Here is a 131,652-nt window from a genome sequence, read left to right as displayed (position 1 = left end):
TCTGGAATGCCATTCTTCTTCTCTTTTATCTATCAAAATCATGCTGGTCTTTCAAGGCCCAAACCAAGTCTTGCCTTGATGGCATGATGCCAAGTGGAGTAGTGTCCATGCATGATTTATCTGATCTCTGAAAGTCAATTTTTAAGTTTTTTTTTTTCATAACTGATACATAAAACAAAAGTTGGGGCTGGGATGTATATAGCTCAGTGGTAGGGCACTTGCCTAGCCTGTCCAAGGCCCCAAGTTCAATCCCCAGCACCAAAAACAAGACAATAAAAATTGCACATAGTTGGGGAGTTACCATTGTGATGTTTTGATGTATGTATACATTGGGTAGTGTTAAGATCAGAGATCCTTGGTGGTGCTGGAATGGAATCCAGAGCATGTGCTGCTCTACCATTGAGCTTTACCTCCAGCACATGTCTATTATTCTCTAAGTCATTCTAAAGGAATTGTAAGCTATCCCAGACTAGGGACTTTTTATTTCCTCCAGATGGGGACCACATGCCACACCCACAAAACCCTGACAAAGTGCTGAACAGTCCTTGATTGGTTGGTTGGATGATGCTAGATAACAGGGTTGACCATAGAAAACAATCCTGTCTTGTAGCCTCTGATCTCTGTAATTCAGGTTGTTTATGGGAGAACATTCAGATCCTCATCATGTCACCCCCTGCCACAACTTGCCACTTACCCAGGATACATTTAATTTGCATAGGCCACCAAAGATCACAGGGTCTGAATTCTGACTCCACAGACTAGCAGTGGCAATTGAGGTTTGGCCCTTGATAGCAGCTCTGTGATTAGCTAGGCCACACCACAGTGCAGGACAGGGCAAGTCATGCCCTGGGAAGAAGAGTTGGGGCTCTGCCAAAATACCAAGCATTTTGAGCTCTCCCACTTGATTTCACCCTCCTTTCCTTTGCCATTTTACAAATGATCTCAGATGGCACCTTGGTCCCACTTAGGGATGATAGTAGCCTTTGCCTGGCCACCTATAACGAACAGCAAGAGATGTCCTAATATTTTAAAGCTGAAGAGGTAGAACTTAGGGAAGAAAGTTTGTGTGATTGGAAAGGGGTCAGATTAAGCCTCTGAGTGAACGATGAGGTCAACATATGTGATTTTTTGTTGCTCTAATCAACGAGGCCTGTTTTGGAGACAAGAGGCTTAGAACAGAAAGGGATGGGGGTGGGAATACACAGTGACCTACTACAGGCTGCTTCCTTGAAGGAAAACCAGCAGCTTCTCTAGAGACCCATTTATACAAAGGAACTCTCCCCTCCCTTCCACTACTACCCCTTCCCTTCCCGTTCCTCTCAAGTTTGGCTGCTGCAATATCCCTTCTGTCCCTCCTTCCCTGACTCCACCTAAAACAGAGTACCCTTGCTGCCTAGAGATTGTTGGGACTCAATCCCAGTGCCTTGCTCTCTGGGCAAAGGGGAAGTCCTGCTGGGCCCAGAGGAGAAGTAGGACTGCTTCTGGCTTCTTTCCCATCTTATCAGGGAATTTCTGGCGGGCACAGACACACGTACACAAAACCACACACAGATACATGCAGCCCAAGCCAGTGATGACGTCCCCCTGCCTGGCTGGTTGTACATATGGGTGTGACTGGGTCAGAGTACAGGGAGGGCCTAAATATTTAGATACTGAACTGCCAAGCCCTGGTTGGAAGTGCGAGATCACCTCAAAATGGACATTTTGAGAAAGGAAAGCAGTCCCTGACATTCGGAAGCTGGCCTGGTATTGCTGGCAAGGCCTTGGTGTGGCTGCCAATTGGCTTGGCACTCATATCTGGGTCTGGGTGTTTTGTTGAACATGGATTCACAGGACATTGGCATCATACAAGGTCACTGTGTGACCGTGATGCACCAACACACAAAAAAGAGACCACTCCACAATCGTGTGAATGCACACAAAAACATCAACATTGCCCAGACCGCAAAAATGATCCCCCCAGTTTAGCTAATCTGAGTGACTGCTGCTTCCTTATAGCTTTGGTGGTGGTCTAGCCTGCCCTCCTATCCAATTAGAGGATTATCCCTGCTTCTTTTTTTAATATTTATTTTTAGTTATAACATTATTTTATTTTTATGTGGTTCTGTGGATCGAACCCAGTGCCTCATGCATGGTAGGCGAGCATTCTATCTTTGAGCCACAACCCCAGTCCTATCCCTGTTTCTTGACAGTATCCAATTCAGAGTGAGTCCAGCTTCCTTAAACCCTCCCCCCAAACCCCCCAACCCAACTGGAATCCTATAATAAGTCCATTCTAGGATCCGCTTCCTGAGACTCCCCATGATCCCCTATGCTGTGCCTTTTCCCTTGCTGCAATGAACAATAAATGCAACTTGCTCAACCACCAAGCATTCCTGGAGACCTTTGGCAGAAAGGCATTGACAGTTGGGAGACAAACAGCCAAAATCTGTTCTGGAGGCCCATTGCCAGATGGAGACCCTAGGAATTTTGCTAGTCCTATTCCTTCGTGAAGACCTCACCTAGTCCCAATGGGGCCTCCCAGGTCTGCAGTCTGTCGTCTCAGTTGGGAAAATCCCAGGAGTCCCTTCTCATTTTGGCAGATAGTGGCTGGCCTCCCAGGGAGGTTCCCACCTAGGATGTCTTGGCATTTGCAATACAACCCAGAGATGCTTCTTGGGAATCACCTAACATGTACTGGGCTTAGAAATACACACAAAAATGTATTCACTGATGTCACGTTGCTAACAAATATTTTTCTGACAACTACTGCATGCCATGGTACTATGCAAGGCCCTGGAGATAAAGAGGTAAGTAATATATAGTTCCAACCTTCAATAGCTTTATGACCTAGTGACAGACAAGCCAACGGGGACTATCAGTGCTGGGAGAATGATGAGTAAGTTTCAGTTAGAACTGTAGTGTCCCTCAAATTGTCTTATTGTCCTGCTTCTGTATACTCTAGGCTTTTCTTTTCTTTCACTGACCAAACCATGGTTCTTCCCCATTTTCTGGTTGTATGCCAATGGAACCTAAGAACAGAACATGGAGAGTCCAATGCTGGATAGAGGATGGAGTTGACAGTCTTTTTGCCCAAAGAGATTAGACATCTCTCTTCACTTTTCCTCAAGCCTTTTATTCTCCCTCCTTCCTCTTAGAACCTTGGCAGCCCCCTTCCCCACCCCTGACTTCAATTTTCCTTCTCTCTTCTTCAGGTTCCAATAAGTGCTCCCTGCCCACATTTTTTTCTCTGAAGTAGTAGACCTCAATGGAAATAGCATTCTTGTGGGTTTGAGTCTTGTTTCTGCCACCTACTACACACATGGCCTCTGGCAGCTACTTTCCTAGGCCTCAGTTTCCTCATCTGTACAATGAGGGGAACAGACTAGATCATCTTTCTACCTTCAGCCCTAACCTGTGCATGGAAAAGTCTCTTGGTGCTTCATGAGTTCATGGCTTCAGTCATCTGACATCTCTAGATGCCAATGGAACCTGAAGCCTTGGGCAAGTATCTCCCCACCATGGCTCTGCTGCCTCTTTGCCTCAACTAGTTTCACAAGTTTGTTGGTTTGTTTTTTATTTTTCAGCTTGCAGCTTCTTTGAACTAGCAAGTTACATCTGGACCTAAGACTCCTAGAGATTTCACCTTACCTTATTTCACCTCCATGGAGAGTCTGACAGCCTCAAAACTGGGTTCCATGAAACACAGCAGCCTTTAGCCCCTAAAGTTTGGCTTCAAACAGGATTTCTTCAGGAAGGCTTTATAGTGTGACTGTTCTCAGCGAGGATCCTACCACATGTATTCCTACCCAGCCATTTAATATTTCCCAATTCCCAGCAAACACACCTCAAAGAGCTGGTAGGTGGACAGGTACCATAATCCAGGGCAGTTCTCAAGTTGATGCCAAGATAGGAGCTCAGGTTTGATGCCTAGCTTTGCAAAAACAACAGTAAGATCAACATCCCTCAGACCACATAAGCTCCAAATTTAGCCTTATACCTCCCCCTCCTTGCTCTTTGTCCATGTCCGTGGTAGAACTGTGCCCTGAAGTACACTGACAAGTGAGTCAGGAAGCTTGAAAACTTTAGTGCCATGCTGTTACCATTCAGACAAAGGAAATGACACTCACAGCAAGAATGACAATCCATTTCCATGATTTGCTGGGTGGGAAACGATGCTTAAGGACCATGCCCCTCCAGAAAGAAAAGGGAGCTTTAGGTATTTCTGAGGTCAGCAGAGCTCCAGTTTGAAGCCTTCTCTAGCCTGGGCCTGAGGCCCTCCACCACCATGTTGAAATTACTGTTCCAAGCAACTAGTGTGGGATTCTGGTCTCCCACTCCAGTGATGAGACACACCAATCCTGTGATCCTTCCACTGTCCTCAAACTAGGGGCATAAAGGAATGGGGTTAAAACTGCCTCAAAGTCACCACCATCCCAATCTGAAATTGTTCGAGTGACAAGTTCCAGGAAGAAAAGCCACAGTGACCTGTCAGGCCATAGCTCGATGCAATGTCAAGACAGTTCAAAGCTCATAGCAGTTGTCATTCTGGTAGCACAAGCCCTTCTGAGCCCCTACCGGACCCCAACCAAACACTTGTGCTTGTCTATTCACTGGAATAGGTGGTGCTAAAGAAGAGAACTCAGCTTCAGGTGAACTCCCTAGTCTGCCCTCAGGCCTGTGGAAGGAAGGGGTGCCCAGCTGCCTTCCCCTCAGCAGGCGCTTCCTGTATGAGGTGGCTAATTGCAAAAGGATACCTTAGTGGGAGCTTTGCCCAAAGTTGCAAACATGAATTCCCATCCCCTCCCGACAATTTCCATGCGCCCCAGAACAGTGCAGCGAGGCTGGAACAGAAGCTTGGCGGTCTCCACGGGACCTGGCCGGATACTTCCCTCCCAGCTGCCTTGCCAAAGCCTTCCTTGGGAGCCCTGAGCCGTCCTTGTTCGCCTGCCGGGACGGGAGGAAGGGGGGCGGGAGCAGGAAAGAAGAGATTGAGGGGAAGTTTCAAGGGGTGTGCCGGGCAGCGGGGAGGATTCTCATTCTCATGAGTCAGCGGATCGGGCCCAGTGTGACTTCACTGCTTCCCGAGAAGAGGCGCCCGGGGCAGGAGGCCGCTCAGAGTGCAGGAGCAGGAGTGAAAGGTCGGAGCACCGGCGGCCTGCGCTCTGCAGTGCACGGGGCTGAGCGACTGTGGCCAGGCCGTTTGGGGCTGGGGCGGTGAGGGGAGGCCTTGCACCAGCTGGGAACGCAGGGGGCAGAGGAGCCAACCTCGCCTCCTTCTGGGACGCCAGTTCCCGCCGCCTCCGCTACAGCCCGAGTCGCCGCGCCGCGCACGTCCCGCCTGTAGGTGGCGCTACAGAGGCGCCCTGCTCACACTGAAGGGAGGGTGGAGAGCTCAGCCCCATCGGGGAACCCGGGGTTGGGGGATGAGCAAGGGGAGAAGGAGGGTGGCAAGGAAAAGACATAAGGGGCCAGGAGAGCTCTTGCTGCTCCTCAGGTCTGACGCTGGGACTCAAGAGAAGGCTGCGCTGTCACCCAGGAGTCAAGAGAGCCGCCCTGCGGCGCCAGAGCCCCAGGCGAAGGGCTGGCTCCTGCGACGCTTCTTCATAGTCCTTTGGGCCACCTCCCAGGCCCCGCAGAGCTCGGGGCGGCTCTTAACTTCAGCAAAGGGATTGTGGTTTCAGGGCCGTCTTTGCAACCCGGAGATGGTGCGCTTGATCCGCGGGCAGTAGAATGGAAACTTTGAGTCGCGTCTCCAGAGCTGGGGGTGGGTTTCCCTGAACAGCCACTCGCTAGCCTGGTTCCCTTGAGACTGAGAATGCATCTCCAGCACAGGGTTATAGACTGTGGCCAGGGCTGGGGCTCAGTCTGGGACCAGGACTGGGCCTACATGACAATTAAGGGCTCAGCCTGAGACAGGATCTCCAGCGAGTTTTAGAGATCCATGCTTGTAGATCGATCGAGTCTTCTGCAGCTACTTAAGAAAAAAAAAAAATGCTAAGAGGCCCATCTGGGGTTCTAGCTCCAAACCTCGGTCTCTGTAGTTAGAGTTTTGTGTCCTAACTAATCACAGGCCCCGAGCTCTGGAAGTCACTATGCTGTGCTGGACCTCCCATGGCTATGACCTATGGTTCATGGTTACACGGTGACTGTTTAGTTAACAAATTGAGAATATCAGGACAAAAAAAAAAAAAAAATCTGTGGCCAGACACCTCCCAGCTGAGGGGGAAAACCAGCTAGGGACTCTAACCCATCCTTCCTAGAGACTAGAGTGGCCATTTCCATGATACAACTTTACAACAAAATATACGGGTAGAGTGAGTCCCTCTTTTTTTCTGTGCCAAGAAATAAAAGATACACCCTGTCCTAGTGTTCTGGGTGACTCTTCTCCCCCTCAGTCCATCCAGCTCTCCTGCTTTCAGGGTGTCCAAAACCATCTGAGAAAGTTATCTAAAGATTTTCCATAAGGAGGAAAGAGGGGAAAAACCCAAAGGATCCTAAACATTCCCAGGTTTCACTGTGTGCCAGGAGAAATACTGTCTGTCTCCCGCCCAGACCTCAGAGCCCGGGCCTCCTTCCTACAGGGCGGTGCCCAGCTATTCCTGGAAACCCCCTCCTTTCTATTAGCCCCCTCCCCAAGGTGTCTCCTCCCAGAGCACAACTGAGGGAAAGGATCAAATTGGCAAAATTCAATGCCTCATGTCCCCTCTTTTGCCCCTTCTCTCTGCCCCCATCGTGATCCTCAGTCCTGAGCCTATGCCCTCCTCTGATGCCACCTTGCCGGCTTCACTCAGAGCAGGACCTGAGTTGAGAGCCCTCCCTCCAGCCTGGATCTGTGCCCTAAGAGGTGATTGGGATGAAGATCTGATTTACAAATTTGTGTTAATGTGATAATGGGCACTGACGGGGTCACATGCTAACCACCAGCCACGTTCTAGCCCAGCCTCACAGCCTCAACCCCAAGTCCAGGCTGCAGGGATGGGAATTTCAGGCTGACTAATCTCCTTTGCTGGCGGGAGGGGGTGGGGGAGGAACCAGAGCCCAGGGATGATCCCAGGGTGCTGGTGCTTTAGTTCGAGCTGCTACTCCAGTTTCAGTTTCATCCTTGGCTGACACTTTCCTCCAACTAGTGGAATAGCTTTGGTTTCTCTCCAGCCCCTCTCCCCTCCCCTGCTACCTCCCTTTTGGACTGCTAGCTTCCCTCAGTCAGCCCTTTGCTTCGTGAGGGGAGAGATGGGAAGATAATTTGGCAGCAAAGAGGAAAAAAATGTACACGTAGTCACCCTCAGACGCACAGGCTCACATACCATACTGCCTTGCAGATGCACACATGCACACGCCCCCTGCCAAACACACACGCACACATGAGGGGACTGGACACTGATATCCAAAACTGGGCCCACAAACACACACACAAACCCCGAACACAATTACACCCTCAATCACATCTGTGAGACCCACACAGATGCACACATAGGCAGGCAAGGCCTTAGCAAAGACCCTCAGGCAAACTCCTGCACTCTCTCACACACAGAGTTGCAGCAGCAGCCCAGTTGGATGGCTTCCTCAAAAGAGGGCTGGAAAGTTTATTTGCTGCCAGCAAAAGGGCCTAGACATTCCGCGAAATGACTCACACTGCACCTTTATAGACATTAAATGTTGTATTTTTCTGCATTAAACAACAACAACCTAAACCCGTGACATGTGGGCAGGGTGGGGAAACTGATGTGTGGCTGCCTTCCCATTGGGCCTGTGCTATCCTCTGTCTAGCAAATGTCTCTGGCTTGTCCTTGCTTCCCTGTGGGATGGGGCAATCCTCAGAAAATAGGACCAACTAACTTCTGGTACAACCATCAGCCTGAGCTTGCCCTTTAGCAGGATGTAAAGTGGGGTCTAATGAGCCCCTATCACAGCCTCTTATCCCATCCCCTCATCCCCAGAACCAGATGTTGGGGATGAGGACCCTATGCCCTCAACTGGGCATCTCAGTCTGAGCCCTTCCCCATCCCCTTTCTCTCTCTCTCTTTCTTTCTTTTTAATTGTCTTTTTAGTTGTAGATGGACATCATGCCTTTATTTTATTTGTTTATTTTTATGTGGTGCTGAGGATCGAACTCAGTGCCTTACATGTGCTAGGCAAGTGCTCTACCACTGAGCTACAGCCCCAGCCCCCATCTTTCTCTCTCTCTCTCTCTCTCTCTCTCTCTCTCTCTCTCTCTCTCTCTCTCTTTCTTTCCCTCCCTCCCTCCCTCCCTTCCTTCTCTGTCTCTCCTTCCCCCCCCCTTTCCTGGGGATTAGAACCACAGGTGCTTTACCACTGAGCTACATTCACAGCCCTTTTTATTTATTTTTTGTTTTGAGTCGGGGTCTCACTGAGTTGTTTAGGGACTCACTAAATTGCTGAGGCTGGCCTTGAACTTGCAATCCTTCTGCCTCAGCCTCCCAAATGACTGGGATTACAAGTGTGCACCACCATAGCAAGTTAGTTTGAGCCCTTTCTGATCTCTCCTATTCAAGCACCCTCTCTGAATCTCCCAGATCTGTACTTACTGCCAACTCTTTCCACAACTCCAGGGGCACCATTCATTTTATAAAATATGTAGAGTCCCATATGGGACCAGAACCCCCTCCCTTCTCCCAGATCTCTTCTCCATCTTAGGAGGGACTGTCAGCATGACGGCTGTTTAGTGTCCCTGTTCCTAAGACACTCAAGGGTCTGCAGAAATCACTCAGTGCCCCTGTGGCAACATTTCCATTTGTTGATATTCTGGCCCATCTGCACTGGGATGTGGGCAGTGAGCCAAGGCCAGGGCCTCCCCAGTTTCACTCTGAGGACACACCAGATATCAAAAAGATGACACAAGATAGGTATTGAGCTAGCAGATGTTGAGGGCCGAGGGACTAACTGTGGCTCCACTGGGCAGTGGCCCCAAACCCTTGGATGCTGTATTGTCTCTGGTATGTGCCCACAGCAGGTGTCTGCACCTCTGCCCTGGCCCCAGGAACTTTTCCAGACAGTCCTCTTGCTCCAAGATAGGGGCTGTGGACCCATGAGACTAGAGACTCCTGGGGGCTCGCAGTCATTTGCAGACCTCTGTGTGAGGTCACTTCTTCCCTGTTCTTTTCAAATGAACCACAGTCTTGGGTCCCTCCCCCTTCCCACCTCCCAAATATGCTGCCATCCCAGAGGGACAATGGAAGGGCACTAAATCTGTTTCCTAAACACCAGCCCTGCTACTGGCTGTGGGTACAGTGCTTACAAGCAGCCACCGTGCCCAGGGTTAACATGCTGAGTGCCAGATCTGGGGCACTGCACCTCCTGTTGGGAATCATTTCAATTCAGGCAGTCCCCCGTACTGTTGTATAATCCCCCAAGAAATGAGACCCACTGTTATCTGATGTGTTTTAGGGGTTCTCATGGTGCCAGGGCTTGTTTAAAGGGCAAATGTAGAATTCTCTATTTTAATCACTGAAAACTGAGTGGGGCTGAGGGGTTTTCTGTGAGCTCCAGTAGGGCATTGTCCCTGACCAAGGAAGTTGGCAAGACAGATGAAAAAATCATGATCTGGGAAATTGCTACCAATTCCATCCCCTTATCTGCCTGCATTATAGCTTGGGCACAGCATCCCCACCCCTATCACAGGCCAGAACAGCAGGCAGTTATCCTGTTATTCCAGAAAAACTTTGGTATAATCTAGCCAGGGAAGGAACTCTATTTTGCAGCTACTTGACAAGCTTTATCTGTACTAGAGATTGAACCCAGGGTTGCTCTACCACTGAGCTACACCTCCAGTCCTTTAATATTTAAAAAAAAAATTGGGAGAGTGTCTCACTAAATTGCCAAGGCTGGCCTTGAACTTGCCATCCTCCTGCCTCAGCCTCCTGATCACAGGCATGTGCCACTGCACCCAGTGAGGACCTTTTCATATAAACACAATAAAAGCAAACCTGGGGTTACTGAACACAACAGAAGTATGACAACTGGCTTTACAGAAAGAATTATAGAAGGATTCTCCAGGCTCCTTTGAAACCATAACTTCTCTCTAGCTTTTGAATATATTTTTCCTTCAAAGATATGATGGACTGATTGACAACTTTCCTAGCATGTACCTGTGGTAGAAAGAAAGGGCTACAAAAGTGGTGGCATTGTGGTGTTTTGTTCTGGTCACAAGTTTGACTAAAATTTGTTGAGGCCAAGGGATTAAATGAAGAGAGAAGCAACCAGGCATCTTGTCTCCAAAGAACCTGGGGAGGTGATGATTTGCAGAAAAACATGAGGCCATTGGGAACCACTTGAAAAAAGAGACACAAAGAGGGACTGGGAATGTTGTCAAGGTGGAGGGCAAGTGAATGAACAAGTGAGAAGTTTGCCCACAAGCTGTGGGCAGCTGGGAGGGCCCTCAGTTCCTGCCAGGATCCAGGTTCTGAGGCCCTGACAGCAATCAGTCATGGTTGGAGAGTGGGGGGAACAGGGAGGAAGGAGAGAGACTGAGAGTCCACTGCTAGATGGTACAGCCTAGGCATCCATGGGCAACTCAGGCAACCCGAGAAGGGGAATTCCTGCCAACTCAGGGAATGAGCCATTGGCAGAGACAGTGTGGCTGTCGTCAGGAGAATGGTGATCTCAGCCTGGCTGGCCCCACCTGGCTGGGGCTCACCCAACACCTAAGTGGGGAGCCAGGTGGGGAAGAGCTGACAGGCTGTGGAACATGAAGGTCATAGAGAAGGGCAGCCAGGAAGGTCATTTGGGTGGCTCATGGCTCCCCAAGGTGAGGCAGACACAAGATTTTCTTCAAGGTGGGAGGGGGGATTTGCTTTGGCTACAACCTCCATATCATGGGGCAGCCATTAGTTCCAAGTGGCTGAGGAAGGTGGGAGTTTAAGGGATTCCTACAAGCCCTGGTCAGCAGGTCCCTGGCAGGCATTAGGGCCAGTCACCATGAGCTGCTCTACAATACTGAACACTTTCCCTGCTCTTCCAAAAGGGAGACCTTGCCTTGTGCTCCACCTTGAGGCTTCTGCCCTGGTTGAATCCATATACACTCACAGGAGGGATCCACGATTACTCCCTAGCAGCATCTGCCCTGGTCCTGGCACATTTTCTCCCGAGACCTGGGTTGAGGAAGCAAAATGAGGATAAAGATGATGCTGAAGACAGTCAACATTTACTACACACCAGGCACTGCCAGAGATACAGATTATCTCATTCAGTCCTCATCAGACCTTGTGAGGTAGGCTTATGATTCCCAATTTTCAAATAAGGAAAGTGAAGCCAAGTGCTGTGATGCATGCCTGCAATCCCAGCAACTCCAGAGGCAGAGGCAGGAAGATAGCAAGTTTGAGGCCAGCCTCAGCAACTTAGTGAGATCCTGTCTCACTAAAATAAAAATAAAAATGGCTGGGGATACAGTTCAGTAGTACTGTGTCCCTGAGTTCAGTCCCCAGTACCAAAACAAAACAAAAAAAGAAAAAGAAAAGAAAGAAAGAAAAAGTGAGGCTCAGAAGAGTTTAAATGACTGGCCTAAAGTCACGTAGTAGTTCACTAACTTAATAGTGGTGCAGCTAGCTGGGCATAATGGCAATGTGTATAATCCCAGTGACTTTGAAAGCTAAGGCAGGAAGATTGCAAGTTCAAGGCCAGCCTCAGCAACTTAGCAAGACCCTAAGCAACTTAGTGAGACACTGTTTCAAAATAAAAAACATAAAGGACTGTGTCTCAGTGGTTAAGCACCCCTGGTTTCAATCCCCAGTACCAAAAAAGGAAAAAAGAAAAAAACCAACAACAAACTAATGGTGCAGCTGGAATAGACAGGGGTCTGTCTGATGTTACAAACCACTGAACTCAGACTGCAGATATAGCTCAGTGGTAGTGTGCTTGCCTGGCATGTACAAGTTCTGGGTTTGACCCCCACCCACCCAACACACAGAGACCACTAAACTCTTAGCAAAGGGTAAATATGTTTGTGTGTGTGTGTTCATTAGTGAATTTCAAGATCAAGGTAATAGGGTTTAGAGACACTTGAGACCTACTGCAAACAAGTCTTATAAGCAAGAGCCAGCAGAGAACTAACTGTGTGTCTCCAGAATCCCTTAAAAAATAAGTGGAAAGTTGTTCTTAGCACTTGTTTCAGGGACTTGGCTATGGGTATCCAGGAGGTTTTAGGGGCCATTGTCCCAGTCCAGCCACTACATCTTTCCTTGGCAACCTGTAATCTACAGCCACCTTTGCTACCATCATCTGCCACCACCACCCCTGTCCCTAGCCCTGTGCCAGGGATCATCTTTTCCAAGGCTGAGGAGCCAGACAGATGCTAGTGGCTGCTGGGTAAGTCCTTGAACTGCAGGCCCTTTGGCCACCCTTATGCTTCAGAGGGCACTCCTCCTCTGAGGTCCCTTCAGCTGCTTTCTGCCAAGGTCAAGGCCTGGCTGGATCGCTCCTCCAGACCATGCAGAGCCATAAGGAGTGACAATTTCCAGCAAACTCCTTCCCAGAACTTCATTGCTGCTGAACCAGGTGGGAGCTGGCATGGGTGTGGAGGCGGTTCAGAGGAGGGGCAAAGGGGAGACAGAATGGGAGACCGGTTCACATGGGCACGTCAAGTAGAGCAGATTGGCTTTGGACTGGAGAAGAAGGGTGGGCAGGAGCTTTCTCCCAGCACCACGACTCTGGTTGCCTTTGCACCTGCCTTGTCAGCCACATTCCCTCCGGCCCCTTTCCTGATTCCTATCCTCCCTGCCTTCCTCCGCGGGAGACTTGGGTTGGACTTCCCTAGGAGTCCCGGAAACTCTCCTGTCACACAAACTTCAACATGCATTTGACCAGGGATTCCGCAGGGGTTGTCTAAGTTTCCAACTTAGAGCCTCTGGGTATCACCCCCCGCTGGGCCCGTGCGGTCTGCACACAGCAGGCGCTTGATAGTGTTCATTACAGGGCCAGAGGCAAAGGCGTCAAACGAGTGGAGTGCACAGGCCGAGGTGGTTGGACGCAGCCTTCGAGTCCATTGGGAATAGGTTACTCCGAGGAACATTGTGTGTGTGTGGGGGGGTTTCCCGCCCCGCAAGGGCCCTGGTTAGGGTTGAGGGCCCGGGGGGCCCGCCCACAATGAGCGGAATGAAGGGGGGGCTGACCAGGGCAGCGTCACGCGACGTGGACTCTGCGGGAGCCCTGCCCCAGCTGTTCCCCGGGGCGAGCTAGCCGCGAGGGAAAGGAGAGGCCGCGCGGGCCCCTGGCATGGCTCCTCCTGCCGTGCTGGCGACCGCGGCGGGCCGGGGGTGGAGGGGCGCTGTTTCCACCAAGATGCCTCGTCCCTCCCTCGCTCCCTCCTCCACCCCGCCCGCCCGCGGTCCCTCCCGTCGGTCCCTCCCTCCGGCTCTTCCCTCCCTCCCGCCCAGCCTTCTTCGCGCCCGCCCCAGCCGCCGCCTGCGGGGACGTGTGTGTCTCTACTGCAATTTCCCCTTTCGTTCGGTTGTCTCAGTGCAGGTCTCCGCTGGCTGGCGCCCCCTCCCCGGGCGCCCCCTCCGCCCCCTCCCTCGCCCCGGCCGGCCCTCCCCTTCGTGTACCATTTCCCGCGGTGTTCCACTCCGCCCCCCGACTCGTTTTTATCAGGGGCGCCGCCGTCTCACCTGGTATTTGCATCTCGCCCTCCAACTTGCCATTGGTGGCGCGACGTGTGGGAGAGCCCTGCGCCTCGCCCGCCCGGACCAGCCTGCCCTGGCGCCGAGGTGAGTCACGGGCGCGGGGCGGCGGGGGCAGGCGGGCAGGGAAGAAAGAGGGAGGGAAGCAGGGAGGGGGACGGCGGCCCCGGCGGCCGCGGGGACGGAGCGGGCGCCGCGCTTGACTTCCACTTCTCCTTTCGCTGGCGCCGAGCCCCCGGCGCCTCTTGCCCGGCCCGGCTTCCGAGGGGTAAAGGCGCGCTGGCAGGGTTGGCGGGGCTGGAGACCCACGTCTCGGCCCCTGCAACGGGGAGGGGACCACGGCTTCCGACCCTGGCCCGGCGACCAAGCTTGGCCCATAAGCCACTCAGCTTCAGGTACGTCGATGGCGCCGGTTCTTTGAGCCTTCGGAGACCTCGAAAAGTTTGCTTGAGGGCGGTAGCGAGGGCCGCGGGGCCCAGAGTGGGGTTGGGGGCCCTGGAAAGGGTGGGAGAGCCGTGGCGCGTGGAGTGCCGTGCTTGCCTCGCCCCGCCGCGTGCATGGTGGGGAACCCGGGCTCCTGATACCGGAGTAGAAATGGAATCGATTTCCTGAGTCGGGTCGGGGGCCAGTTTTCCTGAGGCCCGCTCCACCTAGTTCCTTGATAGGGCCGTTTGTGATAGCTGGGGGCCCCCAAAAGTCCAACGCCCGAGGGCAGGATGTTGGTGGACTGTGGCGGGGCTGCTAGATAGATTGAGCCGGCCCTTAGAGCTCCTGGGGCCAGGTGCTTTAGGGTCACACACATGCACGTACATAAACCTACGACTTGGAGTATTGAATCGCCAAAATAGAGACCTCTTGGCAGAGGCTGGAGTTTCCGTGTGAGCCAGACGCCAGCCTTCCCGCTCCTGCGTTCCCGCTCTCCCAGCTTCTCCCGCCTATCTGTTCCCTCCCCTGCTACCACCAAGGGAACTCTGCAGACGCAGGGCGAAGAGTCCCCTGACGCCAGAGCCTTGCTTTGGAGGTTTGGGGGACTTCTGGGTTGGCAGCGACTTTGTGAATTCCTGGCCCCTCCATGGCACCTTAACCCTGTTATCCTTTCCTCGTGACTGTGCCTGCCACATAGGCTTCCTGACCAGAGCCACCTCCTGACCCCTTGGCACCTTGGCTCAGAGAAGTTCTCCAGGGTGCCCCCAGCAACACCACACCCCAGCTGAGGGATTTGATGGCCCTTTGATTCCTGTCCCTCATCCCTCTGCCCGAGATAGAGGCCTGTCTGGTCCTGCAGCTTCTTCTGGTTAATGTTTGACAGTTCATTGTGGCTAATCATTTTAATTAGCTCTTAAAGTGGGGAGGAACAGTTAACCTTGGACTTCTCGATTTTGGCCTGGTGGGGCCTCAAATGGGAGGAGTGCTAGGGAGGTGGGGAGGTAGGAACGGAAGTGAGGTCACCATCCCAGGGCCTGAGCCACCACTGCTGGCCCCAACAGCTGGTGGGCACGCCCATTGGGGACTCAACCCCTGTGCACTGACCCCTGGCCTCAATGCCAGGTTGGGGAGAGGTGAAGGGAACCTATGCTCACTCTCCCCTTTGGAGGGACAGGGCACTTTGGCACTGAAAATGCCCAGGGAATACGTATGCCCTGTAAGAATGCCAATCCCTCCTTGCAGTCGGTTACACAGGGTTTTCCTAGTTATAAAGTGCTTCCTCACCCATTAATTCAGCGCACCCAATGCAGAAACCGTCTAGCAGGAGTTATCTGAAGTAATGAGGATGATCAGGGAGATCCTGGAAGATGGTGTGGACAACTGCTGCCTTGCATGCGGTTGTCTCAGGGGCTGGGTTCAAAGCCTAGAACCTCTTGTTGCAGGGGACCATGAAACAGGCTCCACGTTGCCACCCTCACCCAGCCTCTTGCTGGGAGCCGAAGGAGTGGCTTGTTTGCAACTATGTCTGGCATTCCTCCCTCTGCTGCGCTGTGTTTGCTCGGTGGTTACTCAGGAACTGGCGCCCACCCCTGGACAAGCTGGGGGCCCCAAATCCACCCACCTTCCCTCACCTGGTCCTAAGTGGTGGCACAGTGGCTTCCATCTCCTCTGCCATTTACTGTGATCTAAAAATGAGGGTGTTCTGGTCCTTCTGCCATGGACCTGACAGATAGCATGTTCAAAATGCCCCTAATTCTGCAAAACTCAGGGCTTTTGTCCCACGAAGGCCCAGCCAGCTACCAGCTGAGGGTATTGCTTTTCCAGGGAAACTGCTCCTGAGTCTGTCCTGGGTTTTCTCCCTCCCAGCACCACACCCAGTTTTCTCATTTTACCTCTACCTCTAGAGCCAGCCTGTCTGGGTGGGTTGAAACCCCAGCTTTGTCACTTACTCCATGTGTGCTCCCAGTCAATCCTATGCCTCAGTTTCCTTATATGGCAAATGAGACCTATCTTGTAAGGTTGTGATAAGGACCAAATGTGTTAAAACATAGAAGTTACTTATTAGAACAGTGTGTGGCACACAGGAGGCATGAACTGGCATTATGATATTTTCTAATGTAGTGCCTAAAACTCAGATTCAACTCAGCAAATATTTGCCAGGAGTAGGTCCCAGTACTGGGCAGTGAGGAAAATATGGAGACACCTCCTGCCTTCCAGGATTGTGTGTATCTTCCTATGTGGACTAGGGTGGTGGTGGGGGTGTGGGAAGGGGGGTCTGGGATATTAGATAAGCCAGGCTTGAACCCCTGAGTCAGGCACCTCAGACTTGGAAGCTTCTCCTTGTCTGGAGACCCTGGCTGGTCTGGATCCTGCCTGCTCCCCAAGCCTGCCTGAAGGTTTGGGTGAAGGAGGTCTGGTCCTTGGATGCACTGTAGGTCGTAAGCACTGAGGAAGTGATTTGCTGGGTGTCAGGGCAGGATGGCATCACTTGGGACCACTCTGAAACACCCACAAAATTCTCCCAAGTGGCAGGACTCGTGCCTGATATGCCTCCTGTGTCTTTCTGGTGTCCTCTGCTGAGTTAGGAAGGGCCTTGGGTAGCCTTCTCTCTTCAGCCTGGGCCTGACCCCAACCTGGCCTTGGTTATCACTCCTGGGTTTCTAAGCTGCAAAGAGGTTTCTGGCTTCACTGCCAATTTATTCCCTCTGTGGTTCACAAACTGAAAACTAGTTCTGCAGGGGAGAGAGGAAACTCATGCAAGGTACCCAGAATCCCATGGGCGCTTTCCTAGGGGTCAGGGGCTTTTCTCATCAACACCAACCTGCCTGCAAATCTCTGACCGCTGAGCCTTGTGTGCCCTGTAATAGCGGCCGAGCTGCTAATGCCCTGTAGCTCGGGCCCCAGTGCTGGTTGCCAAGAAACTGCTGGTCGGGGTGCTTATGAGGGTTCTGACCTCATAGGGGCTGCTGAGTTTCAATTCAACAGACCTTTATTAACACCTACTGTGTGCCCAACCTGTGCTAGGAGCTGTGGGGAGTGAAGGGAAGGAGGTGGCAGGGTAGAGATGACTAAGACACTGAAACAATCAGAGGCGAGGACAAGCAGCCAGGCCAGTGGCTGGTCAGGTGCTAATTGTGCTCCTTGGAGCAGAGGCCAGCACGGCCAGGACTCTGAGGTCAGCAGCAGCTGGAGGAGGGAGGGAAGGCTTTGTGAGGGATGCGGGCATGAGCTAGACCTTGAAGGGGGCGGGGCAGCGAGGGGGAGACTTGGCTCAGCAGAAAAGGGAGAAAAGACGCCTTTCTCTCTATTCCCCGGCCACCGACTGACCTTCAGAGCCTGGATAATTGTTTAGTAAATGCATGTCACATAAAAGACCAGGTCAGCGAGTGTGGGTGGCTTGGTGCAAACTCTGATCTCCACTTTAGGAGATACAAAGTGGTCTGCCCAGACAGTGAGCCCAGTGTGTATTGATACAACACAAAGGGTGGCCAGGCTTTCCTGCCACCCAAGCTGAGGGGATTTCATTCTGATCCCCACCACCCCCCAACACACACAGGCCCTGGGGGGTAGGGAGAGAGGAAAGAGGTAGGGGACACTGAAGTGACATGCCACAAGTGTTCACCACAGACAGGCTGGTCGGGTCCTACCTTTCGCCAGGGTTTTGAGATTTCTCTGGAAGCCCAGAGGTTCAAGTGGAGGACAGAGATTTTCATAATTGCCCCTCTCCCCACACAGCCACCTGGGAACTGAAGGGTCCAGACCACCAAGGATTAGCTACATGTTTGTTCTGCTGCTTTTGTGTCTTCCCTGGCTGGGTGTAAAGGGGGCCTTGGATCTTGTTGTGTTTAATTATATAAAAACACCCGGACATACCCCCACACCCACATTCATTATTTTTCCTCTCAGTACCCTCTTGCTTTGCCCCCTCCCCAGCACATTTCAAACACTGAAGGGGCCCTGACTTCTGGGCTGGGAGATTGTGTCCTACAGTGAGTTTCTTGGCAAAGAGATCCCAGTCTGCTTCTGGGGCGAGGAGGAGGCTCAGGCAGCAGGGAAGGGTGTTTCACACAGGAGGGTCTGCAAGGGAAAGTGCTGGAATATGTTTCAAAGAAGCCAGCAAGAAACAAGAGGTTAAGCAGCTTGCCTAGGTTAAGCAAGCTTTGTGGTGGGTTACCACTTTCTAGATGGGCCATTTTGTCATCCCAGCATTGTCACTTCCTGCCTCTCTGTCCATCTGCCTTTCCTGAAGCAGCCTGCCCCTTCTAGTTTGACCCAATATTCTTCTCCAGAAACATTATTGTCTAGAGGAGAAAGAACACAGGTATATCCCAGGTCTGCCACTTACTGGCTGTGTGACTGTGAGCTAGTTACTTAACTTCTCTGGGACTCAGGGCCAACTTCACAGGGTCAGAGTGAGGATTAAAGGAGATAAATGCACGTGAAGCACTCAGCATAGTGCCTGGCACATAGTAAACCACCCAGTAAATATTCTGTGCTGTTATTATCATTTCCTGTGGCTAATATTGTTGTTGTCGTTATCATTTCCCCTCTACACACACTTGACTTTGCCAGGCTCCTGGAATCAACCACCTCTCTGACAGTGCTGGCAGGGTACACCACGCCCATTCCTGAAACCAACAGGGAGATTTTCCACGTTTTTCTGCTTTTTTTTTTCAGTTGTAGATGGACACAATATCTTCATTTATTTATTTTTATGTGGTGCTGAGGATCCAACTCAGTGCCTCACACATGTGCGGCAAGTGCTCTACTATTCCGCCCCAGCCCCAGCCCCATTTTTCTGCTTTTTGTTAAGTCTGCCATTATACAGAATAAGGAGGGGATGTGAAAGCAGGTGTGTGTGTGTGTGTGTGTGTGTGTGTAATCTTTGTGAGTGGTAGGCAGTGCTATAGTGAAGAGTGAAACTCAAAGTCTTCCATATTTGTGTTAACATTGCCATCTTTCTCCCTTCACCATTTTCATCTTGAGTATCATTCACTGCAGAAATCAGGGGATGTTAGCTCCTTCAAGAGAAGGCCTAATGTTTTACCCCTGGGGACAATTTTGCAGTCATCAGTTTGTTGTAATTGCCCTCCTGAGTGTTGAATTCTGGGAGCCAGCTGGCTGACCCCTTTCCCTCACATGGATGATGGTTGCCTTCTATGCCAGTTCCTGGAGGCCTTGGGTTGGGGCTGGCACACTGCCCTTGCCCAGAAGCACCCTTGGGGGCTCGAGGCCATTCCCATTTTCTAAAGACCTTTCAGAAGGTAACTTGGAGGTTCCACCTACTATCAACCAGCTTGTGTTTGCTTGAGGAGCCTGTGATTGCTTGCAGGGACAGGAGGCCAGGATCAACTAGACTGCACATGGACCACCCCTGAGCAGAGTATTCCACTGAGTCCCTCCATCCCACCCATTAGGTTAGGACAGCTAGGCCTTGGGGAATAGACAGTGGGCAATTAGTCTTAACCTCCCCATTCCTGATGACCTGATAACAAGGAGGTACTTAGTACATGTAGACTGAAGAGATAATTTGTCTTTCTCTCATAATGTCCCCTGAGGATAACAGAGGCTAGTTCAGCTTTGCTGAATCTGTGAGAATCCATGCACAGAAAACACCTGTCTCACTTGGTGATCACTTTGTTGACACCACACTGATTCTGAAAAAAATGCAACAGGCCCAATTCCCTGCTAGAAGGCTCTAAACCCCGTTCTAGAACAGTAGTGGCACACGCGTACTTAGCCCCATAGCAGGTGGGAGCCAGTGTGCCAACCGGCCTGTGGCACATACTGTTTATAGACTGAGTGATGATCCATCCCGAGGCTTGTCTAGCGAAAGATCAGTCTTCTTCCCCTGCTGCTTTGGGGAAGGCTTCCTGGAGGCTAGAGAGAAGATGGCCTTTCAAAAGAGGAAAGGGGGACCATTGGCTGGGTTCTGCTGGCATTCCAGCCTCCATGAGATGATAACACTGGCATGGGAGTGAGCAAGAGATAAAATGCCATAAGCCCATGACAATCAGCACACTCGATAAGTCCCAAGGTTCAGAATCAGACTCTATTGGTTACACCAAGGAATGTGTTTTCTAAGAGAGCATAGGAATTCTTGCTTCTTTTGTCTTGTCTGCTGTTACAGAGTGATATTACATTGTAAAGTTGGCATGGCAATGTCATATCATAAAATCATATAAGAAGGGTTGTCATGGTGGCTGTTATTTTGTCCAACCTGGGGTCCTTTTTATTTCATTTTATTTTATTTCATTTCATTCTATTCTGTTTATTTAGTGGTGCTAGGGATGGAACCCAGGGCCTCTTGCATGCTAGGCAAACACACTACCACTGGGCTACATAGCCAGCCTTCTTTCTTTTAATTCAACAGCTTTATTGAAGTCATATTGACATACAATAAACTGTACATATTTCCAAGTGTACAATTTGATAATATTTGACATGTGTATATACCCGTGAAACCATCACCACAATCAAGACAGCAAACACATACATCAGTCCTGGAAAGTTTCCCTGTGCCCCTTGTGATTTCCCCCTCCTATCCTGAGGCAACCATGGCTCTGTTTTCTGTCACTATAGATTACTCTATAGAAAATTGCATTTTCTAAAGTTTTATATAATTGGAATCATATAGCATGTAGTCTTTTTTGTTCTGGCTTCTCTCACTCTGCATATTTATTTTAAGATTCATTCCTCTTGTGTATATCAGTATTTCATTCCTTTTTATTGCAAAGTAGCATTCCATTGTATGGCTAGAGCATACATTGTTTATCCATTCATCAGCTGATGGACAGTTGGTAGGTTTTTTTTTTTTTTTCTTCCAGTTTTTAGCTCTTACAAACAAAGTTGCTATGAACATCTGTGTCCAAATCTTTCTTATGGCTGTATTTTTTTTTTGCTCTTGGATAATTACCTAGGAGTAGAAAAACTAGATCATACATTAGTGAAGGTTCAACTTTCTAAGAAACTATCCAGTTGTTCTTGTTATCCAGCTGTACAACTCTACTTTCCCAACAGCAGGAGATGGAAGTTCCCAATTGTTCTGTTCTTCATACTCACCAACACTGGGTGTGGGTGGCCTTTTTATTTTTAGCCATTCTGATAAGTATGCAGTAGCTTTAATTTGCATTTCCCTAATGACTGTTGATGTTGAACATTTTTTGGTTTTCTTTTTCTTTTGGTACTGGAGATTGAATCCAGGGGTACCTTGCCACTGAACTACATCCCTAGCCATTTTTATTTAGAAACAAGGTCTTGCTAAGTTGCTCAGGGTCTTGTTAAGTTGCTGAGGCTGGCCTCAAACTTTCAAACCTCCTGCCTCAACCTCCTGAGTCACTAGGAATATAGGCGAACATTTTGTCATGTACTTATTTGTCATCCATTTATCTTCTTTAGCAAAGCGTCTGTACAAATCTTTTGCATTTTTATTTATTTTTAAATTTTCAGACAGGGTTTTACTAAGTTGCTGAGCCTGATCTTGAACTTGCAATCCTCCTGCTTCAGCTTCCCAAGTCACTGGGATTACAAGTGGCCACTTTTAAATTGAGTTGTTTGTTTTCTGGTAGTTAAGGTTTGAGAGTTCTTATAGATTCTGGATACAAGAACTTTATCAGATACATGCTTTAGCTTGTGTTTTCATTCTCTTAGTTGGACACAATACCTTTATTTTACTCATTTATTTATTTATGTGGTGCTGAGGATCAAACCCATGGCCTTGCACGTTCTAGGCGAGCGCTCTACCGCTGAGCCACAACCCCAGCCCTTTCATTCTCTTTGTAGAAGTTTTTAATTTCAACAAAATGCAACTGATCATTTTTTCTTTTATGGATTGTCCTTTTAGAGTTCTATCTAAGCAATCCTCATCTAGGCTTAAGTCACAAATATTTTATCTTATGTTTTGTCGTGTAAGTTTAGACTTTACATTTTGGTCTGTGTTTTTTTTTTTTTTGGAATAAGGATTGAACCCAGGGGTGCATAACTGCTGAACCATATCCCTAGTCCTTTTTATGTTTTATTTTGAGACAGGGTCTTGCTAAGTTGCTCAGGCTGGCTTCCAACTTGCAATCCTCCTTCCTTGGCCTCCCAAATCACAGGGATTAAAATCACGTGGCACCACACCCAAGCTTTGGTGATCCATTTTGAGTTATTTTTTCTGTATGGTAAAAGATATGAATCCAAATTTAATTTTTTCTCTTTTTTACATATAGATAACCATTTATTCTAGCACCATCATTGAAAAAGCTATTGTCAATCTATTTCTATTGTTTTTGTGTAGGTGGGCTTATTTCCGAAGTCCACATTCTGTTCTACTGAGTGATCTATTTGGTTATGTTTATGCTAGTACCAACTACTTTGATTACTGTAGTTTTATAATCATTCTTGGAGTCAGGTAGTATTAGCCCTTCAACTTTGTTTTCTGTCTTTTTTTTTTTTTTTTTGTACTGGGGTTTGAACCCAGGAGTGCTTAAACATTGAGCCACATCCCCAGCCCTTTTTATTTTTTTATTTTAGAGAGACAGGGTCTCTCTAACTTGCTTAGGCCTCAGTAAATTACTGAAACTGATCCTGGACTTGGGATCCTCCTGCCTTAGCCTGCTGAGTTGCTAGGATTACAGGTTGCTGGGATTACAACTGTGTACCATTATGCCCAGCCCAACTTTGTTCTTTCTCAAAGTTAGTTTCAGCTTTTTTTTTTTTTTTTTTTTTTTTGGTACCAGGGATTGAACCCAGAGACACTCAACCACTGAGCCACAACTCCAGCCCTTTTTATTTTTTTATTTTGAGACAGAGACTCACTAAATTGCTAGGGCCAGCCTTGAACTTGTGATCTTCTTGCCTCAGCCTCCTGTATCCCTACAGTTATAGGTGTGAACAAAAGTCCTCTTAAAACAACAATTTGTCCTCATACAGTTCTCCTTACATCCTACTCTCTAGAATCATTTTAGCTTATAAACCTGATCCAGTATCATGAAGTCTTTTCCTGAGAGTTTAATGACTCAGACCAGCACCCAATATTCCCAGGGTAGAAGCACTGTGGTTTACAAAAGGAAATCCTTTGATGATCATCAACTCCCTTCCAGTGCAACTTGGAATGAGTGATTCTAGCTCAGACACGTTGCCCCTAGCAGAGGCTTAGAGTAAGAGAGAAAAAGTAATGGAGCCCTAGAAACCTTTATCCCCTGACTATACCATCCCCCCTGCTAAACTGTAGCCCTAAAATCTATTAGTATCTGTGGGTTGATACTAAGGACTTAATTCATGAATACTTAGACCTGTGTTAGCATCGGAAGATGAAACAGGCCTTGACCCCATAATTCTATGACCACCTGTTAGGGAAATGAGAGGTTCATATGAAATAAAGAGCAATTCAAGACCATGTGGGCTTAAGAGAGCTTGCAATAGAACTTAAAGGTTATGGGAGTTCAAAGAAGAGGGCTCCATGGATGTGGGCTGTAGTCACCAGGGCATAACCTGCTCCGTGAATTTGATGGACTTGGTCAGGACCTTGCTGGATGGGTACTGTTTGATTAGCCAAAAGGAGCAGCAAGGGTATGACAGGCCTGAGAAACTCCGTGAAAGAGGCTGGAATGTTCCCCCAGGGGACCATGAGGAGACCACTGGGCTTGAAGCCCAGCTTGAGTTGGGAAATCATGGGAAACAGGGCTGAGTAGGTAGGGTGGAGTCACACTCTGAAGGACCTTTGGAAACTGAGCAGATGAGTTTGGACTCTACAGCTCTGCAGAGTCTGGCTGGTGTGGTCACAGCCACAGATCTGAATGCATGTCCTGGAGTAAAAGTTGGAACCAGCTCCAAGACTGAGGGAGGAGTTAAGTGGAGGCAGGGCTAGGATTGGAACTTGATCTTTCTTGCTCCCAATCAAGTGGGCCTTGTGTTGCACCAGGCCTAGATTTTATTTTTATTATTTATTTTGGTACTGGCGATTTAACCCAGGGGCACTTTACCACTGAGCTACATTCCCAGCCCTTTTTAAAAACTTTTTTTTGGTTTTGTTTTCAGACAGGGTCTCACTAAATTGCTTAGGGCTTCACTGAGTTGCTGAGGCTGGCCTCAAATTAGAAATTCTGCCTCAGCCTCCCCAGTCACTGGGATTACAAGCATACGCCACTATGCCTGGTTTAGGCCTAGGTTTTATATTTCCCAAGGGCATTCACATTTACTCCCTGTATCTTTCTAACAGAGGCCACAGGCATAGTGAGCTTTACTCATTCCCTCCTTGATGAAGGATGGCTTGTTCCATGGCATATTGTGTGACTGGTGACAGCACCACCAAGAAGTACCTTCTAGCTTTCCTACATACTGGTTGACCCCACTGCTTGCCCTGGAGCCCTTCCTTAGGTAAAAGCATGGTTATGCTATATAGTCTTTCAAAATGAAAATGTGAGCTGATTGGGGGAGAGTTTGGGACCTATGAGGCTCTGAAATCTGGGTGTGTATTGGCCAAGATTGTGCCCCAGGATTTCTTAGCCTCACCTCGTCTGTCACATCCAGACTATAGTTGTCCCAGCTACTTGGAGGCTGAGACCAGAGAATCACTCCATCACAGGAGTTCAGGAATTAGAAACTGGCCTGGGTAACATAATGAAAACCCATCTCTTAAAAAGAAAGAAGAAAAATGTGTTAAGGAGAGAGATGACATTTTAACCCAATGTCAGCTATTAACACATTAACACTAAATGGCTTTTGATTTTTCTGAATGGTAGGAAATTCTGTTCCTGGAGGGATGAGACAGTGACCTGAAAGTTTTGATAGAGTGAAGAACTGTGGAGCTGGACAGCCACTAGGGTCAGTAAAGCCTGTAAGGAGCTCTAGATAACATGAAATCTCCAGTGGTTGGGCCTGAGACTGAGGCTATGAGAGCCATGTGACATGGCATGCCTGTGGTTTACATTGCCCATTAATGGCAAAGTTGCCTTAGCAGAGTTTTCCTAAACTTTCCCATCCAAGTGACCCAAACTATTGAATTATATTCTAGAGACCTAGAAGAACATAGTGTCATCACATTTCTTTGAAGTGTAGCATTTGATCTTAAGTGTGAATGTTGCAATCTACTGCCTCAAATATATTTTATTTTTTATTATGTACTTATTTATTTATTTTGGTACCAGGAATTGAACCCAGGGGCACTTAACCACTGGGCCACATTCCAAGTCCTTTTATTTTTTTTTTATTTTAAGACAGGTCTTACTAAGTTTTTTAGGGCCTCACTAAGTTGCTGAGGCTGACTTTCAACTTGCAATACTCCTGCCTCAGCCTCCTGAGTTGCTGGGTTTACAGACCTACACCACCATGCCTGGCCCCAATATTTTAAATGATTTATCAGTGAACATAATGGAAATGCCTGGAGGATGAGTGGGGTTTGGACTGTGGCTTTGATCCCTCTTCTGGGGCTTGGTCAGATTTAGCAAGCAGGCCCTGTCCCTGTGGGTCTGCCTACGGGCACATCAGGTCTTGAACTTTCAGGATTTTTGCCCAAGTGCTAGAAGGGAAATCCACCACCTGCAGCATCTTCATTTGCCTGGCATTCCCTGGTTCTTGAACCCTGTCTTCCTTGGTTCAAACATATTTGAGAGGAAAATCTAGGCCCTTACATTCTAGGACACACTTTTTAATTATTTTTTTCAGTCTTTTATTTATTTATTTATTTATTTATTTATATGTGGTGCTGAGGATCAAACCTAGTGCCTCATTTGTGCGAGGTAAGTGTTCTACCACTAAGCTACAGCCCCAGCCCCTGAGAGAAAGTCTTTGGATTTTCTCAGTGGTTAGCTCTGCCCTCATCCCAGCATTTAGGCAGGTGAGCAGATTCCAGGGTTGGGATAGAGAGTTTGGGACCTATGAGGCTCTGAAATCTGGGTGTGTATTGGCCAAGATTGTGCCTGAGGATTTCTTAGCCTCACCTTGTCCATCACATTCAGCCTGCAGCCCCTCATTCAACCTTCCCTTTAGCCTAGAGTTTACTAGTGCTCTTCAGTTTGAAAAATCTGCTTGGACTGTCAGAACCTTCTAACCTGGTGCTGCTTTCCCTCATCTCTTAGGACTAAGGACAGAAGGACCAGCAAGGCACTCTGGGCCAAGGTTAGCCTCGCTAGCAATCCAGGCATCTCATTCTTCTCTCTAGCCTGCAGATAGAGAAGATGACAATTTAAAAAGATCTCATGCCCTCTCCAGCTTGGGCAGGCTGGGTAAAGCACTATGAATATTCCGGTTTCTCTCTGGCAGGCAGGGCCCCAGGCACTGAGGGATTGTGCCAAACAGCAGGCTTTGGTCCACACCCCTTGCCTGCCAGGGGGCTCCTGGCTGTGGGTGCCTATAGTGACGAAAGTGCAGGTAGGGCACTGAGCAGGCTGTCTAGGCTGGGCAGGCGGGGCGCCTGCTGGGTGAGGCCCAGATTCCCCAGGCTGATAAGGCAGCCTGTAAACACCCAGCGAGGGGAGGGGGCAGAGGGCAGGCAACCAGATGGTAGGAGAGGGGGGAAACCGGAGCCCAGGCCTAGCTGCAGGAAGTGGGGCTTGATGTGGAAACATCCTGTCCAGCGGGGGCTAGACCAGTGGCCATAAGCAATCATTCCCTCCACCATGAAGGCAAGCTCAGCACAAGGTGGGGCTGCCTGCCTGGGCGCCAGGCCAAGAACCTGGTTCCTGACATCTCAAAAGGACATGATCAATGGGCCTCTGTTATGGGTTGCTCTACCACCTAGCACTATCAGGGGGAAGGGGAAAATCAGAACCAAGCTACCTCCCCCCCATGAAGAGACTTAGCAGAAGAACTGAGAGAATTTGACCATCACAAGAAAATCATTGTCATCTCTGTGAGTGAGGAACATTGATTGGAACACGGAATCGTGTCAATTATGTCAAAGGACTCCTGCAGCCCTCGAAGAAGAGCCACACGGCTGACGCTCCATTCTGCTCTGCTTGCAGGGGCCTTCTAATTAGAATCTCAGAGGGTCAGAGCTGGCGGAGCCTTTAGCAAAGGATCACAAACTCATCTGCTGCACTTTATGGATAGGGAAACCAAGATCCAGAAAGAGGCAGGGACTCAGCCTGTGAACAGCAGACCTCAAATTCAAGCTGCAGCTCTGGAGTGTTTCCCACCACTCTCCCTGATGCAGGAGGTCTGCCCCCTCCATCCCTCCCCTTCCCTTAGACACACTCAATGAACCTGCACTTAACCTTGCTAAGGGCCACAGAGGAGCTGGCAACAGAGGAGCTGGCAGAAGGAAGGAACCTCAGGGTCATATATCAGAAGTCTTCCACTTGCCTGTGGCCTTAGATGACCATTCTCTGGGCCTCGTTTTATTATTATTATTATTATTATTTATTTTTTGGTACCAGAGATTGAACCCAGGAGTGCTTAACTACTGAGCCACATCCCCAGCCCTTTTTATTTTTTATTTCGAGAGAAGGCCTCACTAAGTTGCTGAGGCTGGCTTTGAACTTGCAATCCTCCTGTGTCAGCCTCCTGAATGGCTGGAATTACAGGTGTGTACCACAGTGCCTGGTGGGCCTCAGTTTTAAAAAATATCTTTCAGGAGCATGTGAAATAGGGCTCTGGCCAGGCACAGTGGTGCATGCCTGTAATCCCATCAACTCAAGAGGCCGAGGCAGGAGAGTGAAACTTGGAGCATAGTCTGGGTAACAACGAGACCCTGTCTCAAAATAAAAAGACTGGGGGTGTAGCTCAATGCTTGCCTAGAATGTCCAAGGCCTTAGGTTTAACCCCCAGTACCAAGAGAAAGGAACCCCCCCCAAAACCCAAAACAAACCCACCCCAGCTTTATTAGAAGAATAGGGTAGACCTATGATCAAGCCCCTGACCATGGGCCTGGCACATATGAGGTACTCAGGTCTGGCTTTCCATAAATATTTGAATAAACATGTGAACCAACACCCCAAGATAAGACCAAGACTTACATTATGTGTAAGTGGCAAGTAACTGTGTATTTATGGGGCAGGGACTATGCCATGGTGACTCCAGATATAGAGCTGGGAACTTTCTGGAAATAGTAGTTCCCTGGGGTACAGGAGTAAAGTCAGCCTCCCTATCCGCAGAGCTAGAAGCTGTCCTCCACAGCTGACTATGGAATCAAATTGTCACCATTTTGGTTCAGGAAGTTAGGATCCACTTATGAAGCTGAGCTCTGCTTGAGCTTGAGGCCTCAAGGGGCACAGAATCTGAGAAGCTTCTGTTGAAGAAGCCTCACAGGGGCCCTGAGCCTTCGGATTTGAGTATCCCGAGCAAGCCTTGTGCTAGTGATCGCAGCAGATGATCTCCAGCATAGGCAGAGGGAAAAGCAGGGACTTTGAGATCAAGGCCACCAAAGCCTGGGTTTGAGTTCTGCGTCCATTCCTGACAGGCTATGTGACCTTGGTCATGTTGCCTAATCTCTTCTGAGCTTTCCTTCTGCTGTTTTTGAAATGGAACTGTTAAAACAGAATTATTGCCAAAATAGATTTTGCTGGAAACATAGTTCACAGAGTATGTAGTTGTTGGAAATAAACCTGGGTTCAAATTCCAGTTCTGCCACTTGCTAGCTACTTTGTAAGAATGAAAGAAGGCCAGGTGCTGTGGTGCATGTGTGTAATCCCAGCAACTCAGAAGGCTGAGACAGGAGGATTGAAAGTTGGAGGCAAGCCTCAGCAATTTAGCAAGACATTGTCTCAAAATGAAAAGTAAAAAGGGCTAGGAATGTGGCTCGGAGCACCTCTAGGTTCAATCTCCACTACTGGTTTCAAAAAAAAAAAAAAAAGAATGGAGAGCAGCGTGTAGTGATGCACACCTGTAATCCCAGCTACTTAGGAGGCTGAGGAAGAAGCATGGCACGTTCGAGGCCAGCCTGGGCAACTTAGTAAAACCTTGTCTGAAAAATGTGTTTGAAAGGGGGGACCTGGGGATGTGGCTCAGTGGTAGAGTTTCCCTGGGTTCAACCCCCAGTACTGTAAAGAAGAAAAACAAAGAAAGGAAATAATATATCTATAGGGCATAATACCAACCCCACAGCCTATACCCCAGAACTTTAAACCCCTACCACCTTCCCTGAGCCTCATCCTGTCACCCTGTAATTTTTACTGTTTGGCTCCCTTCCTCAGAAGCAGGGGGAGCAACTTGAAGTGCTATCAGATGGTGTAGGAGAAAATCCCATCCACATTTAAATAAGAACCCACAGCCCTCTGCCCCTCCTCCGACAGGCCATGGCTTAGGCCATAGTGGCCACACCCACCACTTTGGGCCCAGCATTCGCTCTGGTGCCAACCCTGCAAGTGCTCACCCTGTGCTGACACCAACCTCAAGTGTTTCCACCCCCTCCACCCAGGCTCAATGTGCTATACAAACACGTGCCAACAGCTTTGAGTCGGCTTGTAACCAAACCCCAGCCTTGGGTTTACACTGATGATGTAGGGAGGGGCTGGCAGGAACCCAGGTGCACATCCAGATGTTGTCTCTGAGGCTTCCTTGGTGTCCCCCATACCAGCTGTGAAACAGTATTCACTCCACTTTGCTGGGGTAGAGAAGTAGGCCCTCCCCTTGGGGACAGTGAGGCCCCCTTCTTGGGGGAAGGCTGGTTTCTTTGGGGAGCTTGGAGAATAAAAAGTGGGACCTTGGTCTCCTGACAGAAAGCCTGCTGGGAAAGGCCCTTGGCCAAAGTTACAAGAAGACAACACCCCAAGAGCCAAGAGAGGTATCAGGATCATCTCCTCATCCATTTTTTGCTGGCCCATCTAGAACCAGCTCACTTAGGAGTCCCCTGCGTTTCTTTCACTGCAGTTTGAACCTGATGGAATACTTAATCACCATGGGGGGAATAATGTGGGAATAAGGTGGCTGTGTTCATCTATCGTTAAGCTCTCATCTCAGGCATCAAGGCTTCTAGAACCATCATTATGCAGTTCTGGCCTGTCCCTGGGAGGACTGGCAACTGGGCAGAGGTCCAGGACATTGGGCTGCTATTGCTGTCCTGACCCATGGCCTTGAGAAGGTCTCACTGAACAGGTCATATGTCTTCAAGATCTCTCTCAGGTACCCAGCCCTACTAGTAAGAGCCCCACCTTGCAAGGATACCTGGGTGGTACTTAAGTATAATTCACCACGCCAAATCAGCAGCCATTACAGAATGTGAGAGTACTTTGCCTCTTTACCCAGAAAGGCCATGACCCTTGACCTACATGAGACTAGTATTTTGTTCTCCATTGTTGTCTCTGTCCATTGGTGCTAGGGGCAAATCCTCTGCAAAATAATGAAGTGACATTGGTTTCAGTATCACCTGCCCATCTGAATTAACTCCTCATTCAGGCCCTTCTTGCTTCAATCTGTCCATCTGAAGCCACTTTAGACTAGTCCCTACTAGGCACTGGTCTTTATCCAGTTCTTTAAGGCCAAACCCACTGTGATAATTCCCAGAGGCTATAGTGACAGGAGAAGGTGTGTGGAGATGACCTCTTTGTGCCTCCCTCCCAGGTAGTAAATCCTGCTCCCTCCCAGATGCAGGTTGATGGAGTTGCTGCTGGGGCATCCCCTTGTGTAGACAGCTGTCTTTTCAGCCTTCCTGTGAGGGATCCTCCCCTCTGTGCACTCTCTGACCTGTGTGGGGCAGGGGTGGGGCTGGGAGGGCCAGCAGGTCCTGAAGGGGAAACTGCAGAAACCCCTGGGACAGGAAGTGGCAGAGAGGGGCTGCTTCCTCTGGCAGAGCAGGGGTGCGGTGAGAGCAGGCCCTATCTCCTGCCCCCTTGCCTATCTGCTGTGGGTCTTAGGAGGTTGAGAAGAGGTAAGAGTCCTTTTGCTGCCTCCCTCCTGTCCCCAAATGGAGGCTTTGGGAGGGCTCTTTCAGATGTGCCATAGGGAGAGGAATTCAGAGAGCAGGGGGACAGGTCAGCAGAAGGGAAGGACAGGGCGGGGCAAGTGAGTGTGGAGTGAAGGACGTCCCTGCAGGGGCAGCTTTAAAAAAACCACAGCTGGGCAAGGGAACCTTCTGTAAGCTCCTGTTCCAGGAGTAGGGACTAAGTGATCAGGACAAGGCCTGCTCAAAACAAGACAGATGAGCAAGTCTAGATCATAGAGCTAGAAAGGGCCTTGGATCGTCCAGCCCAACCCCCTCATTGTGCAAATGAAGAAAGCAAGACACATAGAGCAGAAGTGACTTGCTCAGTTCACGTCACAGACAGACCCAGGGTCAGAAGTCAGGACTCCTAATCCTGGACTGAGACTCTCTGATGAGAACCTGCTGAGTTTGTATTTAGTGTCCCACACCTCCCCCAGGCACCTCCATCTCCACAGCTCTGTGGCATTCTTCTCAGAAATAAACTTGAATTTATTCTCATTGAAGGGGAACAAGGCCTTCAGTCCATGGATGAACAAAAATTTTTAATTTATTTTGTACTAGGGATTGAACCCAAGGGTGCTTTGCCACTAAGCCACATCCACAGCCTTTTTATTTATTTATTTTTATTTTGAGACAGGGCCTTACAAAGTTGCTAAGGGCCTTGATAAGTTGTTGAGTCTGGCCTTGAAGTTGGGATTCTCCTGCCTCAGTCTCCGGAGTCACTAGGATTACAAACATGCTACCACACCCCACAGCAAAGTTTTTTGTAAAGGACCAGATAGTAAATATTTTAGGTGTTGTGGCTCATGCAAATAGCCTATCACAACTATAGATAAGGCAAAAGTAGCCATAGACATACCTGTGTGCCAATAAAACTTTATTGACCAGTACTGAATTTGAATTTCATATCATTTTTATGTGTCATGAAATATGCTTGTTTTGATTTTTCTCCTAATTATTTAAAAATGAAAAAAGAAACAAAAGCCATTCTTAGCCCATAGGCTAGGCTATATAAAAACAGACACTGGGCCATACTTGGTACCTGGACCACAATTTGTCAACCCCTCCTTGGGTCTAAGTCAAGCTAAGGTGTCAGGAGGAGGAGGAAAGAGTATATCAGGTGGGTAAGGCTTTGAAAAGGTAACATTTGCTTTAAGTCTTGAAGGATGTGTGGAAATTGGACCCACAGACCTTGGGGAGGGGCATACCAGGCTGAAGGGACAGTGTGAACAAAGGCATGCAGCGGGAGGAAGTCACTGTGAAAGTTAAATGTGTTCTGCACATGTGTGGCCTCATTGTTATTTGCCAGCCCTGAATCTTTGGCTGCTGTCCCTTCTTGCCAGAGGAAAGGGTTGGCTTTGTTGAGGATGCTGGGAGACAATGAAGAGGGGAAGAAAGAATGGTCACCAGGGAGCCATGGTGACTAGCTGTGTGACCTTGAACAAGTCACTTCCCCTCCCTAAGGGACTCAGTATGGAAGTTGGATAAGAAGAGGGATGGATCTTTCAGGCCCTTTTTAACTTTGATATCCTGGGACTCTGGTCAAGGGGGGACTTCAATAGTGTGGTAGGAGAGAAGGAAGAACCAACTAGGGGAAGAGTGCATTTGGGAGGGGCACCCAGTGCCAGGCACCAGTGACCCCACCATGGCCCCTTCCCTTGGGTGTTCCAGAGCTGAGCAAGGACTTCTGCCTCAGTTTCTAGACACACTCTGGCAGGGGTCCTGACAAAGAACATGCTCCCTTCAACATAAAGTTATCTGACTTAAAGTCCTACTGGTACCTAGTCACAGATTATCCCAGCTTCTTTAAAAAGAAAAAAGCCCACTAATGAATTTATTTAGTCTCTGGTCAGTGTTCCTGTTTTCTTCCTCCCCTAACAATGGAAAGAAGCAGGATTTCCTGGGGGCTGGGATGGGGTGTACCATTCTAAAGCACCATCCATTAAGCACATGTAACTCTCTGCCACTGTGTTATATTGTACTCTCTTTACCAGGCCAGGCTGGTTTGTGTGGCCACTGAACACTTGTCTAGGCCATTCCTTCCCTGAAGCCTCAACCCCAGACAAGATGGAAGCTGCCTGGGTCCTCTTTTTCCCCCAGTACTCCTGGGTTTTTCAAGATAATCACAGCTAATCCTCACTTCACCATGTTCAAGATGAACTGCTTGTCCTGCCCTATATCCTGCTCCAGTCACTCCACATCTTTTAATATTTTTCTAGAAAGAATAAACTACCCATCTTGGGAGTCTGTAGATACTATATTACCCCATAGTCTACTACTTTTTTCCTTTGGGGATTCACCTCCTGGGTTCCAACTGCCCCACCTGGTGTCCTTCCATCTCCTACACTCATAGACCCACTCTCATACCCAGATCAAATTGCTTTTTCTAAAGAATTGGTTTTGGCCTGGCATGGTGACACATGCTTGTAATCCCAGCAGCTCAGGAGGCTGAAGCAGGAATATCACGAGTTCAAAGTCAGCCTCAGCAACTTAGCAAGGCCTGAAGCAACTTAGTGTAAGATACTGTCTTGAAATAAAATAGAAGGGCTCGGGTTGTGGCTCAGTGGTAGAGTGCTTGCCTTGCATGTGTGAGGCCCTGGGTTCAATCCTCAGCACCACATAAAAATAAATAAAGGTATTGTGTCTATCTACAACTAAATAAAAATAATAAAAAAAGAATTGCCCTTCCCTTGCTTAAGAATCAGCAGTAGGGCTGGGAATGTGGCTTGGGCGGTAGCACGCTCGCCTGGCATGCATGCAGCCCGGGTTCGATCCTCAGCACCACATACAAAGTGAAGATGTTGTGTCCGCCGAAAACTTAAAAAAAATATATATATATATAAATTCTCTCTCTCTGTCTTTAAAAAAAATAATAAAAAAATCAGCAGTAATTTCTAGTTGCTCTCCAAATCAGGTACCATTTCTACTGTTTGATGGATCTGGATCCTATCCACTTATTCAACTCCCCAACTAATCTTCTCTTCATATTCAAACTGTTTTTCTTTCTCTACCATGCATTTTATTTCATTTCTCTCTCTCTCTCTCTCTCTCTCTCTCTCTCTCTCTCTCTCTCTCTCAACAGCTTCTTCCAGTGTTGCCCAGACTGGTTTTGAACTCTGGGCTCAAACAGTTCTCCTATCTCAGCCGCCTGAGTATTTACAGGCGCCTCACTGTACCATTCATTTTACAGTTCCTCAGCCTTGGTTTTATCCAACCATCTCCATTTTCTTTTCTTCCTCTTCATCTAAGTAAAGACCTGCTGAATACTAAATTAGCAGAGCAACCAAGGCCCCAAAGTCTCAAACAAGATCTGGAAATTGAAAAACATGTTCAGGACAAAACAGGGAGTTTTGTCTGCATTAACCCATCAGCTCTTCACAACAGCCCCTTGAGTTAGGTAGGTTATCCCCATTTTGCAAAGGAGAAAAGGACCTGACTATGTCCCAAGGCAGAGCTGGCCCTTGTAGCCAGAAAGCCCATGCTCTTAGGGTCTGGTCTGCAGGGACTTCCTGGGGCCCCTCCTAGGCTGTAGCTGGCAACCCATTGTACTGGGATTTAGTAGCTTGGCTTTGTCCCTTTTCTTGAAGTGTATTCTCCTATCATTGGCTCAGTGTCCCTTTGCCTCTTCATTGTCCCTGAAGCACAGAAGATGAGGATATGGTGGCTGGCAGGCACCTCCAGGGGGTGCTCATTTGGCTTTCTCAGGGCTACTGAGGAAATAGTTTCCCTTTGTTAGTAACCCTCCCCCTCCCCTTCCTCTCCTGTTAGGGCTTCTGTAGTGCTCTTCTTGCTACATAACCACAACCCAAAGGGCTGGGCGGAGTGACATGGGTGGGGGAAGGGGGATAGGGGACAGAGCACTCTGTCCTGCATGGCCCCCAACCCACATGAGGAGTCAGCCCCTTTCCAGCTAACAACTATAACCCTCCAACTCCACCCTGTCTTTCTGGAGCCAAGGGGGACACGAGAGACTGTCATCACCCCCAACACTCACCGTGTTTCTGGGAGGTCACCTGAAACCCCATCTTCAGAATGAGTGCTTTTTAATTTTCAAAATTCTTTCCCACCATCCTCTCCATTCACTTGAGACTCTCTGGGGAGTACTGGCTAAGCCCTGATTACCCTCAGTTCTCGCTCCCCTGAGGGATGACAGAAGCCAGGGCCCAGAAAGGTGGCCACTTTTCCAGGGTCGTACAGCTTATATGGATGCAGCCAGGAGAGCACTTGCCTCCTGTTCCCCTGTCTGAAAGGTGCTACACACCCTGAGTGGCCATGGGTCTCCTGGAGAATGAGGAAAGAACATCATTTTGCCTGGGGCCTGCCATTACCTCCTGGGCAGGTTGGGGCCTTGGAAGGCAAAACCAAGAGGAGAGCAGAGGAAGGGTGAAGGGGACAGGTGAGGATGAGCTCTGAGTCACCAGATGGTGAGGGCCCACCTTATTACTGGAGTTGTGACAAGCCTACGTTGGAATCAGTCAGTGGCAGAAGGGCAAAGAAGGAAACTGGGTTTTCTTGTAAATAAGCACAGAGAAACCCCAACCAACAGCGTTGCAAAACCTTTCTTTTTTTCCCTCCCTCTTCCTGATTTCATCTCAAATGGAGGGGGCAGTGAAAAGAAAGGAATTGAGGAGAAGGGGCTGACAAAATTGCTATGGCCCCCGCCCCTTAATTGGGCACTTGCTCAAGAAAGGGATTAGCTGGCTGGTTGGAGCCCAGTCCTAACTGGGCTAACGTTGTGAGTTTGAGTCCTGTGGATAGCTTAATTCCACTCTGCGCAGGACTACAGACTGGATCTCTGACTCTGGTCCTGTGGCTCTTAAATACACGCCACTGGTCACATGGTGAAGCAGGCACATTCACTGCTTGATGACTCTTAGCTGGAGGAGGGGCTGTTTTTAAGGAGAGGGTACAGCTGTTCCTGGGGTAGTTTCCATTTTGTTTGTGGTTGTGGGGGAGGGGTGTTGAGGGAGTGGGAAATGGCATGAAGGAAATTGTCACTTCCTTTCCAGAGAATTCCAGAAAGGTTTCATGGAGGACAAGGTATTTCAGGAGTGTGAGTTGGCTCAGAGGGGACAAGGGACTGGAGAAGGAGAATTGTGCTCTGTGGCCCTGCTGACCATCTGGCCCCCATGTTTCCTGGCATGTGAGAAAATGCCACGGGTGTTACCAGCAATTCTGTGAGAGCCATTGGCTCAGCTCAACGGGTGTAGGTTTAAACTTACTCCATGGAGACTGTGGACGTGGCTTTCACATCAGGGCTGTTTCCTGTAGGGGAGGCCCAGATGGGTGGGCGCTGGACACTGCTTGATATGTTCCAGTGACAGCCCCAGGAAGGGTCTGTACCTCTGCAGGAGGCCCAGTTGTGGTGATGTAGAAGCAGCTCACACCACTTCTATTTTGCTTTGGTTTTGAAATGCAGTCAGAACCACAGAGAGCTAGAGGTGCATTTGCTGGCTGGGGACAGAGGGGTGCTCTGCCATTAGCTCTTTCCTGCACTGTACACTCAGCAGCCTCCAGGGGCCATATAGTCTCACAAAGACTTCACTTTCAGCCCCAATAGGTCAGACCATGGGGGTGGACTTTGAGTGGAGCCAGCTGTGAGCTGTGCAGTGGTGGGGCAGGGTGGCAGGGATTCACCACCAGTTACTAAGGGTTCCCTGGTACTTCAATTCCCTGTCTGTATATTCCCCGGCCCCCACCCCCACCCCGCTGCTTGCCAGCAAAGCAGTGTCCAATGCTGTAGGTCACTGAAGCTCTATCCCAGGCGCTCTTGGAAGGACCCTGGAGAGAGGTGCCCCTAGTGTGGGCCTCTCCAGGCCTCCAGCAGGGCGGGCCTTCTGTGGTGGTGGCTTTTTTGGTTTCAGGTTCCTGGGAGAGGGAGGTTATTTTGAGGGACTGGGGGAGAGTAAGTGAACATGCAAATGTGCCTCTCTCCACCTCTCACTTTCAAATCCTCAAACATCTTTGAAGGGGGAGGGGGAAACATTCTGGACTAGAAGGTTCCATGGAGGGGGGCAGGTTTCTTACCTTTGGCCAAGAGACTAGGACAGCTACTTCTTCCCCCTACACCCCTTGAACTTAGCTTCAGGCCCCAGAGCAGAATGAGACCCAAAGAATCCATCTCCCAAAACCTCACAACTGTGGGCCACTAGAACCTACACTAGTGAAATCCCAAATTTAGATACTTAAACATGGGCACACAAATAGTGCCACTGAAATCTCTTTTACTTCGAATCTCTCCTCTTTGTATTTGATGGCCAAGAGTTTCAGCCAATCCAGTGGCATGCCCTGGCTGCCTCCTGACCCAGCAGAGTGGACCACTGTGGGGAACTTGCCTCAGGGATCCATGGGCTCCATACCTATTCTGAGGCTATTCTCTTGGGAAGCACAGAGTAACAGTGACCCTTCAGCCAGCAGAACCCTAGCCCTCCCCCATCTTCACCACAACCTCTTTGAGCCAGCCATAGCCTGGGCTTCTCATTCTCACAAAGGTAGTTGAGGCCACTGGTCCCCAGAGGAGGAAGAACTGATGACTGAGCTTGTGGCTTTGCTGGCCAGACCAGGGCAGCCCTTTGACTTACTGACACTCTCACGCATAAATCCCACTCTTGGGACACAGGCACACACCCTGTACATGTGTATACCTGCTGTGTGTTTGCACACCCACAGCAAGCACAGTAGTGCAGCCATGTAACAATGCAAACAAAATATACTAATGTTACCTCGGGGTTTGCATATTTGTCCCATTCTTTTGTAAGACAAAAGTACATGGTACCTACAGGCCCTTCGTGTACACACAGTTACACACCACCCAGAAAACACACCTCACAGATGCCAACTGGCCAGTCCCATTCATTCATCATTTCTTTCTTTTGTTCCCTCCCTCTTGTGTTCATTCCACAAACACGAACTGAGTGTCTGCTTGTTGCCAGGCACAGGGCAGGATGCTAAATTTTCCTCTATGACCAACAGGCAGCCACTGTCCAACGGGGGACGAAGGAAGGTGCATACGAGTTCCCTAGGCGATGAACACATGCAGTGAACTTGCAAAAGTGAAATTCTGGTCTGCGAAGAGAAGCCAGCAAGAAGCCAACCTGGAAGGAAGGGCCATAGCGGAATGACCTTGGGGGAGGGGCAGACAGAGGAGTTTCGTGTTTAGACAAAGTGGGATTAGGTGAAAGTGATCACCTTTCATTTGATTAGTATGAGAATGTTTCCTGGGGGCAGACAGACAGGCCTGTGGGAGGGTGGGGAACTGCGGAATGCAGGCCTTGGGGCGCTTAGGCTAGGGGAGACAGACCTTCCAAGCATAAATGGCCCTGTGAGACCTTGCAGGATACTGGGAGACCTGGTCACATACAGGGCCAGGTGGGAGTGGGGCAGGGTATGGGGGATGGAACCAAGATAAGACCCTTGTTTCCAGGTGCCTCCCCTAGGTCCTGCTGGGGATGGACCTCCAAGGCTCAATTTCTCATTCATCCAAAGGGAAACTCAGACTGACAGGTTGCAATGAGCTGAGTGACTTCTTTGGCTTTTTATTGGGGTGGGTGGAAAGGTGTGGGGGTGGGGAGAGGGCGGGGCCAGCCCTGTGGCCTAACAGAAAGGAAGTGGGAGAGGCATGGGTGTCTCCTGTGAGGGAGAGCGGTCATCAGGGAGGTCACCCGTGGTCCCCCTCCCTTTCCTCCCCCTTGCCCCTCTCTGAAGTTCCTCATTTCTTTCCAACCCAGGACAAGGTTCTGCCACCCTGGTACTGCCCAGGGAGTGTCAAGGAGGTGGGATTAAGAGTGTCATTCTGACTATGGTGCACAGTCACAATTCTTCAGGTGCTTATGGGTTAATCAGGCTGTTGGGGCACATCCACACAGTGAAAACATCACACACTCCAAATGAACTTGAAGGGCCAAAGACACAAAGACATACTCCTACCTGGATGGTACAGACGCCCCAGTGTTCTGGGGCAGAGAAGCAGCAGAGCAGGCTGTCAGGAGGGAGGTTGAAGGGGGTGGGGAGAGGGCTTTGGAAGGTGGCCATGGGTGTAACCCAGCGTGGAGGAGCTGCTAGGGTGCTGACAGTGAGGAGTGGAGGCAGGGGAAGTGGCCCAGATGCCATGTGAGCATGGGGACATTCGGATGAGGAGAGATGTGTGTGGGCTGAAGCAGAGATTTCCTGGAAAAGGGGCCCTGAGCCGGCCCTGGAGGCTGGGGAAGGTTCTGCTGGCCCCTCCCCCCAGCCAGGACTCTCCTCACAAGTTCCCAGGGTGACAGTTCAGTCTTGAAACTGAAAGCAAAGCTGAACCAAGAACAAACCCACACACAGCACAGAGGCCACCCTCTCTGGCTGGTGGGGGAGGGGCAGGGATGCTAACAAGCACGCAAGGCATGTGGCCCACCTGTCCCTCTGTCTCCAGGCTCTGTAGACACAGCCAGGTCTGAGAGTCTTCTCCCTAAGAGCAGGGTCTGGCCACCCCTGGCCTTGACACCACAAAACCCCGCACAGTGGGACATTTCTTCCTCTGTAGAATGCCTCTTGGAGCTAACTGGCCTGTACTCCCAAGGTAAACTGAGCCTCAGGAACACCCTGCAAGTTCCCATGTCCTGTCACACCCCCTCACAACTCTTTCCCAAACCAAGGGAGTTACAGGGATTCTTCACACTTCTGCCCCACTTAGAGGGACAGATGCTGGTGACCCTGACAGGCACTGAGGCTCAGCCGTTTCCTCTTCCCTCTTCTTCTCCCATTGCCTCCCCCTCTCTTTTAGCTGTCCCTCTCCTTGTGGCCTGTGCTGTGCTGGCACAGCAGAGACCCTCAGGTTGGCCAGCTGTCCCAACCACAGAGTTCAAGGCAGGTGACTTACTCAGAGTCTCCATCTCTCCCTTCTCCCTAGGTTGCCCCTGCAGTTGGCCCAGCCCAGCATGCAGCCTTGAGCTTGGCATAAGCCACCACTCACTCCAACTTTCTACGTGTCCTTCTGTGGCTCAGCGGAGACTCTCGCCTCAAGGTACCTGAACAGCATCTCTTTATCAAGAAAGTGCTGCAGCTACAGAGAGCCCGGGAAATCCCGCTGTCGGCTCTGCTCTGGGAGAAAACAGTATGGCTATTACCCTGCAACCCAGTGACCTGATCTTTGAGTTTGCAAGCAACGGGATGGATGATATCCACCAGGTATGACCCCAGAGAATAAAGCACAATCAGCCAAGGGAATGGACAGGAAGGCAGGCAGATAGCCAGTGAGCCAGATCTCAAGTATCCATCAAGCACCTACTATGTTCGGGGCACTTGGCCTGCTTGCCAGTCAGCATGTGCACCAGATGTTCACTCACACAGCCAGTCAGTCATCCCTGGACAGTCATTTAGGGATCTGGTTGCCCACGTGGGGCTCATACAACCACCAAACCAGCCAAGCAGCTGCTAGGTCAATCAGCTGAGCTATCAGCCAGTCAGCAGCAGGGACTGAATGCATGAAGTGTACACTGACAATCATGCGGGTTTGGGGCCACTACCTTTCACCTTCAGTGTCACAGCAAGGAAATAGCTAGGACAACCAAGGAGTAGGAGGGGCCACTGCCAGCTGGAACTGCAGGGTGGAGTCCAAGTCCTGGCATCTCCAGACTCATGACTGCAACCCAGTTGATGGGCTCTCCATACCGTCTTCTCAGCCTCAACCTGAAGATTCAGAAAAACTGGAAATGTGTTCTTTTGGTGGAAGGAAGTTGGAAATAGGATAGGATAGGCACTCGGGTCCCTTGTGTTCCATACCTTGTGATGCACTGGGGTTAAGAGGGCACATTTTTCCATGCACTTGGATGTCCCCACTGGATGATATCCTGGAATACTTATCAGTGCTCTCCCCATCTCCACCTTCCACACAGTGGAGAAAGAAGAGGTAGCCAGGTATGGTAGTAGGAATGGAAGAGGGGGAATCAGGAACCCTAGGTTTTGATCCTAGTATGGTCACAGTGTCACCTGGCCAAGTCATGTCCCCTACCATGTCTGGCTGCCATCTCCCCTTCTTTGCCAAGAGGATATCTAGCTGAATTATTTCTCAGGACACACCAGCTTAACTCTGATGCTCTATCCTAAATCCTTGCAAGGATGGAAAACCGTCCCATATCTGGCAGCCTACCAAAGGCTGCCCTCTAATGGGCCTCGAGTGCATTGCACCCACAATCCCGTTGCTTCTTTTCCAAGGTTGTTCAATTTTATTGAACTCTGCTGTGCCTAGTCTTGTGGAAGGCATCAGATGAGAAAGGAAGAAATATCTGTCCTTAACGGGATTCTCCATGCTACTTCCCACCTTTCATCCCTTTCTAGTGTGCTCAGCAACTGTTTCTGTTCTTCACAGAGGTTATCCTGCCCTCCCAACCTCCACCCTCAGCAATCTCTCCAGTCCATAAAGAAGCCGAAAGCTAAGGATGCCTTTAAGTTCCCTCCCTTCTCACCTTTATCTAAAACTTTCCCATTCTTATTTCCTTCTCACTGACCTGGTAAAATGATGTATCCCTCTTCCTTCCCAGGGTAATGTCTACCCCTGTACCTTATCTGTTCTTTCTTGCTTTATTCAAAACCTCAAACCATCAATCACTTTTCCTGTTCCTTATCCCCCACCCACTGTGCCCACCAGCCCTCCCTCTCCCACCTAGTCCCCACTCGTCTTTCCAACCTCAGAGATCCTCAGATCCTCTTCTTCAGTTTGAACGTCTTCAGGTCTCCTCAACCCTAAAAGAAAACCTTTACTCCCTTCTAACCCCTTCCTTCAGAATACCACCGTCTTAGGTCCTTTCTCTCCCAGTCCCAAGATAGTCTCCACCCTCTGCTTTTACTTTCTTTACCACCCTTTCATTCTTCTTAGGAAACAATTTTGGTTGTGAAATGAGTACAAAAGAGTGCATAAACCATAGATAGACTATAAAATGAACACATATGTTCTTACTACCCAGGTTAAGAAATAAAATATTACTCTTCTCCTAGAAGTGGCTGATACCTAACACTTAGGAGAACTTACTCTGTACCAGGCCCTGTTCTGAGTGCTCTATGTGTGCTGATCTATTTAAACAACCCTAAGGTATCAATAACATGAGTATCCCAATTTTATAAATGAGGAAACTCACACACAGAAATATTAGGCAACTTTCCCAAGGTCATACTGCCAGTAAGTACCAGAGCTGTTTTCAGACCTAAGTAGTCTGGATCTACATCAGCACAATCCAATACAATTTTCAAGAATGCTGGAATGTTCTGTATTTGTGGTATCTAGTATAGGGTCACTAGTCACATGTGGCTATGGAGCACTTGAAATGTGTCTAGAGCAGTTGAAGAAATGAATTTTTAATCTTTTCAAAATTTTCATTTACATTTAAAGTCCTCCTTGGCTAGTGGCTTTCATATAGGACAGCAGAGCTCTAGACACTGTGGCCTTAGTCACTACACCTGATGCCTGCCTGAGTTCATCCTCATATCTTTTGTAACCTGTCCTGGGACACTCCCCTCCAGCACTGCTCTGAAACCACTCCAGCAAGGGAAACTGCCCAGTGGTCAAATCCAAAGATGGTTTATAAATTTTCACTTTTCTGAATCTGCCAGAAATATTTGACAGAGGGAACCATTCCCATTCTTTTTTTAATGAAGCAAATTTTAATGTCTCATTGAAAGAAAATTTGAAAAATACAGAAAGGTAGAAATAAAAGGGAAAAACCATCCTAAGTCCCACAACCAAAATATAACTATTATTACCATTCTGGTGTATTTTCTCTATATAGAACTTTTTTTTTAAAGAGAGAGGAGAGAGAGAGAGAGAATTTTTTAATATTTATTTTTTTTAGTTTTTTGGCGGACACAACATCTTTGTTTGTATGTGGTGCTGAGGATCGAACTCAGTGCCTCACGCATGCCAGGCCAGTGCGCTACCGCTTGAGCCACATCCCCAGCCCGAGAACTTTTTTTTTGACTGTGGTGCTGGGGATTGAACCCACATCCTGGGCCATGTGAGGCAAGTGCTTTACTCCTGAGGTAACTCCCCAGCCCACTATATAGATTTTTTTTAAGAACAGGGCTCAGAATATAGCTCAGTGGTAGAGCTCTTGTCTAGTATGCCCAAGGCCCTGGCTTCCATCCCTAGCACCAAAAATAATAAACTAGACATAGTAGCACACACCTGTCTTAAAACAAAAAAGTAAAAAGGGCTGGGAATGTGGCTCAGTAGTTAGGCACCCCTTGGTTCTATCTCCAGTACCAAAAAAAAAAGGACTGGGAATGCATCTCAGTGGTAAAGTGCCCTGTGTTCAATCCCTATGGCAATAAATAAATAAATCCCAGTTGTTATCCTCCCTTTTTTTTCTTTGTCATACTGGGTATTGAACCCAGGATGCTTTACCACCAAGCCACATCCCCAACCCTTTTTTTAAAAAAAAATTTTTTTAGCTGCCAATGGACCTTTATTTCGTTTATTTATATTGGTGCTGAGAATCAAACTCAGTGTCTCACACATGCTAGGCAAGCACTGTGCCACTGAGCCACAACCCCCAGCTCCCTTTTTATTTATTTATTTTTTATTTTGAGACAGTGTCTCACTAAGTTGCTGAAGTTGACCTCAAACTTGCAATCCTCCAGCCTCAGCCTCCTGAGTCACTGAGATTACAGATGTAGGCCACTATGCCAGGCTCACCTGACTTTAGATTGAACCCCTCATCCCTGCTATCAACTAATCCTTTTCCACCAGCCTCAGAATGAGCCTAAACTTTTTTTTTTTCTTTTAGTACCAGGGATCAAACTCAGGGGTGCTTAACCACTAAGCAATATCCCCAGCCCTTTTTTTATATTTTATTTATAGAGACAGGGTCTCACTGAGTTGCTCAGGGCCTTACTAAGTTGCTGAGGCTGGCTTTGAACTTGCAATCCTCCTGCCTCAGCCTCCTGAGCTGCTGGGATTATAGGCATTCAGCATAATGCCCGGTGAGCCTAACCCTTCTCATAGCCTGAACTCTAACTCCAGGCTGTGGATTAATCCAACCAGTTAAAACTGCTTTCTGGGACCAGGGCTATAGTTCAGTGGTAGAATCTGTGCTTAACATGTACAAGACCCTGGGTTTGGTCCTAGATACCAGGCATACACAAATGCTTACCCTTGGTTGAATGTAGGTGGTGCCAAGCTAAGCCATCTGTATTAGTCAAGAACTAACGGCATCAACTAGTGAGGCTGGATCAAGAGCAATGTTATCCTCAGCCCCCTGGTGGCTCCAAGAATTAGGAATTACACAGAATGCCAAAATCTGATAGGGAGGGCTTCCCAAAGAGGTAATTGGGCCTTGAAACAGATCCCTGTCTTCTTTACAGCTGGAAGACCCTTCAGTGTTCCCGGCTGTGATCGTGGAACAGGTACCCTACCCCGAATTACTGCACCTGTACTCAGGACTGGAGCTGGACGACGGTCACAATGGTGTCATAACAGATGGGACCTTGTGCATGACACAGGATCAGATCCTGGAGGGCAGTTTTTTGCTGGCAGGTCTGTTTCCTTTATGGACAGGGAAGGTGTGGTGGAGAGAGGGGTTCTCTCTTCAGGGAATAGCAGCCCACAAAGGCTGAACCCGAGCAGAATAGAAAGGCCCCCAATGAAAGGGGGTGCCACTTCATAGAAAAGGAACCATCTTAATGCATTCACATACTGTAGATGAGATTGGGACAAGGAGGAGTGGAGATTAGCTGAGGGGGTGGAGAATTAGGGCAGGAGGTAGACGGCTTCTTTTCCAGCTTTCCAGTAGGGTCCCTGTGACTCCTCTACTTACTACTCTGTTGACCTGGGCTGGCCCTGGTTCTAGCTGTATTGTGCCCTAAGAGAACTCTTCTCCCCCCTCCCATGGAACCTGGAATCAGATGACAATGAGGCCACTTCACATACCGTGTCAACCACTGAAGTCTTACTGAATGTGGAATCTCCTAATGATATCCTGGATGAGAAGCAGATCTGTAAGTTTGACCCCAGGGCCTTGACTCAAGGCAACACAGCTGCCTTTGAAAATGTTGCGTCCGTGTAGTGGATTCCGAGGCACACGTGCAGGCAGGCCTAGGTGCCGACACCCCACCCATGTGCATATGAACAGGCCTGAGCTGGGACTCGTAAGGCAGGGGTATGAGGGCACTGGAGACATGGAGAAAATGGCCAGGGTGACTTTTGGGTTTTTATCCAATATTTAAGTTGTGGTAAAATATGTATTAAATATACCATCTTATTCATTTTTAGTTTTATAGTTCAGCAGTGTTAAATATATTCCCATTGTTGGGTAACCATCACTACCATCCATCTCCAGAACTCTTTGCATCTTGTAAACCTGAAACTCTATCCCCATTAAATGACTTCCATCCCCTAACCCCCATCCCCAACCCACAGCAACCACCGTTCTACTCTCTGGGTCTATGAATTTGACTACTCTCCATACCTCATTTAAGTGGAATCATACAGTATTGGTCTTTTGTGACTGGTTTATTTCACTTAGCATAGTGTCCTCAAAGTCCATCCATGTTGTAGCCTTTTCAAGGCTGAACACTGTTGTCCAGGGGGTTTTGGGGCCCTTCTGTTCTCTTACTTGGCTCCTGGGAAGACTAAGAAACACAGGACCTAGCTTATTGAGAATTGTAGGAGGCTTGGTACATCTTCATCCCTCCCCTGTTAATGGAGGCTAGACCCTAAGAGGTCTCAGATGCTTGCTGATCCTCCCTGGCTCCCAGCCCTCCAGGAGGTTCCCAAGGCAGATTCCTCCCAGCACCTTCTCAGGCAAATGCCCTACTGCCACAGGAAGGTTCCCCCTCAACTTCCCTTGCCCTAGGGGGTACTGTGATGCAGTGAGGGGAAGAAAAGCCCTGGATCTGAAAGGTAAGAGATCTCATCTTGCCTCTCACTAATATTTGGCCAGGATACCAAGTGCCCACATGTACCATGCAGCAACTTGCTGTAACCTTGAGCACAAATTTTGCCATCTTTGGATTGGTCTTCGTTTCCTCATCAGGAAAGCAAAGGAATTGGGCTCACTGGTTTCTAAGGTCTCTTTGAGTTGTCAAATAAGTGAAAGATCAAATCAAGGGGGCCTGTTACCCTGTATGCTACCCAGAACTTTCCCACTGCTGGCAGTGGGCTATAAATGTGGCAGCTGTGATTGAGGCCAACTCATGCTCACAGCTCTGCAGATGTTTCTGCCCTTCATGGTACAATACTCCTGAGGCATTTTCAGGTATGACCTATGTCTAGGGCTGTGGGGAACAGCACACCAACCCTCCCTAGGTGCCCCCAATTCTTGGGTTCAGCAGTGCTGGGAGACCACTGTCCAGCCCTGCCTAGGCCCTGTCCACCTCAGACCTTTCTTCTTGCAGTCAGCACCTCTGAAATGCTTACAGACTCAGACCCTGCTGCAGCCATCACTCTGCCCAACTACCTGTTTCCTGCCTCTGAGCCCGATGCCCTGAATGGGGCTGGTGACCAGGAAGATCATTCTCTGGAGGGAAGGGTCTCCAGAGAGGAAAGTTCTAAGAAGACTGGAAAATCAAAGAAAAGAAGTAAGGAGGGCTGGGGTTGTGGCTCAGCGGTAGAGCGCTAGCCTCACACGGGTGGGACCCTGGGTTCGATCGTCAGTGCCACATAAAAATAAATAAGTGAAATAAAGGTATTGTGTCCAACTACAACTAAAAAATAAATATTTTTAAAAAGAAGAAGTAAGGAGAGGAGGGGTGTATGTGTGTCCCCAGGGGGTGGGCAGTGGGGCCAGGGAAACTCTAAGGGCTGAATGAGCTGAGGCTCACAGATACATTAAGAGGACCTTTCTCTGGTCTGGCTGAGATGGATTAAAAGGCTTCCCTTCTGTAAACCTGGCCTCATTGGTGGGCCTGCCTGAAGCCTGACAGTCCCCTTCTGCTTTTGTCTGCTGAGTATATGTGTAAACTCCCCAAATGCCAACAACCCCAGTGGGTTGAATCCTAGGCTGAGAGTTCAGACTCCAGGCCTGGACCCCTGGTCTGGCCTGGACCTCTGGGGCCTCTGCCTATAAAAAGTGAGTCATGCCATGTGCTTATCTCCCTTCTGCAGAGCTGATGAACCCCAGCCATATATGAGAGAGGACTTTGGGCTTTCCCAAGCTCTGGTGTTATTGATTTACTCAAGATGATGGCTGGCTTATACTGCCTGTCTTATATTGTCTTAGATTCGCTGTCAACATGGCAACCAAAAAGCCTCAGCACCACACTGACCTGCATGACAGTGGCACTTGTGGGCTGTCTCTCCACTTCAAACATTTAGGCCAGGCACACCCTGTTCTTATGAAGGTGCCTCATTTGCAAGCATTACATTTTCCTACATCCTATTGGTAGCCTTGTTACCAAGCTACCTTAGGGGACTGAAAATGAGGGTACAGATACTCACAGGCTATGGCTGTAGAGAATGATTGGCCTCCAGCCTCAGTGTCCTGGCTCCTCCTGGTTGGTCCTATCACACGCAACTTGGCTAGCTCACCATAGCCTTAGCCTCATCCTGTTCTTTCACCTTTCCTCTCACAGTCCGGAAGACAAAGGGCAACCGCAGTACCTCACCTGTCACTGACCCTAGCATCCCCATCCGGAAGAAATCAAAGGATGGCAAAGGTATGGCTGAGACTCAGGGGAGGTGGGAAGGGGGCCCCATAACCTGCTGCCAGGGATCCTAAGCCGCCCCTCACCACCTACCCCTCTGCAGGCAGCACCATCTATCTGTGGGAGTTTCTCTTGGCGCTTCTACAAGACCGAAACACCTGTCCCAAGTACATCAAGTGGACCCAGCGAGAGAAAGGCATCTTCAAGTTGGTGGACTCCAAAGCTGTGTCCAAGCTGTGGGGAAAGCAGAAAAACAAGCCTGACATGAACTATGAGACAATGGGGCGGGCCCTAAGGTAAAAGCTGCTGGGACACAGACTCCCTGCCCTAGGGGAGACACCAAGCTCTTCCCAAGGCATCTCTCCCACTTGAATGGAGGCCTGATCAATCCTTTAAGGAAACAGGTTTCATAAATCTCCCATTTGCTTGCCCCATGCCCCCTCTGGGAGGAAAAATCAAATCACCTGTTGCATCTCTGTCCTGGAAGAATAGTGCCCCTGCCCCTGCCACCAATTCTAAGAAGGGATTTCTTCACATTCTGTAAGCCAGAGGCCCAGAGAGATGGCCTTGAGTTGCCCCAGAGTTAATCTCTCAGGCTAGGGGACTGCTGAGTCCCCTGCCCCCTATCTCCTCATTCATATTGCTATTCTTCATTCACTGCATGTTGTCAGCCATGAAACAGGCTGGGGTTGACACTGAAACATCCTTTTAGTACAACCTTTAAGTCCACAGAGGGAAACCTCAGAAATGTCATAAAAACCTTCTGTGTATCCCTTCCTGGCCCCTGAGTCCCTACCTGGCTCCCTGACCAACTTCAGCCTCATGCCTGCCCTGCCCTGGAGGGTGGTGTGTTGGGACATGGAGAGTGAAGTTCTCCCCACTCAGTCCCTGCCTAACTCCCCACTCCCTGCCCATTGTCCCCCAGATATTACTACCAAAGAGGCATCCTGGCTAAAGTGGAAGGGCAGAGGCTGGTATACCAGTTTAAGGAGATGCCCAAGGATCTGGTGGTGATTGAAGACGAGGATGAGAAAAGTGAAGCTCCAGCAGCACCGCCACAGGCCTCCACTTCCTCCACTTCCTCCACCAACACCACCCGGAGGGCCAGCTCCAGGGTCTCATCCAGAGCTGCCACCCACGGCAAGGGCAGCCCTTCCTGGGAGAAGCCAAAAGTTCAGCATGTAGGTCTGCAGCCATCTGCGAGTCTGGAATTGGGACTGTCTCTAGACGAGGAGATCCCCACTACCTCCACCATGCTTGTCTCCTCACCAGAGAGCCAGACCAAGATCACCAAAGCCGTGAGGTGAGGGTGCCAAAGTAATTATGAGTCTTTCCATAGTCCCTTGTGTTGGGGGTCAGTTTTCAAATTCTTGCAAAGCTCTGCGCTGTCTGTAGTCTTGTGGGATTCTCATAGAACCCCTGGGAAACCAGTGGAGCATGTCAAAAGGAAAGGTGACTTGCCCAAGGTCATGCACCACAAAAACCCCAAAGCAACACTTGACCTGGGGGGCTTCTGCCAGTGGGGACTGTTCCTGTTATACCAGAGTGCACCCAAAAAAGCCATCAGGGGTTTCCATACCTGGGCCCATCCTGCCAAGCCTCTACTCATATGTAAGAAAACATTACAGATAGACCTGCTCTGCCTTCCAAGCCTCCCTAGAAAGCTCTCACTACTTCTTCTCCATGTCACTGGGATTCCAGTCTTCTCTGAAAAGGCTGGACTTTGAGTTATGTCTGCACCTCTTGCTACTTTGGTTTGGGTCCCTGGGATGCTCTTTCAAATAAGGGAGGCAGGCCAGGCACCATGGTGCATGCCTGTAATCCCAGTGACTCAAGAGGCTGAGACAGGATGATGCAAATTCAAGGCCAGCCTGGGCAACTTAGTGAGACCCTGTCTCAAATTTTTAAAAAGGGGGCTGGGTATGTAGCTCAGTGGTAGAGCACCCCTGGGTTCAATCCCCAGTACTGCAAAAAAAAAAAAAAAAAAGGTCTTGGGGAGGGGCAGTAGAGTGGTCTATGGGGCTACAACTTCTAGATGCAAATCCCAGCTATGTGGTATTGGGGCAAGTTGCATGACCTGTCTGGGTCTCAGTTTCCTCAAGCTGTAAAATCAGATTCTTCTTAGTTCATGGGCTGTTTTGAGGCTTGAAAAAAATGCCACATGCCAATCATTTAGAATGACCTCTGACCTGAACTAAGTACTCAATAAATGTTAGCTGGAGCAACAACACATGTGCAAAATGCCTGCCACTCTGTCCCTCTTGTGCCCTCCTTCGTAGCTGGTGGCAGGGTACCTCCTGCTTTAACAAACTTTATTTTCTGTCTCTTCTCAGTACTTCTTCAGTGCCCAGCAACATCCACCTAGGAGTGGCCCCTGTGGGGTCAGGCTCAGCCGTGACCCTGCAGACCATCCCGTTGACCACAGTGCTGACCAATGGGTCTCCTGCCAGTACTACTGCTTCCACTCAGCTCGTTCTCCAGAGTGTTCCTCCTGTGTCAACGTTCAAAGACACCTTCACTTTGCAGGCCTCCTTCCCCCTGAACACCAGTTTCCAAGAGAACCAGGTGGCAGCACCAGGGACCCCCCTGATTCTTAGTAGCCTCCCCCAACTGCTGGCTGGGGCCAATCGTTCAACCAACCCAGCACCACCCTCGGCCACAGGTGCTGGACCAGCGGGGCCCAGCTCTCAGCCCCCTGGGACTGTCATTGCTGCCTTCATCAGGACTTCTAGCACCACAGCAGCCCCTGGGGTCAAGGAGGGGCCACTGAGGTCCTCCTCATATGTGCAGGGCATGGTGACTGGGGCTCCCATGGAGGGGCTGCTGGTTCCTGAAGAGACCCTGAGGGAGCTTCTGAGAGATCAGGCTCATCTTCAGCCACTTCCAACCCAGGTGGTTTCAAGGGGTTCCCACAATTCGAGCCTTATGGGAAACCAGACTTTCTCTTCCCCTAGCCGCCCCACTGTTGGGCTGACCCCTGTGGCTGAACTTGAGCTCTCCTCAGGCTCAGGGTCCCTGTTTATGGCTGAGCCTAGTGTGACCACATCTGGGAACCTGCTGACTAGATCCCCAACCCCAGCCTCCTTCTCCCCATTCAACCCCACCTCCCTCATTAAGATGGAGCCCCATGACATGTAAAGGAAGGCATCACCAGTGTGACCCATCAGGTGAAGCTGAGCAGCATTTTCACACAGACTGACTTAAGTAGTGTACTTGCCCTTACATTTCAGTGGGATTCATTACACCTGAACCCCAGTCCCCCGGCCCTACCTGGCATCACCATGGCCAAGCTATGCTCACTTTGAGCATCCCTGGCAGCAGACCATGGCCTTCAGGAGCACTAGGGGATATGCTCTTGGCAGGATATTGGGCTGACTTGGTGATAGAGGGAAAACCCCTGAGCCAGGGAGAAATTTGGGGCCAGGGCATGGGGGGTTTGTGAGAAGAGTCTGGCCTGACTGCATCTCACTGTCTACATTCCCTATGCAGGGAATTTACTATCCCGTATGTGAATATCTCTGTATGTATTTGTGTGTACTTGGGGTTCTGTATCTTCCGTTTTGGGGGGAAGATGGGGGTGTAGCTGTGAGGTCTTCAAGGGGTGGTGTGTTCCTCCAAGGGTCAACCACAGAGATGGGGATTTTTTTAAAAGGAAAAGAATTCTGTAATTACCTGTTCAAGCCAAGATTTGGTTGCTCTGAGACTATAGGGTACTGGTTGGGTCCCCCAAACCTGGAGAGATGTCACAGAGCTGGGATGGGTCCAGGTAGGAGAGCTTCAGTGGGTCTGTGTGTTGCAGAAGACACATGCCTAGGGGACAAGAAGGCTGAGTGGGATTGGACACAAATGAAGAAAGAGAAGAGAACTCAGCACTGGATGTGACCCCCACAGGCTAGACCAAGACTCTTTTCCTAGAGTTTGCCACATTGCCTGCCAAAGTCATCGATGCTGGCGGGTCGCAAACTTGCCACCTCAAAGTGCTTTGCTGAAGGATTAGTCAGGGAAAAGCACACCTCTAGAGTCAGACCCAGCTACAGGGTCTCCAGTCAGGACTGGATTGGTTGAATGTTTGTGCCCAGGACTTGAGCTGTTGGTGTAATACCATCCTTCCACCAGACAACAGCCTCCTCTGGCACACCACCCTAGTGCCCCATCCTTGGTTCCTTCTATATTAATTTTGACCCTGAGATTTTTCTAGCTGTCAGGCATTGCTGGGGCTAGTCAGTAGACAGCCCAGCCTGGGCCTGCCTCCATTCCTGCCTGTGGGCGTGTGCTGTGTAGTGCCTGCTCTGCAGTCTCTGCTGCCCGTCCTGCCCTCTCACCTCAGAGGTGTGCCAGCCCACTCCCACAATGCCTACCACAGACCTCCGGTGGGCTACTGCTCTTCATTTCCAACTTTTTGCACCTAATGCTGATTCCTTCTTCACCAAGAAGACAGGAGCCAGCAGGCATGAGTTATCTCCACATGGCTCCCTTTCTCTTTCTGAGGCTTGGGTGCCCTTCCCTTCTTTATTCTTTGAATCCACTTGCCACTCCTGCCAAGTTTGGGGGCAAAACTAAGAAATGCCTGGAAGCAACTCTGGTGAATTTGGTTAATGTGAATCAGTGCCTCAGGACTTTTGCTCCGTCCTCGGCACAAAACCACCCACTTGATCTAACTACCTCCCCTGGCTGCTCTTTTCTCTCTTTCCTGTCCTTATTCTCTCCCACTCGCTTCTTCCCCAGAGAGGTGGCCATGCAAGTGCATTTACTATGTTTCTAGCAGTTGGCATTGAAGTGCCTTTTTCTAATAAAATCAGCTTATTATGGACAATTTCCTGATGGTTGATAGTAAGCATTTTAAGAAAGGGTTATTGTTTAAGAAAAAATTGCACAAAGGCATAGCATGGATTAGGGGTGATCCTGCCCCTGACTGAAATGTGGCTTCTACCTGCCCACTCCTGCTCCACTCTATAGAAACATGTCATCTGAAGGTCTTCAGTACCCTATAGTGAAATCAAATATCTTCTCCACAGTTCTCGTCACAGTAGCTGGGCTCTCCTTCCCCCAACATCCTTTCTCCATGCCTGTGCCGGATCCTTATCTGACACTTCAAATGTGGGTGTACCCAAGGGTCTTGTCATTCTCACGGCCTGGCTCTTCCGGGTGAGAATTAAATCTAGAACTCCAGTGCCTGCTTTTTCTCCTGAGACCCTGGCTCACATGTCTAGGGATATGCTGAATGTTTCTCTCCAAATATCTGTCAACTCCTCTATCAAATGTGGAACTTTAAATTCTTTCCACACACAAAATCAAACAAAAGGCCATCATGACTTGCCAATGTCATGACTTTCTAAGCTTCAAATTTCAGAGCTATCTGATGGCTGTCTTCACTTGACCTTGTCCCCATCCCGGCTCCTGAAGTCCAGAAGGTTTGCAATGCCTCTCAAACCTGGCCTGCCTTCCTTTCACATTCCCAGAGCCTCCAGTCTGGCTCATACTACCCAGAGTTCCCCCTACTCCAAACATCAACACCCTGCTCAGTGTGATCTGTCTAACCACCTCCCATCTATCAGGACACCAATCCTATCCTTTCCCCACTAAAAAACCTTCAGTGACTCCTCCTGGTTCACAAGTAGTGGTGATACTTAAAATATGTCCCCAATCCTTTCTAGATGCCCAGCATTAAACCTCTAGTTGCTAATTCATGAGGCAGTCCAGAGGTCCTGTGGGAAGAAAGTGGGAGTACTTGGAGAGCTCAGAGAAGGAACTCCAGAGGGATTTTAAGTCTGGTGTCAGCCCCACCTTTGGGCAAAGCCCAAGTCCTTGGCCCTTCACCATCTGGTCCTATCTAACTTTCCCAGTCCACTGACACTGCTCCTTCCTCTGCCCCAGTGGATTGATCTGTTGGTCTTTGAACATCCCTCCATTCAAAATTTCCCAACTCCATGCTTTTCCTTTACTGGGTTCTGCTTAATCCAAATGCTCTTCCTATCCCCTAGTACCAACATGTCTGTCTTCAAGACTCAATTTCATGGAAGCCGCCTCCCCAGACCAGCCTATCATTGAGTTCTTTTTTTTTTTTTAAACTCATTGCATTTGCCACTCTTTAGACAACTGATCATGAACAGCCTGTGACGGCTCCTCTATTACAATCAGAAACTGTTACTTAAAGCTTCAATGACCTGATTCTATTTAGTCTCCCCATTCAGTGTATTCCCTGATAGGCAGGGGGGACTGTAGCACACATAGAACAGGGCACACTACAAAGCAGATAAGCATCAACAAATGGTTACTGATAGAGCTGGTGGGAGATGGGGACCAAAGTTTTGAGGTAGGTTACCTCTGACCTTCCCACTGCACAGGCACTCGCCCCAGGTGCTCCACTGCCCAGGGCCTGCCCTCCCTGGCTCAGTGCCCTCATGGTACCCCCACCACACCCCCATCTAAACACCCAAGACTTGTTACTACTTTCAAAGTCCTTTTCCCCTAAAGAAACTTCCCTGTCCAGTTTCTTTCCTACTTAAAGTGTTAAAACAGCTAATCTGATAAACTAATCTGTGCTGGTATAGTTATGGGAAAGGGCTAGAGGAGAACCTCAGGAGAGAGGTTCTTTTTAAACAGTTAAATGACACTTAACCAGTCATGGGACAACAACATCCCTGACTTTGCAATGGTTTAAGGGAGTCAGGAGTCAAGCAATGATCCTCACCTCCCAGCAGCTGATGTGTCACCACTTAGTCCTCGCTCCCACAGCACTTTGTATATACCTCTTATTGTAGCACATAGCACAATGTAGTTCTTTAATTATGTGTTTATTATGTATGTTTCCCCTCCAATAGACTGTGAGCTCCTCAAGGACAGGGACTGTGTGTTAGTCACTGATGTATCCCCCAGCGCCTAGCACAGTGCCTGGCACACAGTAGGTGCTCAATAAATGTTTATTGAAAGGATGGATGAGTCCTGATTCCAATTATGGTGACTTCTGCCCTATACTATGGCAAGCAAGAGGAGACAGAAGGATAACCCATACTCAGGAGATATGGCAGCATGTTGATCCATCATATAACAACACTGCAGGCATCTATTTCATTTGTCAACATCTGTAGCTATCCCATGCACAACAAGGTCCACAGTATTTCAGAGCTGTTCTCAGCTATGCTTTGCTGCCTATCACCCAGTGCCATAGGCTCTTGAACTGCCCTTTACCACTGTCTCTTTCCAGGGACTGCCTCACTATTATTTCCTCATGTCTGGGTGGGACTGAGTGGTGGAAATGCAGGGCCCCGGTGGACAAGACGGGACACTTATTCTGACGGCCACAAGCCTCCTGACCCCATCAAGTAATCTGAAAGAGCCAGTTGCCTCTGGCACCAAAGCTCCCCCTGCCCAGGCCTATGATGAGCCAACTTTTGCGTCCTGGGGTCCCAGTCTCCGAGAGCCTAGGCCCTGGCGCCCGGACATGGGGCCGATGTCCAGCAGGTGGCGCTGTCGAGCTGGCAACGGCGGGCGGGCTGCCCAGCGGCGCTCGGGAAGGAGGGGAGGTCAGGGCGGGGCCTACCGCTCTTCGAGGAGGCGGCCGCGGCCTGCGCCTTCCCGTACCTCGTCTGTGCCCCCGCGCCCCCAACTATCCCTGGGCAATTCCAGCCGAGGGCTCCATTGCTCTGGAGCTTCGAACTTTCCCTTCCGCCTCTGCCCCCTCCACTTTCGGAGGGGAATTTAGCAGTCCATTAACTGCCTTCCCCCTATTGGCCAATCGTGCTCTGGTCCCGCCCCCGAGCCCTCCCTCCCCCGGCCTTGCGGACCAGCAGGTGAGCACGCGGCGAGCCTGGCCTCCCGCGCTGCCCGCCGCAGGCTCTGGGACCACTGGAGCAAGCCCTCGGCCATCTCCACCGTCCCCTCTTCAGGGCCCCGCGTCTGTTCCACTCCCTGCCCCAGACTGCTTTTTAACTACACTTTTCACGCATCACCGCTTTCTACCTTGAAATCTGAGAGAGATCGAGGCGCCCATGACATCCATTTGCCCGCGGAGGGCCCTGTCCGCCTGCGGCGCGAGTCCAGGCTCCGGAAGGGCCGGCGCCAAAATGAGGAGTCCGCACCCAGAGTCCCGACGCTGGGGTGACCAGCCCCCTCTGCGGTGGAAACCCCACCTCTAGGGGAATACGTGGAGCCCCGGGCGACCCCATTGCAGGGTCCCTTAGGCCCGTGCATTTTGCGTGCCCCACTAGCAGCGATGCAGGATGCCCTTGGGCAGATCCCACCCTTCCTAAAACATGTCAAGACTGGACACTTAATACCTAACAGATTTCCCGGTTATTAGAGTATGGAAGAGGCAGGGATGTACTGCCAATTCACCCCTCCACTACCCCACATCATATAGTGATCTGAATATTGTCCTCTCAACCCTAAAGAGGAACATTCTGGTAAGATCATCATTAAACTGTAGGCTTGCGACCTTGACTCTGAGGAGGAACTAACTTCAGCTAAACAGCCCTGTTTTGTCCTCAGTGTGATTCTCATTGATCTGGAGGTCGGGAGAGTACCATTTGACAGATGGAGAAATGAAGGGCTGGGAAGATTAGGTCCTCAGTCACAGTGGGCCTTGGTAGTAAGTAGTGGTACTCTTTCCCACACTACAGTGGAAGGATTAGGAGACCATTTAATAAGAAGTCGCCTATGGAGATGTGTATACCTCCTGCCTTGATGATTACAACCTGGCAGAGAAGGGCAGTAGAACTCTAGGTGGAAGGTAAAGTATGAAAACAAAACTGTTTAGTTCCACTTTAACTCCCTTCCTTTCTTAGTCTCCAAGTCTTTGTTCAGATTGTCCCCGGTTCAAACATTCTCCCCTGCCACCTCTAATACCTACTATTCTAAAGCCTGCAGTGAACAAATCATATTTTTTTTACCCATTTTTCAGAAACAAGGAGAGTTGGGTGTGGTGGTGCACACCTGCAATCCCAGCAACTTGGGAAGATTTCAAGTTCGAGGCCAGCCTAGGCAACTTAGCGAGACTGTGTCTCAAAATAAAATCCATGATATAGCTCAGTGGTAGAGCGCCCATGGGTTCAATTTCCAGTATATTCCCCCCCCACACACACACACAAAAAAAAAAAGTGGGAGAAGAAATTGTAAAATCAACCATGCCTTCAGAGTAGCTGGGTAGCTAGAAACCAGAACTGTAGAAGGCCAACACTGCAGGGTGCAGGGGAGACACTGACCAAAGGGCCAGGGCAGTGTGATCAGATGTGCAGCCAGGTGGGTGGTCCAGAGCTGGAAGGACAGTCAGCAGGCAGGTGACTTTTTATAGGGAGGATCATTCCCCATAACTACTAAAAAGATGGCTCTTCCCCTGTCCTGATACTCTCGTAGCAAACATAATGCTTAGGCACAGCCTCCCAGACCAACACAAGGTAAGCCAGATATTCTGTTTTCCCCCCAGCCCAGCCCCTGGGACTTGCTCCTGCCTTTTCTTTTCAGATCACGACCCAGTGACCCAAATGTTCATGAGCCAGTGCACGTTGCCTTCACCCTCTGCACCCCTGGGGACCACAATAAAGAGGATCCAGGATTTCCCCATTTACTGAATCTAGATGCCCATCTTAACTCCTGAAAAGCCTCAAAGGGAAGAAGAGTAAAGAGAGAAAGGAGACAGAGGCCCTGACACAGATTTTTCAGTATGCAAGTGTTTTTGACTCCATAGCCAGTTTTGTTTAAAATGAAACATAAAGAGCAGCCAGAATACACACCCAAATGCAAAAAAGTAAAGGCAAACATAAAACAAAATAAATCACACAATACCATGAATCCCAACAAACAAAAAATTAAAATCCAAAACCCCTCAACTTTATATATATATATTTATATATATATAGTTTTGTTTTTTTGTTTTTGTTTTTTAAAAAGGGAGAACAACTGTTCAAAACCAACTGGGCAGGGTGGTGGGGCTGGGGAGCAGTCCTACAGAAAGGGGGCCCAGAAATTCCCCCAGGAACAAAGAACAAACACAATACAAAGAAAATAACCACCAATGCTCCTGAATGGGTCAGGAGCCTCCAGAGAACAGATTGTCCCATCCTCAAACTGGCTTTTTTTTTCTTTTTCTTTTTTTTTTTTTTTTTTCTATTTTCTTCTTTTGTTGTTGTTGTTTAGCACCTGTACAATAAAACTGTACCATCTCCAACCAGAGCCAGCCATAGCAAGGCCCTTCTGCCTTTGGATGGTACATACTCTCTACAAGGATTGTTCGGAAAAATAGCAATTGGTAGAAAAATAAGAACAAGAGTGGGAAAGACAACACCACAGAGGGGGCGGGGACAGGGAAGCAACCCAAACTCTTCCCTCTTTCTCCCTGAACAGATCCAGCACTGGAGGCCCAGGGGCCCCGAGGCCAGACAGGAGGCCTGGTGGGGCCACATGTGCAGCCCAGGGCTCCAAATGGGAGTGGAGTCTGGGCTGGAGATTGGTCTCCTGCCCTTGCCTAGGGAGCAGCTGATGCCTGATTTCACATATGGCAGTCAGTCCCACAGCCCTCTACAAAATCCAAAGGAGAATGGCAGAGGAGGGAGCAGAAAGGGGTGCTGCAAGTCTGGGAAGGGGCAGAGGTAGGGGGTGAGGGCTGGGAGATGAGAGGCTCAGTATCTTGAGAGGGGGAGGCCAAGATGGGGTGGTGTAGGTGGGGGTACAGGGGGAAAGATGCAAGAACAAACCCATATTGTGCACTCTGAGGGGAGCTGTGAAGAAAGCGGGAGGAGGGTACCCTCACCCCTCAGACCCCTTAACTCCCCTTTATTAGAGTAATTGAAATGAACCCCTCACCCTACAATTCTCTCCCCAGTAAACAGGAATCTCAAGATGGGAGGAGAAAAACTGGCAGGGGGAGGGGGAGCACCAAAGCCTCGGGATTTACCCCCAGCCCCCCAGCTCTGGGCCAGCAGCAGCCAGCTTCCTTAATCACAAGTTGATGTCTCCCAACCCAGCCCCCTCCCCAGTGGGGAAAAGCAACCTGGGAATCACTCTTAGAGGGAGGGAGCAGCCCCAAAGCTTATCAAGAAAGAAAGAGAAAGGAGATAAAGAAAGAGAAAGGAGGTAAAGAAAGTCCCTCAATACAACAAGTTGTCTCAAATCGTCACAGTGATACAGACTTATCAGAAACCAATGGAACAATACAAATTAAATACTAATAAAATAAATACTATGGAAGACAGAAGAACACAGGGGGACGGAGGGGGGTGCTCAGATTTGGGCTTTTCTGATTTCTCCTTTGGACAGGCCGCAGCCATCCAGGCCCACATTTGGTCTTGGTCATGCACAAGGAGGCCAGTCCAAGGCACCCTGGCACCACTTCCCACCACCCCCAGGGACCTCCCATCTTCAGACGTGGAGTTCAACTTTCCACCCCCATCACCAACCACAACAACAATGACGATGACAGGGAGATGAGAACTAATGTAACCAAAAAACAAAAAAAATCCAGTCACTAATGCTGGCATTGATAAGGCGGCTTCTTGTTGGTCCGTATTATTGCCTCATTCTGCAGTCTGGTGCTCGGTGGGGGGAAGAAATGGGAGGTGAGGGAAGGGTGAACTTGAAGGAGAAAGAACAGGGAGGGGCTGTTTTCCCCGTCAACTGTTCCAAGACTGGAATTCCACCTCAGACCCTAGGAGCCGAAGCAGCTCGGGCTCATAGGGCACTAGCTCCACAGTCTCAGAGGAGCCTGGGGGAGATCTGTCGTCCAAGCCACCAGGCCTCTCCTCAGGGGTAAGCAGCTGACTTGAGGCCACCTGCCGGTAGAACTCGGCCTTGGGCAGGGTGGTGATTTCAAAGTGCGGGAACCGGGCCTGAAAGATTCTGGAAGAGAGCTTCAGCCGCTTCAGGACATCCGTAAAGAGGAACCAGTTGCAGGGCCTAAAAAGGCAAGGACAAGAGTCAGAGAAGGAGGCTCAGGGTGCAGGGGAGCATCTAGCAGACACGAGATGCTGCCTGTGGGAAGCTCAATGAGCCCCCGAGGGGGCAAACCTAGCTCCTCATTCTCCCAAGTCTGTCTGGCTACTTCCCACTAAACCAGGGGCTCTTTGGGTGAGGCTGAGACAAATATTTTCTCTTGTCCCCAACACTGCCTGGCCCAGCTTTCATCGGAACACTTCCCCAGTGACTGAGCTCTTCCAAAAAGAGGGAGCAGGAGGGACATGGGCCTTGGAGAGCTGAAACCTCAGCAGGCTTCCCCAGGGCTTAGCTTGCACTCCTGTGACCTGTGGCCCTGTGACCTGGGGTATACCATGTGCTGGGACCACTCCTTCCCTGGCCCCCTACCCCTGCCAACCCTGGCTGGTTTCCCTTTCCTGTTCTCACTCCTGCTTCCTCTGCCTTCTTGTTCTCCAAGATCTTCCCAAACACAGGGGGAGCCGTGGAGAAAGGCCTAAACTGCGGGTAATCCAAAAGGCATTTCTCTTTGGCTCTGGAATGCATTAGACAAGTTTTTTCTCCAGCGGCAGGCAGCACCACCGTTGTTTCTGCAGGCCTGGGGCTCACATTACAGCCAGTCTGCCTTTGCTGAGCACACCCGACTGGGCTGCAGCCTGGGGACAGCTGGGAGGGGTGCGAAGAGGCCAGTCACAGGCCAAATGCTTACACTGACCAAACCAGGAAGAAACACTACATCCTCATGTTATGGTCCCAGTTTACCTGGCTTTCCCTCCTAGCCAGTCCACTGTCCCAGCTCCAGCATTTGCAACCTCTGGCCTGGGCTATACTGCACCAGCCCCTAATCGGTTTCCCTTTGCCAAGAGTCATTCTTCTGTACCCTTCCCACCCTCACTGGATCCTCTTGTTACAATTAGCTTTTTTCTTTAAAAAAAAATCTTGGGGCTGGGGTTGTGGCTCAGAGGTAGAGCACTCGCCTAGCATGCATGAAGCATTGGGTTTGATCCTCAGCACCACATAAAAATAAAATAAAGATATGGAAAAAAACTTTAAAAATGCAATTTAATATTAAAAAAAATCTTGACCCTTCACTCCTTGAACAGCTTCCTAGCTTCCTTCCTTTTTTTCTCCCGACTACTGGGGACTGAAACCAGGGCTGCTTTACCAATAAGTTACATTGCAAGCCCTTTTACATTTAAAAAAAATTTTGAGAGAGGGTCTCTAAGTTGCTGAGGCTGGCTTTGAACTTGCAATCCTCCTGCCTTGCCTCTGAAGTCACTGTGATTATAGGCATGTACCACTATACCCAGTTTCTCCCTGGAACAGCTTTCAGTGGATCCCCAGTGCCTCCAGGACAATACTCCTAATTCTTTAGCATAATATTAAATAAGACCTTCCAAAGATGACCCCATTCAACCTCTTCAGCCTAATCTCCACCCCTAAACCCTCCCCACACTGTATCCCCCACCCCACCAAGTGCCAGCCACCTGATACAGGACTATCCCTACTTTCTGAACTTCCTGAATTTGTGTATCTCAGTTCTTTTGCTCATGTGCCCTGTGCCTTTCTCTCCTTCCTGGGCCAGTTTTGATGGCCTATCACCTGTGAAATCTTTTCCCAATCTAACTGAGCGCTCATCCCATCTTCCATGGTTCTCAAGGCACTTGGTTCACCCTTCTATTAGAATACTTCTAAGCCAAGCATGGTGGCACACACCTCTAGTCTCAGTGGCTCAGGAGGCTGAGGTAGGATCGCAAGTTCAAAGCCAGCCTCAGCACCTCAATAAGGCCCTAAGCAACTTAGTGAGACCCTGTCTCAAAATTTAAAAATAAAAAGGGCTGGGTATGTAGCTCAAGGGTACAGGGGAGCACCTAGCAGACACGAGATGCTGCCTGTAGAAAGCCCAATGAGCCCCACGAGGGGGCAAATCCAGGTACAGGATTCTACATCCAGTACAGAAAAAAGAACAACTTCCAGTAGAGCCCACTGTAGAAAGGCTACAAAAGCAACATTACTGTGGTCCCCTCTGGGGTCCAGGAATAGAAGCTCATGGTGGATTGGAACTTTTGTTTTCACTTGACACCCTTCTGAACTGTTTGAGCTTTATACAATAATAAAACTGCTTAGAACATTTGGTCTTTATTATTAGAGTTAATTATATACTTATCTGTCTACTACACTAGACTGGATTCTTTGAAGCCCAGAGCTGTGTTCTGGTCCTCAAGGTTTGACCTGGTACAGCTGCTTAAGACATGTTTATGAAATTGAATGTTCTGTATATCTTAAAATATCTACCCAGATCCACAATCCTTATCCCTAAAATGCAACATTTCTTCCAAATGACAGCAAACACTTGTCATCACATGTGATTAGGGAATGGAGTGTTGTAGGTTGAGAAAGGAACTACAGACATTGTACACTTGGCTCATCCTTCTCAAAGAATGGGGAAAACCTTCCAGAACTTGCTGGTAATCAGAATCTAGTCTGATAATTCAGAAGGCACTTCTGAACCCACAGAGCTTCAGAGTACCCCCCAATTCTTTACTTATTTATTTTTGCGGTGCTGGGGATTGAACCCAGGGCCTCATGCATGCTAGGCAAGTGTTCCACCACTCAGCACATTTCCAAGCTTCTTACATTTTTATTTTGAGACAGAGTTCCACCAAGTTGCTGAGGCGGGTCTCAAACTTATGATCCTCCTACCTCAGCCCTCATGAGCAGCTGGGATTACAGGTGTGTGCCATGGCACCCAGCCCCTTCCCCCAACTTTTTAAAGACTTGAACTGTCCATGTTGTGCTACAGCTATAGGGGAAGGGCAGTTTTAGAACAAGCACAGGGGGATGTCATGTCAGGAAGGCAGCCTTGCCCACAGCCAGCTCTCAGCTGACAACACGCCTGCTGCCTAGCTCTCGGAGCAGCTCACACAGTGGCATGCAGCCCTCGATTGCCCATTTTCTGTCCACACCTAAAGCAGACTACCCTGGTCCTTTTACTGCCTGCAGTCCAAGATCCTGTTTCAGAGAAGGAGGAGCTGAACACTCTGGAGGAATTAATTCACTGTGCAATACTATATCCCAGAGGCCCCACCCCACCCTCAGGGATCAGCTTCTGCTCAGAAGAATAAGGACCAAAAGCCCCTGAAACCTGATCCCTACTAGTGCCATCATATAGGCTATTTTTATTCTTATCAGGCCATGGGGGAAGGGATGCAAAGAAACCAAGGTCTAGTGAGCCTCATAAATCGAGAAGCTTACTTCACACATTTCTAACCCATCATCCACCCGGCTCCCTGACCTGTTCATGTCACACTAGTTTGCTGGTTTTTTTTTTTTTTTTTTTTTTTTTCCTTCAAATAGGGTCTGATTGATCTGGGCAAGGTGGTGCACGCCTGTAATCCCAGCTACTTGAGAGGCTCAGGCAAGAAGATCACAAGTTTGAGACAGGCCTTGGCAACTTTGTGAGACCCTGTCTCAAAAAAATGGGTCTGATATTTGAAAAACAGATATCAAGGAAAATTATCCTTAAAATTGTTTGCCAAGGTAATCGGAGACTACTTCATGATGCAGGCTAGGAACACAAGGGCAACGGATCCCACATTCCCATTCTCCCAACCAGCACTTTCACACACTGATGTGCTGGGAAGCCCAAGGAGAACCACAGCCCTGCAGGTTGAGCTCCCTTCTGAATCATCAAATAAAGAGTCAATTTGGTTGAGTTTAACACTAAGTGTCAGGTATGCTACAGTCTCAGAACATGGGTACTCTATTATCAGACACACAGTCATCTGAGCTGGCAGCATTGATGCCATCACCTTGCCCACATTAAGGCTATGGGAAACCAAGCTGTGGATTGCTTAAAGACCCTAGCGGCTCCACAGCTATGGCAACCATATGTCCCCGCTTTTCCAAGAATCTCAATTGCAAATATTCTGTCTGGCTGTCCCCAGAAACCACAAGAATGTTCCAGGGATTCTAATAGTTCATCAGTCCTACAGATTATCGCTTATACACAGAACAGTATCCAAAGGCTTCAGGGAGTAAATCCAGATTTGGGGTTCTGGAGATTCACACATTTGATGGACCTACTACAGACCGAGAGGTCCATGTACTCCAGTTTGAACAAAAGTTATGTTCAACATGGGCTGGAGGGTCACGTGGGCACTTGTCACATGTTATCTTGCCTACACTCCACTGCTCATTTGCCAGGTCCTCATCTCCTTCTGGAGAGCTCCACCTTCCCTGAGAGGCAGGCTAGATGTTGCCAGGATCCTGGCACTTGGTCCCTACAGATCTCTCAGACACTTACCCGCGGGACACGGACACTTGGAGGTTGTAGCAAGGGAGAAGAGGCTTGTCTGAGAGCTCAAACATGAAATCATCCTCTTCCAAATCATCTCCCTCTTGGTCAGCACTCCCAGGAGGATTATGCAGGAGGTCACAGGCAAATCCGTCTTTTTGCTCTGTATGGAGAGTACATGGGAATTAGAACTTGGCTATATGTACGAAACCAAAGACAAAAAAATGCCAGTCAAAGAGGCATAAAGGGGATGATTAGCAGATAAACGACAAGGCCACAGGTCCCTGGCTGGGATCAAGGTTTATTGAACCCATGGCTCACATTCTTGGGAGAGCACGTGAAAGTTATATTCCCCCAAAAAAGTATTTTGTGGCAGAGATTCATTATATTCCTCCACCTGCTGATTGGAAAAGGCAAGGTGATGTGAAGGATGAGCTTCCCAGCTGTTGGAGATTGAGGCCTGAAGATGCTATCCTCAGTCAAGGGCAGGCTAAAAACACCTGCTCTTCTCTGGCTGCAGCTTTCCCAAGCTGCTTTACTGCCTGATCCCTAAAGCCTGGGGGCTCAGATGGTTCCCTTTCCAGCCACATGTTTGGGTGTGGCTGATTGAATTCCATCCCAATCTTCTCCTGCCCAGCTTCTCTCAAGCTTAGAGATAGTCAGTTCCCTTAATCTTCAGCCCCTGGCCCAATAGGCAAATGCTAAATGACCAGCACAAAGATGTACTGATCTTCCAAGAGAGGAAAGCTTGAACCAGAAGGCTAAGGCTCAGAAGACAGCAGCTATCTCAAAAACTAGAGTGCATCATCAGGGGAGGGGAGGGAGGGAATGATAGCTGCCAGATGAGGATTTGGGTCCCTGTTGAGTAATACCAAAAAAAGTGTCGAGGCTCACAAGGGGTGGGGGGTGGCTTCTGGGAGAGTTAAGACAAAGCAAGGGAGGAGAAAGGGACCTTGGGAGAGAGAATTTTTAAAGTACTCAGGGTGGGGAGTAGTAGAGGGCCAAGGAAGGATGGCTTTGTCCAGATGAGTTTTACATCTTCTCATTCTGGCAAATGAGGTCACGGTCTAGTGGTGGAGGGATTATGGTCTGGATTGAAATGGACTGTAAGCTACTAACAGGTGAGGAAGGACCTCCACATGGCAATTCCCATCTTTGAAAAGAATCAGTGAAACCCAAACCAAGTCCCACGTCTCTAAACCATAGATGAGGGTAGAATTCTTTCCACCTAAAGCTTACCCAACACAGAACTGCTGTAAAAATCCCAGGATACACCAGGATCACCTTCTGCCCGGCCCTGAAGATCTGAGAGGTGATCTGATGAAAGAAGAGAAGGCCGTGAGACAAGGAGGACAGGCTGGAGAAGGCAACTCGAGGAATGTCCATGAATATGGGGTTGGGGCAATGGGAAGGAAGGAAGGATCACAAGAGAGGCAGGAGTGACCAGACAGCGATCTGCTTCTTGTTCCCAGTCAGAGACTGCAAACCAGCAGCCAGGACCCCAATCTAACCCACTGACCACCTGAGATTTGGCCTAGTATTTAAAATGCAACCCCTAGCACCTTAAAACTGGGAATTTCCCTTAAAAATATGGATTTCTAATTTTTGTGGAAAAAAAATTGAGAGGATCTGGCAACATTGCATCCACATTCCTGCATGTCAACAGTTGGCTGGAGGGAGCTGCGACATGTGCGGGCTTCAGTCCCCACCCAGCCTTTTCCCTCTTTTACACATCAGCCTGAAGGCATGTAGTTTTGGGACCCCTGCTTCAAATGGTATAGGTTATTCCTCTGCAGGCAGAATCCTACAGCAATCCCAGGATTTTCCTTCCCTGCTGGTTCCAATGTTAACATATCCAATCAGGATGTTTCCACTTTAAAGTAAGTGGCTGTGGGTAGAGCTCAGTAGTAAAGCGTATGCTTAGCATGTGAGAGGCCCTGAGTTCCACAGCCAGCTCCAAAAATAATAAAAAAAAGTAAGATGAGCATAATTCCTTCTGTTTTTGTCTTTGAAATACATGGGAGAAAAGACGATATTTATCCTCAAAAACACCTTTTGCTTCCACTCATAAGTATATACACCCAAAAGAATTACAAACAGGTGTTCAGGCTGGGGATATAGCTCAGTTGGCAGAGTGCTTGCTTTGCATGCACAAGGCCCTGGGTCCAATCCCCGGCAACACACACACACACACACACACACAACAGGTATTCAAATAAAAACTTATCCACAAATGTTCATAAGAGCTCTACTCATAATAGAAAAAGGTGGATGGGAAGCTGAGAGAGGAGGATCCCAAGTTTGAGGGGTTCAATCCCCAATACAAAAAAAAAAAAGGAAAGAAAGAAAGAAAAGAAAAAAGGTTTAGAAGCAGCTCAAATGGCCATCCACTGGATGGATAAACAAAATGGAGTATATTCATACAGTGGAACAGTATTTAGCCATAAAAGGAATAAGTATTGATGGGTGCTACGTGAAATAAAAGAAAAAAAATAACTCATACAGGAAAAAAAAATCCATACATGCTATGACCTGGATGAACCTTGGAAATACGATAATAAGTAAAAGAAGTCAGTCACAAAGGCCACATTTATAAGATTCTGCTTATACGACATGTTCAGGGTAGGCAAATCCATAGAGATAGAAAGCAGTTTGGTGGTTGCCAGGGGCTGGGGAAAGGGGCAGATGGGCAGTCACTGCTAATGGGGATGGGGTTTCCCTTTGGAATAATGAAAATTTTCTGAAACTAGATAGTGGTGATGATTGTACAACATCATGAGTGTGTTTACTGTCGCTCGATTTTATACTTTAAAATGACTAAAACAGTAAATGTTATGTTATGTGTATTTTACCACAATAAAAACTTTTAAAACCACTTTTGTTTCCTGGCTCTAAAGACAGACTCAGGTCACTCTTAGTAACCTCCTTGTTTCCTGGTTAGGCACCAACTAGTGGAATTGTTTCACCTCTTGGTTCCACCTGAACAAAAAGCAGGACCACAGCTTTTATGACAAATTCAACTGTGCCATCTGTGGATGCATGGCCCCGCAGTTATCAATATGCCAACCAATACAACTGGCAAGCTGATTTATCTATATGTAGTTGCCACCAGCCCTCAAGCAACACCTGGGCAACAGGACAGGAGAGAGTCCAAAGGGCACAGGTGAGGTGAGGGCGTCACCTGCAAACCAAATCTCAGGAGGAAGTTGGCAACCATTCTTAAAAGGAATGGAACTCATTTCCCCCCATAGAAAGCACCTCCACCACCAGATGCACCTTCCTTCTGGGTCATCTTAGCATCCTATTAACTGCTACCCATTTTTAGGCATCTTCTAAGAAACAAAGGGATTCCTCCAGTAGGAGGGCATCCAGAGAGAAACTTTCAAAGCAGTGGTTGAGCAACCAGAGTGGGAAACCTTCAGTCATGAACATTAGATCTTTGGTGTTTCAGGAAAAAACTTGGAGGTTGCACTGTCAGCTTCTGTGCTCTTTACTCTGTGCCACTTGAGAATTGGAAGCAGTTTCTTCCAGAAGCATCTGTCAGGTAGGTAGGAGTCTACTCTGGGCCTAGCCCTGTGCTTGGTGTCATGGAAGATAAAGGAATGAGAATGTAAGTCTCAAAAAGACAGGGTGTCTATTGGTCTTGTTCATTATTACCCAAACTGTACCTAAGCCCAGTTCCTGGCACATAAGAGCTTAATATGGGGGGAATCACTATAAGGTGAGACTATAAAGTGCTTGCTCAACCAGCATGCCAAAACAGATGCACTCCTGCTGGTTGCCCCCTCCACCCACAAGAGGTCACACAAGGATTCCATCAGAGCAGCCCAAGCTCACCACATTCCTGGGGCTCCTCTCTAGGGACTGTCTTCAGAGCCCCCGGCACATTCCTCTAATTCTCTGCACTGCCTGCAAATCTTTGTCATGTGCAGGTGAACCTGCCCTTCTGAGACAGACAAAAGTTAACTGGCCTGAGCAAAGATGGAACAGGCCTATGAGTGGCACACAGGAGGAGCTCCAGGACCTGCTCAAAGGTACAGCTTCAATACGCGTTCCATAGATGTTCACATACAATCAGAATGAAGTGAACTTCCTTTTCCTTGATCCTCCCTACACCTACTGCAAAGCACAACTTTCAGTTCTTTCCTCTTATCCTTTCCTTGAAAAAGTTCCCTGGGCCCAGCAGTCCCCCTCTCCTATGTATATAATCAAAAAATATGGAAAATGGATAGTAAAACACATACTTGTATCTGCATGATCATAGCAGCACTGTTGACAATAGTTAAAAAAAAAAAAAGGTGCACACTAGCAGGGCACGGTGGTGCACACTTATAATCCCAGCCGCTCGGAAGGTTGAAGCAGGAGGATCACAAGTTCAAAGCTAGCCTCAGAAACTTAACAAGGCCCTAAGCAACTCACTGAGACCCTGTCTGTAAATAAAATACAAAAAAAGGCTGGGGATGTGGCTCAGTGGTTAAGTGCCCCTGGGTTCAATCCCTAGTACCAAAAAAAATAAGGTGTACACTGCCCAAAAGTCCATCAGTAGATAAAGGGAAAAGCACAATGGAATATATACACGCAGTGAAACATTACTCAGCATAAAAAGAATAAAGGACTGAGACATGCTAACACGAAGAGACCTTGAAATCAGTGTACTCAAGAAAGAACCCAGACATGAAAGCCCCAGATTGTATGATTCCATTCATAACAAAATTTCTAGAAAAGGTAAATCTGTAGAGACAGAATGCAGATTAATGGTTGCTAGGGGTGGGTAGGAAGGGGAAATGAAAGCAACTACTTCATGGGTTCAGGGCTTCATTTGGGGGTAACAAAAATGTTTTGGAACTAGATAGAGGTAGTGGTGGCAAAATATATTAAATGCAGTAAATACTACTGGATTGTTCACTTAAATCATTAATTTCACATTACAAGGAGTTTTACCTCGATGTGCTTTTTTTTTTAAAAGCACCCTCAGAGCTTCATTCCAAGAGTAGACCCTCTCACCTCCATGTGAGCAGCAGCCTGCAGAGTTTCTCTGTTTCCTAGGGTTCCATAAACCCCTCCCCTTCTCTACCAGCTAAATCACCAGCTGAGGGACATGAAAGGATTGAAAAAACAAAAAGTAAGCCGTCTTCAACATGGGGTCATATGGCAGAGGTCTCTAGAAAGAAAAACAAAACCCTGTGATTCAGTGACCTCAAGTGGTAAATTGCTAACCCTTCCATCAGTGGAAGGAAAAGCAGTCCTGGCACTGCCTTGGATGCCCTGACCAAGCTGTGGCAACTCTCTCTGACTCCAACGTTCCTTCCCACAGAGGAGGAAAAAAAACATGTCTGTTTTCCTTCTGCTCGCTTGGATATTACTCTTTTCTTCAAAGGGTCAAAGGTAAATCAGTCACAGGCCTGCCTGTAATTTGGTTCATGGGGGAAGCCTTCCAAAGGCCTTTTGGGGGGGGGGGGTTTGGACAGCTTGATACTCCAAACCCAAAAATTAGGTAGATAGTGTTTACTGTCTGGCTTCTAGTACCCAGCACAGCACCCAAAATCTAATAGGTGCTCAATATATGAATGGGACAGGGAGGGAGTGCCATTTGGTCCTTCATGATCTCACAGGAAATGAGCCTCACCTCAAATCAACCCAATATAAGAAAATCCACATTTACAACCCAGATGAATTACCAGCATCTTCTGCTTTACGAAAGGATTCATTACAGGATGCCTGTAAATGGTGACATTCTGCTGCATACATAGAAGATTTAAATCACAGACAAGTCTTTCAGAACAGGGCCCTTGCACAAAGCAAGGGAAGCTGTACAGGAGGCATGACCCTGATGCTCGGGCCCCCTTGACCACTAGCAGAAAATAGAGCCCTTTGTGCCCTACAGGGATTCACCTTCATTTTTGTCCAGTGAGACCTCCATTGCGGGGAGGAGAATGATGATAATCTATAAAGTCTGGTCAGGCAAACACTTGGGAATGAAAAGAAAAAAAATCCCCCAAAACAAAATAGTTTCTAAAATACCTCAAAAATACCTCAGCCAGATAGGCAAGGTGAAAACAACAACAACAAAGTCCATGAAAATGTATCCAGGTGGGGGGGCAGGGAAGGAATGCTTCCCTAACCTCCAACCTACTGCTTCTCGCAGTCACTATCCAGTTACTCCAGTGGTTTCTGGAGAACTGGTAGGGAGGAGTCCAGAGATGAAAAAAGAAAGCGAAAAATACCCAGATCAAAGCATTGAAAGAGCCCCTGATGTTGGTTGCACAACATCATGAATGTCCTAAATGCTACTGAATTATTCACTTTAAAAGGTCACATTAAGTGAATTTCACCTGATATTTTAAAAAAGCCACTGAGTATTGTCCTTTCACCTTCTCTCTACCAAATAGCCTTTGGGGCCAAGTTCCCCCACCCTTCCTGGGGGAAGCCTGTTGACTCCTGCCAGTGCTTGCCTCCCTGGGGCTGAGGTCCTAACCTGACTTGCTAGAACTTTTCCTAACAGGCTGATAGAGCTCAGTCTTTGCATGGAGAAGTGGTGACCTAATCTCTAAACCTGCATAGCTCCTGACCTCCATTATTAAGCCACCTCGTGCCTATGAATTGAGAAATGTTGTTAACATTTGAAAGAAGGTGCTCAGCCTGAATAGGGTAGAAGTACCAGTTTTAAGAAAAGTCTTCCCAGTCAGGCATGGTGACCCATGCTTGTAATCTCAGGCCTGGGAGGCTGATGCAGGAGTATCACAAGTTCAAGGCCAGCCTCAGCCACTTAGAGAGATCCTGCCTCAAATTAAAAAGGGTGGAGGATGTAGCTCTGTGAAAACACCTCAGGGTTAAATCCCTGGTACTATTCCCCCAGCAAAAAACAAAATTCTTCTCTGGATTTTGCAACATGAATGGGCATTTGAGTTAGTTTAAGGAGATGTCAAAAGACTGATTAGGAGTTGGTATGAGTTGACAGTAAGAGGAAGAGGGGGAAAGAGAGGTTGGGGATATAGCTCAGTGGGTAGAGTACTTACCCAGCCCTGGGTTCAAGGCCCTAGGTTCAAGCTCCAGTACAGCAAAAAAATGAGTGGGAAAGGTGTTTATTTCTAATTTTTTTAAGTACCTAAAAAGTATTTAAAATGGTCTCAACATTCAAACTCTTTGGGGGGTTTTAGAAAAAAAGAGTTCCTCTGCTTACTAAGGTGGTCAGAGATAGCTTTACTTAGACCCAGAGAGTTCTGAGACCCTCAGGGAGATTTCTAGCCTGGAGAGGCCCTTGCATTGACCAGTTTATGAAAGAGTTTCACACTGCCTTTATCATATTGAGATGTTCAGGATGTTCATCTGTGCCCCATTTTCCTGGGAATCCAGTGGAGTACAGATAACACATGTATATCTGAGAGAGAATGCATGTGTGCCTGGTATGTAAGAGGGGGCCACAAAGAGCACATCCCTAGCGACTAAAGGGAATGATGGTTATCACTGGCCCAGGACAAACGGCTGAATGGAAATCCAGAAGTTGCTCTATCCCTTAAGAACAGAGGTTTGAGGAGCCAGAGCTAGGGGAAGAAAAATGGAAAAGGCAGCCCTCTTGCCTCCCGGGCTGAGGTTCAGTCAGGCTGGGAGGACTGAGGCCTAGATTCCAAGGTTCAGGCCAGGATCTGAGTGGAGGGGGGCTAGGCAGAAGTCAAAATCTCCATCAGCAGTCTTCCATCACCCTTGCTTTAATCCCCAGCTTCCACCAGTCTAAAGGCAGTGCGCCCCACCTGTTTTTCCTTTCATCAGAAACTTCAGCTCAGGTTCACTGAGTTAACCTCTGTTTAATAGACAAATAGGCCATGATTGGGAACCCAGAATTGTATCTCTGGCAGATAGGGTTTGGGGCCGAGGTTCGGGAATAAGTAGATCCAAAGTCCAGGTAAGAGAGGGGTGAGAGGTCTTAGGTTAGTTGGTTCCTGGTCCAAGAGTTTCTACTGCAAACACTGAAGTCTCTAACCAGGTTCAGAGATAAAATTTTCAGCAGCTCTGTTACTCAGGCAGTCTGAAGTAACAGCCAAGTGTCAAAGCTATGATGTCACTAAGAGGTGGGGTTCTGTATTACAACGTCAAATCTAATGAGATTCCTACTGAACATATATAAGCTAGGTGCCACCTTTCCCCTCTTCCCCCTGCCCAACTCAGTAGAGCTATCTACCTGCAGACTAACAGCTGCTACCCACTATGGAGAAAATAAGTGCATGCTGGCTTGTGGTCCTTACCATGGGCCTGGACACAAGTCACTTTTCCATAAGGGACAGGTGAGGGTGGAAGAGATGAAATGGAGAGAAGGGGGATTACATCACAGTAACCACTGGTAAGAGCTGTGAGGAATAAAGCTTCAGGGAGGGTCCCAGGGGTTTCACTTTGATCACAAAGAGAAATTGCAAAAACAATAGCAACATGCTAAGCATCACTTCTTTGCCACTGACATCCTATTCACAGCACAGATCAACACATTTTGCCCCCAACCAAATCTACTAGCAGAGCTGCTGTCCCTCAAAGAGGTCTACACCAGATACCTAGTGAAATGGGTCCCCATGGGCTTCCAGGATCCTGAAGAGGTTGAAATGTGGACGCATACAGCAAGTGGCTTTTTATTTTAAAGTAGCTAGAGATTTCTAAGAAGCTGAAAAAAACATGTGAAGTAGGAAGGTGCTCCTCATAGGTAGCTGTTTGGGATGGAGGAGGATAAAAAAGATCCCCTGACAGGTTCAGGAGTCAGAGGTCAGAGGATACTGGCTGCAAATCTCGGCCACACTTACCACTCAGAAAGCGTTTCATGGTGTCGCTGCTGGCCAGCTTCATGGCTGTCTGACCCGAGTAGGTGGCCAATGTGGGATCAGCCCCATAGGACAGCAAGAGCCACATGGTTTCCAAGTTGTCATTGACCACTGCATCATGAACTGGCCTGTGGAGGTGATATGGGGTGAGGAAAACAGGGTCCAAGTGGGAACTATGAGCTTTAAGCTTCAGGCTACTTCATCAGAGAAAAAAAATGAGATGGCCCTAGGATAACTCCAGTGGAACATGATTAAGCTCCAGGGAGGGGGACCACCTCTGACCTGTAACCCCCCCATACCTCCTTCTCTCTCTGTGTTTCTTTCTCTACCCTCCCCTTACTCTCTTTACCTCAGCCCCCCCACCCCCACATCTTGGGATAGTCCCTAGGGCACAATGAGGTGCCACTAGTAGCTCAGAAGAGAATGGGTCCCTGATGAAGGTTAAAATTAAAACAGATACAGGGGTTAAGACCTGAAGAACCCAGGTGACTGCCCAAGAGCAGGGATGGGCAGAGCAGCTCCACACTCCAGCCAGTGGCCAAATGGAAGCTGCAACTTTTGGTCTGGATCCCCCTACTTGTCATGCAGCTGAGGTTTATTTTACCTAGGAAGTAGGTCCTCTGGTAGAACAGAGGAGAATGTAAGTTTCTCTAAGATGTAGCAAGTATGTATTTTTTTTAAAGTGGGTAGGAAGCAAATTATAGTCAGGCTTGGTGGTGTACACTTGTAATCCCAGCAACTTGGGAGGCTGAGGTAGGAGGATTGCAAGTTTGAGGCCAGCCTAGGCAACTCAGCAAGGCCCTATCTCAAAATAAAATTTAAGGGCTGGGTTGTAGCTCAGTGGTAAAGTGCTTGCCTCGCACACATGAGGCCCTGGGTTCTATCCTCAGGACCACATAAAAATAAATAAATAAATAAAAATAAAGATAGTATGTCCATCTACAACTAAAAAATATTTTTAAAAAATTAAAATGGAGGACTGGGGGGTGTGGGTCAGTGGTAGAGACCCTGGCATTCAATTCCCATAACCACAGAAAAAACCAAATTAGAAAAATCAAATCTAGAATCTTAATCTAAGGTCAGCCTCCCATTAGTTCCTAAGGCCCCAGATTCTGCCTGAGACAGGGCCCCACCAGGATGAAATGAAGGAAGGCTTAGTGATCTTCCTGGTAAGAGCTGCATGAGATGGGATGAACCTTGGAAAATCTTAGCCTCCCCTTAGTAAACAGAGTAGACTGGCCATCCAGGAATTCATCCTGCTCTAAACCGGTTCCCTCTTCAGTCTACAAAAAATTTTCCAAAAGGCTTCCTGGAAAGGGCTCTCTGCAACTCGCTGCTTGGTGTGCTACAAATGTCCAGGCTGGGGCAAGTTCTTTTCATGGAGGGGCTAAGCTGGAGATGGGGCTTGGCCTCAGAGAAGGAGAAACTTTCTTGCCTTGTGCCATCCTGTGCACTACAATTCACATTGGCACCATGCTCCAGCAGGATGTTCAGGATGTCAGTCCAGCCCCGGGAACAGGCCTCGTGCAGGGCTGTATAGCCAGCATTATCGCGGTGATTGACATCCTCACTGTCCTTCTGGAGGCAGTACAGAACAACGTCCTGTGGGGATAGGGATAGCTCCATGAACAAAGAGAGGTCAAATTCTCAGAATCATACCAGTTAGACTTGAAGCCCCCCCAATATGTCTCAAAATCTTTCTTCAAAGAAGTCAGTTCTAGCCAGGCATGGTGGTTCATGCCTGTAATCCCAGTGACTTGGGAGGCTAAGGCAGAAGGATCACAAGTTCAAGGTTAGTCTATGCTTAGGGCCTCACTCAGCAATTGAATGAGGCTTTAAGCAACTTAGTGAGATCCTGTCTCAAAATTAAAAATAAAAAGGGTTTGGGGGTGTAGCTCAGTGGTAAAGTGCCCCTGGATTCAATCCCTAATACCAAAAAGAGAAGTCAGTCCTGAGCCACCAGTCACCAAGACCCCAGCTCTAGGCCATTTCCTTGGCAGTGGAGAGGCATTTTCTTATGATAAATAGCACTCATCTAGGTAGTTGTCACTGGGGTAAGGTCCTCAGAGGGGCTCCCCTGCCCACGCAGAGCTCATACTCCCAGACCTGGACTCCCTGAGCTTTGTGAGCCAGCTCCAGTCCAGGGAAATGATGAGACGTGGTAGTGAGCACAGCTTTTGGTGGTAATTCAAGAACTGGGAAGGAAGAATTGTTTTAAGTGCCATCCTTGGATGCTGGGCTCAGCAGGAACAATGTTCCTGCCAGTTCCAGCCCTCCCCTCAAGTCAGGATTTTTCCAAGCATAATTCAGTCATTCATCTATACCTTAATGGTTAACTTCCTTGGGCTGAGCAGACAGGACCAGAGGGGAACTCCAGTAACTTGAAGCACCCTAGCTGGGATGGATGAGGCCTTGGGTAAAGGGCTCAGTAGATACTGACTGACTGACTGACTTTCAGAACAAGGTACTTGCCATCAGCCCTCTTTGGGGCACTAGGAGATGGGAATCTTAGCCCTTCTGCCTGATACCTCAGAGGCTAGCTGGCCAGAGTGAATGTGCGTGTGCCTGTGTTGGGGGGGGGTGCTGCCACCTGTCCTCAGAAACTGGCCTCCTGCCATCCTTACCATACATATGTTCGCTTCCAGACCATTCCTTTCCTTCTAATCCTGACAGGCTGCCCTGACCTCTGCTTCTGCAGTGATGGCCTGTTTACTGGTTTTGCCTCCCACACACGCACACAAGAAAATAACTTTGAGGGCCAGATGTGGGCTACCATGCCTGAAATCCCAGCAATTTGGGAGGCTGGGGCAGGAAGATCCCAAATTCCAGGCTAACCTTGGCAACTTCTGCTGAGGCAGAAGGATTCCAAGTTCAAAGCCAGCCTTAGCAACTTAGTAAGACCTGTCTTCATATAATAAGAAGAAAAAGGACTGGTTATGTACTCAGTGTTAAAGTGTCCTTGGGTTCAATCCCCAGTACCAAAAGAAAAAAAAAGATGGCCATGGGAAGGAGCCACTATCAAGTCTTAACAACTCAGCTTTCCTGTGCTGACCAGCCTGGCTGGGAGTGGCAGTCTTGAAAGGAATAGAAACTTGAAAAGAAGGCATGCTATTTGGGCATGTTGGCACATGCCTGTAATCTCAGTGATTAGGGAGGCTGAGGCAGGAGGATTGCAAGTTCAGAGCAAGTTTCAGCAATTTTGCAAGGCCCTAAGCAACGAAGTGAGATCTTGTCTCTAAATGAAAAATAAAAACAAGAGAGGACGTGGCTCAGTGGTTAAGTGTCCCTGGATTCAATCCCAGTACCAAATAAATATATAAATAAATAAATAAAGGGCTGGGAACATGGCTCAGTGGTTAAGTGCCCCTGGGTTAAATCCCCAGTACCAAAAAAAAAAAAGGCATGCTATGTAATCCAGCAACTCTACTGCTAGGAGAAAATTCTGAGGAAATCATCAGGGCAAAAATACATGGTAAAGAGAGTTTGTATCAAGAAAAAGTGGAAAATGACAGAAATGTGTGACAACATAATTTAATCATGGTAAATGAAGCAGTCTTCTAACCCTACCCTGGCACTTGGAAATCAAAAGATCTTGGTTTGAATTTTGACATATATATTCACAGTATTGAGTGATCTTGAACACATCATTTAACATTGCTAAGCCTCGATCTTCTCATCTGTAAAATGAGGATGATAAAGTCTATCTCCACAGGCTTACTATAATCAAAACTCTTATTAACATGACAAAAGGGGTGTTCAATAAATGCCAGCTGCCTTTCCTGCCTACTTTCCAATGTATGGGGAAGTAGTACAAGGTGAGGTTAGCTCAACTCTGCCCCTCAAGCATGCTCCTGACCCTTCTACCAGAAGCCAAAATTAGTGGAAGGTGCAAAGGAGATGAAGAGTGAGCAATAACCACCCCTGGTCCTCTCTGAGGGTGGGAGCTACCACAGAGGGAAATTCAAGACGAAGTGAAAATCCCAAAATCCCCATCCTGGCCTAGGAATGCAGTGGGTGATATTGTGTTACCATTTCAATTGCATTTATCCCAAACGGACATTCAAATAAGCGTGCATTCCCACACACTGAGATCAGACAAAGGCAGCCCCACAGGCCATGTGGGCAGTAGAGGGAGGCCAGCTGGGACTCAAGCCGAAGAGGAGCCATTGACAAGACACTCCCTCAACAGAGGCCCAGGCCAGTGTCATGTGTGGCCACAGGAGCTGGCTCACCTTATAGCCGAGACGTGCTGCCCGCTGCAGGAGGGTCTCACCAGCATTTTTGTTCACAATGAGCCGCCGTGCCTCTGGGGGGATCTGCCGAGTTGTAGGTGACTCTGAGGCCTCCTCTGGGCCGGCACTTCGGGACTTAGAGGGTGTACATGGTTCAGTGGGCTTCACTGGGGTGGGAGATTTGGGAGATCGTGTCTTCTGTTGGCTCCAACGACCTTTACCCTGGAAAGCAGAGGTGCAGCCCTGGGTCAGGCCAGGCAACCAATCTCATCCATCATGGCCATGCCACTTGGTTGCCAAGGCCATCTCACCTCATCAGTGTTTCATGTGGTGCTTTGCTGAAAGTACCCCAAGTGGCCGTAAGGCCACTGCCAACTTTGAGGCTAGAGGTTGAGCAGGTCACACTAGCCATGTGGAGCATTTGTTAGATCACCATGGCTTCCTGTGCACTCCCACCATGGGTTGGGGAGTGAAGAGAATCAAATCTTCAGCCCCATAAGCCATGGAATGATAATGGGTTTGGGAAAGTGGGGGTACAGGGTATCCCAGCTTCTCTCAAGCACTCTGCAGGCCTTTGTTACCTGCCTCAATGTCCCCTCATGTGGTCTGCATGAACCACGTCTTTAAGTAATGAGGGCAAAGTGAAGCAGAGACAGCTGTCATTTAAATAGTCACACTTCTTAATGCTTTTACTCTTATTGCAAAAATCTCCCCCCAACTCCCACCTCACAGGCTTTTCCCATCTTTCACCACACCCAGCCCCCAGATCATACTCAGGCCCACCTGAGGTGCGGGAACAAGCTGAGGCTTGGGAACAAGACAGTGCTGAGTTTAAAGCTTGCCTCTGCTACCCACTACCTGTAACACCTGCGGCCTGGTCCAACCCCTCTGAGCCTTTCGCCCTTGCAGGGTCTGTGAGATAATGAACTACTACCAAGGCTGCACCGCAATGAACAGGGAAGGAATTTACAAAATGTTAGTAGAGTCCTGTCCTCACAAGAGGCACCTGGGTGCCTCCCCCCTGCCACCGCTATTTTGAACTGAAATGTCTATGCAGGTTCACATGCATGTTCCTACCATGGCATACTGGTAGGAACATTGGTTTATGGGGGCAAGTAACTTATTTCTTTAATTCAGGGGTCTTTAGAGCAGAAGGAACTGTACTCGAGGAGCTATATACTTAGGCAATGAGATGTAAGAGCCTCTTTTGTCTGGACCTAGGTTAGATGGTGTGATTTTAAACTTGGGAGTTGATGCCATAGTTGGATGAGACTTGGGAAGGGTAAATATACTTGGGAGTGATGTGAATCATTGAAAGCCAGAGGGAAGACTGTGGCAGCTACCCTCCAAAATGGCTCTTGAGGATCCTCCCCACCCCGTGACATTCATTATTTTGTGTAACCTCCTCCTCCAATGGATAGGGCTGACCTGTATAATCAGTAGGAGACTGCAGAAAGGACCATGTATCACTTCCAAGGCCAGGTCCTGAAAGACATTGTGGCTTCTGCCTTGTTTTCTTTTGGATCACTCACTGTGTGGAGAAAGCCAGCTGCCCCATATCATGAGAATATTCAAACAGCCTTTTGGGGAGACCCATGGAGCAAGGAAGGGAGGCCTCCTGCCAACAACCATAATCAACTTGCCAACCATGTGAGCCAGCTACCCCGAAAGCAGATCTTCTGGTCCGAGTCAAGCCTTCAAATGAATATAGCCGTGGCTGACACCTTGACTACAACCTCATGAGACCCCAATCCAGACCCAGTTAAGCTGCCGCTTAATCTCCTAAACCCCAGAGACTGTATGAGACAATATATGCTTATTGTTGTATTAATCCACTACATTTTAGAGTGATTAGTTACACCACAATAGAGTTAATATATATACTTATCCAAATCCCTCAGAGCATTAAGATTTCACTTAAATCCTATATACTCTACACTATTCTACAACACCTCTGATCCTACTCCTTCTTTATCTGCACATCTGGAGCAGAGAAAGAATCACAGACTGATGTCTGATGTCTCACTTTCTTATTTCTTTCCAATGTTTATGTTTTTTGGTGGTGGTGGTGGTGGGGTTTCTGTGGATTGAACCAGGGTTCTCCATCCCCAGCCTTTTATATATTTTTTTAAATTTTTCAGATAGGGTTTCACTAAATTGCTGAGGGTCTTGTTAAACTGCTAAGGCTGGTCTCAAACTTGCAATCCTCCTGCTACAGCGTCCCAATTTCCTGGGATTACAGGCGTGCACCACCATGACTGGTTGGTGTCATTGTTTTTAGCATTTTATGGGTAAGTCTTGATTTCCTCTGCTAAGATTTAAAAAAAAAAAAAAAAAATTTTTGAGACAGGGTTTTACCATGTTGCCAAAGCTAGCCTCTAACTCCTAGGCTCAAGAGATCCTCCTGCCTCAGCCTCTGCAATAAGCTACCAGGCTAGGTCTTAAGCTCCTTGGGGGCAGGGTTTATACTGTCACCTTCTATTTAGTTTCTTAAAGCACTGGACTCAGAACTCAGGGTCATCCCTGAGTCCAACAGATAGGTATTGTGTGAGCCATGTATAGAGCCTTGGGTGGCCAAACCTAGGAAGACAAAGTTAGAAAAGGAGAAGTAGCAGAGAAAAGATGAGGGGTCAGGGCATTTATTTCCTCTGGTAAATCCCAAGATCAAGAGAAGCCCAGTCTTCATCCCAAAAGGGCAGAGGTACAATCCCTAGCAGAAAGACACCAACTATGAGGGTATAATGTTGCTTTATTGCCAGGAGAATGGGGCATTTAATGGCAGGACTGGAGTATGCTGGGTAAAGTACCAGGTTTTCACTAAGCCAAGCCAGAAGCCAAAGGGTGACTCTCTTTCTGGGGGCCAGAGCTGCCAGAGAGCAGGAGGGAGGCTGCCTGAAAGAGGGAGGAGCAAGAACAAGTAGGGGGACCCCTCCCCCTCTCCAATTCCCCCTGGCTCAGAGCCCTTGTGGGAAGAAGCCCTTGGCCAATGTCCTGCTTTAGTGCTGCAGAAGCGTCCCCCTCCCTCCCCCGCCTTGCTTTCCACTACAAAGCCCATGCCATGGGGGCAACCAGAGCAGGTGGTGGGACTGGGAGAAAAAGAAAGGCGGGAGAGAGAAAGGGAGGCCCTGAGGAGGGACAAAACCCTCTCCAGGAGAACATTTCAACAGACACACTGCCAGGCAGAACAACCAGACAGAAGCATCAGAGTGTGGGGCTGGTTACCTTTGTGTGGGACTGGGCCATCTGAGTGTCTGGGGCAGAACAGGGGAAGGGGAGGGGGAAGCAAGAGACAGGGACGCCCACCTTTTGCCAGAGCTGCTCGGGGCTGCAGTGTTTCCTGCCTACTATCCCCCTCCCCCTGTGTCTCCAGGATACAGATAGAAGCCACCCATTCAGAGTCTGTGAGGCACATGGAACCATTGGGGCTGCAGAGGTAGACAGGCCTGCTCCAAGTCCCAACTCTGGCCCTCTGGACCACTGAGTGACCATGAAATGAATCCCTCACCTTCCCTCAGTTTCCTCACTATAAAATGAAGATAATATAAGTACCTAAGTCTCCAAGATCCACCCCAGGAATTAAGAGCAATAACATGAATGAAGCAGAATTAAGAGCAATAACATAAATGAAGCATTTAGCACAGACCGGGGATTCCTTGCTCTTCCCTTAAGCCCCTCCCTGTCTTTCTACCACTCTGGGGGTGAGAGGAAACGGATGCCACACCATGCCTCTGTCCCCTCATTCGTGCCTCTGCCTGAAGCACAAGGATGCAGACCAACCCTCAGAGAGTACTCTACCGTTATCAAAGCCTGTCACAGACATTGCCTCCTTTGTTCCCCCAAGCACCCTTGTGAGACAGAAAGGGCATGAAGTATCAACTCCATTTTTAAAGATGAGCAAATAGACTCGAGTACCTTGTCTGAGCTGGAACAGGGTTCCGGAGAGGGGGGAGCAGAAAGGAGGGGGAGATAAGCACCCACTCTTTGACAGTGCTATTCAGGGATCCCTGCTCAGGAGCTGGAGAGAGCAGTAAGAATCACAACCACCAAAGCGAGCCCATTATAGCCTGTTTGGGTTTTTTGATTGTCAATGACAAATACTTATTATGGGTACAAACTTTACCTTAGACTTTCGCTTTCTTCAAATGCAAAACTCACCCAGGATGAGGACTAATATTTTTTTTTTCTGAGGATACAGGGTAGAACCCATTACCAATGCAGTGAGCATCAGATCCAAAAGAGATGTCAATTATGAATGGGGGTGCCTGGCTGATTGGTGAGTGCCCACTCACTCAGTCAAAGAAACGGGGGTGGGGAGAGGCAGCTATAACTTGGACCCAAATAGAATTCTTTCAGCTCCACCCTCAAGCAACCTTTGTCTGGACATCAAAACCCTTGCTTCTACAAGTTGTTTTCTACCTTGATTGACTCAGAAAGCTCCATGATTGGTTTCCAGTGAGTTAAGCCCAGACAAAAGCTTCTTGATTGGATGTTAACAAGCTATTCAGGCTAACATCCTGCCATATTCTTTAACTCTTCCTGAACTCAAAGGAGATCCAAGGATTGTAGAGGAAAAGTCATGGTGGGCCAAACTCTACAGTTGGCTATAACTTTAGTTCCCATTCTTCAAATCCACCCCCAACCCTTCTAGAACTAATTTAGAACTCTTTAATAAACATGGGTTAATTTGATCATTACCATCCACTCCCTCCCTGCCCTCCCCGAGAAGATTCCTGCTGGAGGAGTTCGGTGGAAAGCTCCCCTGCCACACACACATACTCCTGTCCCCTGCCCTGTTCCCCTGGTGGCCACATACCTTTGACTCTTCTGAGACGTTTGCCATGTGCTTGGTCTTGCACTTTCGTTTTCCTGATGGCTTTTCTGAATTGTCAAGGCAGGCTGGCTCCTCCAGGTTATTTGGGAGGAAACCGTTTGGTGAATCTGAGATCCCCTGGGCTTTGCTGGGCAAGAGAAGGTTCCTATTCCTGAGGCGATGCTCCGAACTTTGGGAGGGAGTCTTCTGCTTACGATTCTTTGAATCTGGGCAAGAAACAGGAAAGAATAGATATCAGAGAAATGCAACACTAAAAAGCAACGCCATCCTCTAAGATGAATCAGAGGACTTCGGGGATTCGAATCACTGTGCAAAGTTGTGTAACTATTAGTTCTTGGTATATTATGCAGTGCTGACTATTCCACTCAGTGCTTCTCAAATGGACAGTATAGTTCAACACCAAAGTCCCTCCTCCACAAGCAAGAGACAGCTCCCAGCCCTGCCAGCAGGGTGGGAGCCCATCTGGCTATTCCCAAGATGAGGGTAATTTTAAAGAATTTTTCCCTAGCCCAGAACAAATCAGAATTTCTTTTCAACTTTCTCTCTGTCCTCTTTGTCTGGATCTCCAATATAAAAACAAATCTATTCAGGTGTGTTGGCAAACACCTGTGATCCCAGCTACTTGGGAGGCTGAGGCAGGAGGATCACAAGTTTGAGGCCAGCGTGGCAAATTAAGAAGATCCTGTCTCAAAGAAAAAAAAGGACTGGGAAAGCTGGGTGCGGTGGCACATGCCTGTAAACCAGCTGCTGGGGAGGCTGAGGCAGGAGGATCACAAGTTCAAAGCCAGGCTCAGAAACTTAGCAAGGCCCTAAGCAATTTAGTGATACCCTGTCTCAGAATAAAATGTTAAAAAGGGTTGGGAATCTAGTTGAGTGCCCCTACATTCAATCCCTGGTACCAAAAAAGGGGGCAGGGGCTGGGGATGTACCTCAGTGGTAGAGCACCCCTGGGTTCAATACCCAGTACTGCAAAAATACAAAAACAAAAATACAAATTTAGTGGCTCCACTGAAGTATCAGTATAGTAAGGTGGGGGCTACACGTAGAAGGCTGCCTTTATGGTCTATCCAGCTAACTGCCTTGTTTGTCACTCTCTGAAGACACAAAGATCAAAGCAACAGAAACTCCCCAGGACTAGAAGGTGTCATGGGCCTACTTAGCTGGTGGGCAATGGAAGAAAACTGCCACCTTCCTTGGTTGGAAATCAAGTCACTTGTGTCACTGAAACACACGAGGCCATATCTCTATTTCTAACCACAACTCACTGAATAAAGTGCATTCTAATTTCAAAAAGGCTTGCTGGGAACTCCATTAGCAAGAGCCTCAACCTTAGGGTTTGCCCTAAACTCCATGTGTAGGGGCGAGAGATTGTATTTGCTCTCATCTCTTAACATCAGTGTTGTGTGGCCTGGCCACTCTGTGACTGGACAGAAGCAAGCCAGAAGCTCTGTGAGCCTGTTTCCATACCTATAAATGGGGAGAATATAATCCACATCCCAGTAGTGGTAGGAGAATTAAGTGAGATCATACATGCAAACTCCTTTACAAAGTGTTATAAAAAGTAAGGCACGATTATTATCTTATTTAAATGCAAACTCCTTAGTAGGGCCATGCCTGTGTGTTCTTTATCTCCCCCATGGGACTGAACACAAGTACTGGTTTTTTGCCTAGCACATGGCAAACGATCAATATGTCTATGAAGGGAATTAACTATAACCTCAGTTTCTCTACATCCTGAAATGAAGGCATTGAGATCCAAGAGTTTTCAACTCACCTCCAGCCACATGGACTCTCATGTGTGACATTGCCATGGGCAAACCCAGATATGAGAGTCATGGTTCCAATATGGCAAACTGTCTGTAACTTATGTACAACTCCTAAAGCCACCTCTTTTTCCCAACTAGCCCTAGCCCACTGTCCAAGAATTGCTATGCTGGATGGTCTCTAATGGCACTTCCAGCCAGAACATCTAAACCAGGGCTTTTGATGCAACACATTTGGACTGAGGCAAAAGAGGAAGAAACAGAATGGTGCCTTGTGAGGACCTCAGGAAGCATGAAGAGCCATATTAGAGCATTTAATGCCACAAGCAAAGAAGCAGCCCCCTCCCCATTTACCTAGGGCAGGGAAGGCTCTGGAGTTTATTCAATTGCAGAGGAACAAGGGCTTTATAAGAGTACATAAAGGAACAGAGTGGAGGTAACAGGTGTGTGAGGGGAATGGCTCTTCCTATCCTCTCCACAGGTGAAGAAGGGAGACCAGCTAAGCCCAGGATGAAAGGAAAGGTCACAAGGCTCAGACAGGAGGAGGGTGACCTGCTTGTCTGACATTGATCTGAAAGACAGGTAATAGTAGGAGGGACTAGAATTTCCTGAGGAGAGACACGTATGTCAGACAATTCTTGCATGAAAATGCCATCATTAAATCTGGAGGCAGTTAACCAGACCATATGCCAAAGCCAGCTGCCTCAACACAAAACACTTAGATACATCCATGGAGGGATAATGACCTATTTTCCACAACTGGAGCTGCCCCCAAATCAAGCAGGATGCCCTGATCACTGGTGTTCTCCCATGTTACTTCCTGTTGAATGCTACAGAGAGCTCTCTCCGCACTGGGTAGTAAACTGGACCAGGCAACCTTGAAGGTTGTTCTAGTTCCAAGAGCTGATAGCTCCATAGGAAGCTTCCAAGCTAGGAAACCACCCCTCATTAGAGAAGATCAGGTGCAACAAAGCTCCTCTTCATCCTAACATAAGTGGCGCAGGCCAATGATTTGACAACTCATTCATGACCAATCCATTATGGTTCTGGAAAAAGAAAGGGAAAATTGCCCCCACTCACTCATACAGTTGAAAATTAGCTCAATTACTCTCTTGAGCACAGGGATAGGTATCATATATATGTCCACTTAAACAGAGTTGGAAATGAGGCTAAGCTTTCTTTGCATTATTGCAAACCCAGAATCTACTACCCACTTGATGTGAAGTCATTCCATTTTTAGCTAATAAGGGAGCTGCAGGTGTTTACCAGCAGCTCAGAATGAATACATCATAGGAGACAATCAATTGTTGTTTCAAGGGTAGAGGTCAGAGAATGTAAGGGGGAGACAGAAATGTTTTAATCAAACACAGAGATCTGCCTTTTTTTCAATTAAAAACCCACTACAGGGCCAGGCATGCAGTGTGTGCTTGTAATCCCAGCTACTTCGGGATGTTGAGGCAGGAGGATCACAAGTTCAAGGCCAGTATGAGAAATTTAGCAACATGTCTCAAAAAAAAAAAAGACTGGGGATGTGGCTCAGGCTCAGAGTTAAAGCACCCCTGGGTTCTATCCCCAGTCCAAAAAGAAAGAAAGAAAGAAAGAAAATCCACCACAGGAATGGGCCTTAATAGTATTTAGTGGAGCATTCTGATATTAGCTTCTTGTGCCAGTCTGTGCCTTCATGGTCATATTTTTTAGCATCTGGCATGGCCAAAAAAAACACTTGTTTTTCTCTTTGGACTACCTACTTTTCCAACTAATGTCCAACAAATAAAGATGCCACCTTGGGTCACCTCAAACCTTCACTTCTGAATAATCTTTGTGGTTTTAACTGAGAAAGCAAAGTTATACCCACTTCTACTTGATATTCTTCTGTTCATCTGAGGGAACCACTGTACTTTTGTTTAGTTTAGGGGCTGGAGGTATCTCAGGAAAGATGGTCAATGCCCTCTTTTTTCTTGATCCCAAGATTCTAGGAGAGAGAACCTGTCTTCCTCAGATACCACCCCCCTAAGCCAACCAGAGGACTCACTGGTATGGTGTTGGCCCATGCCAAGGATGTCACAGTGGCCTGGCCCACAGGTTCAGCTAACTATGGGAAACCAGAGGGCTTAGGCCTTCATGTCCTCAGCTCACCTGTAGGTCAGTCAGAACTTATTCAATCTCAACCTCGTGGGGCTGGAGTTGAGTGACCCTCTCTGGCAGCTGAGAGCATAGCACCAGGTTTCTATAAGGCCTTGGGCTGGTGTAGAGCAGGCAGAGGTGGGAACATGGCGATGCCCCAGGGTTCTCACAAACCAACCTTGCTGCTGGGACAGTAGTCCCCCGACCAGCCTTACCTGCTCTCCCTTTCCGCTGCTGCTCTTCTTCTTGCTCGGTCAGGTACTCCCCAGTCTGATATTTTCGGCTCTTCTGCCGTCTCCGTTTCTTCCTCTTCACCAGCCCCTCCTCCTCATCTTCTTCCTCCTCCTCATTGGTGTCCCACATTTGCCGGGCGGCCTCTGTCCTCCAGGGCATCTCTCGGGCTCTCCACAGGTGCCTGCGGCCCTGGCTCAGCAGAGTCTTGTCCTGGGCATGATGGCTGCGATACTGGGTGTCCCGCTGAGTCTTTCTCACCTTTCGACGCTTAGCTGGGGTGGGGGCCACCTCCTCCTCTTCTTCTGTGGGGAAGACTTCCTGGCTTCCCATGTCATTGTCTGCCATACCAGCAAAGGAGCTACAGATGCTTCCTGTGGATGGGATGTACAGAGGACAGTCAGGTATCTCTTCAGAGGACTAAGAATGATGTTGACAAGAGTGCCCTGCATTTGGAGTTTGAAGGTCTGGGTTCAAGTTCAGGCTCTGCCATTTATTAGTTAAATACTTTGGGAAAGTTCCTTCTGGTTCCTCATCTATAAAAAGGGAATAATATTCTCTCTTTGCTGACCTCACAGGGCTGTTCTGGGGATCGAATGAAATCTTTCACTGGTGTTTTACAGAGCCCAGAGTATCATACAACTATCAAGTGTTAAAAACACACAGCTTTATTCATCCACAGTGCTGTGTCACTTGAACGGACTTCACAAACTCTTGCTTCCTGCTTACAAGGTGCCAAGCATTGTGCAAAGAGCTATAGAGAGCTACAGGCTCCCGCTGACTGGGAAACAGGGGCTGAGTGGAAGGTGAAGGAGGAGCCCCTGCTCACTCTGTGGCCCCACCTGTCTCACTGACAGAGCCACCCTGGACAAGCAGACCATCACAAAAAACGTCTCAGAAAAAGCAAAGCAAGGAGTCCCTTTCCTGTAACAGGCCCTGGCTCAGTCAGGCCCAAATGTATTGCAGCAAGCTGTCTTCCCTTAAACTGACCCCACCTCCTACCAAGCTGCCAAGAGTTCAGGGGTGGAGCTGTCTCCCCGCCCCTCCCCCCACCCAGCTGCAGCTGTTCCTCACCGCTGGGCAGGCACTTCCCCCTCCATTCACAGCCACCCCAGGATGGATGGCACCTTTCTGGTCCTTCTGGGCCACCTTGCCAAGAGGCCATTTTCTCTACTCACTCTTTCCTTTACCTCTGCTAACAACAAAAGTACAATCTTAAATTGGCCTGGTTTCACACTACAGGAGATCTGACACCTTCCTGGGAAGGGCTGTGAGACACTACCATCTTTCTCCCAAAGCCCAGCTGTTAACTTGACAACCCCAGGACCCCAGTGAGGTCAGTAGCAGAAAGAAATGGTTCTAGGGGAACAGAGCTGCCCTTGACCCAAGTTTCAAGTGGGTCAGACCACTTAAAGATAACAGCTCTCCAGTAAACCTTCCATTATATGGACCAGGCAGGGAACGAAGTGTTCTGGTTAATCTAATATTCTGGTTAATACAGCATCACCACAGAGATCACACAGGGATCACCAATTTTCAAAGAATCAAATACACTACAATGTGTTTAACATGAAAATGGGACTGGCAGTAATGTAATCGCTCTCTGATGATTCAGAGGATACTTCAGGATTTTGTGAGACCTCCAGGCCATCATTATGAGCCCCAATTACCACCGCGCTCGCCATGTGCTGAGGTGCTGTTTAATAGAATGTCAGATCATTGAGTTTACAGTGTGCCCTGCTTTCCCATTCCATCCAATTTGCATGGAAATCTGGGTGAAGCAGGGCAACCATCTCCAGTCCTGTGTATCAACATGGAGCAAGCAAAAGAGAACACAGGCTGGAAAGGACTCCTTTTTTTAGGCCCTGGGGATTGACCAACATAAATTCAGGGTGCCAAAAGTGAATCTGAAGGCCTTGACAACTCAATGGCCTTTTCAATTCTGATGATGCCTGTCACATCAGCCAATAAGACCCAGTCCAAAGGTTATGTCTGTACCTGAGATGGGCCCCAATAATCATGAGATGCCAAAGCTGAGTAAATCAGCTTTTCTGAGTGGCACAGGCCTTTCCTCTTATCAGCTCCCAATAAGAGATGCCATCACTGCTCTGAAAAGCTAAGCAAATAGTCCTAAAACCATGGGCAACACTCCTAGACCCCACCCAGGGCTCTCTTGTATCTGCATTTTAGCCCAGTGAAGCAAATTCCCAACTTTCTACCTGGGTCAATGGAAAAATCACTCAACCACATGTCTACCTCTCTGTTCATAGAAGATGCCAAGACGGACCACAACCTTGGTCTCACTCACCAGACTGACTGCGTGTTCGTGTGCTCAGAACCACTGGGATGAAGTCACGGAAACTGCTCTTTGCTTTCTTTTCCAAAGAACCTAGAATTATGTGTGGTTTGGGGACAGAAGGCAGAAACATCACAGTTAGAATCTAAAAACTAAAAAACCCACTCAAGAGGCTCAGGTGGGAAAATCAAGGTGGGATTCTTATTGACCTTATGGTTATCCAGGGCTATCCCCACTAGCTCCTCTTATACTGCCATCACATACCTATCTCTTTTAGGGAAGGAGCTTTTCCCAGTAGTTTTTGAAAACTGGGAGTTGTGTCATTTTTGCTGACACCAAAAAAGGCAGTGCACACAATCGATTCAATTCAACAGCACACCAGAAGATAGAAGACACAGCTGTCCCTATGACTTGAAGGCTCTGCACCTCCACTGAGTTATAACTGAGCTGGAAGAAGTCCCAGAGAAGGGCAATCTCGATGAACCTTAAAGTACTGAGTGAGGTGGGAAGACAAGAGCAGGAGGTGGTCAACAGAAGAAAACTGTTATATAAGAGCAACCTAGAAGAGGCAGGTCATGTCAGATGAGCAAGGCCATGAACAGGGACTGCTGTGGTCAGACATACCTGGGAGTCTCTCCCTGATGAGGGCACCCAGGGACCATCTATGGCAAAACACACAGGTCTAGTACATACTCCCCCCCACCCCAAACATCCTGTGTGCCCATAAATTATAATGAAGGTTTAGGATATCTCTAAAACCTTGTAGCTAGAGAGCTAGTGATTTCTTTATATTTTTAGAAAGGGAGTTTTCCAGTATACTCAAAGGTAGAGAAAACAGCATGATGAACCTCCATTCTGCTGTCTAACGGGGGTTCTAATAATTTTGTCTAAATCTTCCTAAGCCTGTTTCTTCCTCAAGCCTAGACACACTGCAGGGAAATGGGCTGGCTACTCTGTTACAGGACTGCCATCTGTCTGTCTGCAAATCATTTCCTTGGCTTTTGGAGTGTGCTGTTTTTTAATGTGAGGGGCAGAATACGCCCCTGCTACCTCCCCTCTCTTGTCCTTGACATCAGAGATAGCAATTATATTTCCCTTCCATAGTGAAGAAGGCTCACTCTTCCAGTCTCTGGGTCCCTCTTCTCCTACCAACATGCCACAGGACACTCTCTGCAGCCCAACACAGAAAGCTGGGGCCGCTGAGGCCTACCTTCCTCGTGGCCATCAGCTCGTTTTCCTGGAGATTGGGACTCTGGCTTTGTTTGCTTCCGGTGCTTGTGCTTTCCCCTGACTCCATTGTGCTCTTTTCCTGAATCTGAAGCCCCCCTGGGGCTTTTCTTGGTGGGTTCCTGGGGGTCACTGGGAGACTTCCGGCACTGTAGAGAAGTAGAGAGTCAGGTCTGAGATCAGTTTTGCTTAAGAAAGTTCTCCCAGGGTTGAGCCAAGCACCCATTTCTGACACATGAACATGAGCTGCCCAGGGTGGGGCGGGCAGAGGAGAGGGACTCCAGGGAGCTACAGAGGCTCTCCTGGACTGAATCTAGTGCCCTTGCTGGTCTCCATAGGCATCCACACCCCATCACTTTAAAGAGGTCTACAGAATCTGTGCTGACAAGCCATTGAACACATACCCAAAGTAATTTTAAAAGGTACAAAGTCAGGCCCCATATTCTCTATACCCAACACCAATGGAGTGATGGGTTTTAAACAAAAATGCCTCTTCTGCAAGTTGGGCAACTACATTGTTCAAATAACATCATTGTGAATGGTATTGACACCAATGACTGAAAATAATTCTCAATAAGAGCCAAGTGAAGAAACCTGTCTATTTTCATACGCAAATTAATATCAGAAAACAAATTCAACTAAAGCAAGAACATGGCACAGGAGAAATTCCCATCTTCCCATATTTTCTGAAACACAATTTAGAGATCCCAGCCTGGTTAATAATGCCACTTTATACTCTGAAGCACTTTCAACTTCGCAAAAGGCTCTCATGTCTATTATTGGAATTTTTTCTTCCCAAGGACACTGACAGAAGAAGCTATCCCCAGTGAACAGATGAGGAAACTATAGCTCCAAGACTAGAGGTTAAATGACTTTTCCAGGGCAACACACAGCCCAATGTATACTCACTCAGGGGCTGCCATGTAGCAGGCCACCTTGTGAGTTGGCTAAGTTGTGCTTGCAGTGAAAAAGATGAGGAGCTAGGACTAAGACCCACTGGGACTGACACCCAGAGCTTCTGGCCCCACTCTGAGCTCCCACATCAACTTTCTTTTTTTTTAATATTTATTTTTCGATTGTAGTTGCACACAATACCTTTATTTTATTTATCTTTATGTGGTGCTGAGGATCGAATCCAGGGCCTTGCATGTGCTAGGCGAGCACTCTACCACTGAACCACAATCCCAGCCCCCCCCCACATCAACTTTCAATGCTCTCCTTCCCTATTCACGTCCTCAGCTGCCTTTGTCCCACCTACTAATGGGACATTGCACGTGTACCGTGGTTGTCCTTATATGCTGCAGTTTCACTCTTAGCCTAATAGTCAGATTCTTATAAACTGAGGTTTCTATGTGCCACTAAACAAGAAATAGGGCACCAGGCACACTGGCACATACTTGTAATCCTAGTTACTCAGGAGGTTAGATCAGAAGGGTCACAAGTTCAAGGCCAGTATCGGCAATTTAGCAAGACCCTGTCTCAACATAAAAAAATAAAAAGGATTGGGGATGTCGCTCAGTGGTAAGGCACCTCGGGATTCAATCCCTAGTACCCCTCAAAATAAAGAAGAAAAGAAAACAAAGAAAGAAAATAGGGCAAGTAGGGAGTACAGAATAAGCAAATCATTAGAACAATGAAAGGAGGCTTTAGGAGGAAAAGAAGAGTTAAGGCTGCTTGTTTTCACCCTAAACAGATCTGTCTCACCTTCTAGAAGGTTATCACCATCTAGCTCTAGTTAAGGAGACAGCAGATATCTTACTGAGAAAGTATTTGGGGGGTGTCGCAATTCTTCAGGCACAGGAAGCCCCCAGGATCCATCAGATTCCAAGGATTCCCCCATCCCATGAACTTGTCCTCCTTCTTAAAATTCAGAGGAGGGCTGAGCTTGAAATTCAAGTTCAGTTTCTCTCTTTGCTTGCTGCCAGTTCCTACAAACCCAAGTGTTAGGAGAAGGAAGAACTGAGAAGGAAAGACAAAGATGGGGAACAGCTGCTTCAAATCTGACCTTCAGGTATGGCCACGGGAAAAACTATTTTAAGTCGGGGAATAAAGTTAAACGCACATAAATTTGAACATGTCCTATTTATTTCTGCATATCATTTTTAGCTGGCTCTTTCAAGTACAGATCATTAACTTTTACTTCCTAAGATAGACAAAAACAAGTAAAACAGAACATCTACAAAGGATTTCGGTGTGTATCTTGTGCAAGGGCATCCATGAAAGTAAAAATATATTGTGCACTCCAACTCAGGCAAATAGTCAGGAGGACAGCAAGATCACATAAGATGAATGTTCTGGTTAACAGAGTTTTGAAATATTTTCCAAAGAATTTTCCAATGAATGAGAAGACAGCAAAATACACCCAGTATCAAACGAAGCACAACTTTCTTTGCTGATGATCCGGAAGGCCGCTGAGGATTTGAGAGATGTTGGGCAGGTGATATAGGCATAGAAGACTATTCTGCCTCTGGGCCATGCCCTGAAAGGAGCTGTTTTGAATTAACACCTGATCTTAGTTTGCTTATCAATGGCTTCTTTCTCAGGAAAATGAAACAAAAGAAAGAAAAAAAGTTGCTCTCCTGAAAAATACATTTACTAAATGGTCACAGACAGTTGGAAAGGGCTGCTTTCTGGCCACCCTGCAATGCTGTCATTTTGTTCTCTGCCCTCAGCATTTGTCAGTGGGCCCACTGAACTGCCTGTTCATCTCATATAAGAAGGGGTGGTTTGGGGCTGGGGTTGTGGCTCAGCGGCAGAGCGCTTGCCTCGCACGTGCGAGACCCTGGGTTCGATCCTCAGCATCACATACAAAAATAAATAAGTGAAATAAAGGTGTTGTGTCCAACTACAACTAAAAAATAAATATTAAAAAAAGAAGGGGGTGATACCTGCCTGTCATTGAGTCATGGGCAACACATAATATAAGAGCAGAGAATATGTCTATTTCATTTGTAATACTAAAAATAACAACAGCAGTTGCCAATACTAACTGAGCATTTACTATGTTACAGGTACTATTTTTTATTGCAGGACTGGGGATCAAATCAGAGCCTCATACATGCTAGGCAAGTGGTCTACCACTGAGCTTCAACCCCAGCCCCATGGGTACTATTTTAAGCACTTATGTAATCACCTCATTTAATCTTAACAGCTTCATTGAGATACATCATATAACTCACTTATTTAAGTGTATAATTAAATTGTTCTCAGTATAGTCATCACCACTTACACTTAGTTCTAGAACTTTTTCATCACCCTGAATGAATACCCCAATCCATTAATCAGTTACTCCCCAAATTCCCCATCCTCCCCCAGTGCTAGGCAACCAATAATCTACTTTCTATCTCTATGGATTTTTCTATTCTGAATATTTCATATCATCATCTCATTGAATTTTCACCACAACCCTAATAATATTATTGTCTTATTGCACAGATAAGGAAACTGAGGGTCAGATTTAACCAATATCACATAGCTAGGAAGAGGTGAGGCCAAAATTCAAATTCCAGCTCTGTGCCTAGCCTCAGAGGGTACATTCCTCACCAATCTATTATAGCATCCTCCTGAAGATGTATTCCCATTACTTGGGAAGGACTGCCATGATAATCATTCAACAAACACTTGTTAAACATTCAGTGAAATGGTTCCAAATAAAGTGAGTAGAAGATAGTGTGGCATAGCTGAAGAATATGGACTCTAGGATTAAAAAGACCAAAGTTTGGGGCTGGGGATGTGGCTCAAGCGGTAGCGCGCTCGCCTGGCATGCGTGCGGCCCAGGTTCGATCCTCAGCACCGCATATAAACAAAGATGTTGTGTCTGCTGAAGAACTAAAAAATAAATATTAAAAAATTCTTTCTCAGGCTGGGGATATAGCTCAGTTGGTAGAGTGCTTGCCTAGCATGCATAAGACCCTGGGTTCAATCCCCAGCACCACAAAAAATAAATAAATAAAATAAAATAAAAAGACCAAAGTTTGAGTTCTAGTTCTGCCATTTAGTAGCTGTAGTAATTTACTTGTAAATTTAGTGAGCATTCCCCTCAGAGTTATTGGAAGGATTAAAATAGGTAATATATGTAGAAAACACTTGGTATATAGTAGGAGTTCAACAAGAACAACATTAATGACAATAAATTATTATTTTTGTTATTATCTCCAACAAGGGAAGATTGCAGTCAGTCTAATCAAGTGTTATACACTTTACTACATTAGGATCTGTTTCTACTTTGTCTCTGACATAGAGGAGGTGAGTGAGAGGTCACTGAGGAAAACCCACCCAATCTCTCTATTCCAGGGGTCCTTAACCTGGAGTATATGTATGGCCTTTGGGAGAGGGTGGGTCTACGAACACCCTGAAATTATTGGCAAAGTTCTGAGGTCACATTTCTGGCGACAAGGTCCATTGCTCTCATCAATTTCTCAAAGCAGTTTATGGTCTAAAATTGACTAAGAACTTGTGCCACAAATAAATTCATGGTGCCCTGGATAGAAATCTATCCCTTAGTGTACATCAACATCCAATTTGAAAGCTTATTAGTACAACTTCAAATTGCCCCATATATTGAATGAAACCTGTCCTCAACTGTTTTAAGAATCTCCTTGGATCACCAGTAGCCTCTGGATGGCCTCGAGAGAACCCATGGACTTAAGTCAATTGTTCCTGGCCTATCTTTTTGCCTAGAACTCTGCCTCTACCCAGAGCCTATCATGAACCAAGACCCAGATGTCCATCTGCCTTGCTCACCAACTAACTTCTCAACATGCCAAAACCCGAAGCTGCCACCTCAAGCTTGAAAGGGATAGGAAACTAGTGGATTAGCCTGAAAGCCAAATGGGCTCTGACCCCACATGACTCCAAGCAAATCCTAAGCAGGCTCCCTGAGGGTGCAAAGAACAGCCCTGTAAAAGGCCCTTTCCCTCTCTGGGCCCCTAGTTCTCAAGGCCAGTAGCCAGTCTTCTTGTCAAAGCCTTGTCAGTAATTGATCTCCCTCATTAATACCTTCTTCTGCTTGCCAATCTCATCTGGGACAACTGCTTTCCTGACCCCTGGGATATAATCATTCCTACCTCCTACAAAATACAAGCCCGCCCTGCCCCAGATAAAAACACCATATACAGAGAACATGACTTAGAAAGGGGACAGCGGGTCATTATTCCCTTTACAAAAGTGTTTCAATCACCACAGTTCACACAGCTACTCAAGAACACTGTGCCATGGGGGCAGGAATTCAGTGCAGTTGAGATCTGCAGAGTGAAGCAGACTGGCAGGGTCCTGGTCCACCCTTGTCCTGAGCCTGGCCACTGGCACTTACCTTGGATCCCAGGGAACTCCGGACTGTGGGCTTGGCTTGTGGCTGCTGTTGCTCCTCGCCTTCCTTCTCTTTGCCACACTTCATCTTCTTTGGTGGCAGAGATTCTGTCACTTCATCTGGCTGCCACTTGTTCTTGCAAGCAAAGACCCCAACACTTTCCCGTTTTACTCGAGCCTGCCCTGCCTTAGGCCGTGCTTCAGCCTGGCCCCTCTGGGGAGGTGCTGGAAGGCCATCGGCCCGGAAGCAGGTGGCTAAATTGAAGACCACATCACCATCCACCTTCTCCATTTTCACCCGCCCTAGATCCACCTGACTTCCGAGCTGCGAAAGCTCTGTGCTGGAGCCCCTCTTGCTGCCCGGTACCACATCCAAGATGAGTTCCTGGGGGTGGCCGTCATGAGGTAGCAAAGGCAGCTCGGGCATGGTGCGCAGGTTCTGGGGGGTGGCCAGAACCAGCTCATGGGACATGTAGGTGGCCAGCACTTGGTTCTTAGGCTTCGTGTCTCCTGCCAGCTTCAGACCACAAGCTGTCTGGGGGCCTTCCATCTTAGGAGTGCTATCAGAGCAGAGGTGGCTCTCTGATTCCTCAGGCCCCTGATTTACTCTAATGTCCCCACTACTAGACTGAACAGACAGTGCCAGGGTCCCTGTCTGAGGGCTGAGAGTTAGTAGGACAGGGTTGACTTGTTCTTCATAAGGCTTGGCAGCAATCCGGCAAGTTTTGTTTTTTGTTACAGTGTCCTGCTCTGAAGTAAAGGGACCCCCAGGCCGTGGCTGCCCCTCGGGAAGTCCATGCACAGTTTCACTGGAGCCAAGAGATGGCACTCCAGAAAACTCAGAAACAACGCTGGTGGGCCTGATGGGCACCCCCTGACTGGGGGTCAGCTGCCCGGCACTGGAAATGCCAATGGAAAGCAGAGATGCCTGGTGGTATGGTGACCAGCCAACAGGCAAGACCTGAGTGCTGGTGGGTTTCCCATTGACTGAACACCGTGGATAAATATTTGCCGGCCCTGTAGGTTTCCACAAAGAGAGCTCCTTGGTTTGGCACCCTGGCAGCACAGGGGCAATGCGGGCTGGGGTATAACGTGTTTTGACTGTGCTTGGCTGTCCCTCAGCACCAGACTGGCTGCCCTTCTTGCCACATGTGGCACCAGTGCTCTTGGGCTCTCCTTGATCAATAATGGAGATGGGCTCTTGCTTGGGGAGATGGCGGGGGTCTCGATTGAGGCCCAAATTAGGGTCTTTGTTCAGCAGCAGGGATGCAGGCACTGGGTTGGCCACTCCCACATAGGTGCCAGGAATGGTGCTGATCAGCGCAGTTGAGTTTTTCACCCAGGTGCTCGGGTCACCATTCCTCACGATCTCAGGAAAGATGACAAAGGGTGAGGAAGTGGAGCCCAAGCAGGAGGTGACATTGCTGCCAGCAGCCTGGGTTGTGCGCTGAGACCTAGACAGGACTGTGGAGAGGAGGGCCTTGCTGCTGGTGTGCACAGGGGTCAACACAGGCATGGGAGGTGTCTTGCGCTGGTTAGGCAATGGAAGCTTCTGACGGTTGGACTTGGAGGAGAGGTCGAGGGGCATCTCACTGCACTCGGGCGGAGAGGCCATCTCTCGCTCCAGCTGTGGAGGCGACTTGAGGGGAGAGAAGGTAACAGAAGTCCCTTCTGTTTGTTGCTCAGTGCCACCTGGCATCTTGGCAGGGTGTGGTGGGGCTGAGCTCCCATTGGGGGCTGGCAGCAAAGGCTGTGGAGTTGGAAGCACCTTGGCAGAAGCAGTGGCAAGGGAGGTATCTGCCAAAGGCCCAGGGGCCCCATCAGGCGCAGGCTGGGTGGTGGTACTGCCAGATGGGGAAGTGCAGGGGAGCCTGTTCACCTCCAGAGAGACCAGCTTGGAATCTGAAGTCAAAGGCCGGGCCACAGAGAATGCATATGGGTAGGACCGAAGCTCTGGAGAGGCCAGCACACCTGGGAGACACCTGTCCTGCAGGTAGGATGGCAGGACAGGGAGCGTAAGAGTGGATGAGACCCCCAGGGTGGTTGGAAGTGTGGCCACACTGAGAGGTTGCCCACAACTTGGAGGTGGGATGTATACCAGCGGCTGGCTTGGGGTCAGCACTGTCCCTGGCTGAAAGGACAGGGGGACTTTTTGCATAGCTGGTGCCTGAGCTGCAGGAAAACACACTCGACTCAAACTGAAGGAGGCCGGGATGGGTGCTGAGGTGGGAATGGCAGTTGGTGTGGCAGCCGGCATGGGCGTGGGGGCTGGAGTAAAGATTGGGGCTGGGGTGGGTGCAGGCACCGGTGTAGGAGCAAAGGCAGGAATGAGAGTAGGGGTAGAAGGAGGGCCAGAGGATGGGGTTGGGGTGGGCATCGGCACAGAAGGAGGGGCAGGAGCTGCTGGAGGTGTGGATGCTGGCATGGGAGCCAGAACTGGAGTGGGGACAGGAGCAAGGACCAAGGTGGGAGCTGAAGGAGGCACAGGAGCCTGGATCAGAGCCAAGGGTGCTGCTGAAACTGGGACCGAGAGAGGAGGAGGAGCAGGAGCAGACAGGGGAACCGGGCCTGAGGGAGGAGCAGATGCTGGTACAGGCACCAAGACTGAGGCTGAGACAGAAAGAGGGTTTGAATCAGAAATGAGAGTGGGCACTGAGGGTGGCGCTGGAGCCAGAGCCGGAACTGGTGCTAGGGGAGGGGAAGGAGCGGAAACTGAAGTGGCAACTTGAACTGGTACTAGTCCAGAATGGGGTACCGGGGCTGGGACAGAGAGGGGAACCTGGAATGGATCTGGAACAGATGGGGGGACAGAGGCCGAACCAGGTGCAGGACAGATAGGTGCCGGCAGTGGACTGAAGTTAGTGGTAACCAGAGGCAGGGTCCCCTCCACAGGGACTCCAGTTCCCAGAGTTGCCAAAATGAAAGTGTTCTTGTCTCCAACACCATGCCGAGAGTCCAAGGCCTTTACCCCGGCTGGTGAACAGTCAACCTGTTTGCTCATTTGGGTGCTGAGGGGAGTCCAGGAGCAGTCGGCCCTGCTATTGCCAGCCTCTGTGCCGTCAGGAGTGGGCAGCTTAAGCCCGTCTCCGGGGCTGCTTAGTGGCACCAGGAGGCCCTCAGCCTCTGCCGCATTCCCAGCATAGTCCATTTTTGGCTGGGGATCATCAGGCTGGTCTTCTGACTTGTGTCCAAGTTTTTCTGTCGCATTGCCATCTGGGTCTGCCCCCCGGGCATTGCTGCCACTTCCAACTGCTGTGAGCTCCACCTGCAATGACAGAACAGCATGTCCATCTTAGCAAGCTCCCTATGGCTGGTGCAAGTGTCCTGAGGCCCCTGAGAAGCAACTTCTGGTCCTTTCTGCTACTCAACCAAGTAGGTCTTGGCAGCAGCCAAGGGCAGCTGGCCAATCTCTGTCCCACCTATAGCAACTCCTGGGATATACCCTGTCCCTTCCTGCCCCGCCCCCTTGGGACAGCAAGCTGGGCATATTGCCAGGAAGCTCAGTTCCACCCTTCTGTCAGGCAGCATGTGGCACAACGTAGCCTCTTACCTTGGAAAAACTGCTGCTGACACAAAACTCCTGAGACCCAAAGTGCTGGCAGTCACCTGTCGTGGACTCCTCATCAGAAAGAGGTGCTCTTCTAGCATGGGAGACAAAAATCAGAGAGGGACAAGAGGCTCAGTCTTAGAGCCACCACTTCTTACACAAAAGACTCTGTGGCTGCCTGAGTTCTCACAAAACCTTCCTGTCTCACTCCCCATGGTGGCTTGAGGGAGACTGTAAGTAATGGGGTGGGGGCCAGGATGCAAAGTAGAATCTCCACACTCAACTTTGCAAGTTCCTACAAAGGAGTCTAAACTGACTAGGCTCCCCTCTTTGGGCTGCTTATCCTATTTTCTAGGGCTCTTGCCAGGAGTGGGGAGTATCTCTAGCACCTTCACCTTTTCCTTGGAGCTTACCAGTCAAGGTGACCATCCAGGATATACAGGACATTGTCCAAAGGGGAGAGGGATGTAAGTCACTGCAGGCCTCAAAAGGCATGCAAACTTTTTATTTCAAATATGATCTTATTTCAAGACTATAAGAGAAGCTGGATGAAGATATCAAATGGGTAATCCTTTTCTAAAGCAAATCACCACCCCCATTGTGACTGTCCCTTCTTCTTTATATCTAAATCTGAATCATCACCTGTTCACCTGATGGACCTGCCTAGAGCCAATACACGTTTATCAGCATGTGCAATGATACACTTTCAAGGTCACTAGATCACTGGGTGCTGAGAGGCACTTTAAGGACACTACTTCCTTTCCTCCAAGGGACATATTTCCCCACTTTCTAGGGTTCTGCCCAGCTCTAGCCAGTGCCTTCCACTTTTACCCTTCTTCTACCCTTGGCCTACTGCCAGCCCCTGCCAGCCCTCAACTCTCTGTTCAGACTCTTAGCACCAACATAATTCTTTCCCATCCCAATGGGAAGCTCTCAAGGCCACAGATCCCAAATTCAGATTGGCAGACTCCAGGGGGAAGTGCTCAAGGCCAGAGAGCTGGTCCTGAAGAAGGAAAACTCAACTGTACCCCCATCTGCTCCTAAAGCTTTCTCCAATTTTCAGGTAAGAGTCCTAGAAAATGGTACATCCTGATAGGGTCGGGGAAGGATCACACTGGAAAGGTAAAGTTGAAGAGAGGACAAACACCCAAAGTTTGGTATGTTAAGAATAGCAAGAACATACTAACCCTGCCCTAGGAGAGGACACCACTGGGGCAGAATCCTGGATGTTCATGGCCAAGAGGGTGGTCTGGGTCAAAGAATAAAAGCCCCAACATAAATATTGCACTGGGTTTCCTGGATAGACAAAGCATAGGACTGCTCTGCATGTACCTGGGGAAATGAACCACATTTTGGTTCACACCTCTTCTTTGGAGCTTCACCTGAGCTCCAAGAAAGCCCCTGTAGAAGTCAGCCACCGCCTTACCAGATACCCTAGCCACAGGGCAGTCAGGGTGCCTGGAGACAACCCCAACGAGAAGGGGGATTGTTCTCCTAATAAATCCTCCCACCACTGCAACAGGGGCTCCCAACTTGTACCTGGGACAAGAGAAGCAAAAAAGGCAAGGGGGAATCACTGCAGGCTTCTCCCCATCTTTTCAGGGCTTCAGAAAGGGCTAATCAAGGGGGAAAGGCTTGTCCCCTTTAAAAGTCAGCTAGGCTGGCAGAGGTAGGAGGGTCCCACTGCTGGAAATGACTGTTGGTAACAAACAGAAATGACTGTAAGGCAAGGGCTTTTGAGGCAGTCAGGGGAGTCTTGAGGAAGGGGAGGAAGGGAGGGCCTGAGGGAAAGGGAAAACATATTTTCATGGCAACTCCTGAGAGACCAGAAAAGCAAGACCTATAACCAGCCTTGGGCCAGGGGGAAGCATGTTCCAACTAGACTTGCCAGGGATGACTTGGGGGGAGGATGGTGGTGGTGGTGAGGGGAAACTAGCAACAGCCCCCCTTCACCAATCTCACATGGGAAGGCACCATTTATTTACATTCTTTCCCCTCCTGGCCATACAAAAGGGAGCAGGCTACATGTTCATTCCCCTCTTGCCTGAAATCATACTTGAAAGCAGAAACCCTGCTCTCACTAGCAAGCAGCCACCAGAGAACTGAAAAACCAGGACTAAAAAGCCGGATAATCAGGACTAGAAGCTGAGAAACTAGCAACGGCAGCAGGAGCAGCAGTCCAGCTACTCCAGACATACCCACCCCTGAGTGCTGGCCCCCAAGGCTCTGGGAAAATGTTGTGTGGCCACAGTTCTAATCCTCTTGAGGAGAAGGGAGTGCAGAGATGAGCAAACATTTGAATAGTTCCACTGAGAGAAGAACCTGGGACAGGAATGGTTTGTAGGGGAGGGGGGCCCTGGGATGAGCTGGGTTAACTGGGCCAGGTTAAGAGGATGCAGGTGAGTGGGAAGCAAGGGTCAAAGCAGCCTTTAGTCAGGACTGACAATCAATCCTGCTGTTTCTTCCCACCAGAGATGCTGGGCCGGTATGCTCAAGGCTTTGTTGAACTTAAACCAGAAATGGCCATGACCTTTCAGGGCCATTTTCCTAATTATTAGGGTATAGCACCACTATTAAACCAAATCTTTAACAATTTCTGTTGGGCCTGAACTACTCATAAGAAAAATGTACAACCCAGCAAGCACGTGGCTCATTACCACCCAGCCCCTGCAAACTTTCCCTGCCTCCAGTTCCACCACCCCTCGAAGACCACCTTCATTCCATCCAGGGCCTTCTACAAACACACCACCCTCTCCTACTGTCCCAGGGAAATATCAGCCCTCACCTCCAACTCCTACTCATCCCTCTAGCCTGGGTTCAGATGGTACTGCCTTTCCTTATTCCCCAGGAAGTTTGTCACTCTTGCATCTAGACTCCCTTAGGATCTCTATGTCCCACTCTATAGCACTTGCCATCGACATACCATGACTATTGGTTTGCTCTCATTGTGTTTAATAGATGTTTGAATGAAGGAACAAACTAATGTTAGAAAGAAAGAAAGCGAACAGATTTAGCTGGATGTTTGACTAGAGTTGGCCACAGGGGGCTAGTAGAAAACCCATGCCCCTATTCTGAGGTGCTCAACTGCAGCTAGTGAAGCCACATAGGCTTCTACAACATGACTTTGAGAGTGAACTCTGAGGTGTGGTTTTATACCCCAAATTTCTAAGTTCTACTCATTGGCAAGGGTGGAGAAAGATGGTTTTTAAATAAGGTGAGAACACATTTTGGAAATCAGGTGTAGCACAGTCTAGATTGGTGAGAAAGCGACAATAAAGGGTGGATGAGATCAAAAGTGACAATATTTAAAAGGTCATATTAACCAGATGGCATATTTGGTAATGCAGCATCCCAAGGAAGGTCCATAAGAAGAGATAATCAAATTTTTAGTCCACTTTCTGCTCGTTTCTTGGTGGGGATATAGAGTGGACAGTGGATCAAGTTTCACTGTCTACTATCCTTTAGTGGCACTGGGGATAGAAACCAGGAATGCTCTGACATTGAATTATATCCCCAGCCCCCCTTTTTAAATTTTGTTTTGAAAAGGGGTCTAAGTTTCCAAGGCTGGCCTTAAACTTGGTGTTCCTCCTGCCTCAGCTGCCAGAATCACTACGATTGCAGGCATGCACCCCCACACCTGGCTCTACTGGTTCTTTGAAGGCTCCGGTCCACATCTCTGCATCAAACTCACAACTACTTTAACAAGATCAACATAACCTGCCAGTGACTACTCACAGAAATAAACACCACCACCCTGTCTTGCCACAGATCATCTCCAGATTATCTAATAACATACCTCATATGCAAAGAAAAATACCTTTCTTCTGCTGCGTCCCAGGATAATTCTGTCTTATTTTCCTTGGTCTTGACTTTTGGATTGTAATTTAAGTTCCTTTTAAGTCCATCTCTAACTTATTCCTTGGTATGGAGAACATTAAGCTATCAGGCACTGATGACTTTAGAAAATTAAAAAAATGTTCTATTCTCCTACATTTAACCTCAGAAAAGTTCACGCTTTTCCAGTTAGTAACAGAAGAAAAAAGCAGATAAAAACACAGCGATGGTGGTGTAGCTCAGTTGGTAGAGTGCATGCTTAGCATTCCAAGGCCCTGGGTTCCATCCCCAGCACCACAAAAAAAAAAAAAAGATAAAAACAAAGACACTAATTTTTTTTTTCTTTTTGGTATCAGGGATTAAACACAGGGTGCTTAACCACTGAGCCACATCCTCAGCCCTAGATATATTTTATTGAGAGACAGGGTCTCACTGAATTGCTTAGGGCCCCACTAAGTTGCTGAGGCTATCTTAGAATTCGCAATCCTCCTGCCTCAGCCTCCTGAGCCACTGGAATTACAGGTGAGTTCTCCTGTTCTCAGAAACATTCTTTTTCCCCTCAAAATTACCGATATTCCCAGGATGGTCTTGAACACCAATACTCCTTAGATTCACCCAACGAATGCCAGATCTTGCATCCCAGGAAAAGTCTGTGTTCTAGGTAATTTCTCTGGTGGGTTTGAATTTAAATCATCAATGGATTGAAAATGGCAGCAAAACATCACCAACTCTGGAGGAGCCAAGCCTTCTCAAAAAATGGGAGAGGCACTGCACCTACCACAGATAGCTCTTTGCCAAGGGTTAAGAAAGTCAATATAAAATCTACAGGTCATTTTGGGTGCCCTTGGTATGGAGCATGATCAGGACATGCCAATCCTGGTCAACCAAATAGTGTCTGATGAGTAGAAAACTGAAAATATACAGGATCACTAACGTTCAACTTTGTGTTAAAACTGTTCAGCATTCTCACTGGGCATGGTGGAACATGCCTATAATACCAGCAACTCTGGAACCTGAGGCAGGAGGATTGCAAGTTCAAGCAACTTAGGGAGGCCCTAAGCAACTTAGTGAGACCCTGCCTCAAAATGAAACATAAAAAATACTCAGTGGTTAAATGCCCCTAGGTTCAATCCCTGGTACCAAAAAACCCGAAAACAAAATCCTGCTTGGTAGTCTCATCTCCCTTTGATATTTCATAGGGAACTTACTGCAAATCTTCGTTAGCCTCATGAGGCAGGAAAGCACTGACCACAAGAACACCCGCTATCAGTTCCTAGTACAAAACCACTCAATGAAACCACCTTTCATCCAGTCCTAGGTCAAGGACTGAAAATACCTTATACTTATCCTTGAGCACCAAACTTTGACATAGGAAATAAAAACTGCAATTACCTGGGCTTCCCCTTACTTCTACAATTGACAGTTCTTAATGAGTAAACAAATAGTAGCTGGCAAAAGTCATCTGCTGGCCTCCTCACCTTTATGTGAACAGGACAGCTTGGCAGAGCAGGTCACTCTCACAGCCCCAACCCCAACCCATCTTAGTAAAATTAGAAATAAGCAAGAGTCTCCTCCCCAGACCCTACAACATGCAGCTACCTCTCTGTGACCAGGTACTGTTCACTGGAAGCTGGCAGCAGCCACCTTGGAAGCCTCCTCACCTCTCCTCGTTGATGCCACACATGCGAATCCGGTCAGAACTAGTCCAGTTGTGCACGCCGCTGTAGAGCGGTGCTGTAGAGATCATGACAGCCACTCACCACCAGATAGGACCTGCTGTGGCCACTCCCCCTGGGGAAAAAGAATCCCAAAAAGTCAAACTCAGAACAAGAACAGCTGCTTTACTTACCTTTTACACAGAAACGTTTAAGTAATTATAGCATCAAAACTTTAAAGCAGTCTTTCGCAAGCCAGCCTGATATGGAAAATGAAGGTCCAGATAGACAAGAGCAAACCAGCTTTCCAGGAATCCATGTTTCAGGATGGAGATGAGGACACTTTTAATCACCTAGAGTGATTTTTAAATTATCTTCAAAGACATACCTGCTTGAGTGTTCGAAGAAATTCAATCTATTGCAGACAAATGAGATGACAGTATATTTTCTGCATATATTTAGCCTAAGCAACTACAATTATAGGGTCATACCTATATATGAGCAGCGAGCATATTGAAAGATGACTGGGGTCCAGGCTCAGTGGTGCACGCCTGTAATCCCAGCAGCTGGGGAGGCTGAAACAGGAGGTTCACAAGTTCAAAGCCAGTCTCAGCAACTTAGCAAGGCACTTAGCAACTCAGCAAGACCCTGTGTCCAATAAACTATTTTAAAAAGGGCTGGGCATGTGCTCAGTGGTCGAGCACCCCTGGGTTCAACCTCTAGTACCATGACTGAGGGTCTTTCTTATCTTCTTTTTAAACCATGGATACTAAAGGATTTGAGGGATGCAGCCAATTTAAGGTTTCCAAAGAAACTACATGCTTTCTTTCTAAGCCCTTTTGAAAGTATTCTCTTCTGCCTCCAAGTTGAGCATGATACATTTATCTAATGTGGCAGAAGGCTCCCTCCAAATCAGGTGTAATACTTCTTGTACTCTGACCATGAACAAGCAAACAAACACACCAACAAAGTTCCATCAAAAACCCCGTTTCTCTCCTTGGCCCTTCCTATTAGTCTGCCATCCCATGACCTACCACTCCTTTCACCAGCCAGTGCCCAGCTCTTGCTGTTGACAATCATGGCACAGTCAATTCACCTTCCAGAAAAAAAAGACGTATCAAGAAACAGAGCTCTATCCAATAAGCTTGTCTTGAAACCCTTCAACTTATTAGCTAAAACTCTTATTCACCAAAGTTCAACTGAACATAAACTTACAGTGATCAGAATTCTCTGCTGTTTTCCACTTTCCAAAGAAGCAAATTATAGTAAAGGGCAGTCACGTCAGGGATTTGCTCCATTTATACTTTTTTGATAATTCACTTATTCACTCAACAAATAGCTACTGAGCTCCATGTGCCAGCACTGACATAGGTACTGGGGACTGAACAAATAACAGACAAAAATCCCTGCCTGCAGAGTGCTTATTTTGTTTTGTTTTGTTTTGCTGATAGTGGGGATTTAACCCATGGGCCTTTATCACTGAGCTACAAGGGTAGCAAGACTTGGTCTTTCTAAGTTACCTGTGTGGCCTAGAACTTACAATCCTCCTGCCCCAAGCCTCCCAAGTCACTACAATTACAAGTGTATGCCACTGGGCCTGGCTTGGGGTGCTTACATTCTAGAGGGACTAGATGGACAATAAGCATGTTATATCATTCTGTCATAGCATGTTAGAAAGTCTACAACACAGGCTAAAGGGCATGGGGACAGTGTAGGATGTGTATGAGCAAATGGGGATTTGAAATAGGGTGATCAGGGTAGGCTTTGCTGAGGAAATATTTCAACAACCTGAAGGGGGTAAAGAAACAAGCAATGTATATATTTGGGGGAAGAGCATCCCACTGAGGGGAAAGAATGTCCTAAGGCAGGAGGCTGCCTGCTAAAGTCAAGGAAGAACTAAGGAGATCAGTGTGGCTGGACCTGAGGGAGGGAGATGGGAAGGGAGGATGGGAGAGATGTATCCACTAACTCCCCTCCTTGGCCTCCTCCTACCCCCATGTCTGTACCAACCTTGGGACCCTGCTGCCCTTGCCCCTTTTCTTTATACTTTTCCCTCCCCTGGCTTTCCTGACCCTGTTCCTGCTGGCTTCTCTAGGGTCCTTCTTTCCTGCTACTCCCCTGCCAAATCTGGGAATTCACTGAGGTCTAGTCCTCACCTTGCTCTCTGTCTCTCCTCACCTTTACTACCATTTCTTCACCTCCCTGCTTTCGAAGGCTCATCTCCTCTCTTCCTACCTCCTCCTCTGTCTTCCTTCTCCCTTCCCTCTCAATCTCTCCTCCCTATTTCACTCTAATTCCTCCTCTTCCTCTTCCCTCTATTAATCTTCCTACTGTCTCTCTCCCCCCTTTTCTCTTCTCTCTAGGCACAGTCCCCTCTCCTCCAATTTTCTCTCCCTTTCTACCTCTCTTCCCAGCCTTTCCCAGTTTTTTCTCCCCCTTCCCAGTTCCCTCAGGCTCTCCTTTAGTCTTTCCTCCTCCTTCCCTTTCTCCCTCTCTGGCTGTCCCCCATCCACTCTGTCTCCATATCTCTGCCTTCAGTCTCCCTGTCTTATCTGTCTCCACCCCCTTCCTCCCATTTATCTTTTTCTGGCTCTTCCCCAACACCTCTCTCCCTGCATGTGTATGTCAACCTTGCCCCTTCTCTCAGGTATAAGCTCCCAGTTTCAAGCCACTCTTGGGTGTGCTGATGACTCCCACATCTCTATCTCTAGTCCTGACCTCTCTCCTTAAGCCCAAAGCAGAATTCCCAGCTGCCAGCAGCTCACCATTAATTGGATGTCCACCAAGCCTCTAACACAATGGGTCTCAAACCAGACTCATTATCTGTTCCCATAAACTTGCCCCCCACCCCCCATGCCCAGTGTGCATCACATTTCCTATCTTAGTTAATAGCACTGTTCCCAAGCCTGGAAATTTCTTCAACTCCCTCTTTCTACCGCCCAGATCCAATCAGGAGTCAAGCCTGGATAATGCCATCTCTCTCCTCTCTTCTACCCCTCTTGCCAGTACCCTGGTGAAAGTCCTCATCATCTCTCCCCAGGAATACTACACTAGCCTCTTAACTGCTCCCTTGGCCTCCCATCTCTTGATTCTACAATCAATTCATCTTCTAAAGCACCAGTTCGATCAGGCTTCCCCCTCCCTCATCAAAAGCCATCAGAATCAAGCCTGCATTCTTTGCACAGCCTTTGGGGCCCTCAGGATCTGATCTCAAGCCTCCTCTCTAGTCTCTCTTCTGCAACATCCTGCCATTTCCCTGCCACCCCCTTCCCTAAAATGACCATCCAATTTCAGGACTCTACTGCTTCCTTGCTCTGAAATGGCCTTTCCCTGTGTCCCCTCTTCCTCTGTCATCCCTCAAGGCCTAGCTTAAATGTCATTAAGAAGTCCCCCCAGCCCAGGCCCCTGATCAGTTAACTCCTTCCTCTCTGGTTCTTCTCAAACATTTAATTCCTACCTCTAGTCCAGCACCATTTTTCCTCTATAGTGTGATTAGTTGGGGTTATTGGCATGTCTGTCCCCGCCACCAGATGATCAGCTACTCAAGGTAAGAAATATCATCCTGCCTTGTCTTTGGTTCCTCTGAAATACCTTGTACATAGTAAGTGAACTCAGAAAATGCACGTTATTAGGGTTGAGGTTGTGGCTCAGTGGTAGAGCGCTCACCTAGCACATGTGAGGCACTGGGTTCAATCCTCAGAACCACATAAAAATAAACAAATAAAATAAAGATATTGTGTTCAACTACAACTAAAAAATATTTTTAAAATAAAATGCATGTTATGTAGAACTGAATTCTGGATGAGATTTGAGGTGATACACTGAGAAATAATAAGACACAAAATCAACTAGGAAAATAAAGCATCCACCATGCTGCTTACTATATATTTATTTATTTAAATATTTATTTTTTAGTTATAGGTGAACACAATATCTTATTTTATTTTTATGAGGTGCTGAGGATTGAACCCAGTGCCTCACGTATGCTAGGTAAGCACTCTACCTCAAAACCACAACCCCAGCCCCACTTGCTTACTATTAAAAAAAAAAAAAGCTATTAGTTACCTATAGCACACCATTTTTGAAGCTGCCTGATTTCTGCCTCTGTTCATCATCTTTGAGCTATTTTGCACCTCTATAAATTGCAGGTAACTGATGGATATGCAAACTCTATCTTGTCCTATAGCATTTGGATTGACTTCCTTCTCCACTGTGGAAAAACCAGTTTTGCCTCTATTTGCAATTCCATTCCTTTACTCCAGATAAATTTGTGCTTTTTGACTTTTTCTTTGAACTGGCTATAACATCTGTCTGGTTCCCTTGTTGATTAATGATTAAAATAAAATCTTTAACACATTTTCATTTTTATATATGTACAAGAGTCATGACTTTCTACCTTTTTCTAAAAACTGTCTTTTAATGTTACTAAGACAGAGTTAGCAAAATTTTAGGAAAAAAAAATAACAAGGACCCCATTACCTGAACATCCTGATTAATGAAGGTGTTATTATTTCTTATACTATCTTGGAATAGCCCCAGATTAAGAAACAACAGCTCAGCTTGTTGGCTGATACACCAGGTACTTTTTCATCTTTTTTCTCTGTGAAGTATTAGAAATCTCAGGCAATAGATGGGCCACTATCAACATAAGATGAATTTCAAAAATAAGTCCAAGTTTTAGCTGCTACCTAAATATCTGTAGGCAGCAGATATGTCAGTAACCCAGAGTTTTCATTCTCAGGTATGTTTTTGTTCTGTTTAAAGAGGATTAGTAGTTTATAAGGTCTGGGACAGAATTCAGAGGAGGAATCCCAGCATTTGAAAACAGATCAATATACAAACTGTACCAGAGATAGAGTTTTTAGGCCAATAAAAAAGGAAAACCAAGTTAAAATGAAGCATGTCAACAATGCACATTTTATGACTACCTAGAGAGCAAAACTGATACTGAATGCCCCTCCATTTTCACAAGATCTTAAAGATGGAGCATCCTCTTAAATCTTTGCCTCCCAAATTTGTCATTATTTTGTCAGAGCAACATCCCTGCCCATCTAAAGCTCACTGTTACTAATCAACAGTAGATTTGGTTTGGGCGTGTAGCTCAGTGGTAGAGCACTTGCCTAGCATGTACAAGATCTTGGGTTCCATTCCCAGCACTGCAAAAACTAAAAACTACAGTAGCTTTTGCGGATGAGGGGAGGGGTAGAAAGACAGGCAACAGAACACTGAGCTAAGTGGTCTACATAAGAAGGCAAGATCCTTGTGGTCTAGCCAGAGAGAAAGCCAAGTAAATGTCTAGGGAACATGTTCCTATTGGCAAGAGAGGAGTCATGACGGTCAATGTAAACCAATGTTTCCCAAGCCAGAATCACTGAAGGGCTTATTTCAAATACCAATTTGTAGGTCTTGGCCCCAGACATTCTGATTCAGTAGACATAAGGTTTTGTTTTCCAGCATCATGTCTTATCAAGTTATTAACCACTTAACCATATACTACTCAGGGGAGGTGAACGAAATGGGAAAACCTTACAAATACACTACATGCCACATTTGGTAGGTTCTGCTGGTGTACTTTCACGCCAGCTTGCTTTCACTTGAAGCTCCCACACTCATGTGTGTGCATGTTTGTGTGCACAAGCTCATATGCTTGCTTGATTTGATGGGAATCATCACATCAAAGACAAAGTTTCTAAATGGAACTTGGAAGAAACTTGGTAATCCCAAATGACCCAGGAAGCACAAGCACAAATATATGAAATATCTCAAAGGATTTTACCTGATGTCACACCATGTAATTGTTAAGAAATGAAGAAATGAACAGCTGCACCGCCCAAGAATCAAATGATGGTCACTGCCTGGACCGCCATGAGCTATCCCCACTTTGCAGGGAGTAACTCAAAAGTCAGATCCAAAGGACAAAGGAGAGCACATGATTCCACCAACAAAAAGCAATAAGCTTGGCCAGGCACTGTGGCACATGCCTGAAATCCCAGCATCTTCGGAGGCTGAGGCAGGAGGATTGCAAGTTCAAGGCCAGCCTCAGCAATTTAGCAAGACCCTAAGCAATTTAGTGAGACCCTGTCTCTAAACAAAATATAAAAAGGGATGGGGATGTGGCTCAGTGGTTAAGTGCCCCTGAGTTCAGTTCTGGTACCAAAAAAAAATAGCAATAAGCTTGACTGAAAAAATGTCAATAAAACTTTCAATTTGGGAGGCACATGCATATGGAAGCAAAAGGACTGACCGAGATCTAAGGAAATGATCAAGCAGGCAGCAGAAAGTAGATAGCCAGACATAATCACTACACTATGAAACAGAGAACCAACAAGAGAATGGACTAATGGGAGAGCAATAACTTTAAAATGGTGAAAATAGCTGCTAAGCTGAGAGTGAGCAGATAGTAGAAGAGAAACCATAATGATAGAGAGATCTTTTTAAAAAATCCAAGAGAAAAAAAAAAAACTGCTAGAAGGCAAGATCAGGTATGAAAGGCATAAAAGAGAAGCCCATGGCATACAACAAACAAAAGGGAAAAAATGAAATAGGGGAACCTGAAATATTTCACCATCATGGGCCAAACTGAAACACTGTGGGGAAGCACTAAAGACAGACATTTTAGAAAAGTTTAGAGAGAACATATTCTCAAAAGGGGAAGCACAACATCAAATTACAGCCCAAGTCTGGGTTGGGGGAGTTATTAATAGGGGGTGGGCAGCACTAAAAGCCAAAGATTTTACTGATGGGGTAGAATTACTTGTTTTGTTTTGAAATGAAGATGCCAAAACAAGCAAGATTTCACAATAACTACAAGCAAAACCATGGTCATCATTGTGCATACGAGGAAGAGAAGGACATTAAAGGAGGTAACAGCATCTATCTAACTATTGTTTTATATCAAGGTAGACTTTGCTTTAAAAGTTTTTAACCTTGCTGGATACAGTGCTGCATGCCTGTAACCCCAGTGATTCAGGAGGCTGAGGAAGGAGGATCACCAAGTTCAAGGTGAGCAGTGAGGCCCTAAGCAATTTAGCAAGACCCTGTCTCAAAATAAAAAGGGCTAGGGATGGATGTAACTCGGTGGATAAGCACCCCTGAGTTCAATCCCCAGTACCAACATACTTTAAAAATGAAAAAAAATGAGTTTTTAATTTTGAAAATGACCGGACAGGGCATTTAACCAGTTAACAGGTGGCTCCAGAATAATGTAGCTCCCTTTGTGGCCAAATACCCCTTAATGCTGAACAAAGCTGGTAACGTATGGGACACAACCAGGCTCTCTTTACACAGCACAAATCTGCCTTTTTCTTCATGGTTGGACTCTACTATCAAGACAGCAAATTAGAAACCCAAGATTAAGAGAGGCTCAGTTCTAACTAATCTGGTAGTACTCTCACTGGCTCCTTTTGGTTCATACTGCCTGGTGACCTGGAAGCAATTATGACTTTAAAAAAAAAATGAAAGAGCCAGAAAATATTCATCTTGAAGCCTGGCCCTGAATCTGTCCTCAAGAGGATAGGCGTGGCCAGTAGACAGTTTAAGAAGGAGGGTTGGGTCGGTGATGACTAATGAGTAAAGAAAACCAACTTTGGGACCTACTACTCCAATAGAAATGCAGAGCTCCCTGTAAAGCTGCCATAGACAGAGGCAAACTTCATAGAGACCAAGGACAGGCCACTTTGGGAAAAGTAGCATCTAAGACACCCTCAAGACCAACAGAGAGCTAGACACAGTGGTACAAGCCTATAATCCCAGCAATTCTAGAGGCTGAGACAGGAGGATTATAAATTCAAGGCCAGCCTCAGTACTTTAACTACCCTGCCTCAAAATTAAAACAAACAAACAAACTGCAGGGCTGGGAATATGGCTCAGTGGTAGAGCACTTGCCTGGCATATGTGAGGCACTGGGTTTGATTCTTAGCACCACATAAAAATGAACAAATGAAGTAGAGGCATGATGTCCATCTACAACTACAAAATTTTTTTTTTTTTTTTAATTTGCCAGGTGGGGTGGCGTACGTCTATAATCCCATGGCTCAGTAGTCTGAGAAGGAGGATCACAAGTTCAAAGCCAACTTCAGTAATTTAGTGAGGCCCTAAGCAACTTAGCAAGATCCTGTTTCAAAATAAAATGGGCTGGGGACATGGCTTGATGGTTAAGCACCTCTGGGTTCAATTCCTGGTGAAAAGAAAGGAAGGAAGAAAGGAAGAAAATAATTAATTAATTAATTAATTTGAAAAGAGTTGGGGATGTAGCTCAGTGGTAAAGTGCTGTGGCTACATCCTCAGTGCCAAAACAAACAAACACACAAACAAGAAAATGACCACCAGATCCAAGAGACATTGAGATTTCAGAAATAAAACAAGAAAACAAAAAGGCCATGACTTTCACCCAGTCACTAGAAGGCTTTTAAGAGAAGTCAAAACTTTTCAAAATCATTGTTTTCTATGGGAAAGTTTACACAAAGTCAACAAGGAGAATGTACCAGGCTTTAGATATGGAACTCTTAGCACAGATCTCCCCCTCCTCGTTACTTGCCTCCTTTTATATATATTCAAAAAGAGAATAACATTCCCATTTTCCCTACTTCATTACATGTCCCAACCCCTGCCCCCCAGTGATAAAGTTCTCCAACTTAAATCGTTTTCTAGTTTAATCACTTCCCATAGAAGAGTTCTCTGGTATTCTTATGTTCTCCTTGGGCTCCACCCATATCTATAACCCCTCCTCTTTCCCCACTACTAACCAATTATCATTCCCTCAAATTCAAGAGTCCCATATCATGCACCCATCACTTCCCTTCCCTTCATGAGAAAACAGGTTCCTCTACCACTGCACACAACTGCACACACACAAAATCCATTACAAATAATTTGTAAGGTAATTAATCTTTTAACTTTATTTTATTTATTTATTTTGGGTACTGGGGATTGAACCCAGGGGCACTTCATCACTGAGCTACATCCTGAGACCTCTGAGACAAGGTCTTGCTAAATTGCCAAGGCTGTCCCAAAATTTGCAATCCTCCTGCCTTAGCCTCTGGAGTCCTTGGGATTACAGGCATGCACCACCACACCTGGCTTCTGTACATCCAACCTCTGTCTGACTAAAGCCATTCTAGCACTTTATAATTCCCCCAGGTTTTTTTTTTTCTACTTGCATGTTTCCACTGGTGTCTACACCAAAGATCAGACTTAAAAGGGACATTGCATCCTGTTCCCAAATACATTAATTCTTGTATTTACCATGAAGATTAAGTAGTTGCCTGCACACCATTCCTGCATGGACACCTTCATAGATTCCTTGGGTACCTCCATGTTTAAAAACTCTGCCTATAAACATTTATGAGACTGGATACAAAGGAATGTTAACTGTCTGTTAAACACATGAGAGCTTACTCATTCAAATTAATGTAGTTACCTCCAACATAGTCACCTCAAGAGGCTGGACATTTGTCTCAGTAACTGGGTGGCCAAGCCTCATAATCTCCCTGAGAGCTCCTGAGAACATTGCCAGCCAAACCCAACCACATCATTTCAATCTCCTCACTACTTAGACACTGAGTCCCATTCTTTCAGAAGTGATATGATATTTAGTAATATCCAAAACCCATTCAGAACTATCTAATCAAACAGCACCTTGAAAAGTGATACACTCCAGGACCATCAGCCTTAACTGATAGAAATCTTGGAGGGCGATTCCAGTCCCCACTTCTCAGTCACCTCAGATCATCTTGATATGTCTCTTTACCAGGGTATCTGCCAAATGGGTATAAAAGAGTCCCTACCTAAAACTGAGCTTGACATGAAAGCACTTAAATGAACCAGAGGTAATCTATTCCAATGATGAAGTAGGCCAAAGCAAAAGTTTTCATCTTTTACTTAACATTTTCTTTTTATTTATTTATTTATGCATTCCAATTCTTAATACACCATTATATCATAATTTATCATATCTCTGGTTATATATAAGATATGTTGACACCAAATTCACATCTTCATACGTGTATTTTGTGTAATGATGAGTTACTTAACATTTTCATACCCCCAGATTATTGTAGCTTGTCTACCCATTGCCATGATACTTTTTCCTATTATTCAAATAGTACTCACTTCCATTTCCTGCTGTTAAGAAAATGGTTCTACTCCATTTAAGGAAAATACCTCATCATAGCTTTATATCACACCAGGGCTCTAGCCACAAGATTTTATTCAACTTCTGGAGGTCACAGACATCTAGAAAACTTTAGTAAACATTGTGAAATCAATCAGCTCTTTTCAAAATGCAAAGACATCTCAACATGTCACCCTAAATAAGTAGGGTCATTTTTTTTGAGCACTTCTAATTCCTGCTAGACCATATTAAGAGTTGGCTTTCTTCATTCTTGGTCTTCGGCAGGACTCTGTGAATATTTAGTGTGTTTTCACACTCCAGAGTTGCATCACTGCAATATGACACTTGAATCCCTTTTGTGATGCTTCTGTGTCCTGCCTACCATGGACTGTGACAGTGGCCCTCTAATGTCTCCATTTCAGTATACTGCATTCACCATATGGGATTCCTCCTCCCCCCAACTTTTATTTTATATTTTGGTACTGGGGATGGAACTCACGGGTACTCAGGGGTACTTTACTGTTACATCCCAGACAAAGTCTCACTAAGTTGCTTAGGGCCTTGTGAAGTTGCTAAGGCTGGCCTGGAACTTGTGATCTCCTGCCTCAGCTTTCCAAGCTGCCAGGATTGCACCACCACACCTGGTTTTCTTTTTATTAATTTTTTATTTGTTCTTAGTTACACATGATAGTAGAATGTATTTTGACATTTTTTTTGTGTGTGTAATTTCTCATTCTCCTGGTTGTACATGATATAGAATTACATTGGTTATGTAATCATATATGCACATAGGACAGTGATGCCTAATTCATTTCTTTTTTTTTTAAGTCTCCTGGACCTTGTACCTAAATTTTTGAAGAGACCATCATCAGGTTATTTTTTTCTGTTATCTCAACCCAGATCAAACTCAACTATGGATTCAACTAATTTATATATATTATTCATACAAAGGTATATCTATATCCCTTTCATTACACAATATTCACTGAAAAGATTTCAAACTCTCAGTATTGACTCAAGCTGCAACCAGTCCAAAGGTTTATTAGCCTGCCCCCAATAGTGTCTAGCATGATACAAGGCACACAACATGCATTCAACAAATAACTTGCTAAACTACTGGGAAAACCCAAATCCCTCTCTATGTCATCCAGAGACCAAATATTCCATATAAAAAGCACTGGGTCTATGAATTCATTTTACTTCCCTTGCTCTCATATAACTTTCTCATCTTTTCTTTATTTCCAAGATAATGAGAGATACAGAAATAAAATAAAACTGGTCCAGACAAAATAATAAAATCAACTTCCAACTATCTGAGTGTTCTTTAGCCACAGCTAATTTTTAAACCCAGCCAACTTATGGACTGCCTTCTGCCACCATCAGTAGATGTGTGCTCAGGGAACAACTCATTTAAATATTTGCCTAAACAGAATATTAATAGACAGGTAAATCTGCTGGTGGTAGCAGGATAGAGAATAATAATGCATTGCCAAAGTCCAACAGAAATTATTAATTTCAAGCAATCTACTACCTTCAGTTGACCTGTCATCAGTCTCTTCCTATACTGGCATAACTAACAGAGAGTTGACTGTTGGCACCAAAGTCCACTCCAACTACAGGAGTGGAGATTTACTTTACAGGCCACCATTTTTCTCTGTTCAGAGGTTTGGTTTGGGAAATCCAGAGCTATTTGGGGTATTATTTTCTTCCACTCAATCATTAATGAACATCCTTGTCATAGAGTCATACCAGGCCCAAGCTCTATCTACCAGCTTTTGTACAATTTCCAGATGTCAGGGACAGCTGGAAAGCCCAACCAGTCATAATTAGATACAGCAGCCCTTTTCAGAAAGCAACAGTTTTTTAAAAATGTCACCCATGACCCAAAATGTCCCCCAAAGTTCTGACTGGATATACATTCTTCAGTTCCTGCCCTGAAATATTGAGCAGTGTTACAGCACAGCTGTTAAAGAGGCTGCCACTTCCACCTTAGAGGTAGATGCAATGATGAGTCAAGCTATTTGTTCCTACCAAATTGTAAATGCTAAATGTATACTAATCCAACAGGAATATGGAGAAAGAGGACAGAGAATCAAGGGGAGATACTCCGGAGCTATTGATGGCATTCATTCCACCACCATGTTTACTACAAAGAAACAAAAAAGCAATGTCAGTCAGGCCTGGTGTGTCCTAAGTTCAAAGCCAGCCTCAGCAAATTACTGAAATCCTAAGCAATTTAGCAACACCCCGTATCAAAAAAATATATATATATAAAAGGGCTGGAGATGTGACTCAGTGGTTAAGTGCCCCTGGGTTCAATCTGTGCTATCAATCAATCAATCATTCAATCAATAGTAATATCATAGGATGCAACTGAATAAGAAAAAATTAGATTATAGCTGGGCATGGTGGTGCACACCTGTAATCCCAGTGGCTCCAGAGGCTGAGGCAGGTGAGTCACAAGTTCAAAGCCAGCTTCAGCAACTTAGCAAGGCCCTGCACCTCAGTGAGACCATTTCAAAATTAAACATAAAAAGGGCTGGGGGTGCTGGGGTTGTGGCTCAGCGGTAGAGTGCTCACCTAGCACGTGTGAGGCTCTTGGTTCAATTCTCAGCATCACATATAAATAAATAAAATAAAGGTATTGTGTCCAACTACAACTAAAAAATAAATATTAAAAAAAGGGCTGGGGATGTGGCTCATTGGTTAAGTGTCCCTGGGTTCAATCTTTGGTACTTAAAAAAAATAAAATAAAAATTAGATCATACTATAATAATAGATCCCATTTCTTGGGCACCTACTATGGGCCTGGCAGCATATACACTCAACTCATATAACCCTCACCACCCTGTGAGATTGGTATTACTATCTCCATTGTGTAGATGAGAACACTGAGGCTCAAGGGAATTCAGTGACTTGCTTCCTGCCACATAGCTAGGAACTTGAAAAGCAAGGGCTCTAAATTATGGCTGTTATGTCTCCAAAGCCTTAGGTTAATTCAGATGCAGGCTAAAGTTCAAGAACCATCACTCTTGTACACAGTGGTGCATACCTGCGATTCCAGCAACTCAGGAGGCTAAGGCAGGAGAATCGCAAGTTCAAGGGTAGGCTCAGCAACTTAGCAAGACCTTGCCTCAAAAAATAAAAGGACTAGGGATGTAGCTTAGTGGTAAAGCACCTCTGGGTTCAATCCCCAGAACCAAACAAAAAATAATGAAAAAAAGAAAAAGAATGAAAACTACTACACTACACTAACCTAGGCACAATAGAACCAAGTTAAACTACGTAGACTCGCCCACTATAACATTATCTAATCATCTCATGGACTCAGGTATAGAGTACATCAACTGCCATAGAATCATAAGATACTGCACACTTCACAGAACTTAGAATAATGAAAATGTGCTTATTCTTGTCTCTGGACACCAGTGTTATAACAAAACTTGACTGTACCCTTAAATGGCACTAACATTATGATTTCTAGGCATACCTTAGTAATGAGGTAACCAAAATTTGTTTCTTAACAGACTGTCCATAAGGAAGCCCGAAACACGAAGCTCTGCCTGCTTATTACTCTCAATTCTTCATGGACCCTTAGCTTAAGACCTTCTTAAAATCCAAACAAAGACACATCCTGCCTCACATACTCTGATGGGTAAATCTGAAAATTACCACATTTTACGAATAATAAGTCACCTCTCTTCAAATTCATCACAATTCATTAACCAGGAAAAATATGACCTTGACATGCAGCCTGCAGTTACTTTAAAAAAAAAAATGATCCAATTTTAGTTGCATTCAGTGGCACAGGCCTGTAATCCAAGCAACTCAGAAGGCAGACGCAGAAGGATAGCAAGTTCAAGGCCAGCACCAGCAACTTAGCAAGATCCTATCTCAAAATAAAATATAAAAAGGGCTAGGATGTAACTCAGTAGTAAAGAAACCCCTGGGTTCAATCTCCAGTACTACAAAAGAAAATCCATTTTAAAATGTTTTATGTTTTTATGAAGACTAGATTCTGCTTAAAAAACAAACAAACGTGGGAACTACAACAGCTTATTTGAATTATGACAGAAACAGAGTTAAATTTTCCTCTTGACCAGAATGTAACTTAAGTTCACCAAAAGAGTTTTCATAATAAAAGATTGTTTTTAAGTTATAAATGGTGGGAAATCCTATGATCTAGAAAGAGAACAGTTTCTATCTACATCATTTTAAGGACAACCATTCAAAAACTGGCATTAATAAAACCTAGTTTGTGAGATCACATAAAAATACTGTCCTAGAATCCTAGTGACAGAAAGGTAGATTCCTTATTTCCTCCCTCTTTAGCTGTCCTGACACTAAACATTACAGCAAGCATGGACTCACACCAATTTTGAACTTTAGTATTAAGAAATTTCCTTTCTTGCTGGGTGTGGTGGTGCACACCTATAATCTCAGTGGCTTGGGAGGCTAAAGCAGAAGGACCACAAGTTCAAAGCCAACTTCAGCAACTTTGTGAGGCCCTTAGCATCTTAGCAAGACCTGTCTCAAAAATTATAAAAAAAAATGTAGAAGGCTGGGGATGTGGTTAAGTGTCCCTGTGTTCAAACCCTAGTACCAAAAAAAAAAAAAAATCCTTTCTTGCCTGGCACAGTGGTGCACACCTGTAATCCCAGTGTCTTGGGAGGAGAAAGCTTTCTTCTTGAAAACTTGAAGGTCTAGGTTCTTCCCTCCCCTGTAATGTAATCATCATTGACTTTTCCCCTTTCCTGCCTATTTTATCTCAAAATTTTCACTTTCCTTAGCACTCTCTCTATTCCCCTCTAGTGTTCACTTTCCCACCTGAACTCAACCATGAATTCCTTTCTCAGAATCTTAGGATGCCTAGCCCTAGAAAAGCAGCTCTCTACTCCCTATGGCCATTCTACTGCATACCAAACTTAGTTCAGTCTAGAATCAATGAACCACTGGCAAATGTCTTCTAGTCCAGCTTGATTAAGCCTTTCCTCTGTGCCTCTACTTCATTCCCCTATTTTGGCCCAAGGTTCTCATGCCCCTGTTCTTTATTCTGTTTCACTCTAGAATTTCCATCACTTACCTCCTCATATCTAGGATCCCTCCCACTTGCAGGCTGGAAAAATTGGTATATTCCCACTTTTTCTCTTCCTTTCAAGGCCATTCTATTTAGGATAGTGAATCCCTTCCCCCATTCAGTAGCCTTTCTTTAGTCCAGATTTCCTAATGAACGCTTAGACTTACAAGCCCTGGATCCCAGCTCCTCTCCTTTCGAGGCCTTCCCAGAGAAGTGGCTACCAAAGGTAAGTTTTCACATTCTCCAACACCAGCTCCAAATGACATCTGAGTCTTTCACACTTTATTCCTCTTTTTTTCTTACACTGAACATTTTTTCACTTGTATACTCTAAGTTCTCTGTTTCCTTATGGGTAATTATATTTATATGTCCTCCTATATGCCAGTTTCTCCCCAACCTTACTTCTGTCCAAGATCTTCCTCCTCTCTTGCCCCAAACTTTGGGATTTCAGCATGAAAGTACAAAGAGCCGAGACATTCTTTGAACTTTTTTTTTTTTTGGGGGGGGGGTACTGGGAATGGAACCCAGAGGTGCTTTCTACTGAACATTCCCAGCCCTTTTTTATTTACTTTTATTTGTTTATTTAGGTACTGGGGATTTAACCCACATCCCCAGTCCCTTTTATTTTGAGACAGAGTTTGGCTAAATTGCCGAGGTTCACCTCTAACTTGTGATCCTCCTGCCTCAGCCTTCTGAGTCATTGAGATTACAGATGGGTACCACTGTGCCCAGCTTCTTCAAACTATTTTTTGGAAAACAGTATCCTAAAGGTTTCAAGGTGTTACCTTTTCCTTAGTTGCTACTCACACAGGTATAGTGATGGTCACCTTTGTTCCCCCTTTGCTGGACAACCAACTCTCTTCCTGACTTCTCTTTTTGCCTTCCTTCTGATGGTCCTTTTCTCACATCATTCTGATTCTCCCAAAGAAGCCCCTCCCTAAAACTCATAATCCAGACTCATCACACCAGAAGATCTTCCCCACCTGTACTAAATATTTTTTTTTCCTATTTAATGAACTACATCATGAATAAGGTAGAGACACCCCCCCCTTCCTCAGGATTCCCTGTACATTCCAAGATTTGAACATCTAGGCCACTAAAAAAGGGATTCTCCCTCTCCCTACATTTTCCTGGCAAATCCAAACAGCAAGATCCACATGAGTGCCCTTGGTATAGCCACCATTTCTTCTGGAATTCCTTTCCACTCTGCCCAACCCAGATGCCAACAGCCAAGCTCGCCAGGGCCTTAGCTTTCCTCTACCCTATCCTAACAATTAGCCACCCCTTCCCTATTGCTCTAAAGAACTAGTCCTTAACCCAAATATCAGCATCCCTGCCCCTTTCTCCACCAATGATAAATCCAGTCTTCATGTTTTCAGGGTCAGAATAAAAGGAAACCTGCCTACTTCTTGCTGCAAAACTGATAGCAGGGGCAGTCCTTCTATAGTCAATTTTAGTAACGCTCTGTGCCTCAAGGCCTGTGACTCTTGTCCCCCATAGCCAGCCCAAGGGCAATTACCTCAGTTATCCTATCAAAAGATATCTGACTACCAATATCCCCATGACACAAGATAGCCATGTCCCTCTGATTCACCAAGCCCCCTGTTCCTCACAGTTCCCCCAGTGTTTCCTACTAATTTTGCTTCTCCCCTCAAAACTTTACAGGTTCCTCCTCAACCTTCCACTTCTATTTGGAGCCTCTGAGTGATTCTCAAAATTGGATTATCCCATTTAATCCCAAGTGGAATCTTCCAAATTTCTTTCCTGCATACAGTCATCTTCAGTACCACATAGTGACATCACCATCCAATTTGAGTACCCTAAACTGCCCCAAATATCCTCCATTGTGTCACATACCATTTCCCCCATAATAAAGCTCCCTCAATCCCACCATTCAAGGACAAGAGAGATAAACAGAGAACTAGATGATCTTCTAAGTTTCCTTCCATCCTTGTTTTTTTTTTATTATCAACCTAATCCACTCCCAGCTCCAATGCATCCCCCATTTACTTCTCCATAAAACATTTCATCAGTGTGATTTTGGAGAAACAACCTTCTGAGTTGAAAGAAGCATGGAGCTAATCATGGAACCTACAAGTGCATCCCCAGAAGTCTCACCAAAGCTTTTTGCAACTGCGCTCCACCTCTGTGCCACAGGGACGACCTCCATATCGCCTTGAGAGTATTCAGCTGTGACGCGAAGTTACAGGCCCCCTTGCCACACTCATGCAAAGAGCCCCTTAAACCCTGAGCTAGATGTGTGCTCAGAAAGAGATGCCTGCCCTTACTGTCTACTCTAGGAAATACCAAGAAGGAGTAAGTATCACCACGTTGACAGCTTTTATCATCCAACATTGAAAATTTCAAAACAATAAAACAAAAACAGTGCTTCTACCGGGGAGGTGGGGGTGAGTTGCAAGCAGAACAGAAAGACCCCCACCGGCCTGTGTCTTTGGCCTCTTGGGTTTGCAGCGTTTCCCTCCCGTCTTTCCCCTCGATCATACCTTTTCCTACAACAATCTCCCGCACCTCCATAACGATAAATCCCCAACTGTGGTGTGGCCGGCTCCTCCCTGCCTGGCCCCGGACATCCCTCTGGCCCAGCCCTCCTCTCAGCAGGACCCATGCGAGGAGGGCCCCCTTCACCGTCCAGTTCACCTCCCTATCTCTTCTCGGGCCTCTGGGCGCCCCTGCAGGGCTCTGTCCCGAAGCCGAACCTCGAGGATCCAAGCCCACGAGGCCCGTCGCGGGACCCACAGCCCCTCCTTCTCCCAGCACCTCGTCCTCCATGCACCCGGCCCCCGGGGCGCCTTGTCGTCGTCGTCCCGGCTCGTACCGCCCCCCGTCGGGGGCTCCACCCCCCGCCTGCCCCCGCCCCCAGGACAGCCCCCTCCCCACTGCGCTCCGCCTGCGCCCTCTGCCCCGGCACGGGACTCTCTTTGGCCTCCGTTCCCCGCCCAGAACCGGCGGCAGTGGCGGCGGCAACGGCTGCGGCGGCCCCAGCAGGAGCAGCAGCGGCGGCAGCAGCGGCGGCGACCGCGGCAGCAGCGCCGCCCCGGCCCCGCCCCGCCGCCCGCCGGAGCCCCACGCCCCGCCCGCCCGCCCCGCCGCCGGACTGCTCCCCCCGCAAGCCCACCACGAAGCCCCCCCCCCACTCCCTGCCCGCGATCTGCTCGAATCCAGCTCCACTGGGCCTGCTGTCCATTCCTCACGCCCCTTAGGACCCGGGGTGGGGGAGCCCTAGGGTTCGTGGCCATCCCTCTCCCTCCTTCTCCTAGGGCCGGGGGATTGCCCCTGATCCCGAAACCCGGCCCCGTAACCGGAGCCTCCCTCCTTCCAGCCCTGAGACCCCTAGCCTCCAGGCCTGGCGCGAAGCTGGTGGAGGGCTTGCACGCCGGATCTCCCCCTGGCTTGCCGGGACTAATATGAATTGCCCCCGATCTGATCCTCCTTCAATTTAAGCCCCCCTCCCCGCCGCGCCTGGCCCGGCGGCCCCCGCCCCTGGAGCGAGGGCAACGGAGCCAGGGCGCTCCGAAGTCATCCCCCGCCTTTTTTCTAGGGACTCGGATAATTGCCCCTGCCCCCATCACAGCACTCCCACTCCCGAACCCAGGCCCCGCCGCCACCTAGGGGTACCCCTTACCCTACGGTTCCTGCACCCCAGCACAGAGGAGAAAGCAGCCCTGAAAGAGCACCCGTCGCACCTCCCCTCTGAGGTTGGAGGGGTTTTTCTCCTGGTCTCTTCAAGACTTCATTACGGACATCCCCCCCCCCAAAAAAAAACAGCCTTTTCTCGCCCTGCCCTGCTGGCCAGCCTTCCTTCTGATCGTCGGATCCTTGGATCGGGGGTTGGGGCCAGGTAGTTAAGAAGACCGTAGCCTCAACCTCCCTTTCCGAGGAGGAGTGGGGTAATTCCTATGGTTCCCCCCCAAGATCAACCGACCCCCGTTTCCATGGAGACCCCCGCCCAGCCGGGAAGAAGACTCTCAGATCTTGGCGAACAAGTCTCACCTGGCTAAGAGAGAAGGGGGTCGAGGAGGGGGTAGGGCAGGGCAGAGATGGGGTACGAAGGTGGGAAGTGGTGGGGAGCTGTCCCGAAGGGAGGGGCGAGAACAGAGCGAGCTCCAGGGAGCGATACGTCCGGGGACACGAAGAGGACGGCGCCCCCGGGGGGCAAGCAGAGCGGCTGCGGGGCGAAGAAGGGACAGGGTTGGGGAAAGGCTTAAGATAGAAAGAAGCGGGTGGGGGAATACGAAAAAGCCGGGGAGTCAAAAGGGGTGGAGGGGTTGGGGGAGAGAAAAAAAAGACGCACCTGTTCCCGGGTCGGCTCCGCGGGGAAGCTCAGGCCGCCACCCGGGCTCTGTCTTACCCCCTCAGAACCGCCGCCCGCCTAATACTGCCCCGATCAGATGCCCCCCTCCGCCCCTTATCGCCACCGACCTCCTTCTCCTCTCTCGCGGCGGCGGCGGCGGTCGGACTCTAGGAACTGAGAGGAAGAAGGGAGGGCTCAGCAAAGCGGAGGAGAGACAGAGCCACACACTGGCAGCAGCCGCGGCGAGCGAAAGAGTGAGGGGGAGAGCGGTGTGTGTGTGTGTGTCTGTGTGCGAGCGAAGCCTGGTGAAGTGGGTGCCGGTCGCAGGGCTCGACGGGAAGTGGAGTCCGGCCGGGTTCGCGGGCGGCGCCAGCCCGCTCTCCACAGGACTACAACTCCCAGAATGCCGCCTACGCGGGTGGGGGAATGGAGAGGAGGAGGCGAAGGGAGGGAGAGAGCAAGAGAGGGGAGGGACGAAAGCTGGGAGCAAGCGGCGGCGAAGGGGGCAGAGCCAAGCAGCCCCGGTGACACTGGGAGGGGAGGGGAGGAGGAGGGGATCGCTGCGAGAACCGAGTGGATTCCGGAGAAGGAGGCAGCGGTAGCTGCAGCAAGCCGGGCAAAAAGCTAGACTCCTGGGAGAGGTGGAGGCACTCAAATCCTCCGGGCTGCAAGAGCCCCACGCCCCCCCCCCCACCTCGACGCCCCTCAAGAAGGAGGTTGAGGAAGGGAGATCATCAGTATGCTTCGACCAGGGATTTCTCTCCCTTTCTTCTAACGCTCCCCACCTCATGCCCCGACCTGACTTTCTTAGGCCACTGGTGCCCGATCTAGTGTGCAAATCCCGAGACCCTTGATCTACCCTGCCCGGCAGCACAGAGCAGACGCATTCAGTCCCCTTCTCCCAGGGGCCTGAGGGAGGCTCCCCTTGCACGCAGGGCGTGACTCTCCCATTCTTCCCGCCCCCCCCCCGTCGTCGCCAACCCCCATCTCCCTCCCCGGAACCCCTCCTCCGAAGCCAGGGCTAGCCTCTCCCCGCGCGAAGGAAGAGTCTGGGGGCGACTACCCACGCCCTCCCCTAAACTGGGTCCCTACCCACCAGTGACTCCTTAGCATTGCCCCCCTCACCGAAGTAATAGTGGGGGCGACCCGAGTTGGACTGGTGGCTACTTTCCCTCCGAGACTAGCTGTCCTTCGCCACGCTGATCCTGTGTAGAGATAGAAAAGCACATTAATACTCCCGTCCCCCCTCCCCCTCCAGGTTCGGATCCCCATGGAAGCCGCTAACAGTAAAGAGAGGTTGGTAGTGGAAGTGAGCTGGGGGTGAATCCCAATCCTCAACCCCCATCCCAGACATGAAAATCCAGTGATCTGTCCTTTTTCCTTAAAAGCCATCAAACAGCTTGGGGGGATTATCTAAACTCCAATGTCCACACCACTCGAAAGGACGCTATCCTGTAGGAATAAGATTCGAAATGGGCTGTCCCCACGGGAGGGAAAGTATACCCTCTCGTCGCCGTCCACCCACTAAACACATACCCCTAGGAGAATCAGATGGCCAAGGAAGCGGGGGAGGCGGTGGGAGTGCTGGAGAGTGAAAGGATTGTGGCGAGGAGGGTCCCCGGCCCCCAGAGAGCAGAATCCAGATGCTAAAGGGTGGGTGGGGGGTGCGGCATAATTGCAGGCAGTGTCTTTCCTCGCTTTTCCCGGAATCGACACTGAACACCGTCTAACACGCAGAGTTGCTTACCAGTCAGTCCCCTAGCCCCATTTGTGCGCGTGGGGCGGCCAGAGCCTGGCCGGGAAGCCCGGGCACAAACTCCGCGGAAGCTGGCCTTCGCCGCCGCCGCGCTGCCGCGGGCCTCCCTCCCTCCGCTCGCGGCCCGGCCGATCTACCTTCGCCCCCGGCCGAGGCCAGACCCCGCTCGCAACTCCACGCCCCTACTCCACCCCCGGGTCCCCCTCCCCTCGCCCTCTCCCCGCGGGTCCGGCCCAGCCCCTAGCGCCGCCCCGCCCTACCGCTCGGTCCAGAGCCCAGCAAGTGCCCCGAACTCGCCCCCCGCCCCCACGCCCAGGCCAGTCCTGCCGGGCCTGGTTTCCCCTCCCGCCGCGCCCCGCCCCCGAATCCACGTCCTACTTCACCACCCAACTCGGCCCGGTCTGGGTTCGGCCCGCGCCCACGCCATCGGAGTGCCTGGTTCGGTCCGGTGTACGGCCACCCACCCCGCCCTTGTCTGGGTGCCGGCCTGGCCCGCTGCCTGCGCCCGCCGAGCCGGCCCGAGCGCGCGGTACCGGTCCCGGTCCGGATCCGGGTGCCGGCCTCGGTCCTGACGGCGTTGACGCGTCTCGCCACGAGGGCTCGGTTCACGCAAGATCCGAACCCGCGGGAGGTGGGGGCCTCATAAAGCAAGTTTCTTTATCCTCCCCCCGCCCCCGCCGCAGGGCCACGCCGTTCCCCCCCACCCGCCTCACAGCGCCCCCTTCACCTGGGCAGAGCCCCCTGGCTGCTGTCGCAACTTTGCTCTTCTCCACGCCGCCTGGGAAGCGGGCGAAGCGAGAGGAGGAGGGAGGTGGCAGGGGGTGCTGGGATCAGGCCGCTGGGCTCCGGGAGGACACGTGGGGGAGGAGGGGAAGAAGGAGGAGGAAGGGGGGGCGGGCCTGCAGTTCTCGGGGCTCCCCCTGCCAGCCCCGGGGAAGCCGGAACCTCGCCGGGCAGCCGCAGACCCCGCACTGACCACCGGGGAAGAACGGAGGCACCTTCCCTGGCCAGCCCCTGGCTCCGGAAAGGGGGGGTGCGAGCGTTTTCGCTCACGGTTTACGTGTGACTCTCCCGGTTTTGCCTCAGTCTATGTGGGAGGGCGGGGGTCTTGCCTGTGGGGTGAACGCCCCCACTGGATGCCCCGCCCCTTCCCCGGCCCCCCACCTCCCCACCCTGTGCGACCTCGGTGCGTGGTTCTGGCGCTCCAGCACTGAGGCCGCCCGCGGGCGCAGCCCCAGCCCCGGCGCCGAAGTGGGACAGGTGCTGGAGACGGAAAACGCTGGGGCTCGCTGCCTTGCCTCGCGACTCCGGAGCGGCCCACCCTTCGTGGCAACCTCCCGGTTGCAAACCCCTTTGGCCACTCTCGGTGGGCAGCCCCTGTCTGGGCGTGGAGGCATGAGGGTGGCAAGAGACCTGAGGGAGGAAGGAAGAGGAGGGGGACGAAAGGTCTGTAAACGGGGAAGCCTGCACGACTAGGAGGCGAAAACCCAGCTCAAAGAAGACTCAGCTTCTGTCCGCTTTTGTGGGGCTCTTCAACCACCAAACTGAGCCCCTTGACCCTTACCCTTTACCCTAATGATTCCCCGCCTGGCCAAAGGAATAAATCCTTGCGTGTGTTTACGTCCCAGGCCATCCGTGGGACTGAAGGTCTCAGAAGCTTGCGGTCCACATTCGAACTCCGGTGACTTGACTTTAACTCCGAGGAAAGCAGCTTGCGAAGGAACTGAAGCTGCCTGCCGGCTTGCTTTCAGACTTAGGGTGTTTCTTAGCAGTTTCGACCCTGAGTTGGTGATGGGGACTTCAAAGCCATCGCCTCAGCCTAGAGGGTATTAGGGGAGGTGCCCAGCAGTTCCTGACGGATTCATTGCTTTGTAAACGGAATGTGAAATGAATAGCAGGAATTTGGGGAAAAAAATCTTTACGTGCAAATATATTGATATTATTCGTTATATATTTATCTATACTAAGGAAGTCAGAGGGTCATTTGCACTAGAAGGAAGCCCTGCGGGATTAATGTCTTCCTCCTCCTCCTCCTCCTCCTCCCTGCCCCACCCCACACGTTCTCTTAGGCCAGAGGTTCCATGTCTAAGCTAGGGGGTGTCTTCTCTCCTTTGGGAGGACTTTACAGATGACAGTTGAGACTTGCCTGGTATATTTCCCTCACCTTGTCTGAGGGATAAGTATGAGTATGGGAGCAAGCTAACTAAGGCTGCAGTGTCTTTGCTGTTGCCTGAGGCCTGGTATTCTATAACCCCTCTTACTTGTCCTCATCAACCTCAAAATTTGTTGCCAACGTGGTGGTCATACCCTGATCATAGTATTCTGATTTGGCAACTGCTTCACTAACTGGCCACGCCCACCCTCCCATGCACTCCGCCCCCATACAGCCATAACACACACTGGTTAAAAAGTGTTTGGCCTAAATTGCACCAAGGCAAAGTGAAGATTTGGAAAAGATATGTTTAAGCTAATCAACATAAACTCGAAATACATTAGTAAGGGGTAAATTTCCTCCATGGGGCCTGATAATGCAGACCCCACCAATTCTGCTCTGATTGAAGTTGGCTGTCTTCACTGATTTTAATTAAGCTAATAGTTACTAAATCTCTTAAGGCCTTAGGAACTTAGGGCTACTTTGCTCCTTGGTTTGAGGTTGAAATGGATTCTGGACACCTCAGATTGCATAGTCTCACCATTTGGCTGCATCATTTATCTGGCGAAATGAAGGTTGGGGCAAGATGGTTGTTTCCTGGCTGAAGCTCTAGCTTCTCTGAGCCCTTTCCTGTTGGGGGCCAGGCTTCCTGCCTTACAGGAGATGATGGGAAATCAAGGATCAGGGTGGGAAGAGCTGTGGGAAACCTAGTAAAGAATGTAGATATTAATGATTATTTTATTTGAGGGTAGAACCACAACATAACCATAATAATATCTTTATACAACATCTGAATGTGTACAAAGCCCTTTCTCTTGTGTTATTTCATTTGTTTCTCACTATGACCCTCAACTTTGTACTTGAGGAAACTGAGATTCTGAGCATCTCTGAGTGACTTGCTCAAGGTCACGTGGCTAGTGAGTTCCTGAGCCAGGAATCAACCCAGTAGTCCTGCCTCTCTACACCCAGAGTTCTTCAATATGCTATAGCACCTCCATTTTATGCCAAAATACCCTCTTTCAAGCAGATTGTTTTTCCTCATTATTTCTCTCATCAATAATATCTACTGACCCAGGCCAGAATGCTCAGAAACGACTTGGTACAATTAAAAGAGGATTATTTGGGGGAGTTCTAAGGACTAGATCCTTGTGCTATCTTGTCAATAGTTAGCATTGGGACCTCAAGCAAGCCCTAATGTTGGATTGAGCAGTAGTGCCAGTCTGATGTCAGGTACTATGCTTTGTGTCTTCCATCCCTCCCTCTAAAATATGGAAATCAATGTACCTGCCCTACTTTCCTCATAGGAACACCCCATGAGCATCAAATGAGGTATGGATGGGAAAGAGTATTGTATACCATAAACCACTGGACTCATACAAAAGTTCTAATCAGCATCAGCACCACATCCTTCCTAAGTGTAGCACAGAAATCTTGGACAACACCGCCTGGGCCCTGCTCTCCTGAAGCTTACCAGATGAAGCAGGGCATTTGGGGGTCCCAAGGTAATTTAGGTTCCTAACCAAATTCTGACTAAATTCACAGGATAATTACTTTAATTCTCTGCTTTTTTCTGCAATCAGAAGCCTTGTCTTACTAGTAAAATAGCATAGCCCTCTGACAAAAAAAAAATTCCCATTCTTCAATCTTTAAAGTTATCAGAATGAAACAAATTTGGAACTTCTGGTTGTCCCTTCATTCTCAGAACCTCATTGAATTGCAGGTGAAGTCAGGTACGGCACATAGGATCTCAGGAAAGGTGAAGGGTTCATTCTAAGTCGTCTCAGCTAAAAGGGAACGGGGGGGGGGGGAGGGAGGAGTATGGAAAGAACCTTGCAAGCCCCCAAAAAAGTGATTACATGAGACACTCTGTGCTCTCTAGTATTTCAGTTATGTTCCAGGGCAGAGATGGAGGTGGGGAGGATTTCTTGGCCCTATTTGCTAGTCCTAAATCTTGACCACACCAAACCTGTTGCAACTGCTGCTACAGATGCATTCTGGCAGCCCACTGCATGTGGAGAAGTAAGACCTGGCTTCCTAAGAACAAACGACTAAGGAATGCTGTGCCTTTTCAGAGTCCTGAGTCTAAATGGGGAAACAGTATGTCTGGTTAAACTTAACTCTGTAAACAACCAACAATCTTTCTGGATTTTATAGACAAAAGGGGCAAAATGAAGAAGGAGGCTAAAATTGCCCAGAGGCCTCACTAGGTCAAGCCCCTCAGCTGTCTGGCCACGCCCCTCTTCCTAAGACTTCTAGGCTCTTCACAAGGTTGGTTTGGTTTTGTTTTGTTTTTGTTTTCTTTCTTTAAATCAAATACACATTCTTAGAGGTGGAAGGGACTCTAAGAAATGATCGGCCCTCAAAAAACTGGTCATGGATGCTCACGGTGGACAAAGTCAAGTCTATGAACCTTCATCTTGCTTTCAGGGCCCTCTCTGATCTAGTTCCTGTCTTGGTTCCTTCCATGTCACTCACAAGCCCACTATTTTGCCCAGAACAGTCCTCCTGCCATTCCCTGGCAGGACACACATTTTTCCAGTTTATTGAAATCTCACACAACTGATCAAGCCCTATTTCATGCTGCCTTCCCTGGCCTCCATACTCTTGGTAGAAATAAGCCGCTCCTCTGGGGTATCCCCACAGTACTTAGCTTGTCCCTTTAGTTAGTACTTTTATGTTTTGCCTGTTTCTCCAAATTGATCTGAAGTTCTTTGGATGAAAAGACTCATTATTTCTCATCTGTGTATGAATCTCCTTCCTGCCTTCCACATACCCCACATTGGTCCCCCACAGTAGGACCTCTACAAATGCTTAAGTGAATGAGCCAATGTACCAATCTATTCCCCTGATATTACAGTGGGAAGCTGAGATACAGATCTGGCTTCCAGTTTTGGCAATTTTTTTGTACCAGGGATTGAATCCAGGGGCACTTAACCACTGAGTCATATCCCCAGCCCTTTTTGGTATTTTATTTAGAAAAAGGGACTTGCTTAGAGCCTCACTAAGTTGCTGAAGCTGGCTTTGAACTTGCCATCCTCCTGCCTCAGCCTCCCGAGCTTCTGGGATTACAGGCATGTGCCACCATGCCTAGCTCAAAGATTCATTTTTAAGTCTTGGTCTCTTTAGTCTTTTTCTTCCCATTTAGTGGTTACACAAACTATGAAGTTAAACAGGCATGATTTAAATCCTGGCTCTGACACTTCCTGGAGATAGCACCCTGGACACTTAACTATTCTCTGAGCCTCAGTTTCCTTATTTATAAAATGGAAGCTGATAAGTATCTCCTGAAACTGTAACAAGGATCAAATGATTCTTGTATGTGAAGCACTTAGAACAGTGCCTGGCATCTAGTAGACACTCCATCGCAGTTTTTTGTTTGTTTGTTTGTTTTTAGTGTGTGGAGTCTTTAAAGAATTTAGAATTTGAGATCATCTGCTTCTTTCAAGCACAAAAATAAATAAACCTGAATGTAAAGAGAAAGAGAGGTGTATTTTTGGCAAGGGAAATGGAATAAAGTTGAACAAGACCTTTCAGTAAAATGATTACCTCTTTCCCCAAAGAATATTGAGAATAGCACCCAGATCAGGAGTCCATGTTAGTGGGTGCTCAACAAATTCCACTGAATTTGAAGCAACTGCAATTCCTCTGGGTGTGGTGGTGGCTCTGTGCATTTAGGATTCTTTATAGACTTACAACTGAGGTGTCCTGGTGAACCCACAACATGCCATTTAAAAAAAAAAAAAGCCTACAGCACCTAATATTCTCACATATACCATTCTTTTTTCCCCCATCACATACACTATTCTTGATCCTATCCATAAGCCTACACGTGAGCCCCCACACCTGGCTAAATTCTTTAAACCCTATAGCTATGAAGCTTCTCCCACTGCTTTGGCCTCTGAGAACCCCTCCCCTTCTCTGAATTCTTAGTCCCATAGCTAAGAAGTGCAGTTTGGCACTTTAGTGCTTTTCTGTACTCTGTGCCTTAGTTCAACACTCCTCTGGGCACCTTGTCATAGAAAACAGTGTTCCCCACAATGCCTGGCAGCATTTGAGAAGAGAGCAATGCATTAATGCTTTGGGATTGACCAGCAAGTATGTGTTCTTGGGAGAAATGTGGGCATGAGTCCTTGCAAGTCCCACCTACAGTGCCCCCAACCAACCCTCTGTTCCCACAAACATTGTACTTACCCAACCACTGGCATGATGTCCAGTCTTTTCAGTAGCCATTTGATTCTTAGGAAAAAAAAATTTTTTTTTTGGTACTAGAGATTTAACCCAGAAGCACTTTACCACTGTGCCACACCTCCAGCTCTTTTTTATATTTTATTTAGTGACAGTGTCTTACTAAGTTGCTTAGGACCTCACTAAATTGCTGAGACTGGTTTTGAACTCACGATCCTTCTGCCTCAGCCTCCTGAGCCACTGGGATTACAGGTGTGCACCACCACACCCAGCCCATTTTAATTTTTATTCTGAAACTAAAGTCTCAATAAGTTGCTTAGGGCCTCACTAAGTTACTAAGGTTGGCCTCAAATTTTGTAATCCTCCTGCCTCAGCCTCCTGAGTCACTAGCGTTACAAGTATGTACCACCTCACCCAGTTCTTAGATTTTTTTTTTTTTTTTTTTTTTTGGTACTGGGGATTGAACCTAAGGAACTCTATTACTGGGTTGCATCCCTAGCCCTTTTGATTTTTTTATTTTGGGACA

General features: G+C 47.9%; 2 protein-coding genes across 10 annotated transcripts; one reads left to right on the top strand and one right to left on the bottom strand.

Moving 5' to 3' along the window:
* Positions 1–13,392: 13,392 nt before the first annotated feature.
* Positions 13,393–54,419, top strand: Elf4 (E74 like ETS transcription factor 4). 5 transcript variants are annotated; one of them, XM_071606335.1, is made up of 9 exons: positions 13,393–13,700; positions 39,764–39,877; positions 44,209–44,380; positions 44,749–44,841; positions 46,240–46,422; positions 47,416–47,499; positions 47,591–47,783; positions 48,413–48,790; positions 49,821–54,419. In XM_071606335.1, exons 3-9 carry the CDS (start codon positions 44,338–44,340, stop codon positions 50,623–50,625), a joined length of 1,779 nt encoding a protein of 592 aa, XP_071462436.1. In that variant the 5' UTR covers positions 13,393–13,700; positions 39,764–39,877; positions 44,209–44,337; the 3' UTR covers positions 50,626–54,419. The 5 variants fall into 5 exon arrangements, with proteins under 5 accessions (XP_071462436.1, XP_027795833.1, XP_027795830.1 ...); XM_027940032.2 differs by having other exon boundaries at positions 39,764–40,041; positions 46,264–46,422; XM_027940029.2 differs by having other exon boundaries at positions 39,764–40,041.
* Positions 54,420–57,290: 2,871 nt separating this feature from the next.
* On the bottom strand, positions 57,291–125,550 carry Bcorl1 (BCL6 corepressor like 1). Of its 5 annotated transcripts, XM_071606133.1 has the most exons (16): positions 124,781–124,921; positions 124,159–124,238; positions 104,025–104,108; positions 103,540–103,669; positions 98,048–98,138; positions 94,502–97,762; positions 89,174–89,339; positions 87,976–88,056; positions 85,652–86,041; positions 81,532–81,755; positions 76,719–76,940; positions 73,922–74,088; positions 72,469–72,614; positions 64,925–65,002; positions 63,695–63,848; positions 57,291–59,373 (listed from the first exon to the last, which is right to left on the bottom strand). In XM_071606133.1, the coding sequence occupies exons 4-16, from the start codon at positions 103,623–103,625 to the stop codon at positions 59,091–59,093; spliced, it is 5,349 nt and encodes a 1,782-aa protein (XP_071462234.1). In that variant the 5' UTR covers positions 103,626–103,669; positions 104,025–104,108; positions 124,159–124,238; positions 124,781–124,921; the 3' UTR covers positions 57,291–59,090. The 5 variants fall into 5 exon arrangements, with proteins under 5 accessions (XP_071462234.1, XP_071462233.1, XP_027795845.2 ...); XM_071606132.1 differs by having other exon boundaries at positions 103,540–104,108; XM_027940044.2 differs by lacking the exon at positions 104,025–104,108.
* Between the last annotated feature and the right edge of the window lie 6,102 nt (positions 125,551–131,652).

Source organism: Marmota flaviventris, chromosome X, assembly GCF_047511675.1.
Source record: "Marmota flaviventris isolate mMarFla1 chromosome X, mMarFla1.hap1, whole genome shotgun sequence".
In the NCBI taxonomy this organism is placed as follows: domain Eukaryota; kingdom Metazoa; phylum Chordata; class Mammalia; order Rodentia; family Sciuridae; genus Marmota; species Marmota flaviventris.
Note: the sequence above shows the minus strand (reverse complement) of the source record. Positions and strands in the feature narration are given on the sequence as shown.

Bases quoted from the DNA above. Each gene is read 5' to 3' on its own strand.
- Elf4 (XM_027940029.2), top strand. From the start codon at position 39,970: ATGGCTATTACCCTGCAACCCAGTGACCTGATCTTTGAGTTTGCAAGC. The intron at 44,842-46,239 runs GTAAGTTTGACC...TTCTTCTTGCAG, and splicing joins CCTGGATGAGAAGCAGATCT to TCAGCACCTCTGAAATGCTT. The intron at 47,500-47,590 runs GTATGGCTGAGA...ACCCCTCTGCAG, and splicing joins GAAATCAAAGGATGGCAAAG to GCAGCACCATCTATCTGTGG.
- Bcorl1 (XM_071606135.1), bottom strand. From the start codon at position 103,625: ATGATCTCTACAGCACCGCTCTACAGCGGCGTGCACAACTGGACTAGT. The intron at 86,042-87,975 runs GTGAGTGAGACC...TCCCATCCACAG, and splicing joins ACGAACACGCAGTCAGTCTG to GAAGCATCTGTAGCTCCTTT. The intron at 63,849-64,924 runs GTAAGCTTTAGG...CTCTCCATACAG, and splicing joins TTACAGCAGTTCTGTGTTGG to AGCAAAAAGACGGATTTGCC.